We start from the raw sequence: 144179 nt of genomic DNA, 5'->3' as shown, positions 1-144179 counted from the left end.
CTGCTAGTGCCCCATGGCTGGTCCCCCAGGAAACCTCCCAGGCTGCCCTAGGCCCCACATGTCCTGTCCATAGGATTGTTAAGGTGGCCATTGCAAGGCCTCCAAAGTGCAGAGCCTGGGGCAGCCACCCCACACAATCCTATAGATGGGATGGCTCTGCCCCTACTGCAGACTAGCACTCCCAGCCCCAAAGTGCTAGGAGGATACCAGCTCCTGCCTCAGTCCCATTGAGCTGGGAAGTAGGGCTGCAAGCGTAACCCACACACCCTAGTGTGGTTACTGAGCAATGCAAGCTGTACCTAGACCACAGCAACAGTTAAGATCAAGAGACCTCTACAGCATGGGCTGGGAGTCAGCTGGCTTTTAGCTCTGAGGGTAGAGGTTCCTACACTCTGCTTCAGAGGGCCCCGGTTCAAATCCACCTGGTGGCGATTACACAAGGTCCAACCCTGGAGTACCAGGAAGGCAGGCAGCACAACCCCTGCCCGGACAGCCCTAGAGCACAGGGGAGAGATGAAGGGCAGCTGTAACCCCCTTCCCAAGCACCAGGAGAGCAGGTTGCCCTGCTCCAGCCTCTGGACTCCCAAAGTGCCAGAGAGCAGGCTATGTTGTCCCAGTTCCCTGCCCCAGAGTGCTGGGAGGACAGGCAGCCTGGCCCCAGTCAGGATCACTGCACAGGGTGGAACTACAGAGCGGTCTGAGGGTGGAGCGAGGACAAGGCTACCCATGGTTCTTTGAGGAGGTGCAAACTCCCCCAGTCTATGATACCTGGCCTTCACCCATGAAAATGGGCACATCTCGAAAGCCTTTTCACCTCTAAATCACTTGCTTGAACTCTGGAGTGTACAAAAATGGACAAACACCACTGCATCCTTTTTATCTGCAGATCTCAAAGTGCTTTGCAAAGGAAAGTAAATATCTTCAGCCCCAACTGGCTCTGCTGCTGCTTTGCAGCCTGAAGGATGTTCCCCTTAGGGAATATCTGGAGAAACGCCTGTTTTTACTCTAGCTTTGTGAGTTGTAGGGGAGAGAGACAGATGTGCAATTTTATAGAAATGTGGTTAATATACTGATCGCGCAGCTCCAGAAATCACATTAATGTTATTTAGAATTACACTAGTTCATCTGTACACTTACCCACCTTAAATCACATTCCCAATCATCTTCAGACACACTGAGGTGCTATTTTGTGTATTAAATATTTTAAATACAATTTATTCATTTTGGACAAAGTCAATTTTTGTTTATATTTTCCGTGGGGAAAAATGCATTATTTGACTAACTCTATTAAAAACACATCTAATAATATTTACATTTACATTTGACATCTACATTTTTGAGAACAAATATGATTTTTTTATTTTCTTAAACCAAGAAATAGAAGATGCTTCATTCTTCATTTGAGCCAGTATTGCTATTACAGGCAGCGGGATTACTCATGTGAACGGTTGCAGGATTGGGCCCATTGTTGACTATGGCTTAAAATAAATGGACTAGTGTTCAAACAGACACCAGTACTCAGAGTTGCTAATAAATATTCAGAATTGGAAAATGAATCTGTCTGAACTATGCATCTGAGCTAGCCAGATTAAAGGATTATGCTCTCCATTGCGGTTTATATTATGGGGATGCTGAAATGTCAAGGATAATAGAACTTGCTCTTAAAACTTAAATAAAAACATTGTTATTTTAAAATAAAAAAATGAAAATGAAAATTTACAAAATAAATTAACCAGAAAGTTGAAGAAAATGAGCCTGGAGAAGAAATGAATAATCTAAAAATGAATGTCATAAAAAGGTCACACATAATATTATTATTAATGAAATGATTTCCACCCAGATATGTGCGATAAGATTTTAAAATGGTGACTCTATTATGTAAGCAGCACAAAGTATGGTATTTACTCTAGATTTCACAGAATTTGCTCACTATCCCCTCACACACACTCTCTCTCTTAACATATACAATTAATATAGGTTTTTAAATGTTTCTTTGTCGGCCTACTAATTATTTTTCCCTCAAGCAAGAGTCCTGGTTCTGTTTGCTTGCCATTGAGAGTATCCTTCAGGGAAGCAAACTGCCTAAGCACAGAGACACAATCTGCTTGTTACGAATAGTCATTTCATATCCTGATTTCGCATTTTCTCTCCTTTTCCACTGACATCTTTTTTGTATGTGAATCCCTGTGAGAAAGAATTTATAAGTTAGATAACAGCAAAGGTAAGATGTATTCCAGTCAGTCTTTCACAGAGCTCACATTCTAATGCTTCCATCTCTGCCTCTATCTTCCTCTGCCACCCACAATTTTCTATGCTCATCCTGGGAATTGTAGTTCCTGGACTAAAAGTTACAAGAAGCACGTAGGAAAAAAAACTTGCAAATGCCAACCAGTATAGCTATCAGAGCCAGCCCAAGGTACGGGCCAACCGGGCTACCGCCCGGGGCACTCCATTGTACGTTATAACCATCTGAAAAGAGATGATGCATATATGTAGTTATAACCATCATATAATTTTAAAGAATAACTTTGAAACCACCATCTGAGGGTGGTAACAAAGTCCTCCAAATTCTTGGCAGTTTATTTTATCGCTTCTCCTTACATGCTGAGAGTCAGGAATGAGACAAGGCAGTGGAGAAAATTCCACCAGTAGGTTGTCCTTATCAGAGTCATCAATGTTCTCTGGTCCAAGGTGGAAATCCAACACTCTCTTCTTTAACTGCTGGTTGATGAGTGTGGATGAACTTGAAATGTTCCTTTTCTCCCCATCTATTAACACAGCAAAATCCCCTCATATTTCTGTGATTCATAAAGGACATGGATATTTTTAATTCTATATGGCAGTGTTAAGTTAATAGAATCTTCAGTTTGAAATGTGTGAGGGTTAGCACCTTTCTTATGATCTATCCCCGGTCTGAATTGTTCTTATGGATATTCTTAACATACTCACAAACTCATTTTAAGATCTGGTTATAAAAGGGAAATGTGTAAGTCTTTGATTGATAGTAAGTCATGTATTATCATTGGATGTGTCTAGACTACAGGGTTTTGTCGACAAAAGTGGATTTTTGTCGACAAAACTATACTTGTGTCTATACTACCGTCGAGGTCTGTCCACACAATGTCGACAGAACTTGACAGTTTTGTCGATAGCAGTAAACCACATTCTACGAAGAATAACTCCCTTTGTCGACAGAGTTCTGTCGACAGAAGGCATTATTGCATCTACACTGTCCTTTGCGTCTACTCTCATGTCGACAAAGCGGCTTGCTTTGTTGACAGAACTGGATGTAATCTAGACGCTCTTTGTTAACAGAAGCTTTGTCGACAAAAGCCTGTAGTCTAGACGTACCCATTGTGTCCTCTTAATAGTTCAAAGGGTGATACTTTGCTTTGAGCATGGGATGGTCCTGTAAGCAAACTATGCGTCACATAAAGCTTCTTTCCATAATCTCATTTGCAATCTGGAAAACTGCCAACTTTTTCCACCAGTCTATTTATTCATAGAATCATAGAATCATAGGACTGGAAGGGACCTCAAGAGGTCATCGAGTTCAGCCCACCGCCCTCAAGGCAGGACCAACCTCCGTTTACACCATCCCTGACAGATGTCTATCTAATCTGTTCTTAAATATCTCCAGAGAGGGAGATTCCACCACCTCCCTTGGCAATTTATTCCAATATTTGACCATCCTGACAGGAATTTTTTCCTAATGTCCAATCTAAACCTCCCTTGCTGCACTTTAAGCCCATTACTCCTTGTCCTGTCCTCAGAAACCAAGAGGAACAAATTTTCTCCTTCCTCCTTGTGACACCCTTTTAGATATTTGAAAACCGCTATCATGTCCCCCCTTAATCTTCTTTTTTCCAAACTAAACAAGCCCAGTTCATGAAGCCTGGCTTCATAGGTCATGTTCTCTAAACCTTTAATCATTCTTGTCGCTCTTCTCTGTACCCTTTCCAATTTCTCCACATCTTTCTTGAAATGTGGCGCCCAGAACTGGACACTATACTCCAGCTGAGGCCTAACTAGTGCAGAGTAGAGCGGCAGAATGACTTCACGAGTTTTGCTTACAACACACCTGTTGATACAACCTAGAATCATATTTACTTTTTTTGCAACAGCATCACACTGTTGACTCATATGCAACTTGTGGTCCACTATGACCCCTAGATCCCTTTCCGCCATGCTCCTTCCTAGACAGTCGCTTCCCATCTTGTATGTATGGAACTGATTGTTCCTTCCTAAGTGGAGCACTTTGCATTTCTCTTTATTAAACCTCATCCTGTTTACCTCTGACCATTTCTCTAACTTGCTAAGGTCATTTTGAATTATGTCCCTATCCTCCAAAGAAGTTGCAACCCCACCCAGTTTGGTATCATCTGCAAACTTAATAAGCGTACTCTCTATCCCAATATCTACATCATTGATGAAGATATTGAACAGTACATGTCCCAAAACAGACCCTTGAGGAACTCCACTTGTTATCCCTTTCCAGCAGGATTTAGAACCGTTAACAACAACTCTCTGACTACGGTTATCCAGCCAATTATACACCCACCTTATCGTGGCCCTATCTAAGTTATATTTGCCTAATTTATCAATAAGAATATCATGCGAGACCGTATCAAATGCCTTACTAAAGTCTAGGTATATGACATCCACCGCTTCTCCCTTATCCACAAGGCTCGTTATCCTATCAAAGAAAGCTAACAGATTAGTTTGGCATGACTTGTTCTTCACAAACCAATGCTGGCCATTCCCTATCACTTTATTACCTTCCAAGTGTTTGCATATGATTTCCTTAATTACCTGCTCCATTATCTTCCCTGGGACAGATGTTAAACTGACCGGTCTGTAGTTTCCTGGGTTGTTCTTATTCCCCTTTTTATAAATGGGCACAATATTTGCCCTTTTCCAGTCTTCTGGAATCTCCCCTGTCTGCCATGATTTTTCAAAAATCATAGCTAAAGGCTCAGATACCTCCTCTATCAGCTCCTTGAGTATCCTGGGATGCATTTCATCAGGACCTGGTGACTAGCTGACATCTAACTTTCCTAAGTGATTTTTAACTTGTTCTTTGTGTATCCTATCTTCTAAACTTACCCTCTCTCTGCTTGTATTCACTACGTTAGGCACAATTCCAGACTTCTCGGTGAAGATCGAAACAAAGAAGTCATTGAGCATCTCTGCCATTTCCAAGTTTCCTGTTACTGCCCAACTAGAACATTATCCTTCAGGCAGTATAAAGAAACAGTCTTGTCTTTGATATCATGGCTACTGAGGTACTGTGGTATTGCAGCAGAGGTCAATTGCATTCCATTGTCAATCATCAATTCCTTGGCAAATCCTTCTCAGGCAAAGACATAATTGCTGTTTCAGTGATAATCTTTCCGGCAAATGTAATATCTGGCCACTTTGAATAATAGTCTACCATTATTATGGCAAACTTCTGAGTAATATCTTCAAATTGCCCCCGTTATGTCAAGACTAATTTCTCCCATGGACAATTGGGATAATCAGTGGAGTGACACTATTTTCTGTGACTTATCAGAACTAGCACAAGTCAAGCAATTCTTCGTTACTTTCGCAACATGCTTGTTTCCCCTTGAGCACCAAATTTTTGTCACAATTGTCTTTTGATTAGACTCATCCCCAAATGTCCTTCATGTGTCAGGTGAATCAATCATCTTCTTAGGAGTATGGTCACAAGACAATCAAGTCTCAAAACCCATTCATTTACAAGGGATAATTCATGTGATACAGGCAAGTCTTCTGGTTTCATCATCTCTTTTCAGACCTGGTAGCAGGTATAGCAGCTTGTAGTGCTCCATGAGTAGATCAGGAACCAGAGTGGAGATTCTTCATCTTCTCTACAAATGTTTTTTTCAGAAGATGGTTAAACATGTGGACTCTACATGCTGGTCATTTCCCAAAGGAGCACCTATTGTCTCTTATTGTCTGGAGCTTAACCTTGCATCGATACAATCCATGGAGTTAAATCCATAGATCCATTTTAAAAGCTTGTGATGGGCCGACCCTGTCACCCGTGCCGGGTCCAGGCACGCCGGCAGCTCGCGCTGTGAGCAGGGAGCCGGGTGAGCGCCGGCTGTGCTGCTGCACATGCGTGGCAAGCCGGCAGCCGCTTTTAAGTGCAGCACCGGCACACCTGGGGGGGAGGCACATCCAAAGGGTGGGGAGCAAGGTGGAGGACGTGGAGGGGAGGCGAAGGAGGATGTCGCCAGACCAGGAAAAGGGGCTGATGGCAGGCGAGCCGAGGAGCATCTCCCTCTGTCCCCCAAAGAGTGGGGGAAAGGCAGGAAGCAGGGGCGGAGAACCCACGCCCGGACCGGCGGGGCGCCGGACCGCCAAGGACTGGCCAAGAGATTCCCTCCAGGAAGCCCACGGGAGCCACCCAGAGCTTGGAGGAAGCCCACAGATGGAAGAGGTACCCCGCCCCCTCCCTTCCCTAGTAGGGCACTGGGCTGTGACAGTGGCTAGCCTCGCGGAACCAAAGGGGACCCCACGACGCTGAAATAGTCTATAGGGGAGGGCCCAAACGGAGGGACCCCCTTGCCCTGGAGAAGGAAAGGCGCCCGGGAGAGTGGGAGGTCCCAGTCATCCCTCCAGAATACTTACGGGGCCGAAAGTGACCAGACTGCAGCCGAACGCTAAGACTTGTGGGAGCTAGACTTTGGGGGAGCAGGGACTGGGGAACTTGGTGGGCCCCAGAGCATAAGTAGGAGGGTTCAAGTCCTAACGGGGCCTCCCCGGTATAGAAGAACCCTACTACGCCCTATAGGCCAGAGCAAATGGACAGAGGGTAGGGGAGGGCCCCTCCGTGAGCTGAACGTGGGCTCACCCTACCCCACAATCCTGCGAGGTTAAGAGGGAGGGGAGTGGTTACCCCCTGACAAAGCTATATTCCCAGTACAGCTAGCAAATCTTGGCTCATTTGGGGACCCAAGAATCACTGATTTATGTATTTGTCAAGCCATAGGATAGACTATAATTTAATTTTCTTAAGTGAGTCACAAAAGTAAAACTGTTTTGCTCTTTTCCTGTGTTATATTATTTTTTTAATTGTGGCAAAAGATATAGTCTATAACAGGGACCTGTTTTGATGGGCATCCAAATACAATAAAATATTCATTTGTCTGTTATTTATTGCTCAGTTTTTCCCTAGATTATTTTTCATAGATGACCTTAATGGCTCTAACTGGATATTAAGAGAGATGTTCTAAGAAATTCTAGAAGTGATGGATAGCAAAACAAATGGATTGCTTTTGCAAATGCATACACGCCACAGAAAAGTCTGATAACTTTATATCAATATTTACTACCACAGTAAAGCAACGTGGATGCCATTTTCCTTTCCAAAATATGAGGAAATCAGTGACACCACCAAGTTAAAAAGACATGTTATAGCTGAGTAGGCTAAAAACTTTACTATGTCCAAAATGGTGGGATTTGGCTTTGCACTCAAAAGTAAGTTTTACCACCAAACTTAACTGTTAGTTATCCCTAAGAAAGCATTCTGCTGACATTCTAGTAATGACTATTTGAATATGATTGTTTTCATCAGAATTTATAGGGACAGACTCTTGTTTTGTTAGGGTTTATGTGGTTTTAAAACAAATGTGTATAATTATGACAACTCTGTTGGGGTATGTCTACACAGCAAAGTTATTTAGAAATAACAGCCGTTATTTAGAAATAACTGTACTAGCATCTACACAAGCCAACCGCTATTTCAAAATTAATTCAAAATAGCAGAGGGCTGATTTTGAAATTGGTAAACCTTATTCCACAAAGAATAGTGCCTATTTCGAAATTGCTATTTCAAAATAAGCACTGTATAGATGCTTATTTTGAAATAGGGGGCCTCTAGCCCTTCCCAGGGTGCCCTACTGGCCACTCTGGCTGCAACCAGGAAAACTCCTCTCCTCCCTGCCTCCCTGGAGCCCTTAAAGGGGTAGAGTCTGGCCACAGTGTCTGTGCCAGCTCCAGGCCTGCCAGCCTAGAGCCAGCAGTCGCTGCCCCTGACCCAGTGGCCCCAACATGAGCCAGAAAGCCACTGCCAGCCAGCCCTCCACCGGGACCAGTCTGCCAGCTTCCAGAAGCCTGCCTGGGGCTGGAAAAGGAGGGCACCTGCCTGGTCCAGTGCAGACATCAGGGGCCTCATTGAGGTTTGGAGAGAGGCCTTCAATGTCCATGATCTCCACACTAGATGGAGGAATGCGGCTGTCTACAGCTGCATGGCTGCCAGCCTGGCCATCAAAAGCCACATCCAAACCCAAGAGCTGGTTTGGATGAAAACCAAGGAGTTGTGGCAGGCGTATTCCAGGGCCAGAGGGGGCAGCTCCCAAACAGGGGCAGACCCAGACAACTGCCCCTATTTTGACGCCCTGGACTGCATCCTAGGAGGCAGTACAGTGTGAAAGCCACACAAGCCCTCTATTGATCATCCAAACCCACTTCCTCAGATCAAATAGTGGAAGAAAATTGTCATGACCATATATACCAAAGGGATACAATCAAAAAAAGTGAACATATATAAAACTGACAAATCAGATTTTAGATCAGAGGGGAGGTGTGGGGGGCGGGAGGTTAGTGTCTATGAGATAATGATATTAGGGATGATAATTGGGGAAACTATCTTTGTAATGGGTAAGATAGTTAGTATCTTTGTTAAGGCCCATTCGTAAAGTGTCATATTTAAGCATGAATGACAGTTCTGAGGTTTCTGTTTGTAGTCTGGTGAACAGGAATATGTGTTCTTGATCTTCGTGTATTTTTAATCATCATTTATTAAGTCCACATTAAAATTTATTTCATACATTCATGGGGTATGTCTACACTACCCCCTAGTTCGAACTGGGGGGGTAATGTAGTCATAGGGAGTTGCAAATTAAGCCTGGGATTTGAATTTCCCCGGCTTCATTTGCATAAAGCCGGCCGGCGCCATTTTTAAATGCCGGCTAGTTCGGACTGCGTGCTGCGCGGCTACACGCGGCACGAACTAGCTGTTCGGATTAGGCTTCCTATCCGAACTAGCTGTACACCTCGTACAGCCTAATCCGAACTAGCTAGTTCATGCCGCGTGTAGCCGCGCGGCACGCAGTCTGAACTAGCCGGCATTTAAAAATGGCGCCGGCCGGCTTCATGCAAATGAAGCCCGGGAAATTCAAATCCCGGGCTTCATTTGCAACTCTGTATGACTACATTACCCCCCCAGTTCGAACTAGGGGGGTAGTGTAGACATACCCATGGTGCCTGAACACTAGTGTAATAAAAAACCCCAAAGTAGTCTTTGTTCTATGTTTTTCCCTCCTAACATCTTTTTGTCATCTATCAGGTTTATAATGGCCTTGCTAACATCTCTTGCTGTTTTCCGATATTATTTACAATTCCTCCCACTGAATTACATTACCAGACTATTATCCATTTATGAGTGTTCTTCATTCCCTGAGCTGTCACAAAATACAGAGTTCTGTTTTACCAGGAACCTTCTTTTTATGTGTGGGCAATAGTTAACACTGCTCATCCATATCTAATGTTTCAAACAGCTTGTTCCCTTACTCCCCTATCTAATGATCCAGCCAGGGGCACTCAAATGTAACTGTTTACTCCTGATACTGCTTGGTGTCTCATTTTTCATTTTAGGAAAGGTTCTCATTTTTCTTCTGCTTAGACACACTCTAAAGAGGTGAAGTTCCCACCCTGTTTTCAATAGGATAGATATGTTATATGTAACTCAAACCTACTGTATTTTCCAGCGTATAAGACGACTGGGAGTATAAGACGACCCCCTACTTTTCCAGTTAAAACATAGGTTTTGGCCTATACTCGCCGTATAAGACTACCCCCCCTTCCGAGGCAACACCATTTAATAACATCAGATTTGATTTAAATAATTTTAATTAAAATGGTTTTGACTTACTGGTACTTAAAATCCTTCAAAATCCTCATCATGTTCATCCTCTGACATCATAAGTTCATCAATGACATCTTGTGGTACATTTGTAAGACAGTCATCATATGGATCTAATTCCGAATCAGATGGTGTGGCTTCAGCTTTGGCTTCCCCTTCATCTTGCCAAAAGAAGTCGTCCTCCATACCATCCAAAGAATTTGATATGCCACACTTCTTGAAAGACTTGATTACTGTTTCTGCATCAATATCATTCCAGGCATTTATGACAAAGTTACACAAAACATCCAATTGTGGCGCACACATGTTTCCTCCTTTTGTGAATGACTTTTCGCCGCTAACCATCCACTCATTCCACTGTTCTCGAATGCAATCTTTAAATGACTTGTTTAGGCACATATCCAGTGGCTGTACCAATGATGTCAATCCTGCAGGAATAACTGCCGCATCTGTGTTTATTCTTGCCAGCCTTTTGTTTGTGCTGGTAGTTAAATGAGCCCTGAACATATCCCACACCAGTAGGCTACGTTCTTGACGAAGTCCACCTGGTCGCCTACTCCATACATTATCAAGCCATAGCTTTACCCCTTCTTCATCCATCCAGCCTTTTTCATTCATATGTACAAAAACTCCAAGGGTATGTCTACACTACAAAGTTAGTTCGAACTAACGGACGTTAGTTCGAACTAACTTTCATAGGCTCTACACTAGCGCTCCGTTAGTTCAAACTTAATTCGAACTAACGGAGCGCTTAGTTCGAACTAGGTAAACCTCATTTTACGAGGATTAAGCCTAGTTCGAACTAGCTAGTTCGAATTAAGGGCTGTGTAGACCCTTAATTCCAACTAGTGGGAGGCTAGCCCTTCCCAGCTTGCCCTGGTGGCCACTCTGGCCAACACCAGGCAAACTTGTCTGCCCCCCTCCCGGCCCCGGAGCTCTTAAAGGGCCACAGGCTGGCTACACAGTTTCTGCCAGTTGCAAGGCTGCCAGCACCCAGCCAGCAGACCCTGCACCTGCAACAACATGAGCCAGCCACCCGAGGACACCCAGCCCTCCATTGCTCCCCAGGACCAACCTGGCGGCTCCCAGGAGCCTGCCCGGGGACGCAAGAGGCAGGCACCCGCTTGGTCAAGTGCGGAGATCGTGGACCTCATCCAGGTTTGGGGGGAAGCCTCCAATGTCCACGATCTCCGCACTAGCCACAGGAACGTGGCTGTCTACGGCCGCAGGGCTGCCAGCCTGGCCTCCAGGGGCCACCAGCGCAGCCGGGAGCAGGTGAGCTGCAAGGTCAAAGACCTGCGGCAGTCCTACTCCCAGGCCTGCCTGCCAGGGGCTGACCCGGAGGCCTGCCCCCACTTCCACGCCCTGGACCGCCTCCTGGGGGCTCATGCCATCCCTGCCCCCTGGGACGTGATAGACCCCGGGGCAGAGGGACCGCTCCAGGAGACGGAGGAGGAGGAGGAGGGCTCCGAGAGCCAGGAGCCTGCCGGCAGCCTGCCCAAGACCTGGGACCCCCGAGGCACCCCACAGAGCCACTCGCCTGTGTCGTCCGAGGCCGGGGAGGCGTCCACCTGTGAGTACCATCGTGCTCCCCTTATGTGTACGGGGGGCTGGGGCGAGAGGGAGCCCCAGGACCGTGCACCTGGGCCTTGACCACCACGGAGCAGCAGCTGGGGATCCTGCAGGGGCCCTGGCCTTGCAGAGGGGAGCTGGGTTTCACACACCTGGGCCCCTGGGGTAATTGACCGCTGGTCTTGTTGCACCACAGCCGCAGCACCTGGGTCTGCAGGGGGCACCACACCACCTGCAGCAGCTGCCCGTGCCCGGGCAAGCAGGAGAGCCAGGAATGAGGAGGACTACCAGAGGCGGCACCTCCGGTTCCTGGATCACCAGCTCCGCACCCAGGACCACTGGGTCCAGGAGGACCTGAGGCTGCGCCGGAGGAGTTTGGAGGCCCTGGAGGAGCAGGGCTGTGCCCTGCGAGGCCACATCCAGAGCCTGCTCGACCGCTTCCCAATTCCTCCTGGTCCTGCTCCTGCTCCCCCTGCTGCTCCCCCTGCTCCTCCTGCTCCCCCTGCTACTCCCCCTGCTCCCCCTGCTCCCCCTCCTGCTCCCGCTCCTGCTTCCTCCACACCTCCCGTCCCTCCTGCCCCTCCCCTCCACAACCATTCCCCACCGAAGCTCCCGGACCCGCAGTGTGGTGAGACGGGAGAGGCAGCCAGACTCCCTCCCCTGAGCTTTCCTTTCCCTTTCTCCCTTCCCTCCCCTTCCAGCTCCCTCGTCCCAGGTTTCCCCCTCCCCTCTCCCACTGTCATTCCTCCCTTCCCCCACCCCAGTTATGTGAAATAAACAGACGTTTTTCTTTGAAAAACAGGTGTCTTTATTTTACAGTAGGTAGGGAGGGGAAAGGGGAAGGGGGTAGGGTGGAAGAAGGCCCCAGTGGGGCATGCAATGGAGAGGTCAGTCCTCCTCCTCCACCTGGAAGCTCTCCCACAGGGCTTCCCGGATCCGGACGGCCCCCCGCTGGGCTTCCCGGATGGCGGCGGTGCGGGGCTGACCATAGTGGCCAGCCATGCGGTCAGCCTCAGCCATCCAGGCTGGCAGGAAAGCCTCCCCCTTTCGCTCACACAAATTGTGGAGCACACAACATGCTGCCACCACGGGAGGGATGTTGTGCTCGGCCAGGTCCAGACGGGTGAGGAGGCATCAAAAGCGGGCTTTCAGTCGCCCGAAGGCCCCCTCCACCACGATGCGGGCCCTGGTCAGCCTGGTATTGAAGGCCTGGCGGGAGGGATTGAGGTGCCCCGTGTAGGGTTTCATCAGCCACGGCTGCAGTGGGTAGGCGGCATCCCCCACCAGGCAGACGGGCATGTCCACATCCCCGACCCTGATGTGGCGGTCGGGGAAAAAGGTCCCATCCTGCAGCCACTGGCACACGGAGGAGTTGCGGTAAACCCGGGCGTCGTGCGCTTTGCCGGACCAGCCCACATTAATGTCCGTGAACTGTCCCCGGTGGTCACACACGGCCTGCAGGAGGATGGAGAAGTATCCCTTGCGGTTGACGTACCAGGAGGCCTGGTGTTCCGGGGCACGGATGGGGATGTGCGTCCCGTCGATGGCCTCCCCGCAGTTGGGGAAGCCGAGAGCGCCAAATCCCCGGATGACGGCGTCCGGGTTGGCGAGGCGGACCACCCTTCGGAGCAGCACCCGGTTGATGGCCTTGACCACCTGTGGAGAGACACAGCAAAGCGCAAATCAGTGAGGCGCCCAGGTGGCTGGGAACATTCGTGCCCTGGCAGTGCCCCGCGCCCCACTCTCAGAAGCAACCCCCCTGGCGGCGTGTAGTACGGCCTGGACAGCCCGACCCCTCCGGTGCGGGGCGCTTTCACCTCCTCCCACCCCCCTTTGTCCCTGGGGCGGCCCATCCCCTCCTCGCAACCCCCTCCCCCCCAGCTCGGTGGCCGACGAGTGCCATACCTGTATGAGCACCGCTCCGACGGTGGATCTCCCCACGCCGAACTGGTTCCTGACGGATCGTTAGCTGTCCGGCGTGGAGAGCTTCCAGAGGGCGATGGCCACCTGCTTCTGGAGGGGGATGGCGGGCCTCATGCGAGTGTCCCTTCTGCGCAGGGCAGGGGCGAGCCACTCGCAGAGCTCCAGGAAGGTGTCCCTCCTCATCCTGAAGTTCTGGGTCCACTGTCTGTCCTCCCAGTGCTCCAGGACGATGCGGTCCCACCAGTCCGTGCTGGTGTCCAGACGCCAGATGCGGCGGGGCACGCCGGTGCCGGGGCGCCACCGCGGCTCCTCCACGGCCCCCAGGGCGGCCAGGCGGAGAGGCAGGGGGCTGACGTGCACCATTGGTGGCAGGCTTGCAGCAGCAAGTCCAGAAAGTGCACCAGAAGGTGCAGAGCGAGCTGTGGCTCCATGTTGCCACCTGCGGCGGCGTCCCCGAAGGGACGCACTGACACAGACGGGCACAGAGACCAACGCTTTGCTGTCCCTCGGCGAGGTTGGCAAGGAAGCAGGAAAAGCTGAGAACCGGCTGTCCGGGGGGGTCCCTTTAAGCACGAGCCTCAGACAGCAGCCACACAAAGCAACTACTGACCTGATGCCCTGCCAGGACCGGTTTCAGCTGCCCTTAAATGCCCCCCTGCGTCCAATGAGTGTGGATGCGCTAGTTCGAATTAGCAAAACGCTAATTCGAACTAGTTTTTAGTTCTAGATGCATTAGTTCGAATTAGCTTAGTTCGAATTAACTAATTCGAACTAAGTTAGTTTGAATTAGCGCTGTAGTGTAGACGTACCCCAACAGGGAACTTAATTTTCGGCTTTGTTTTTCTTTTAAAACTAATCATTGGTCTTAGTTTGGCGCCATCAGCTGTACATGCTAGTACCACTTTAACACTGGACTTCTCATGTCCTGTTGTTTTAATTAACACTGTTTTTGCACCTTTTGGATTAACAGTTTTATTTCCAACCATATCAAAATTCATAGGAGTTTCATCCATATTTCCGATCTGACTTAATGCATAGCCATGTTTCTTGCGCTGTTGTATTACATATCGATGGAAAAGACTTACTTTTCCGTTGAGATCTGCAGGTAATTTTTGTGCAATTTTGGTCTTTTGCCTCAGTACCAGATTATGCCTTTCCAAGAACCTAGTACACCAGGATACAGTGGCCTTAAATCCTTTGCTGTGATCTGGGTTAGATTTGGCCCACTGAAGTGCAAACATACGTATTTTGTTTCGTGTCACTACATAACCATTTTGACGATGCTCATGCACCATGTCTGCTATGTGCTTTTCAAGTTCTGACCAATGTGGGGTGCCTCTTCTTAATGCACACTTACTACTTGGCATGCTCTTTAATGCATCTTCATTTGCTTTCCAGTCTTGGACCATCTTTTCTGTTACTCCATATTGACTTGCAGCAGCACAGTTATTATGTTCCTTGGCAAAGTTTACAACTTTCAGCTTGAAACTGGCTTCAGATTTCTTTCTTCTTGTTGGAGCCATGATGGGGTCTTTTCTACCACCCACTTACAGAACATGGCCGTCCCCCCGCCGGACGCCAGGGGGCGTGGACGTTTGGCCGCCGGGCACCAAGGGGTGGGGACACTTGCACGCCCGGGGGCGGCCCTCCCCATAGCCACACACCTGGGGCCAGCGCTCCCCCCGCCAAGCGCCGCGCGCCCTGGGCCGGCGCTCCCTCCGCCAAGCGCCGTGCACCCGGGGCCGGCACTCTCCCCACCAAGTGCCGCACGCCCGGGGCCGGCGCTCCCCCCGCCAAGCGCCGCGCGCCCGGGGACGGCGCTCCCCCCGCCAAGCGCCGCGCACCCGGGGCCGGCGCTCTCCCCGCCAAGCACCGCACGCCCGGGGCCGGCGCTCCCCCACCAAGCGCCGCGCGCCCGGGGCCGGCGCTCCCCCCGCCAAGCGCCGCGTGCCCGGGGCCGGCGCTCCCCCCGCCAGCACTCACCGTGCGTCATGTGCCCGGGGCCAGCCCCGAGCACCATGTTGGGGACCAGTATCAGCACAGGTTCGTTCTATACCCGGCGTATAAGACGACCCCCGATTTTTGGGGGATGTTTTTTAGTGTAAAAAGTCATCTTATACGCCGGAAAATACGGTATCTCCTTTTCTGGTAACTTAAATTATAAAAATCAAACATAAAACTAATTGTATTCTTCACCAAACTTGCTTTCTCCTAGACTTTCTCCTAAGTATTTCCTCTATCCAAAGCTCTATCCCTCATTTAAGAAAGAGTCACTCTTAATATCTTGGTTGAAATGAACAAAATTCACCTCAGGAATAATTATGCTGCAGCCATATATAGGATTTAAGCACCAAATATCAGGATGACTCATTCTCTAGGGCTGCCTCTATGCAAGATCCTAGAATCTACTATTCTAGTTACACATATTTCATATTTATCTTGAAATGCAATTTATTCATACACAGCTCTCTTTGAGATCTGGGACTCAAATCTAATCGTTAGCAAACTTTTAGGCCTGAGGGCCATATCTGAGTAGGCAAATATATGGCAGGCCGTAAGTGCTGTTCGCCCAACCTCCTCCCAGTGGTATATTGGCCACTGAGCCAAAGGGGCAAATGCACAGAAATCTTGTCATTAGCACTTAGTCAATATTTCTCTCTTCTTCACATCATGTGGCTCTCTTTTCCTTTTTGTTCTCAAATCTTTGACGTCATCAGAAATCTAACAACCCTGCACATAGACTGGAAGCAGGGGGATCCAGCAAAGCATTACATCAAAAATTACCATATTCTTATCTTACATCAGGATAATTCCACTGACTTCAGTAAAGTTACTCCTTACTAACAGTGAGGGATAGCAGAACCAGACCTATCATAACTTTACTGAAGTCAATGGAATTATACAGTGTCACCTACCCAGCAAACCTCCCCATGGTTGTGTGGGACGGGGACACCCTCTTACACGATAGCAAGGCCCCGTCCTGGGTTTTCTCTGGGATCCCATACCTCAGGGTGCGGGTGAGCCTGCCCCCTCAGGCAGAGCCCGTATGTCAGCAGCCTGCCACTCTGGGAACCATTAGGCCTAATGGGAGTTGGCCTGGAAAAGTCCTGACCTAACGCTCCCCCCTCATTGGCCAATTCCTCCTTGTCTGTAGCCCGACTTGGGGCTGTTCGGGCCATATCCCTAGTACTCTTTGTCTCTGGGTGGGCCTAAGCCTGACCCAGCCTGCAGTCCTGTCACTAGTGAGGTAGAGGAACTCGGTCCCTCCCTCTCAGCTGAGTTCCAGCCCAGGACCCTAAAGGGTAGGACCCCGCAGTCTTACCCAAATGGTGAGCGTCCAATACGTACTCACCACCCTCTCAGTGATGCCTTCACAGTAATTCCCCATCCTGGGCTATTTCCTACACCCCTTAAATGCTTTGGCAGTGCCGGTCTCCCACCAGCCCCATCACGATGCTGGTCCAGCAAGACTAGCATAGTTTTCTCTGGGGCAATGGCTGTCATGTCGACGACTCCAGGGGTTCCTTGGGCCGCCGCGGAGTCCTCCTGCCAGCTTGTGACTCCCCTCCCCAGGGGTCGCCTTTCTGGGCCTCCCAGGTCTGTTCCTCCGGGCCCCCATGGTTGGAGCTGCTCCCCTGGCTCCCTGCCCAGGGTACTTCTCCCCCAGTGTTGTGGGCTGTCTCCTCCCAGAACTGCCGGCGTTTGGCCCTCGATTCTTCCCGCACAGCCCCCTCTCCAGTTCCTCCCCACCCTTGGCATCCTTCCCCCTTCCAAGCATCTCCAGTGCCACTTTTGAAGTGCCGTGGGGCTGCTAGAGCATGTGTAACAGCGTCGGGGAGCGCCGGGCGGCAAACCTTCGGATATCAGGGTCATCAGCGTCTTCCTGCTGCCCAGTGGGGACAGGCTCGCCTTGTCACACACAGGTATAAAAGAAGACTCAACCCATGAACAATAAAACTACCTGTAAAAATCCTGAAAGGTGTACAAGGACAAGTAATAGGATTTAAATTACGTCTATATCATTCAAATTAGTACAGTCTGGTTAATGCTTAGTAACATTTTTCATCTTTAAATATGGTGAACGTACAAAATACAGATGGAAACTAAATAAAAAATAAACTCGGGAGAGAATACCAAGGCTATCTATTCATGCAGTTAATCAATCTGTAGAACCTCTTCCCAGACAAGGCTGTTAGAGCAAAACCAATTAGTTGACACTATGAGGAATGATACACCACAAAAGTAGTGAGTCAGATAAAAGAAACATTTAGAAAACTAAGAACTGTTTTCATATAAAGCCTTTTTGGGAATGGAGGATCCAGCGAGCACACAGAAATTTACATCTTGTTCTACAGACAGCTACCTGGCACCTTATACCAAACCAAAGGCCTCTGTTCAAGAATGATCTCCGCCATTCAGCTCCATTGACTTCAATGAGACTTAAGTACATGCTTAAGACTGAGCACACACTTAGGTGCTTTCCTGAGTTGGAACAACAATGATAGGCATGCTAGAAAAGCTTGAAATACTTAAAAATATATTGTTACTGAGTTATTGGACAGCCAAGAATTCAAAGAGGATTTGAATGTTTATATAAATAGCAAGAATATTCAGTTATAAGGTTAGACCTCCCTGGTCCAGCACCCTCAAGACATGACTGGTCCCGGATGTGGGATTTTGCTGGACCAGAGGAAGTCATTTCTGGTCCCACTGCTGCTGGCACCAGGCTTCCAGCCCTCCCTCGCCTTCCCCCACATCCCAGCTAGGCTTTGTGCCGGCTCCCGGCCCCATAGCCTACCTGAGCTACACCCCAAGTTTACTGGCTTCCCTCCCCCCTCCTCCTGCCCCTGGCAGCAGCACAGCAGCTTCCGAGCTCCTGGGGAGGTAGCCCAGCTGTGCTGTGCCCGGAGGCACCCCCCCCCACACACACACACATCACGCTGGGCTCCCACCCCTTCTTCATCGGGCTGGCCTCCTGCTCCCCCACCCCTCCTCCTCATCGTGTCAGCCTCCAAGCCCCCCAGCAGTACGCCATGACTCTCTGATCCTGAAACATGAATGATCTGCTAATGTTGCAAGACCAGAGAGTGCCAGCTGATAGAGGTGCAACCTGCATATATTTGAAAGAGTTTCTGTCTGTCTATCTGTGAGTCTGTTCAAGATCTCCTCCTAAGAGGTAAGAACTCGGATAGCCAATTTTGGTAGGCAGATTCCTCTTGTCATAACTTAATGCAAGGTAAAAGTTTGGTTGTGCAAGGGCAATGGGATGTGCCTGGAATGTGAATGTTTCTCATGAAATGGAAAGGGAGGAGTCCACTAGCAGGAACAGTTATACTGCATAATATCCATGGGGAGGGAGGGAGGCAGCAAGGGGCCAGAGGTGGAGACCAGGACAGCTACAATCCTATTGGGGCAGCAGGGTGGAGAAAGGGACAGTTATCTACTATATATTTGAGAGAGTTAGTCTGTTTATGTGTCTATCTGTCCCCCAGCCAGAGGACATGAACCTCTTCCCAGCTGTGCCTGCTGCAGATCCTGTGGCCATGGACAGACACTTCTCATCGGGCTCCAAGATGCTACAGTGAGAGAGGACTGGGGTAGTCCCTGAATACTGAACCCCTCCTCCCCAGCCCCACTGCTGAGCAAATATTACAATGACGAAAATAAATTATTTCAGTTAAGCAACAAGCACTGTCGGGTAAATCCTCTATTATAATAATATATTGATATAATGCTTAAATAAACGGAAGGCATCTAAAACTCCACATTATAGGGCTTCAACCAATTTCTAATTATTAGGATTTATGAGTCTTTTCCAGGTGCACATTATCCACTATAGTGGTTTCCTGCCAGGCTGCTTATCATTTATGGTTATAATGGGCTGATGTGCTTGGGTAGGGAGTTTGTGCTGTGTGCCAAAGTTCTACAATATAAAGTTAGAGTGGGTGCGAAGCCAGCACCGTTTCAAACCAGGTGAAAATGACAAGTAGCCATGAAGCACCCAGTCCTCCAAACACTTTTGCACACATGCAGTTTTGCCCACTTGAGTTCCCAGTGAATTTTATGAGACTTCTCATGTGCATAAAATTGTGTACATGCAGAAGTGTTTGAAGGATTGGAGCCTGGCTCTGTAGCTCTGTATTGGATCCATATGATTTTTCTTTATAGGTGAGAATACTTCGCATTTTCTCTTATCTTTACTGACTGGAGGATAGTTTAAGAAAATGCAAAGCAAGAACTATTTTTGAAAAGCATAACACCAATTTTAGGAGACAACATAGGTGATAGAACTGGGGTGCAGGAGGTGCTACAGCACTGCCTGGCTTGATGTGGTTTCCAATATATCTAGGATTTACAGTTTGGATCAATGGCTCTCAGCGCCCCCGCGCCTCCGCCCGTACAAATTGTTCCACCACCCCTGGGACAGAATGAAATTTAATCCAACCAGTTAAAAATGTCTTTTGATGCTGATTCAGGAAAAACAAAACCACAAATGCAGTCCCACTGATTTCAGCTTTATGCAGCTATACAGACAGATAGTCGTAGTGTTTTCAGGATCAAGGCCTAAAATTGTTTGTTTTAATGCAAAATAGATCATTTTCTGTGAGACAAATTGACTTGAAAGTGCATGGAAGGGACCTAGCTCAATAAAGCTCTGAAATAGATTTGTTCATTATTCAGATGTGGCTTTAAAAGCATTTCTATTGTTTATGGTACATGATTAGCCATTTAAAAAAGCAGAACCCACTCACATAACAAGTAATTTTATACAGTGTTTTGTAAATCTTTGGTAGACTAGCGACTGCCTAAAGACATTAAATGTTGAAATAAGCAGCCAACCATTATAAACCAACAGGGAGCCAAGACTCCCATTTAAATTTCTTATCAATGTAATGGGGGAACAAACCAGTTTCTTTGTAGAAAGTTGTGGCAGTCTCCTGATTCCCACACATTGGCTCAAGCAACCATTTCCTCTGCCCTGCCAAAAGTGTGTTTGAAATGGCATAAAAGAATGGATGTACAAGTAAAAGCTTGATTGTTCGAAATGCATTATCTGTATCTCTGACTGATGGCAACCACATAAAGGTGCAAAGCAGCATGACTTCCAGATTGTCTCAATGATTTTCTTGGCAGGAATGCCTCTCTTTAGGGAGTCCACTAAGAAAATATATCTTGGTATCATTTTTGATAACAGAAATTGGCAACCCCTGAATAAATTCTATAAGTGAACATGAAACGCTATTGGAAAAAAGTGTACTCAATAGCAAAGAAACACATACAAATAAACTCAACTCAACTTCTGTGATGCAGGGACACAATGATTTTTAGAGCAGTTTGAGAATGCTATCCAAAGCTGCTTGTAACAAGCTAATGTAGCACTGGTAAAAGTTTTGCAAATGAAAAGTTGTTTTTAAACAGGATATGAAAATGAAAACTGTTACTGAAAATATTTCTGGAAATACTTCTTCTAATGCCCACCAGATGCCAGAAAACTCCATTTTTAATCACCTTTTCAATAAAGATTTTGATAATGGTTGTGATAAAGAATATACCAAAGAAATATGTCATGGAAAAAATGTGAATAAAACCACAGAAGGACTGAGCCCTGTAAATTAGAAAGAACTGCGACATTTTTAATTGTCATTTATGTTTTAATTTTTCAACTAACTCTAAGCTACAAATGTTAGCAATTGTTCTAGCTAGCTTGAAATGTCTAAACAGGAACAGAAAGTAGCTAAGGTTGGTTAGGTTGTGCCTGTTCCTGCTCCTTTATGATGTGCAAAGATCACCTACTAAAAAGATTCCCAAACATTGCTATTTTTTCTGCATATTTTTGCACATAAGATGTGAGGTCTTTGGCTACGTCTATACTGCATCCCTCTGTCAACAGAGGGATGCAAATCAAGCACGTCGAAATTGCTAATGAAGCCGGGATTTAAATATCCCATGCCTCATTAGCATAAACATGGCCGCGGCTTTTTTCGAAACTGAGTTTTTTCGAAAAAAACGGCAGTCTAGGCACAGACCTGTCAAATATAAAGCCTTTTTTGACAGATCCTGTATTTCTCAAAAAATGAGGTTTACAGGATCTGTCAAAAAAGGCTTTATTTTCAACAGATCTGCATCTAGACTGCTGGTTTTTTTTGAAAAAGCTCAATTTTAAAAAAAAGTGGCGGCCATGTTTATGCTAATGAGGCATGGGATATTTAAATCCCAACTTCATTAGCAATTTCAACATGCCTAATCTACATGTCTCTGTCAACAGAGAGGTATAGTCTAGACACACCCTTTATGTCCAAGTTTTGCAGGAAGACCTTCAGGGGAAGCACCTGCTGTGTCTCTCAAGTCAATAGTTTTTCTCCCAACTATTCCTTGTCCAGAAGGATTTTCAGAGAGACTAAGAACCTAGTGCTGATCTCATTTTCCCAGGTTTTACACACTAGTATAATTCCACTGACGTCAGTTGACTTATTCCTGATTTTAACCATTATAAGGAAAACAAGCTTCCTTTTCTCAGAGGACCAGGAAAGCTGCAGCTCAAGTTTCAGCTAATTGTACAGTCACACTCACATTCAATTTCTCACAGCAGGGTAGAGTGAATAGGAGAGTCTAGATTCTATTCCCGGCTCTGCCGTTTAACAACCGTGTGAGCTTAGCAAATCAGTTCAGCTCTGCTCCACTTCCACTCTTTGCCTTGGCTCCTTAGATTGTCAACTCTTTGAGGCATGACTGTCCATTAGGGTGCGTCTACACAGCACCCTAAACTTGAAATAAGATACGCAATTTACGCTATGCGAATTGCATATCTAATTTCAATTGTATTTCGAAATAGCTTATTTCAAAAATTGGGACATCTACACAGAGCCAAATTTCAAAATAACACACTATTTTGACACATCCCTTAATCCTCATGGAACGAGGGTTACAGCGATGCCAGAATAATGCACTCATTATTTTAAAAATATTTCACAATAATGGGTGCATTTCAAAGACACAGGGTAGATATTTTGGGATACCGGCAATATCCCAAAATAGCCCCACTGTCTAGACATACCCTCACACTGTGGTTGTATACTATATAGCATAAGGAGGATAGTTAGGGGTCTCTGGGCCCTACTGTAACACAAATGAGTATTAATTACTAATAAACCATTAATAGTTAGTGATTGTAGAATTTACTATGCTCTCCATCCAACTAAATGTAAGGTACAAAAAGGAATTATGTAAATTTGTTCTTGCAGGGTTAAAAAAGTCTAAAATCATCAGAATTCTGCTTTTACTCTACGTTATGCCAATGGACAGAACACCTGCTGAATTCACTAGTAAATTATTTTAATTAGCAATGAACACAGTTTTTATCAAGTTAGCCCTAAAATTATTATTATTGTCCTTGTCAGTTACTTGTAAAACAATGTGATGACAGCATTCTGTGAAATCAAAGAAGCAGACTTTGATATAATGAAAACTGGCCTCAATTAACTAGACTCCTGTTGGTTTTTATGGTGTTGTCTGGGACTCTTCATGTGTGTATAAAATTTTGCATCTCAACTGACAGTAAAAATTGGGCAGCATAAGGAGATACAATGATGCTTCAGGGCAACTAAGTTTAGAAATTAATTCCTAGCCCAGTCTAACTGCAAGGGGATAAAAACAATACCTGAGAATTGTTTTACCTTGTGGAAGCCATGAAATTCTAATAAACTGACTCTGTGCCTTATTGAGTTCTACATACATTGATCATGATATGTATGTGAAGAAGGAGAGATACAGGGATGGATTTAAGTGACAGCAGGTAAATTTAACATCGGAGAGGGGCACTATCTACCCATTTCTGCACACTAGACATCTAGGTGGCTTCAGAGTCAGGTTTAAAGGATGCCTATTATGAATACTGCCTATCCCCAGAATTCAGCTTGCTCTACTGAATCCTCTTGCCTTCCCCCTGCACAAGGGATGGATGGTTCCAAAGAAAGACCCAGACTGCTAGAACTTCAGGTCTCCCAGAATTTCAAATCTCCTGTTTACACTACACCTAGGGTCCACCAGCAAAATCCCAGGTCGTTATTTTCATGTCACTGGCCCTTTAACCACACTGGACACCAGCCACAAGTTGTGATCAACCCTCATGCAATTCTTATATTAAATTCCTAAATCCTATAGTTATTCAGGCTGACTCCATGATGCTATGAGGAAGGCAAAAAGCTGACTAAGACACAGTCAATTTGCTCCCAGTAAAAAAAAAATGGCTTCCTGCCCCATGCACAGGTGGTGTGACCCAAAACAACCTGAAAACACAATTCCTATACTGTGTAACTGTGAGGAGTGAAGGTGGGGCAAAAGGCCTGAGAAACCCTGGGCCAGGTTTTCAATAAATGACTGCAGGAAACAATCACCTCACATTTCTCTGGCCAGTCTATGGGCAGTATGGCACTCAAGTGGAAGGAGGAGCCAACTTCCAGTTGGTGGTTCATTAGGAAATATATTCAACTGACCAAATCAATAGTCAGTCAGATTTATTGCTCTAAGCCAATAATAACTGAATACAGGAAGAAGATTCAATACAATACCAGTCTCCAGGAAGCCATCTCAGCTCTAAAAGTTAACTGCCTAACACCATCTTTTTATATGCTTCCTTCTGACAAATAAAAAGGTAGTACGTATATCATCTGAAACTGGATTTAATCTGTCAGCTTTCTACCTTATTTTTCTAGCACCAGGATGTACCCGTTACCTCTTTGTTCATAGCACATGCATTCACAATGCCAAGGACATGAAGGCACATTCTACATTCTAGGGTAAAACAACCATGTACCTAATCCTGACATTTTCCCTATCTATTGAAGACAGACCTTGTTTCAGCAAATGCAGGGTAGTGTGGGGTGATTAGCATAAGTGAACAGGATTATAGTAAAAGTACAGCCAATTTGGGCTACATAATTGCCACTGATGCTATTTTGGGGGCATGCAACTGGCTCTGGGAAGGAGAGGGACAAGCCAGGGCACATTTTGGGGAAGTGGGTGAAAAGAAGCAGGGAAGAGATGGAGTGAGGGCAGGGCACGGCAGGAAGATGCAGGGTGGTGACATGAGAGACACTGTGAAGTGGAGCGGGGGCAGAGGAAGGGCAGGATGGATTGATGCAGTGGCAGCAGGTTTGGTGGAAGGGATGGAATGGGGATGGGGCCTGGCATAGGGGAGGGGGCAGAGAAAAAGGAGAGTATGTAGATAAATCATTGCAGCAAACTCTGATCTCAGTTATGCTGATGTAAATTCAGACATCCAGATTCTAATCTTCATCACACTCGCACAAGTGTGGACTTCGCTGGAGTAACTCACGATTTGGTAACCTAGGTCATCAACTAACCAAGAAAGAATGATTTACTCTGGAATTTCACTGGTTTGCTGGAGAGTAAAATCTGACCCATAGCAGCCAATAATACAAAAAGAAAGATTCATATACAGTATCATGGGAACTTCAAATATGAACTTGACAGTTACAATTATCACACTCCTTTATTATATATTTCAAGGGCATCATATTTTGGTCATCCCCATCTTTACAATTTAGACAATATGTAACTCTGTAAGTGAGCCAGTTCACCCAGAGCAAGGTACTACTCTGCCTCATTTAAGTTTCCTGGCTGTTACCCAGTACTTACCACTTAGCCCTTTGGCAAGTGTGTTGAGTTCTAATTTAAATTGCTCATGCAGTTGACTACTGCAGGAAAGATTTCCCATTCATTTGCAATGAAACCCCCATGGGATCTGCAGGTGAGAAGTCTACATTAAAAATTATGAAGCATTGCTACAGTGGAAGCCTCCCAGCAGCATGCTGCCATGCATGGTAAGCAGTGAGGAGGTTACTGTACATCAGGTTTGGAAATCTTCACTAGGCAGCATTATATAAAGCATAATTATAATTAAGAATAATGCAAACTATCAGTAAAAACACTTCCTCCCCTCTCCTCCTACAGCCAATAACTTTTATTTCCCCCACCCCCAAGGAAATAATATCTGTGCTTTCATGACCAGCCTGAACCTCAATCCTGCCACACAGCATGTTCCGTTTTTCCGGGGCTGGGTGTCTCAATTTAAATGCAGCTAAGATTTGGGCTGTACTCCAAGGATTAAAAAAGAAATCCTGACACACATTTGGCACCGCTTAATTTCCCATCATTTTAATCAGAGCCATTTAAGACAAAGATTTACTCTGAAGTTGGTGGCTTTGTTCTAATCTGTCAGCCTCTAAACAGCTACCCACTCCAACTAGTTTATTCTTTGTATGTATTTATTTTTAAATTTGTACAAAATTATTTAGTAATGATTACAATTCAGAATAGAAACATGCTTATGCTAGAGATTGATGAAGGGAGTTGCTCTATTAGGCTACGTCTACACTGCAGGCTTCTTGCGCAAGAAGCTTTTTGGGAAGAGATCTTGGAAAAGTGATGTGCTTTTGCGCAAAAGAGCATCCAGACTACATGGACACTTTCTCTCAAGAAACTCGGATTGCCATTAACAGAATGGCCACCAGGGCACCTTTGCTTCTTTCGATAGGCTGTTTTTGCACAAAAAAACCCTGTTTCCCATCCACACACACCTTTTTGTGCAATAACTCTTGCACAAAAAGGAGTTATCCCTCATAGAAAGAGGAATACTTATATCGCAAAAACCCTCTCTTCTGTCAATTCACTGTACATTTTCTTACACAAAAACGCACTTCAGGTGTGGATGCTCCGCGAGTTTTTGCACAAAAATTTTGCAGTGTAGACATAGCTTCAGGATACAGCTACACTTTGGGAGGGGGCGGTTTGGAAGAGGTATGCAAATAGCTCTCGCATTTCCATACCTTCTTCCATTTTTTTTCCCAGAAGAGGCTTTTCCCCCATTTGGCCCCGTCTACACAGGGCCAAATGTCAGAAAAACACCCTCTTTCAAAAGCTCCCTTCTTCCTTGTAAAAACCTCTTCTGGGGAAAAAAATGGAAGAAGGTATCAAATGCAAGCGCTATTTGCGTACCTCTTCTAAAAAAACTCCCACAGTGTAGACATACCCTGAGATATTATAGAGTCTTTCTCCAGGAATCTACTGAATTCTTTCCCTATCAATTTCTGTCTCGGTGATGGATGCTAAATATAATTTCCTTGAAATGCTACTGTCTTCTAAAAGCTTGGCATTCGGAGCTAGTATGCTGCAGTCCATTGTCAGTGGTCTTTCTTCCAGAGTACCAAAGGAGAGAAGGTACCTTATCTTTCTTTGACCTCTGGACTTGTGAATCCCATAAGAAACTTTCAATGAAAGTATAAAAGTAGGCCAAGTCAGTTAGTCAATGGCTACTTTTCTTAACACTGACCCGTTCTATTTTTTCCAAAGCCAAATGGGTGACAATGTAAGTAGGAGAGGTAATTTCAATTGTTTCTCTCTAATCGTTTAGAAAACTTGCATGATTCCAAACTGCTTTTTATGAGGCCCATCTCAGCACTCAAGGGTTCTCTCCAGGAGGTTATTTGCATTGGTCACATAATATCAAGGTAGTCAGATATGCTCCTGGCCACTGTAGCTAGTACATGCTTTGAACAGACTCAATGTCACCACAGGTTATTTTATTTCTTCATTTTAGACATAGGAGTCAGTTCCTTAAAATCACTTTGTCACGTTTGACTTGAGTCCCTGATTTTAAATTTGGCCACAGAGTGAAAAGCTGGGGACTACAGACCAGACTCTTATTTAGGTCCAAGTTCTGCCCAGTAGCAGTGAGAGATCAACCTCACTAAAGAAAAGCTCTAACCTACTTCCCACAGCTGACCCTTGGGATGAGGTAATGGCTGGCATAGCAGGTATCTACCTTGTCTCTGACAGTTTTTTCTGAGATATTATTGGTTCTTGGGAATTCTCTTTTGGTTATTATGGCAATTTGCCATCTACTGCACAAAGAGGAGATAGCAGGCTGCAGAATCCAGCCCTACCAGTGTATGCTGGTTCATTAACTGCATCTTGAAAACAGATTTCAGAAAACAGATGCCACTCGCTTTAAGAGCTTCTCTACATGGTGACTTAAGAGTGTGGCAAGCCAGGGTATGAATCTACAGCATAGTAGCCTGACATGCATTAAGTCACCATGTGGACTCACTTGTGCTATCTCCCTGCTTCTTTTTCCTTCAACAACCATGGCTCCCAATCTCCTGTATGCCCAGCATGTCCTCTCATTGGCTGTGCAGACTCCCTCTTTCCTGTTTTCTCCCTTGCCATGACTATCACATTGCTGTCCTGAAAACCCAAAGAAAAAGCTCCCATGGGGGGGAAAGAAGCACCATTGCAAATGCCTCTGGGTTCCCACTCGGCTTTTGCAGGATGACTTGCCATTTCATAGCTCAGACATGGCATGTCTACACTAAGGAAATTATTTCAAACTTTTGAATAATAAATAATTAATAAATAATAAATAATGTTGAATAATAAATCATAAATAAATAATAAATCAATTGAAATTTATTTTGAAATAATAACTCCCTAAATAATAATTTTAAAATAGCATGTCCCCTCTATAGGGAAGCCTCAAAATTAGTCCAAGGCAGGCTCCATTAATGTGGACATGCTACCTTGACTTACAGCCCCAAGAAGTACTGGGGAGTAATTACTTTGAATGACTCTGGGGAGTACTTATTTCCAGGGCTTGACAAACCCATAGCGAGTAGATTGCAACCCGGAAGAGCCAGGTTCAGGTGATCTGTGCATGTGCAGAACGATCTGCGCAAGCGCAGATCACCGGACAGTGAGGCTGGAAAGCGGGGCTCGCTGCAGTTCGGCGAGCCCTGGTTATTTCAAAACAGCAGGACCGGAGCATCCACACTAATGCTATGTATAAATAACTATTTCAGAATTAGCGTTATTCCTCATGGAAAGCAGGAGTTATTATTTCAAAATAAACAGCTCCCTATTTCAAAATAACAGGCTTCGTAGAGTGGATGCTCCGCTTGTTATTTCGCAATAAGGGGAGTTATTGCGAAATAACTCCCTAGTGTAGACCAGGACTCGGTGTTTTCTGAAAGTTCCGCAGTTCAAAGATGGTCTCTCATGTGTCCTTCCTTAATGTCACTAAAGACCTAGTGCCTGTTCATTAAGGGCCCTTTTAATGGTTTCCCCACTTTCTCTTGGCTGCTGCACTGCCATTGACAGATTACATTCCCTGTTGGAATGAACACATCCTTGTAAAAAAATATTGCATAGATTATAGAGCAGACTTGGCCTTCACTGGTTACTCAGTTAAGGTCTCCAGCTTTATTCAACTGCAGAGATGTGAACTTTGACCTTTCCTTTCTCCCCCCAAAATGAGTCAGTTTTTGACAGCTATAAAGAATCAGAGAAAGTGTCACTTTTTTCTAACACTGAACAAAGTTTACTAGGATAAGAAAAACAGCCTTAACCCTAGATTCTGCTTAATTCCTTCTTCAGTCCCTCCTGCCTGACTGGTGAGGAGGAGGGAAAGAGAGATCCATCCTCACATAAGAAAAAGGGGAAATTAACCAAATTTGTTACCTTTCCCCCAAAACATTTTGGCTAAGAAAAAAAATCTCATAAAGCATTTACATGTGCAGGAATTTCTCAACTTCGTAGTGAACTTAATTAAACCCTGCCCCCATCTTGCAAACTCTATACACAAAGACCCTCCCTAAATATCCCAGTGGATGGGGTGAAATCAAGAATCTGCTCTCCATCTCCCCAAACAGCTAAAAAGCAGCTATAGGAACTCTTATTTAAATTTTAATTTCATGAAGGTCTGTGACAAACAAACAAAATCATTATTTGGTACAATATATGCAAACATGCTGTCAAATGCTGCTGCATTTCAGATTTCAAAGCACGTAGGTTCTTGTGCTGCTTGTCACATAATCTAGTCTCAAATAAAGGCATCAGTAATTTTGACTTGATTACACTATAATTATTCAAATATATTTAATTTTATGCTCTGGACTAATTTCCATATCCGTTGTTATCATTAAAAGAGATTGTTATAGATAATGTATCTAAAGTAGTTTTCCTAATTGAAAAATGCAATTCTTGAACAATAGCTGTTGTAACAACAGCAATCCAGTTTAAAGGCTACTTTGGTAATGTAACTGTAATTATTACAAACAAACTGTGGAAAGCCACAATAATAGGAGAACAGAAAGACAAGCTGTAGACAGCTAACATTGTCCTCCCCAGCCCCCTTGCTATTTTCTCACTATGAGCCAATAGGCAGTGCTGGAACGTTGCCAGGGTGGCTCATGAAGTAGACTTGGTGTTTTATATAAACTATGTCTCCAGGGCTATAGCACAAGAGGCCTTGGTCTAATTGTCTATTGTGCGGCTGCACTTCATTGAAGATGGACTCCCAGCTGGCCCTCCCATCAATCAGTGACAGGGAGCACTGCCCTGCATCCTGATGCAACATTTCCTCCTCTCTCTAAAGTGCTGTGTGTGCAGCTAAGCTATTTCAAGTGCGCACTGCAGCAGGACAGACAGATGGACAATAGAGAGCTAAGCGGAACAACTCACAAGAGAAAGGGCAAATAGGTTAAGGAGGAAAAAGATAGGGGGAGGAACCACAATGGGGATTTAAAAGAAGACAGACAACCTTGAGACAACAGAGAATGGGAGGGGGCAAAGGTAATTTAGTAGAGGAGGGCAGAAGCAATGGCAGAGAATGGGCAAAAAGAGGAGAAAAGGAGACAGAAGAAGGGGGAAAATAAACATGGGAAAGGGAAGCAAATTGGAAAGGAAAAAAATCAAAAAGAGGCAGAACTACAAGAAAAGAGCAGACCCATCCCAGCCAAAACAGCACATCATCAGCATCACTGTGTCTAGGAAAAAGATTCAGGCACCTGAAGTACAAGAGATGATGGACACACCTGGATCTGCTGACAAAAGCAAGAGAATCATAGAAGATTATCACAGGTGTGGGAAATACGGGTGCAGGGGGTGCTGCACCCCGAGGTTTTGCACCCAGTTTCTCCACACCCAGGGGCCAGTCTCACTACAGGATCTGCCAACCCATGGGATCCTGCTGCCAGCTATTCCCAGAGGCTCTGAAGCCTGACATTCCCAGGATCCAGGTCGCTGGCCCTGGGGGTCCCATTGCCACATAGGGTCCTTCTGCTGGGCCAGGCTCCACTGTTGCCTCCAGCCATGGCTAGGTTGCCAGCTCTCCCAAACTGGATGCCATTTGTGCCAAGCTTAGGTGTGACCCCAGCCTGGGGAGGTGAGGAGCATGAACAGGTGGGGGAGTGCAACGCAGCTCCTCACCCTACAGTAGTTCCAGCACCACTGAAGATTAGGGTTGGCAGAGACCTCAGGAAATCAACTAGTCCAATCCCCTCCTCCAACCCCAACTAAATCTAACTAAATAAAACAAATTGAATAAAATATGATGAAAATGAATGAGGGCAGGTAATTGGTCTGCCTTGATATTTAGACTGTAAGGTTTTTATGGGAAGGGCTGTCTTTTTATCGTATTCATATACGTGGTTCAGCACGCAAGGACAGAAACCTGACTGCAGTCTGAGCACTACTGAAAACAAATACAGTAATACAAGTAAAGGATTTCATATTACATCTGAACAACTCATTTGGGGAACTAATTCCTGTATTTCCTCAACTTGCTACATAAGACCGCCAGCAAATCTAATTGCTTCCCATAACAGTTTTTTTCCTATCATCTCACTTTTCCCCTTCCATGTTCCTGTCTGAATTATGGACCAATTAGTACACTTCCCCACTTCGGCTGCAGAAACCCTCTTTGTTTATCTCAGTGCTGGAACTGGATGTGTGTTGTGCTGAATTTGTAATGATCACCCTTCCACTGGCACTCAGCATTACCTTTTCAATAGCAAATATTCTGAATAGGGAACGGTTTTGACTCATCATCAGGCCAAAGGACTATTGGCAAGAACCATCATCTGCCATGGATTCTGGAGCTTCTGGTGACTGTGCTACAATGGAAAGATCTCTGTTTTATATCTGACTTCTAGGTTCCCTCAGAAAAAAAGTGAACACTCCCTCCAGTCATTTTTACCCCTAACTTATACTTTAGAAGAAACATGGATCAAGTCCAGAAGGGCCTGCTCAGTCCTCCTTCATTTATTTGACAAAGCACAGTAGCAGTAGCCAAGGTTTGGCCCCAACTATGGACTTCAAGACAAGTGGACATTGACCCAATATGGCTTAAAGTTCACCTTTGCACTTCACTGAGAGGGGTTTCTCTCTGAGGAGCCCAGCTCTCCAGCATTATGTTGTGCCTCTTCTAACGTATGTGGTCCTGCAATGGCTTTGGGGACAAACATGGAGCCAAGGTCAGCACAGTGCAGGACATGTTGGCCACTTCTCTTTTCCTCTGGCCACATGTTATTTCCCTGCTATGCCAGGAACAGGGAGTGTATGTTTTAAGAGCCTGGATGTTTAGGGTTGCCAGGTGTCTGGTTTTCACCCGGATTGTCGGTTATTTGGGTATCCTTCCGGTAAAAAAAACAGAAAATACCAGGCATGTGAAATGTCAGTATTTCCTATCTCTTCTTGAATGGAAGTCTTGCGGGACAATTTTCCCCTGCCGCGTCTGGCGGGGACAGGGGAGTGAGGAGTGCGGGGCCATTTAAAGGCGCAGCACTTTTTTTTTCTCTCAATAACTTTGGTCTCCCTCCCCCCCCCCCCCCCCGCCCCCTTTTTTTTTTCTTTTTTGCTCAACAGAATTTCTCCTGGTGGTTTTTTTTTTTTTTTGGAGGGGCGGGTGTTTGGTATTTTTTTGTTAAACCATCTGGCAATCCTATGGATGCTGGTGCTTCATGCCTGGACGATCCCTTCTACTAGAGTTATACTTAATTTAGATGGGATTATGCAGATGATGTGGCACAAAGCAGCCATCCTGCACAACAGAATCTGGCCAACTGGCCATTCTTCTCTATTCAATTAGTTTGTTTAAGAAAGGAGTAAATAGGGACTGCAGGCTTTGGTCCTTTATATTTAAACTCTAAGAATTCAGGCACCTCACACTAAGAATGGTAATTTAGAGGCTTTCTGTTCAAAAGCTACAGACAAGACTAGTCAAATTGACTTGTCCTTGTTTTCCCCTGAAATAAAATCAATTCCTAAGTCTCTCATTCTTAATTATTTTCGCCACTTTTTGGCTGGGCCAAACCTGAGTGATGCTGCAATCCCCTAGCCCAGGTTGCAAAGCCACTCACTCTAATTTAGCTTGACCACCTCTTGTCTGGACAGAGGATGCACACAGGGTCACAGCACCACTCAAATCTGGAGCAGGGGCATGAATAGAGGGGCTTTTTGGCACATGTGCCCCCACACACACTTTAAACAGCACCAGAGATCCTATACACTGAACATACACTCTGGCTGTGTCTACACTGGCATCCCTTCTGGAAAAGGGATGCTAATGTAGACTTTGCAATAGGCAAATCTGCGGGGGATATTTAAATCCCCCGCGGATTTGCCTATTCCAAAGTCTACATTAGCATCCCTTTTCCAGAAAGGGGTGCCAATGTAGACACAGCCTCCTTGTCCTCAGAGACCCCTTTTTGTTTCTGGAGGGCTAAAGTATTTTCAATTAACTGTATTTCAGATTCTTGCTTTCAAGCAACTTCCTTTGCATATAATAATAAGTTTGCTGCTGCTTTTTGTAGTTTTGCTCCCAAAAATCACTAGCACCCTTTTTGTTTCCCAGAAGTATTTTATTTAGAACTGTTACATTGCTGGGAAAATTCCTAATGGTGAATAAAGTAACGTGCTTTGCTGCAACACATTATTTGGCTATGAGAAATACCTAACACAGGATTACCAGAATATCTTTTCAGACCTAAACACTTGTCCATTTATCTTCCTATAGCACCTTGCACAGTGGGTATGTCTACACATCAATTAAACACCCACAGCTGTTCCATGTAAGCTGGCTCAGGCTATGGGGCTGTTTAATTGTGATGCAGATCTTTCAGCTATCTCCAAAAGCAAATACACAGAAGAAAACTAACTGAGATTGATCCCTCCAGCCTCCTAACGATTTGTGTTGTTCTTCTCTGACCTCCCTCTATGGTCATGAGATGAAGTGCCCAGAAATGAACACAACATTTCAGGTACAACTTCATAAAAAAATATAGGGAGAGTATCCTCTTTATCTTTTACATAAGGGACCTATTCTAAAGGGAATGGAAAGATTCCCATTGGCTACAGTGGGTTTTGGATCAGACCAACTGCATACTGCAAAGACATCTATTTTCATGGGCTCTACAAGAAGGAGAAAGCATCCAAGGTTTGTATTTAGAGGAGGATGAGTTGTTTTCTTTGCTTAACTAAAGGGATGAGATGAGACTGCTGGTTTATGTCCAGCTTCTGCAAGAAATGTCTGTTTAATAGATATATATGGCACAAGGCATGGATTTATTATAAATCCAAACAAATAAATAGGCAGCATGAAATTGCATTGGCCTTTTATGTTATCTTATCGCATTGCAAACTCATATGGAATGGTTCACACATTCTCAAACCACAGGCCTTTTGCACCAAACTGCTTTCCCAGTTTAATTACTAGACTGATTACTAATCTCTAATTTCATGTCTATACTTTAACTTACCAAGGTCCCGTTACATTATTCCGTCCTCTCCCCTGTTTATCACAGATTTTAAGGTAGCATCTTTTGGAAATGAACTGTGCTGCTTATTCCCTTTCTAGCCCATTAACATTAATTCCAGACACACTCTCCTTGATACATCTCAACTCCACCCATTGTCATTACCTCTGTTGTGTGGTTAGCCAGTTATCAAACCATATAATAATATCTGGAAGCAGAATGTATAAGAAATGAGGGAGGGAAAGCCAGCGAGGAGTTCTACTCCCCTAAGCAAAGGGCTACATTTGGTTTCCTATTTCTATTCTTGTAGTTGTCAGTGGCTCAGAGTGTTGCTTTGGGTGAACCATCAACTTCTCCAACTACACGTAACTCATGACAATACTTGGGAGTGCACCACCACCACCCTGTGCCCCTGTCAAAATTTTAAGTGCTAACTGGGGTGCCCCCACATGCCGCTCCCTGTCACTCTGGGTGACCCTCTCTACACCCTCTCCCTGCAAGCACCATTTGCCTATGTCTCCATCCCTGTACTAGGAGAATGGGGGGCGTGGATCCATGTGCATGTTGCACTCCATCACTACCCGACCTGGGCCAGGTAAGCTAACAATGCGACAGCAGGTAAAATTTTGTGATGAGGCACACTAAGAAGAAGAATATGGGAATTAGGGATGTAAAATCCTGGTTAATTGGTTCAACAGATAAATGTAGAACTGCCACTATGTTTAACCAATTAAAGGAGCGATAAGAAGGGGAAACACTCCAGCAGGGATGAAGTGCCCCCCAACCGCTCACGGGGATCAGGGTAATGTGGCCTCCACCGCATGCAGGGGCTGCTCCCAGACCTATGCAGGGGCTGCTGCCATGGCTCTTTGCCCCACCCCCATGGGGGCTTCCACAGCCACCCCTGATGGTCTCCAAGAAGGGGCTGCAGGCTGCCAGAAGGCTTGGTGGGGCTGGAGCAGCCCTCCACCCATTGCTGGGCCATGGGCAGAGGGCTGCTCCTGGGTACCGGTTAACAGTTAACTGGTAAGCATCACCCATTAAGGTGGTGCTTACTGGGTAACCATTTAACCAGTTACCCTTTAACATACCTAATGGAAATAATCATTCTTAATCAATATGGGTATGTCTACACTACAAAGTTAGTTCAAACTAACGGACGTTAGTTCGAACTAACTTTCATAGGCGCTACACTAGCGCTCTGTTAGTTCGAATTTAAATCGAACTAGCGGAGCGCTTAGTTCGAACTAGGTAATCCTCATTCCACGAGGATTAAGCCTAGTTCGAACTAGCTAGTTCGAATTAAGGGCTGTGTAGACCCTTAATTCGAACTAGTGGGAGGCTAGCCCTCCCCAGCTTTCCCTGGTGGCCACTCTGGCCAACACCAGGTAAACTCATCTGCCCCCCTCCCGGCCCCGGATCCCTTAAAGGAGCACGGGCTGGCTACGGTGCCCGTGCCAGGTGCAAGCCTGCCAGCACCCAGCCAGCAGACCCTGCACCTGGCACGGATCGAGCCACCCACCCGATGCCCCCCAGCCCTCCCCCTCTTCCCGGGACCAGGCTGGCAGCTCCCGGGAGCTTGCCCAGGACCACAAGAGGCGGGCACCTGCCTGGGCTAGTGCGGACATCGTGGACCTCGTCCACGACCTCCGCACTAGGCACAGGAAAGTGGCCGGCTAGGGCAGGAGAGCTGCCAGCCTGGCCACCCTGGAGCAGGTGTGCATGAAAATCAAGGGGGTCCACTGAGACCCCCGACCCTGAGCCCTGAGCTTACAATGGCCGTACTGGGTCAGACCAAAGGTCCATCTAGCCCAGTAGCCTGTCTGCTGACAGCGGCCAACCCTAGGGACCCTGGAGGGGATGGACCGAAGACAGTGACCAAGCCATTTGTCTCGTGCCATCCCTCTCCAGTCTTCCACAAACCTTGGGCAGAGACACCACTCCTACCTCCTGGCTAATAGCACTCCATGGACCCAACCTCCATGACTTGATCTCACGTCCCTTTAAACTCTGTTCCTGTTCTAGCTTTCACAGCCTCCTGCAGCAAGGAGTTCCACAGGTTGACTCTTTGCTTTGTGAAGAACAACTTTCTGTTACTAGTTTGAAGCCTGCTACCCATTCCTTTCCTTTGGTGTCCTCTAGTCCTTCTTTATGGGAACTAATGAAGAACTTTTCTGTATGCACCCTCTTCACCCAACTCCTGCTTTTAGAGACCTCTATCCTGTCCCCCCTCCGTCTCCTCTTTTCTAAGCTGAAAAGTCCCAGTCTCTTTAGCCTCTCTTCATATGGGACCTGTTCCCAACCCCTCATCATTGTAGTTGCCCTCCCCTGTCCCACCCTCTCTCTTCCCCTCTCCCACCTCCTTTTCCCAGTCTCCCCCAGTTTTGTTCAATAAAGACAGATTCCATTTTTGAACACAATTGTCCTTTATTTTGTACATCAAGAAAAGGGGCTAGGGAAGGGTAAGTGGAAGGAGGTGAGGGAGGAATGGGGCACGAGCCCCCGATGGGGAGGACTGGGCTGGCTCTGTGGGCTTCTGGGGGTGGATGCTCTCCTGCAGCCCCCCAATTGCCCCCTCTCCCCAGATGGCAGCCTGCGGCAAGTGCAGCTGGGCTGATGGCCGAGTCGTGTGATGTGCCCAGTGTGGGTACTCCGGGCACTCCAAGCCAGGACTGCTTTGCAAGCAGGGCACCCCTGAGAACTGTCTGTCCGGGGTGGGGGTCGGGACCCTTTAAGCGCAGCCCTCGGCTAGCCTGAGAGAACATCTCCACGCTCTAAGTCCTCCTCTGATGCCCTGCCAGCACTGCTTCCGGCCATCCTTAAGCCCGGTTCAGGGTCCACTTAATGTGGACATGCTAGTTCGAATTAGCAAAATGCTAATTCGAACTAGTTTTTAGTTCTAGACGCGTTAGTTCGAATTAGCTTAGTTCGAATTAACTAATTCGAACTAAGTTAGTTCGAATTAGCGCTGTAGTGTAGACGTACCCTATGAGACTTAACTTGCTAATGTTTGAAAAGTACATTGAGATCCTTGGATAGAAAGTGCTACAACACTAACACTAATAATAAATCTTGTTTCCTTTTTATCTGGATCTCTCCTTGCTCAAGTTTATGTTATGCCTTTATCTTTAGCCTGAAAAGAATTATTCCAAGCTCACTATATGCTTTGTTTAGTTTTCTGGGTACTATGATCTGGTCTCTATAGTAGTCTCTGGTTTTCTGGAGTAAAATTATTCCTCTCAATGACTATTGCTTCTGGACTCTTTCCAACACTACAATGCCCTTTCTTCAACCTGGTAACCAAAACTGTACACGTTAGTAAAAAAAAAAAAGAGAGCGAGACCTCTAACAAGAGCCTTATGTGATGGGATCAGTAATCAATAGTTTCTTTCCTTCTGACTGATTCCTGTGCTTATGTAGCTTGACAAGTTTGCTCTCCCTAGGAGAAATAGCTGCATAGTTCTTATTGGGCCAGATACTGAGCTGGCATAAATAAGCCTACAATTCCTCTGAAAGCAATAGAGAGGATTTGTATATTCACAGAGGCTAGGTCTACACTCATAGGTAATGTCAAATGAAGATACACAACTCCAGCTGCATTAATTACTTTGCATTTCCCAATGGTCTCCATAGTGGGAAGCCGAGGGGAGCAAATGCTCCTGTCAGCTTCCCTTAGTGCTAACACAAGCAGGAGTACTGGCAGATGGCAGGGGCATCCTCTAAGTTCAATTTAGCAAGTCTTAACTAGACTCACTAAATCAAACTCCGGAAGGTCAATCACAGCAGCAGCGATCTTCCATTTAGGGTATGTCTAGACTACAGGGTTTTGTCGACAGAAGTTTTGTCAACAGATACTGTCGACAAAGCTTCTGTCGACAAAGAGCATCTAGACTACATTCAGTTCTGTCGACAAAGCAAGCTGCTTTGTCACAAAACCCTGTAGTCTAGATATAACCCTACATGCAATAACACCTTCTGTTGACAGAACTCTGTCGACAGAAGGCGTTATGCCTTGTAGAATGAGGTTTACCAGCGTCGACAAAACTGCTGAGTTCTGTCGACGTTATGTCGACAGAACTCAGCGGTAGTGTAGACGCAGGTATAGTTTTGTCGACAAAAGTCCACTTTTGTCGACAAAACTCTGTAGTCTAGACACACCCTAAGTGTCAGGCCAGAAGGGACCAATAAATCATCTAGTCTGACCTCCTGTGTATCGCAGGCCACCAACACCACCCAAATGCTAAACCCAACAATCAAAAGTACACCAAAGTGTTGTAATTTTCAGGGGACTTTTTCTTCAGAAGAAAGAGTTCTATGTGAAATTGATTGATCTGGTCTATTAGTCTGAGACTGTGCACAGAACTCTCCCTGAAATCAACTGGGGATGCAAGCCCTACAAAAGCATAATGCCACAAATACAACATGAAGCAAATTAAGAAATTAACTTGTAAATCTAGTCAACACAAACAAAATCAACTCTCAGAAACAAAGATCCTATTTCAAAGCAAATACAGTAAAACTACATTGGTCCGGTATCCAATGCTCCGGCACTCCTGATGGTCCGGCACCATAGGGAACCCGGAAGTGCTCTGGGCAGCCAGACAATTGGAACTGCTCTGAGCCCAGCTTCTCCGATTCAGCCACTGCTGAAACTACCAGCAGCTGAATTGGGGAAGCCAGGGGCAGAGCAGCTGGGGTGCTGCTGGGTTGGTCCTGCAGTGCTGAGGGTCGGCACTACGGGACCAACCCGGCAGCACCCCAGCTGCTCTGCCCCAGGCGTCCCCGATTCAGCCGCTGCTGAAACTGACCAGCAGCAGCTGAATCGGGGATGCCTGGGGCAGGGCTGGACTATTGGAAAGGGGGCTATGAGGGGTCTGGGGTGGCATCCCCCCACCCCACTCCAGACCCCTCATAGCCCCCCCTTCCGATAGTCTGTCATTTCTGATTATCCAGCACCCCCTGGGTCCTAAAGATGCCAGATTATTGGAAGTTTACTGTATCACCTTTTTTTATTGGAAAGTAAAAACACTGACATTTAGCATCCCCCCTTCAGAGTAAAATATTACACGAGTGAAGAGAGAAGGAAATTTTGAAGGACAAGAAAATGTTCCTCTCTGAAAAACCTGAAACCCCTATTTAAAAAAGAAAAAAAAAACATTACTCAGATTACCAACAGCCCTAGTGGCTTTTCAATTCAAGAGCATTGGTGTACAGTTCTTCCTGAAACAAGCCACAAGCTAGAAGAATATTTTAAAATAGCTGACCAGGGAGTCAGATGTACCAAAGCAACAAATAAAGACTTGGCACAAGATCCCCTTTTCTTTAGAGAGCTTGATCTCATTTGGTGTCATGCTCAGCGATGCTTACTCATGTTCAATAGTCCTGCTGCAGATGAACAGCCCACTAGCATCACTGTTCATCCTGGGCTTCCATTAATCTACTCATGTGAGTAAAGATGACAATAACTTTAATTTTCTGCAGAGTACAAGAATACGGGAGTACTGTACTCATAGATAATACTGTCCCGAGTTTTGCTTGGAATGTAGACACGGGTGCCTACATCAAAAGACACTTTTTTCCTGTGAAAAACTGCTTATTACCCTAGGAATAAAACAAACTTATACAGACACAAAATATGAGTAGGGACAGTAAATTAGTATAACCCCTTCCCTAAACTGCAATAGCCACACAGTGGTCAGCAGCATTGATCCCAGGAAAAACAATGCCTTATTGAAGCAAGCAGAATGCAAGTGAGAGAAATGCAGAGCAGAATCCTTTATAAAACCATCATGCCCGTGCTAAATTCCTTCACAGGAGCCTACAATGATAAGCAAAATGCAGGACAATGTAGCACTTTAAAGACTAACAAGATGGTTTATTAGATGATGAGTTTATTAGAATCATCTTGAGGTTAGGTGGTTGTCTATAGGAGATTATGGGTCTGTCTCCCAAAGCATCTTTGAGTATGGTATCCTGTTCCAATATAGGCTGTAGTTTATTGATAATGTGTTGGACAGGTTTAAGTTGGGGGTTGTAGGTGATGACAAGTGGTGTTCTATTGTTGGTTTTCTTGGGTCTGTCTTGAAGTAGATGGTTTCTAGGTATTCATCTGGCTCTTTCAATTTGCTTTTTTATTTCTCTGGGTGGGTAGTTGAGATTTATAAATGCTTGGTAGAGATCCTGAAGCTTCTGGTCTCTGTCAGTGGGATTAGAGCAGATGCGGTTGTATCGAAGGGCTTGGCTATAGACGATGATTCTTACCAACCACCACAGGACATACCACACTAATACCAACCCTGGTACCTTCCCTTGCAACAAACCCCGTTGCCAGCTTTGTCCACATATTCATTCTGCTGATACCATTATTGGACCTAACCAAGTGAGTTATAAGATCAAGAACACATATTCCTGCGCATCCAGAAATATAATCTACGCTATCATGTGCCGAAAGTGTCCGTCTGCTATGTACATTGGACAAACATCTCAGACACTTCGCCAAAGGATTAATGCCCACAAAACAGATATCAGACAAGATCACAAAGAGAAAACAGTTTCTTGCCATTTTAACCAGAAAGGACACTCTCTCAATGACTTAACCACCTGCATTCTGCTACAAAGACCTTTTACATCTGCACTTGAAAGGGAATCCTCTGAACTGTCATTCATGTTAAAATTCGACACTTTCCAACAAGGACTTAACAAACATTTGAACTATCTCACCCATTACCAAGATAGTTTCCCCAATTATCACCTCTAATACCATTAACTCACAAACATCCCACTCTCCCTACCTCTAATATCATCAATTCACAGACACTTACCTTCCTTCCTCCCCCCCCACCCCCCCCCCGCATCCCCCTCCTGTTCTGCAATGTGATTTGTCCTTTTCATATTTGTTCATTTTTTTTAATTGTATCCTTTGGTATATATGGTTGTGACTACTTTTTTCCACTATTTGATCTGAGGAAGTGGGTCTGGCCCACGAAAGCTCATCATCTAATAAACCGTCTTGTTAGTCTTTAAAGTGCTACATTGTCCTGCATTTTGCTTCAACTACCCCAGACTAACACGGCTACATTTCTATCACTACAATGATAAGCACGTTCAAAAATTCTTCAGACAGAAATAAGTTTCCTATTCTTCCTAAATTGACGGGAAACCATGATTTGTGGCTGCTTTTTATTAAAAAAATGTGTAAACATGGACTAATACAGCTTTATTCAGCTAAGAATTTAGCTAAACTGGAACAACTGTTTAGAAAGCACTTTTCAACGACAAGAAAGAATTCGTCAGTTTGAGGAATGTTCTTGGAAGTAGGCTCACTCCCTCACTTCATTGTTTTAAAGCCAACTTCTGAGGTAAAATTCACATCTACGATACGGTGAAGACCAAAGAAGCAAGATCACGAGTCCCTCCCAGCTGGCCCAAGAGTATTCCACATTGACCAAGTTGTTGTCAGTTCTCCAGAGGCATAGCAATTAACAATAATTTTTACTATGAAATATTTACAACTGTAATAATAAGAGCCAACAAAAAGAACAATAATAATATGAAACACTTTGATGAAACAAAGGAACAAATTGTTTCTGAAATGGAACATAAAGGAAGCTAATATGTGAAGAGTGTAATACACTAGAGTATACTTCTATAAGAAAAGGCTGGAGGAGATTGGAAGGAAAACAGCTTCAAATGCCTGCGCATCATCAGAAATTAAGGGCTGGATTAAGTAGGTTCCTATGCAACTTTGAAACCAAACAAAGGAATTACTGACTTTATTAGACAAAACTACACGATCCAACACACTCCAAATCCATTGGAACATCAGAAGCCCCCTCCTTACTCCTGAAATGTTATCACACTTGACATATACACAATATCCTACCACAGGACTGAGTGGCAATAGACTTTATTGGGCCCTGGGCAAGGTGCAGGTGGACAGGGATTGGCTTCGTGCCCTCCCAAATGAAGGGGCAGGGCTAGGGGCTATCCTTTCCAGGACCTGGTGCTCCGACTGCTGCCACAGTAGCAATAGTGGTATCCCAGAGCCCAGGGCTCTTTTAAGTCAGCAGACCCCGGAGCAGTTGCTTTCTTAGGTCACACACACACACACCCATCTCCCCTTCAACAGCCCTGTCCCACCACCATGCATCTGTAAAGGCCAACATGTCAGTGTTACCTAGACCTCATAGAGGCCTTCTGTATCATCACACATGCATTAAACAGGAAAGTATGGGAGGACTCCAGCAGATACTTGGCCTCAGAATGCCACTTTGACACTAGCTGGGCCCACAGTTGAGCCTCTAGCCCCAAAGAAAAGCACAAGAGGGAAAGAGAAAGAACCACCAACTAGGCCACAAAGCACAATCTGTTCATTTTTTTAATTGCCATTTGTATTAACATTTTCATTTCTCTGCACTTGTTAAATGAAGTGAGATGGAACAGAGAGCAGCCCAGTGTTTATGGCTAGTGGTTGTGCTGAGGAATGGCAGAAGGTGTGGGGGAGAGGGGGCATGAGGATGATGTTACTTCTGTTGTCACTTAAGGCCTGATCATGTCCAGGTTAGGAGCACTCCTCCATGGGAGCTGAGGGCATTCAAGCAGGAACTGTCCTTTCCAAGGACACTAGCTGCATACACAGACCGTGGCCTCCAATCACACACCTGCTGATGCAAACTGGTGCTTTTGAAAATGTAGCCTGATGTATCACTTCACATCATGACAGAACTCTGCTGAATATTCTGTGTTTGTTTCACACGCAAAATTGCCACCGGGAATTACTCAAATAGCACAAATGCAGAGTAGAATGCAGCAGAGATCTGCACGATAAAGACAGGGAGTTGGCATGCTATTGGAAAGGAGAAACTTACCTGCTTGCTTCCTTGATGTTAGCTGAGTATGTTTCTAAGGATGCTGTTTCTTAATTATATCAGCACTCCAGCCACAGAGAATGAGTTACACATGCATTTTAAAAATCAAGCAGGTGATTCCTACCGTCACTTCAAGATCCAACCTTATTTTGATTAAAAATTTGTTCTTTTCTCTAAATATCATACTGCACCAATTTCATAGCAGTTATTTCTCTGTAATAATGGGAACAGCATGATTTATCTACCAATGTGTTCTGCTGTTATTTTATTCAATTTCTCATAACATGCTCATCAGCCTGGGATCTAACCACCTAGGAGAAGACAGAGTCTTAAGTCTGAACCCCTCTGACCAGTTAACCATGCTAACTGTGGAAAAGTGCAATGTTGTGGGTCAGATAAAGGAAAGGCCTCTATCTCAAAGGGATTACAGACATCTCTGAAACCCACACAAAGTGAATTAATGGCTTCATAACTAGGGACCTTCCAAAATCACGGTCCAGTCTGATCAGTCATGATCATAGGATTTTTAAAATAGTAAATTTCAAGATTCCAGCTATTTAAATCTGAAATGGCATGGTATTCTAAAGGTAGGGGTTCTGAGTCAAAGAGAAGTTGTGGGGGAGTCACAAGTTTATTGTAGGGGGGTGCAATACTGCTAACCTTTACTTCTGCACTGCTGCTGCCTATGGCACTGCCTTTGGAGCTGGGCAGCTGGAGAGCAGTGGGTGGGAGCCAGGAGCCCAGCTCTGAAGGCAGAGCTTCTGCCAGAACCACTGCAGAAGGATGGCATGGTATGGTATTGCCTCCCTTACCTCTAAATGCTGCTGGCAGAGTGCTGCCTTCAGAGCTGGGCTCCTGTCCAACAGCTGTCCCTCTCTGGCTGCCCAGATCTAAAGACAGTGCAGAAGTAAGGGCGACAATACCATGACCCCCTTTAAATAACTTTGTGACCCTCCTGAAGCCTCCTTTTGGGTCAGGACCCCCAATTTGAGAAACACTGATCTCCCCCATAAAATCTGTATAGTACAGGCTAAGTAAAAGCACACAAATGATCAGATTTCATGGGGGAGACCAGATTTCACAGACTGTGGCATGTTTTTCCATGGCCATTAATTTGTTTTGGCCCTATTCATAATATACTTGAACTTCATACTCTGGGTGTTCCTAATTCAGGAATACCTGTGTAAGGAGGAGGAAGTGGCTCTGCATGCTGCCACTCCCCAAACCCAGCTGGGGGAATGGCAACGCAGTGACACACTTCCCTAGAGACTTTTTCCTGTCCTGGGCCACATGTGTCCCCCGGGAGCAGGGTACCTACTAAGCACCCCACCCCCATCCCTCTCACACCCAGATCCCGCAGCACCCTCCCTGGCCTAGAAAACTCTTTAATCGGGCATATCCTGTTCCCCTGGGTCACCAAATTGAAGAGGTTCAAGTGAATCAGGAAAATGCTAGTTTCCCCTCCTCTTGCTTTCTCAGTATATCTTGTCTACTTTCTCTCTTCTTCTATTGTGAACTATTCATGACAAATCATGTTTTACAGGGGGTGAGTACACTGTCAGGACTTTAAAAAAATGCATTATTAAGAATTATTACTCATTAATGTAATAGATAACTCATTTGCAAGCAATGCGGAGAAGGTTTCTTTGTTACATCCTATGATGAGAGTGTTGAAATTTGGCATGCATCTTGTTAGTCGCCCAATTTGTATTGGGAGATTTTAGTAAAATATTAATTACTACTTCATTATTCAGATTTGTTACCTTGTATTATGCTCAGATTGTGCTGGAGAGAGAAAAGGATTTATAGGCCTTTCTAATTAAGTTTTAAGGTGGGATTCAAAGGAGAAGAGGGTGGAGGACTGGCATTCTCTCTTGGGGCATAAATGAGTGGAAGATGACAGTGACACGTAGGTAAGAATGAAAGGACATAGAGGGAGGAGGGAATGATGCTAGTCATTAAAATTGGGCAGAGAGAAAGGGACAAAGGGAAAAAGATGAGAGCAGAAGAATACCCAGGAACTAAGTTTTGCAGGGCTTTGGAGGCAAAGACAAAAGACCATTTCTCACCTGGTACAAATCCACTGAATGGAGCTACATCTATGTACATCAGCTCAGAATCTGGCCAAAAGTACCTACATTTTATATGGTCTCTGATGCCTCAGTAGTGAAGGAATTTGAGGAATTTGTCCCTAGCCCTCTCTTCGAAATGTTTGACACATGAACCGTGTAAAATCTGTTATGAGATTTTTAAGGCCTGGGGAAGGATGAAGAGATAGCTCAGACCTTTACTGTTGCTATTGTTTAGCTGGGGACAGTTTTCTGCATGACTGGGTTTAACGTGTAGCAGTGTATTAATATAAAGACACAAAGGTTACCTTTGCAGCAGTGACGTGTTACAGTTTTCTTTGAAACAAAAAGCATGAGAAGCCTCTTGTTTGTTGGGAGCTTTTCAAGAAAGTTTTGATGTGTGTGACGGGGCAGAGGCGCCCTGCACTGAGAGCCCCTGGCGGACCGCTTGTCTGGCGGCACTCGGGGGAAAGCCAGAGAGCCCCGAACGGGGCAAGCCACGGCTTCCGCTCAAGCCACAAACCGCTGCGCCAGCTGTTCGGCGGCGGCAGCAGCGGCACGCTGGCCGGACGCACCAGTGAAGACCGGTGACGTCACCGGGCTGGTGACATCACCCGGCAGGCATAACGCCAGGCTGGAAGTCCACCTGCAGCGCACCGGGCGGGGCCCCGCCGGCGAGCCACGGCACAGGGATTTAACGCCCGCTGGGAGCGGGTGAAGGGAGGAGTGCCGAGAGTGCTCACCCCCAGGACCGGACAACGGATGGGCCCCAAGTCGCGGAGGTAGGCTCAGACTCGGTGGGCCAAGTCCGGGTGGGGAGAGGAAGTAGCCCAGGGCGGGCAAAGGGAGCCTGCGGACTGGCGCGTTGTGGCTACGGCCCCGTCAGTCAGACCGGACAAGTAACACGTCCAAGTCCTTAGGGCCCTGGGCTGGGGTCCGTAAGAGAGGGCAGGCCCGGACCCCCCTCTCCCCATCAGCGAGAGTAACGTGCCTGACAGTGCTCGGGCAAAGTGACAATACGGTTGACTGGGATGCTGAGAGGCGATCTTAAGGGTGACGGGACCACGGGACTGGTGGGTGAAGGGGGGCATGTTTACAACATGACAGAAAAACAACCCACAAAATCTATTGAAAGATCCTAAAAACTACAACTAATATGGGTTTCAACTGCTGGGACTTGGACTCCAATCATCTTTACTGAAATGTATTCTTCTGTTTGGATGATCAATAGAGGGCTTGTGTGGTTTTCACACATTCCCCTCCTGAGGCACGTTTGGCAGCAAGTCTCCCCTTGTTACGGTGGGAGGGGTTAGATAGGGGAAACTTACAGCTGAAGGACTCTCAGGAAGAGTTGCCAGCTCCATCCTAAAACAGCCTCTCCCTCCTTTTTCCCTAGAGGGTAGGTCTGGCCTAGCAGGTCTGTCACATTGGAACTACAGCTGTGAAGGGTAAAAGCCTCCCTGGGGGTTGTGGGAACGTAGAAGATGCACAATACAGCACTATTGTGGAGAGCCCAGGTTGTAGGTGATGAGGCAGCAGTGTTTACAGACTAGGCTCCTCCCTTGATCTGCTGGTCCCCATTACTCCAGTCTCCCCTTCCAGACCCCTTATTCCTCAGTGTTCTCACAGCTCCTCTCAAGGCCCTCATTTTCCCCAAAGAGTCCCTTTTCTCCTTCATGCCTCTCGAGGCTCCCCACTTCCTAACTCCTACTGGCCAGCCCGTATCTTTGGCTCACCAGAGTCTCTGAGGTGAGCTGATCCAGTGAGACCAGAAGGAAGGTTGAAGCAAAAGTAGCTGCAGAAGCCTAGCAGCTCATCTTGGTGACTCTCACTCCAGTTTTGGCTAGTAAGGGGAATAACGCTTTAAGGGCACGGTGGCTGCTTTGAGCCCTGCCAGTGATGCAAGAGAGCTATAAACTCAGTTAACGTGGCCAGTACAGCCACACTGATAGCTGCTTTGTATTTCCAGAATGTCCCAAGGCAGTGGAAAGGAGGCGTTTGTGAGGCTGGTGGATACTAGCAGAGCTGAAAGAAATATTAGGAAACATCAAAATTTCACAACAAACATTTTAAAACCTTTCCTCTATAAAAAGTTAGCTAATATTTGCTTTAAAAATTATAATGCCAATTCAATTGTTCTCTGAAGAGTTATTATGGAAAAACTGAAGATAAAGTCCAATCATTAAAGTATGAAACAAAGTTGATTTTATTACTGCTTGAGAAGTACATTTCAATGCACCCCAACTTGGGTGTCGTTGCTGATGCCTCCATAATTAACACTAAATCATTAAACTCAAAAGGGAAAATATATAACATAGGTTGAACCTCTCTAGTCTGGCACTCTCTGGTCTGGCAACATCTGTGGTCCAGCATAATTTTACTTAGCCGAATGTCCACTTATCATGGCTGTGGCCAAGTTTCCTGTCATCCCATAAAGTTTATTTACAGCCACCAGTCCTGGCTCTCAGTGTTCTATGCTGTTAATTAGCTCTAAAGGAATCCCTTAAGTGTCTTTTCAGAGCCCAGTAAGCTTTGAAAGTGTTGGTAATGATGCTAGACAATATTGACCTCCCATGGTTTGGCAAATTCTCTGGTTCAGCATCAGTCAGATCACAAGGGTGCCGGACTAGAGAAGTTCAACCTGTAATGCTAATTTTTCAGATAGTAAGTTAATTCTTTCAGGCTCATAACTTTAACCAAATGGGACAATTTTAAATAAATTCTCTCTCATCTAAAAAAGACTTCAGTCATGTCTGAGCTGATGGTCTCTTACCTATTATAGTGTGAGTTGGCAGCAGGGAGCAGGAGTGTGCGTGATGTCCCAGGTTTGGCAGGGTAAACTTAAAATGTTCCATACACATGCAGCATATTAAAAAATAATGAACTTTGTGCACATACTTCCCACGCACTCAACATTTCCTCAACCTTTAAATCAAACAGGCAAATAATCTGATTATATTTATGAAAATACCAGTAGCATTAATGTGAAAGATTGAAAGATACTGATGATTAGTTTAAGATTATTAGATTGCCATCTAAAGCAATGGGTAAATAGCTCAGCTCACTATGGCCTTTCACTTGTTTCAGTCTCCTTGACCATCACTAACCAATTGTTGTTGTGCCTGATTGGGGTTCTTCACACCGGTTGTAAAATGGCAAGTTTCTTTTATGTCCATGCAATGAGTAGGAAGAGGAAAAGAGTCTGCACAATCAAGATGTCCATAAACTTCCATTTGGCTTAAGCAGCAGTTATATAATGAGTAACTGTGTTCTGTGAGCTGGAAAAAGAGGAACCTCATAACTGATTGTTTAGCTCCTTTACAAGGGAAGGTTCCATGCCCAAATTTCAGCATTGGAGTACTGAAAACTGAGGACTTGTTACTAACCGCAGTGGCCTGAGGACCACAATGTTGCAAGCATGACATTTGTTCAGAAGAGAAACATGGGAACTGCTAATGTAGGGGCAAGAGACACAAGGATATATCTCCAAACCCATAACTGAAATGAAGGAGGGAGTGAAGAATTGTGCACATTATATGGCCCATTATTGCACTGTATCACTGCTTTTATTTACTTGTTTAAATATATCTAGAGCTGTGGCTACAATACATACTTGCATGCTGAGGCAGTCAGGGAACAAGAGACCATGTCTGTAAAAAAATATTCCCAGCTTTTCAAGAGCATTGCATTGATCAGCCATATGCCATGGAGTTTGAATTGGGTTATGACTTGCTTCTAGTGTAAGCAGATAAAGAATAGAAGGAAATCATGACTTGACTGTTTATTGTAGACTAAATTCTGAAGGACCTACTCAGCTTTCACTCAGAGAAGTCAGTGGGAGTTTCTGCTGAGTAAAGATTGAGTAAACACAGCCTAAGGGTTTAGGATGTGGCCCAATTATAGTAATTTTACAAAGGAAAAAATGTATCCTTTTTTTATAGAAGAAATTTTAATTGGTTCCAGAAGATTTCCATCTCTATTGACAATCAAAGATGCTTTATATGTAAAAATCATACATGGAGACAGATAATATCTAGGAAATGCATGATTTTTCTTCTCTTTTTCATGCATTTTACTTAGAAGGAGCAGGAACCACTAGAATCTTTCTGAAAAAATATCACCTCCCAAGCCTCAATACTAGAAACTTCAGTCACCCTCTAAAAGATTCCTCCTAGATTTTCCACCTAGATATGGAAATTCTTGGACTCACCCCGTAATCTTCACTGGTTAGCTCACATTTAGGTCCCAGTTCTTAGGCCTTGCAAGAGGATCCCATCCTTTGAGGGCCTTCTTATGTCTCTTCTGATGGAGGATCAAAAGGAAGATAAATGTTCCAAAACTCCCCAAAATAACTAACTTTTTCCCAGCGCCAACTAAAAGGCAACAAGGCCAGCAGTACCTTCTTACTTTGGGACTGTCTGCATGGTGGTTTTCTAGGAATCCTTCTGGCTAAGTAATTGAACTGGGCTCAGTCTGGCACTTCACTGAGGTTAAAGTTGAGATTTTTCTGGACGGGCATTCCTTTTGCACAGCGGGGCCAACAGCCATTGCAGGCTCTGGGGCAAGGTGGGGGGGGGGGCTGGCTGCATACCCCCAAAGGGGTGGGCCGAGGGCAGTCAGCCCTCAGCACCATCCAGACCACAGCATTGGCCCTCCCCACCCAGTCCTCAAAGACACACAGAGCCAAAGGTCTGGCAGTCCTGCATCAGTCCTGTAACAGTATCATCAATGGTGGCCTGCAGCTCTAGGCCCTTTTGAATAGATTGGCCCTGAGGCAATTGCTCCCTTCACCTCCCCCCCAGTGGGCCTGCTAGTCATTTCGTCCTCAGAACAATCTCTTCCACACCTGCCAAGTGACTGCAGTTCCTTCCTTTTATAAAAGCCTCCACCCTATCACACACGATTGACAGGACTGGAGAGGTGCTGGGCATTTCCACCCAAAACAAACATGAGGATGATATAAGAAATACAAATTTTTGCTGCATAACTCACAAACCTGTCAGGAATGACACAATCAAGTACTGCTGACTAGTGCAGTGGGGTTTATGAACGCCATACTCATGCTGAGACAGGGGACAGGTTGAAGTGGTATTGGGTTAAGTAAGCTCTGTCTGCCAGATACTGCTGAGCGTGCTCCTGGTGAAGAAGTAGTATAAAGAGGGTCTCACCACCCCAGGCAAGGGGAGGAGAGAAGTTATTTCCAGAAGGAGCACTGAGATAGAGGAAGAAGCATTGCAGTAACACAGCCACACTAGTGCAGCTGTAGTGCTTAGTGAAGATACTTCCTATGCCAATGGGAGAGCTTTTCCAGTCAGTAGACATACTCCACCTCCTGAGAGGCAAAAGCTCTATCGACAGGCTATGCATCTTTACATCCCTCCTTTGAGACATCAGCTGAAGGCTAGGGGGAGACCATGTGCAGGGGCACCACACAGCTACCTGTGTCAGCCCTGAAACTCTGGTGTTTGGAGCAAAGGACTCTCATTAAACTGCAGCCAGGCCCCAGACAAAGTCGTTGGATGGGCTAGGAAGAGGCCCAGGGGAAGGAGAGCAAAGAGTTGGACTGACCATAGGCCATCCCATGCTGTCATGCTTTCAGAGTCCCTGGTGACTCAGGAGAGTGGGAAGGCCAGGTCTACCAGCCTACCCCAAGTTCCTCTATGGCTAGCCCTAGGATGGGTAGGACTAGGGCGCTAGTGACAAAGAAGCCAAACCAACTGAATCTCATTTAGGAAGCTCTGGACACAGAGATCTAAAAGAAAGGCATCCCCATAGGACTCCTGCTGAACAGGTAACCTGAATAGACACAGTTGCTAAAAATAAAACACGAGAACATATTCCAGGAAGGGGATTACCACAAGAAAATGACAGGTCTATGGGCATCCCCCATCCCTACCCACTTGTAAGGCCCATGGCATGGTGAGAATGCTTACAGTGAGAATACCTCTTTCTGAGTAGCTTATCTGGACTGGGCCCCTAAATCAGCCACAAAAGTTTTCTGGAAAACAACAACAAGAACTACCTTTGGGTATGTCTACACTACCACCCTAGTTCGAACTAGGGTGGTAATGTAGGCAACCGGAGTTGCAAATGAAGCCCGGGATTTGAATTTCCCGGGCTTCATTTGCATCTCGCCGGGCGCCGCCATTTTTAAATGTCCGCTAGTGCGGACTCCGTGCTGCGCGGCTACACGTGGCATGGACTAGGTAGTTCGGACTAGGCTTCCTCGTGAAATGAGGAGTAACGGTAGTTCTGAATAAGAAGCCTAGTCCGAACTACCTAGTCCGTGCCACGTGTAGCCGGGCGGCACGGAGTCCGCACTAGCGGACATTTAAAAATGGCGGCGCCCAGCGAGATGCAAATGAAGCCCGGGAAATTCAAATCCCGGGCTTCATTTGCAACTCCAGTTGCCTACATTACCACCCTAGTTCGAACTAGGGTGGTAGTGTAGACATACCCTTTCCTTCTAGATGCACAGAGCACTCTGCAGTGCTTCCCATGGGAAAGTTAGTGTTTGATCTCAGGACTTGGTTTTGGAGCTTCACATTCATATTTTACCACTAAGAAGCCAAGTGGAGATGCATGGCTGAAAACCAGAAGACAAAGGCAAGCAGTGCTGGTGTTAAATTGAATCTGATTGCATTTCCCTGGGTTTCCCAGAAGCACTTCACCCCCATTAGTGCTCTGTTCAGGAGTTCACAACAGGGAGTTAGAAAGTACAATGTTTTAAAAGGTTTTAATAAAATATTTATAGAGTGGTTCCAGGATTACAATAAAATGTATTGCCCTTTAGATTGCACCATTGATCTTCATTGTTCTTTGGTTCTATCAGGAATTTTTTATAGTATCAAGGGATGGGCAGAATGATCAAATAGATCTTTTAAATGAAATGGGCAGAATTTAGAGGCGAGTCTAAATGTAGCAAGGAGTATTTGTTGCATTTAGACTCACACCCACCAACTGGTACATAATCGATATTCCCATCTCTTTATAGATCACCTCAGATTTGCCCCGTTGAATTCAAGGAATTTGAATGGCTACTCTACAGTTGCAGTGGCTCAGCTGCACCAGTGTAGCTGTAGCACTTAGAAAACATTCTTCCAATGCCAATGGGAGAGATTTTCCAATCAGTGGAGATACTCCTCTTTCAAAAGGCAATAGCTCTGTCAAGGGGAGAAGCTATATACCATCAGTATAGTGCTGTCTACACTGTGGGTTAGGGCAGCATAACTAAGTCACTCAGGGTATGTCTACACTACCACTCTAGTTTGAACTAGGGTGGTAATGTAGGCAACCGGAGTTGCAAATGAAGCCCGGGATTTGAATTTCCCGGGCTTCATTTGCATAAAGCCGGGCGCCGCCATTTTTAAAGTCCGCTAGTGCGGACTCCGTGCCGCGTGGTATGGACTAGGTAGTGAAATGAGGAGTAACGGTAGTTCGGAATAGGAAGCCTAGTCCGAACTACCTTGTCTGTGCCGAGTGTAGCCGCGTGGCACGGAGTCTGCACTAGCGGACATTTAAAAATGGCGGCGCCCAGCGAGATGCAAATGAAGCCCGGGAAATTCAAATCCCGGGCTTCATTTGCAACTCCGGTTGCCTACATTACCACCCTAGTTCGAACTAGGGTGGTAGTGTAGACATACCCTTAGGGTATGGATTTGATGTATGTAGACTTAATGGAATCTGAAAATAAGGGAGTCGAAGATACCACCTCATGTATCTGTTCTGTCCCTAATTTCCATGCTTCTGCGGTAAAATTTAGCTGTGATATATGCATGAGTGTACAGGGTAGGATAGAAAGAATAGACCACCAAGAAGGCACTTACATTTTTGTATAACTAATCCTTTTTTCCCAGCTCAGAATACTCTTGGTGAGAACTGATGTTGATAATAGGACACTACTGCTCCGTGGGTTGAAAGAGGGGCCAGTACTAAACTCCCATTACTGTATTCCATTAGGAACCAATTCATTCCATGCACCCCTGGATAGTCAGTTCAGATCGGTGCCCACCCAGATCAAAAAGCAACCTTTCCCAGCATTGTCCTAAAGGACAGCAGGTTCCCTGGAGGGAATGCACTTCTGTGGGTGCAGCCCAGAGTACAGAGGGTTAATCATTGCACTCCTTGCTCCCACATTGGTGAATCAAAACCCATCGTCTTTCCAGGCCTTCCAGTGCCATGATTTCACAAGTATTTATAATACTAAGGTGTTTTTAAAACATCCAAATTGAACTGCATTTGCTTCCAAAAAAAGCAAAGATTGTATACATTCATAGTCACTAACATGATTACAGAAAAATCTAATGAAGTCTTCAGAATGATACTCTGATAGCTGAACATGTACAATAATAACTGCACTGCATTGCAACCCAAAGGAAATCTTCTCAAGGCCTCTGTGGATGGGGATGGCCAGGGAGGTTGAAGAGAATGATAAAGTAAATTGCACCATCTGCTGGACATTTCTTCAGATGATCTGTAAAAACCAACTCATCTTACCCACAAATATAATCATGCCTCTTCTCTGTACCCAGAAGCCAAACACCAGCATGGTGCCAAAATAAAGCATATGTGATCTGTTTGAACAATCTAAGAGGAAAACTGTCCCTTTTGCTTTGGGGTTCAGATAGTTAGCACTACCAAACTTAATTTAAAGCTAGAGTTCACCTAAGCAGTTATGCACAGGTGTTATTCAAGGCTTAGTCTGGTGTAGTCCTGTATAGGAAATGATAGGCAAATGGTACACAGCATGGTACAGCAGGAGCCTATATGAGGACCATTAGCAGCTGACCTGTTAATCTTTTTGTTCATAAGTTGTATTTTATAGATACACCCTCCCTCACCCTCTAAATCCCCTAAAAGTGTTTCTTTAATTCCTCTTTTAACATGTTCATGGCTGCTACTCTTAGGCTGCTTCTAGACTGGCATGATTTCGCGCAAATACTTTTAACGGAAAAGTTTTTCCATTAAAATTATTTGCGCAAGAGAGCGTCTACACTGGCATGGATGCTTTTGCACAAAAGACATCTTTTGCGCAAAAGCATCCGTGCCAATGTAGACACTCTCTTGCGCAAGAAATTAACTTGCCTGTCTATGCTGGCCCTCTTGCGCAAGAATACTTGCACAAGAGGGCTTATCCCTGAGCGAGAGCGTCAAAGTATTTGTGCAAGAACTACTGATTTTGTACAGTACAAAGTCAGTGTTCTTGCGCAAATACTCGTGGCCAGTGTAGGCAGGCGGCAAGATTTTGCCAGTATAGACGCAGCTTTAGTGCTGCTTTTGGGTGTCCTTTTGACAGCAGTTATAAGCAAAACTTTGGTTACAAAATATGAAACCCCTCAAACTCTTCATCTAGTTTTATAAATAGACACAAAACATTGCTCAAATGTACCCAAAGTTTTGCTAGAGTTTGCAGGCACCACGTAGAGATGGGCTCCAAGCACAGACCTGATAAACCTTTGAATTGCTTGGCTCTCAGCAGCTCAAACAATTCTTTTCAAGTACAGCCATCAAGTTCATCTAAGTGTTTAGTCATCCAGTTTTAAATAAGGCAGAATGGAAACAGACTGTTGTTTTCAACTTGCTTGGCTCTTACATCATCAGCTCAATACACAAACTCTTAACAGAAATGTAAGTTGCCGTAGCTCCTCTGACTCTGAAAAATGAATCAATAGGCACCTGTGCATTTTGTCACCTCTTCATTGCCACAGCTTACATACTTTCTATTGAGGTGGAAAAGAACTTGCCACCAAAAGACATAACCCTGTAATTTTAGTTTACCTGGAAGTGTTTCAAGTGCTATAAAAAACAGAGGCAGATAAGAGATTGTTGAGAAGGTTTTCTGTAAATTTTTTCTCCCATTTATTTGTTTTCTACCAAACCAGAATCATTTTTCTTGTTCTATTACAGAATATTACAGCAGTTTGTATCTTGTTAAGGGAAAATAAACTCATCTTTGAAAAAAATTCCAAATGTAATGCTGGCTGTGGGTGGTGACTTAACTGTGAGTGAGAATCCTGGACAAATGTATTTGTCAAGGAATGTTCACAAACCTGTTTAATCGCTAGGGAACCAAAGCTACTTTAAGTCTACACTGGCCCTGTTCAGTGCTGTAACTTTCTGGCTCAGGGGTGTGAAAACACACTCACACTCCCAAGCCCAGCAAGTTGCAGAGCTGTAAAGTGCTGGGACCCACGTCCCAGCACTCGTGCTGTGGCCACACTTTCCGTTTAAAGTGCTACCGCAGCTGTACTTTAAACTTTTAAGTGTAGTCAAAGCCTAAAATGCCTGACTTATCTTCAGAGTGAAATTTTTATCCCCGTTTTCTTATTCCTTTTACCTGAGAATGTCTTCTATCCTTTATTTTCCCCGTCCCAATCTCTCTACTTGTGATTATTCACTAATGTCTCTGACTAAAATGCCAAATTATCAAATGAACATACAGATTGCAGCAGGAGAGTCAGAGTCAGCCCATGGCCAAAATAAAATATTCACCCAGCTCCTGCACAATGTAAGCTTTCAGTTTAGAGACCTTTCCGGTCCTTACAGTTCCAAAGAATACTGTAGTGGGGTGACTGCACCTCTGTGAAAAGGGCAGGGTTAAAACCAGGCAGGAGGGAGCCTGCACAAACCCCTCCAATCAGGAAGAGGCTTGTAGGGAGCCAATCAGAAGGCAGTTTGCTGAGGCAGCCATGCTATAAGGAGCTGCTCAGTAAAGCAGTGGGCAGTTGGGTCCTGACTGGTGAAGGTGAGGGACGGCTTCCCTGGGAGAAGCACCTTTGGTGGATTGGTGCTGGAGAGTTGCACCAGCCTGATACCTGTCAGGCTGTGGGCCTTGACACAAGGGCAAAGAAGGTGCATGGGTCACAGGGAAGTAGCCCAAGGAACGGGAGCAGACAAGGCGAGTGAAGGAGGGCAGGATGAGGCTGCTGCCAGAGAGTCCCTGAGCCAGGATCCAGAGTAGTGGGCAGACCTGTCATCCTCCCCCATCCTTGTACTGGACCCAGCCGCCAAGGAGCTGTACTGGACCCAGCCACCAAGGCCTTTACAGTCTGCAGCTTGCCCCTGAGGCAAGGGGCTAGATTTTGGGGCTGCAGTTGGTTATGGTGGCAGGGGTAAGGATTGAGGACTGCTGATACTTCCCATAGGAGGCAGAATGGAGTGGTGGGCAGTACTGAAGGACAGTGTCCTGAAGAATTCACTGCAGTCCAGGGAACAACATGTGTCCAGTGCAGGTGGAGCCAGCGGAGCTGAGAGTGATGATGGGCTAGACACCAGAAGAGGGCACCCTGCTGAAACACTAATTCCCAGAGTAACCATCAGGAGATGCTGCAGTGGTGAGTTTACCCCAGTTATACAATTCTTCCAAATATACAGGCAGTCCCCGGGTTACGTACAAGATAGGGACTGTAGGTTTGTTCTTAAGTTGAATTTGTATGTAAGTCAGAACTGGTACATATTGTAGGGGAAACTCTAGCCCAACTCCTGTCTCAGCTAGTTGATAATGTCAGCCAGCCATGTTAATCAAGTCTAAACCTACACACCCATTCTGCAGGGTCTGTAGCAGGAGCTAGGGGGCTTGTTCAGGTCTTTTCCATTTCGTCTCCCGGAAGATGGTCCTATTGATCAGTCCCTCCTTCCCTTGGAGTCCCTGGTGGCTATTAGCCTGAAACTTCTTGGACTTTGAGTCCCACCACTGTTCTAGTCAGACTACCCTTCTTCTCAAAGTGGGGTGGAGAAATCTTTACTTGGGGGAGCCAACAGACTTATAGGGCCCCTGTGCAAGCGGTGGGAGAGTCCAGCTCTGCACTCCCAGAGAGGGCAGGGCCTTAGATGGAAGGGACAAGACAGCGACAGCCAGCACTCAGCACTTACTGGACTGCACTAGACTGGTCCCTTCTGCCTCCACCTCCCTACGCCCACACACACACACTCCAGCAAGCCCTGAAAGTTGCATGGAGCAGACTGTGTGGCACTCCAGCAGTGATTTAAAGGACCCAGGGCTCTGGCTGCTGTGCTCTTGCAGTAGCAGTGGCAGCATCTGGGGGCAGCACCTTTTAAACTGCTGGGCCCCAGCACAACTGCCCCCATCCCTCATCAGCAGGCCTGTATATACTCAACACCATACTAGCTCTCTCAAGTCTATGTAAGCAGGGGCTGAACTGCTGCTTGCTATCAGCCAGCTAAAAGGAGAGAGCTGTCCTGGGGTGGGTGTGCCCACTACAATTGTTTAGCTGTGCAAGATAATTAACTGTTAACTGTTGATATGTAAATACAGCTCATGCCAAAATGGGGAGGGAATCCGAGGTGTGGCTATGTAAATCCAATTCAGCCAGGACTGATGGAGTATCAGTGTTGGAATGGAATGTGGTATATTGTAAATAATTTGGGGCTGTTGTGGGAGTCACAAATCATGCCACCCCTAAATGTGGGAACTGTACAACATGCCACCAGTGCTTGCAGGAGAGACACCACCATCACTGTAAGAAGTCTCTGAGGAACAAGCCTCCCCCCTTCCAGAGTTGAGTGAACTGAGCTGGGGGGAAGGGATAAAGGGCTTGAGTCAGCCTGCTTCACACCTGCCAGGTGTGAGCTGTAAGACTGGCCCAACCTACCCCTTTCCCCCTGGCTATATCTACATGGGCAAGATTTTGTGCAAATACTTTTAATGCAAGAGTTTTTGCGTGAAAGTATTGGTGCAAGACAGTGTCTACACTGGCATGTGCTTTTGCGCAAGAGATGTGCTTTTGTGCAAAAGCATCTGTACCAGTGTAGATGCTCTCTTGCGCAAGAAAGCTCTGATGGCCATTTTAGCCATTGGGTTTTCTTGCGCAAGAAATTCATGTTGCCTGTCTACACGGGCCTCTTGTGCAAGAACAGTTGTGCAAGAGGGCTTTTTCCAGAGCGGGAGCATCGTAGTTCTTGTGCAAGAAGCACTGATTTCACACATTAGAACGTCAGTGTTCTTGCGCGAGTACTCCTCGCCAATGTAGACAGGCAGCATGTTTTAGTGCAAAATCATGCCAATGTAGACACAGCCCCTTTGTTTTAAGGACAGACCTAAAGTAGACTCCATGGCTATGTCTACACTGGCGGCTTCTTGCGCAAGAACATTTTGCACAAGGGTTCTTGTGCAAGAAGTCTTTCGCAAGAAAACGTCCACACTGCCATGTGCGAGCTGTGCTTTTGCGCAAGAGCATCCATGGCAGCGTGGACGCTCTCTTGCACAAGAAAGCTCTGATGGCCATTTTAGCCATAGGGCTTTCTTGCACAAGAAATCCCTGCCGAGTGTCCACACCGCCCTCTTGTACAAGTGCTCCTGCGCAAGAGGGCTTACACCTGTTAAAAAAGATCGTAACTCTTGCGCAAGAAGCCCTCTCTTACCACGCTGTACTGTAAATTTCCTTGCGCAAGAGCAGGTGGGCAGTGTGGATGCTCTGCGGATTCTTGCGCAACAATGGCCATACTTGCGGATGAAGCCGCGAGTGTAGACATAGCCCATGAGGAGTCTTTTTGCTAGTCCAGTGGAAGCTGGAATCCTTTGCCAGTCCAGGTGGTTGCTAAAGAGTTGAAATCACTAAGAGCTGAAATCACTGGTTTGGCTGGGAGCCAGACTCATTGCAGCCAGAGAGGAGCGGCGACCAGCGGCACGGCGTGGAGCGGCAGCGTCATGGCGCGGAGCAGCAGCAGGCAACTAGCAGAGCGTCCGGTGGCATGGAATGAGACAGCTGGTGGAGCATGGCGGAGTGACTCATAAGGTGCCCGCTATCTATCCCCCCACCCTCATTTCTACCCAGGTTGGGAAGTGAAACCCTGCGGGTGAACTTTTGGACTCTGGGTGGCACTGACCAGGGACAGAGACCTTTGGGGTGTCGGACTTTAGGACTTTGGGTGATTCTTGGCCGGGGGCAGGGGGCTTAGCTTATGTTTGGATTATGAACTCTGTTTGTGGTATTTTCCCAAGTTAATGCTGTATGACTTCTCTCTCTGTTTCATTAAATGTTTCTTTCCTACACTCAGACTCTGTGCTTGTGAATGGGGAAGCATTGCCTCTCAGAGGCACCCAGGGGTGTGTGAATTTCCCAGGTTACTGGGTGGGAGCTCTTGCCGGTTCTGTGTGACATGGACCCCAAGATATTGAACCCAGCCCTGGTTGCTCCCAGGCCTAGCCAGAAAAAGGGTTACATCTATATTTCCTTTCCTAAACCAGTCCTCATTCATTCCCAGTCATGCTAGGACTATGTTTCTACTAAATTTGACTATCCAGGTCTGAGTCCTGCTTCCCTTCTGAAGCTGGGATTACCTGACCTTGTACCAGGGCCACTACCATGACTAATTGCTCTCAGTCAAGCAATATCTGGCCTTCGACCCTTTTTCAGATGTACACTCCTCTGGCATGGGGAGTACTTTAGACATCAGTCTCTGACTCCACGCCCTCAAATACTGGGCTTAGAACTCTGCTTTCTCAACTTTGACACCCCTGTAGTGCCGTCTGTTTGCTGCTCTGAAATATGGCTGGGAAAAGTCTCTTTACAGGCTCCTGACCCTTGAAACACATTATCCCTGGGGCTTTGTTCTTCTCAGCACCTTTGGTGGGACCTTCTGACTTATTTCCCTCTAGTGTTTGCGTGACCAGACATATTTGAATAGTGTGGTGGCTGCCAAGCTCTCTGCCAGGCCTACGACGGGTGTTCCTGGAATTGCTACAGCTCCATCTACAAATCCGGGGGTATGGCTAAATTTGCACCCTCTTTCGAGAGAGGGATGCAAATGAAGACATTCAAAATTGCAAATGAAGCCGGGATTTAAATATCCCACGCTTCATTTGCATATTCATGTTATGGCACTATTTCGAAATAGCACTATTTCGAAATAACAGATGCTGTTGAGATGCAGTTATTTTGAGAGAAAACCCTTCTCTCGAAATAACCCTTATTCCTCATACAATGAGGTTTACCAGTTATTTCGAGAGAAGGGTTTTCTCTCAAAATAACCGCATCTTAACAGCGTCTGTTATTTCAAAATAACACTATTTTGAAATAGTGCCATAACACAAATATGCAAATGAAGCACGGGATATTTAAATCCTGGCTACATTTGCAATTTCAAATGTCTTCATTTGCATCCTTCTCTCAAAAGAGGATGCATGTGTAGACATACTGAGATACTGGATTTCACGCTCCAAATGGGTGTCAGCATCTCCACGTCCTCTTCCCTCCTTGGCATGACAGAGTACTTCCACCTACTTCAACTATCATGTGTAAGGTGGCTGAGAAAACAATGGGACCATTACTGGGAGATGGTACTTCCAAGCACCAGCAAAGCTAACAGGTTTTGGTTTGTACAGGCTGGCACCCTAAAAAAAATCCAGAGACCCTGATGAGTTTAAAAAGTGCCTCTTGCAAAAAGGGGGTGGAGGAATGGTCATGTCAGTTGGAAGTTGACAGTTGGACACTGGCTGCATAAAGCAAGGCTGACACAGACAGAATGAGAGACTGGTTCTGCACTAAGAAAGCTGTACCTACCTGCCCAGGAAGAACAGGGGATGCCATTGGACTGCCTACTCTCATGGGTGGTCCACGTCAGCTGACATGTGCTCATGGCACTCATGCTAAGGGGCTGCTTAATTGTGATCCAATGTGCTCCAGAGCTCTCAGACCACATGAGGCAGGAATATCCCAGAGCTCAAGCTCCAGCCCAGCTTTGAACATCTATAATCCAAGACTAAGTCATGTCTGCCTAGGGGGCTGAGGGGAATGTGCAGTATAAGGTAGACAATATGCATATTGGTCTGTTATTTTTAAATCTACTTCTCAGTTTTATTTGGGCAAAATAAATCACACTTGGGTTTGAAGAAACTGCTTCTGTATCATTGCACACAATTCCTACCCACAGGTTCCTAAAGGAGCACTCCCGCAAGTTCCAGTCAAGCCTGCTAGGTAACAAAACGAGCAATCAGGGAGATGTGACCCATTCGGAGAACGGTTGAACTGGGGGCCCCACCCAAAGAGACAGGGAGGCAAAGGCTTGCCACTTGAAAAAGGTTCACTCTAGGGATGAGGAAAGGGTCTCCAAATGGTCAGCTTGCCCACAAACTGATACCAAGCAAAACCTGGTAACTTAGATTGGCACTGATCTTTCCATAATTTAAAAATAAAAAGCTCTGAAAAATATTGTGATAGCGTACAAGCAATGGCTTTGTCTGAGTTCTCCTTCAAAAGAAAAAAAACAACTGTTTTCCAAGGACCCAACACTCTCAGAAATCAAAGAAAACCTCAAAGTGGCTTACCTGATGTTGGACCAGGCCTTAAAGTGCTGCAGGAAATAACAAACATCGACCATATTCTGTTACTATCTACCCTCCTTGGAACATACCTCTATTTCTGAGTTATGGATAAATAGTTTATCACAAAAGGACATAGTTACGACCCTTTCAGTCACTCTTTATTTGTCCCTAGAATAGGACAATAAATTAACTTATTGTAATAAATCTGCCATTCCCACAAGAGAAAACTCTATAGTAATATGCTAATGAAAAAGACGTGGACTCAGATTCTGCTCTAAATTACATCAGTATAATTTCAGCTCATCAAATTGTAGCTAATTCTTGAAAATCAGAATAAAAATTGTCATCTCTGTCAGATATCATAGCACCTCTAACCATTTACCTATAAAAATGTGCTTAAACAGTTGAGGTGACAAATCATTATCTTATCATCATGCAAAAATAATGAATATTGTACAATTTTCTTTATCTTAAGAGCACTGAAAAGAGATAATGGAGAATCATGTCTGGATGGTGAAGACATGTTTCTAGTCCAGGGCCTGGTACAGGGAGGAAAAGGTAATAAACCAACTGACTTTTTAAAAAAATGTATTCCCAAATGTCTATTTAATATTCAACATGACCTAGTTTTGGCTCAGAGTGCCTACAGATTACCAGGAGGTAAGAATAAAAATAGCTTGGATAAGGGGACATACTGTTATCGTGAGACTCATGGACATTAAGGACAAGAACAGGCTCTTGCTGGCAGATCAAGCAAAAGGAAAGAAAGCAAAAAGGAATCCAGCCTCTATGCCTGTCCCCCAAAATCCCACCTGTTACCCCCTGAAGTTTGCTTTGCACAGAGTAATTTTCCTCTCTTCCCTTAGTTACTAAGGCTTAGTAGGAAGAGTTTCTTGCTGTATTAGAAACATCATATTGTTTCCAGCTAAATGACAGATTAAAGATTACGATAATATCTGTGACTTTTGTGGAAAGTGGGCTCAGGTTGATAAATCAGTTGAAAACTTCCTGGGAAAGATTAATTAGCCAACGTGTCTAAATATTTCATAATCAGAAGTAGATCAAGGTAACAAAGGAAACCCCTCATCCTCTCATTTGCTGAGGTTATTTTTAAAATGTTCTCCTTATATTTTTAGAAGCAGAAACATAATCTCTGTGCAATGTACTGTACAGTTGTATTCTCCAGTTCCCTTCTTCAGTATTTTAAATGACTCAGTGAAAACTAACCCAGCTGCTGGATATTTCTGATGCAGTATGAGCTGATTCAGGCTCATTTGTACCAGCCAGTGTTTAAAATGCTCAGATTTCAGATGGCGTTGTTGATGCAATGGACAGGCAATGATTTTGGTAACTGTACTATGTTCACGGGAGGAATTCCGAGTCCGCCCCGATCTACTTCGTCGGGTGTCGAGTCCCGCTGGTTCTTTTCCCGAAAAATATCGTCCCTATGAATCCACCCTCCGGACACCCACCCTAGTGAGCCTCCATAGGCCTATTAGGTGCCTTTACCACCCTCTCAGTCCTCCCCTGGCACGGGGTTCGTGAATCGCTCCCTGGGGGTGGGGAAAGGGGGCTCGGGCCCAGCCTCACGCCGAGCCCCAACCCAGGACCCTAAGGCAGGGAGATTTGTCCCTGCTCAGCGGATGGGGCTGTAGCCCCTAAACCCATCCACTCTTGGGTTCCACAGCCCAGCCCTGGGCCATTTCTTCCACCACTCCCAAAACTAGTCCCTGTTCGACAGGGGGCCGGGCTCACCTTCGTCCGTAGTTCTCTCTGGGTCTCCTGTCCCCGTTCTTCCTTCCATCCTCTTCGATACTCCTCCTCCCTCCTGCTTCGTACAGCCTTTTAAACCTCCCGCCGCGTCCCCCGCTGATGTCACTCCCCCTTCGTCCCCGGGCACTCCCTGCCACGTCATCCCTGAGGCACGCCTGGTGACGTCATTCTCCTGCGCCCCGGCCGCTCCTCTCCCCTACCCCTTGCATCGCTTTCCTTCTCCCCCCCACTCAGGCACCAATCTGCCACCCGCGTTACTGCAGTGACATGTTCTGGCTCCGCCGCTTGTTCCCTGCGGCGCGTTTTGGGGGCTTCCCAAGTGCAAGGTGCTTTCTCCCCAACACAGTAACTATAGTTAACATTTGGAAGACAGCCCTTCCTGTGGAACCACAAAGGGGAAAGGGAAGTTGTGCAGACCACAACTGGAAGTGCTATGTTTCTGTTCCTTATACAGAGTCATACAGTTTAAGGCCAGAAAGGACCATTAAATCATCTGGTCTGATCTCTTGAATTTCTTTGGTCACCAACATCTGCACACTAAACCCAACAATCAAAATGAGCCTGCAGTATTACAGCCCACAAGAGACTAGAGCAATGGTTCTCAAACTTTTTGGCCTGTGGCCCACTAGGCTCAATGCAAATCTTTCTGTGGACCACCTGTTCCTAATGGAAACCCGCCATTAATTACATAGTTACACCTGAGGCATTTTGCTAGTGCTGCAGCTAGGGAGAATGGTTTAATTCAACCAGTAAAAAATTATTAAACAGACTAAGCGCTTTAACTTTCTCACGTTAGTTTATCAAACTTCTTTTTAAGTAAAATATTAATTTATGCCCAATACAAAAGGTTTCAATGTTTTCTTTATTTATGGCAGGAGTGTGGAACCTTTTTTGGATCGGGGCCACTGACTCACAGAAAAGTCGGTTGAGCACCACACACGTGAGAAGCAAAAAGCTCCTCCAAAAACCCCCAACTCTCACTGATGTGGCCCCCAACTGAGACACCTCACCCCTCTGGTGCTCCAGCCACATGGGGCGAGGGAGAGGGAGAGGGGAAGGAGGAGTGAAGGGGAGGGAATGAGTTTCAGGGCTTCCCATGGGCCAGATTTACTCTTCTGGGGTATTGGGGTTAGTTGATTTTGTGGAACATGCCCCTCCAGGCTCTGGGATGCGGACAAAAATGAGGGGTTCAGCGTGTGGGACAGGGCTGCCAGTGAGTGGGATGGGGTGAGAGTACAGGATCTGGAGCTACGTCTAGACTGCATCCCTCTATTGAGGGATTATTTAAATGATTAAATGAGCTATACCCAGATAATCCTGGATAGTGACTCACATCTGTATGAGCATGAGTAAGCCTAGAGAATGTTGCTAAGATTCAGCCTTCTACTCCCTCATCCTTGCACCCATGGCCAGTGGGTAAAGGTAGACATGGGGAAGGCAAGCTCCCAGCCTTGCCCCTTCTGTACAGCCTCCCCTCCCCACAGGAGCCAAGCTGACCTCCCCACCATAGCACCATGGGGAGGGTGGGCAGTGAGCATCCCTGGCCTCAGAGAGAGCATGTGGTCCTAGCCTCCCGGGCTCTGGAACTCAGGGAGGGAGGAGGGTGATCCAGGACAGCAACACTCTGACCCCAGTGGGCCTACAGCAGGCATTCTGGGGGCGGAGTGTGGGCAGGGCCAGGCTGGCAATTTGGGAAAGCAGTGCCTTCCCCTGCCTAGCATACCTGCCACACATACTTGTACCCCCTAAGGTCAACAGCCGGAGTTGCATTGGGTTCTTCATCTTTAAACAGCATGATAGGCTTTCACATATAGAAGGAACTCTGGAAACTGGCTTCCCTCCAGGACACTTCCTTGTTGATCACACCTCACACACCATTCTGGGTGAGCACAAACAGAGATTCAATATTGTCTTACAACGGAGGGTTTGTTTGATTGGTGGTGACAATAGTTTCACTATAAAGAAGAAATTGACAGATGGGAGCTTGTTGTGCATATACATTGCTCTGCCTACTGCTTGAACTTGATTACAGCATTCCTCAGTGAGAAAGATCAAAGAATATACACAGCAAAGAATATTGCAGCAAAGTACAGCAGACTCATATAAAATGTATAAGGAATATCTTTCTATACAGATCCACACAGATATCCGGAAATGAAACTAGCCTTTTCATAAAGATTATTAGCCTTTTATATTATAAGCAGCACTTTCTAGCTGTTCTATGATGGGAATGTCTCCCTTTTGGCTTTATTTTTACACAAATACATCATATAGTTTATAGTGGGGGCAGATGATAGCCTCATGAGCAAGGCAAGGGTTAAGGAATTCCTGTGATGGCAATCAGGACCAACATGCCACACCTGGGAAGCTTGTGAGCCATGGAGGCAGGCCCTTAAAAGGGAGGAACTACCTCTCGCCCCAGCCCCCCGTACACATAAGGGGAGCATGATGGTACTCACATGTGGACGCCTCCCCGGCCTCAGACGACACAGGCGAGCGGCTCTGTGGGGTGCCTCGGGTGTCCTGGGTCCTGGGCAGGCTGCCGGCAGGCTCCTGGCTCTCGGAGCCCTCCTCCTCCTCCTCCTCCTCTGTGTCTGGGAGCGGTCCCTCTGCCCCGGGGTCTATCACCTCCCGGGGGGCAGGGACGGTATGAGCCCCCAGGATGCAGTCCAGAGCCTGGAAGTGGGTGCACGCCTCCGGGTCAGCCCCTGTCAGGCAGGCCCGGGAGTAGGACTGCCGCAAGTCCTTAATTTTCCAGCGCACCTGCTCCCGGCTGCGCTGGTGGCCCCTGGCAGCCAGGCTGGCAGCCATGCGGCCGTACACTGCTGCGTTCCTGTGGCTAGTGTGGAGATTGTGGACATTGGAGGCTTCCCCCCAAACCTCGATGAGGTCCACGATCTCCGCAATAGACCACGCGGGTGCCCGCCTCTTGTGGCCCCGGGCAGGCTCCTGGGAGCCGCCAGGCTGGTCCCGGGAAGAGGGGGAGGGCTGGGTGGCATAAGGTGGCTGGCTCATGGGGTGTCAGCTCCTGGGTGTGCTGGTATGGGTGCTGGCAGCCTTGCAACTGGCACAAACCCCGTAGCCAGCCCTTTTAGGGCTCCAGGGCCAGGAGGGGGGCAGTAGAGTTTCCCTGGTGTTGGCCAGAGTGGCCACCAGGGAAAGCTGTGAAGGGCTAGCCTCCCACTAGTTCGAATTAAGGGGCTACACACCCCTTAATTCGAACTAGTAAGTTCAAACTAGGCTTAATCCTCGTGAAATGAGGTTTACCTAGTTCGAACTAAGCGCTCCGTTAGTTCGAATTAAATTCGAACTAACGGAGCGCTAGTGTAACGCCTATGAAAGTTAGTTCGAACTAACGTCCATTAGTTTGAACTAACTTTGTAGTGTAGACATACCCAGGGTGGGTAGAAAGCACCTTCATCAGATTTGCAGCAGCCTCCATTTGGAGGCCCTTAAAAGGGAAATTTGGTCTAATGAACAAGGCTGGCTTGGTAATTAGAAGACATGGGTACTATTCCTGGCTCTGCCCCTCATCGAGGCTGTGTCTAGACTGGCCAGTTTTTCCGGAAAATCAGCCGCTTTTGTGGAAAAATTTGCCAGCTGTCTACGCTGGCTGCTTGAATTTCCACAAAAGCACTGACTTCCTACTGTAAGAAATCAGTGCTTCTTGCAGAAATACTATTCTGCTCCCATTCAGGCAAAAGTCCTTTTTGTGCAAAGCTTTTGTGCAAAAGGGCCAGTTTAGACAGCTCAGATTTGTTTTCCGCAAAAAAGCCCCGATCGCAAAAATGGCGAACGGCGCTTTTTTGCGGAAAAGCGTGTTTAGATTAGCACAGACTCTTTTCCGCAAAAAGTGCTTTTGCGGAAAAGCGTCCGTGCCAATCTAGACGCTCTGTTCCGAAAATGCTTTTAACGGAAACCTTTTCTGTCAGTCTAGGCACAGCCCTATTGTATAACCTTGGACAAGTAACTTCATCTTAGGTCTTTGTTTCCTGTTCCTATCCTGTCACTGTCATTCCATTTGACTCTTAAGTTCATTGAGCAGAGCTCATCGCTCATTATTTGTTTGTTCAGAGCTTAACACAATGGGCACTTGGTCCCAGTTGGAGCCATTAGGCACTGTTGTAATGTATAAACTAACAACTGTGCAAACACCAAAATTAATTACTAAGCCAGGAAGGAAAGGGAATATCTGAATATAAAAGAGTTACTTCAAAACCCATATCCTCTTAAATCATATTGTTTGTATCAAACTGCCAGCTGGATTAGGATTTCAACATGTGGTTTGAGGAACAAAATAATCCACTTCTGAGAAAGTAGGTATCACTACTGACTTCAGTGAGGAGAGCCCACTGCTACAAACTCTCTGCATGGACTTTCTATTGAAAATTCAGCTGCTGAAGCTTGTTGGCTTGGATCACAAACAAAGATTCTCAGTCAGATTTTCATGAGCATCATTTGAAAGTTTTGGATGTGGATAACTTTCAGGGATGCTGAAGTGTTCATTAGTTCACATTTCTATTAGTCAAAGACACTGGTAATTGTTTCATTTACTTTCTCAGAGTTTTATAACCCTTTAGTTTCTTGTATGAGCTTCTGTCCTCGGATGAGTAACCACAATGGCCATTGAGTATTATCATAGAGCTAGAAGAGACCTGAGGAGGTCATCAAGTCCAGCCCCCTGCCCAAGGCAGGACCAATCCCAACTAATTGGGATACATATCTAAGAGCAGAATTTCCCCACTGTGTTTCTCCTAGTATCAAATACTTTATTTTAAGGACTCTAGTTCTGTGTCCTCAGTAGTGACAAAGTTTTTTGTTTTTAACTGGGAGGACTTCCCTTCAATAAACAGTATTAATTTCGTAACACAACACTTAGAGGGTATGTCTACACTACCACCCTAGTTCGAACTAGGGTGGTTAATGTAGGCAACCGAAGTTGCAAATGAAGCCCGGGATTTAAATATCCTGGACTTCATTTGCATCTTGCCGGGTGCCGCCATTTTTAAAGCCCCGGTAGTTCGGACTCTGTGCACGCGGCTACACGTGGCACAGAGTAGGTAGTTCGGATTAGGCTCTCTACGAGGAGTAACGGTAGTTCGGATTAGAGAGCCTAATCCGAACTACCTACTCCGTGCCGCGTGTAGCCGCGGGCACGGAGTCCGAACTACCGGGGCTTTAAAAATGGCGGCGCCCAGCAAGATGCAAATAAAGCCCAGGATATTTAAATCCCGGGCTTCATTTGCAACTTCGGTTGCCTACATTAACCACCCTAGTTCGAACTAGGGTGGTAGTGTAGACATACCCAGAGTGATTTTTTGGGAGAGGATTCTGCTAAGTGTTCCTGATTTCAGAATTGGGCGGATCCCTCTTTCTGACGCAGACAATAGCTATCATGTCTTTCCTTGCATATATAGAGAGAGAGAGAAACAAAAATAAATAGGTTACTGGCTGGTAATTGTCTTCCTCTAGAACTCGCAGCTACTAATATATCACTTTCAAAAGAAAAAGACTGAAGCTTCAGGCTCTTTAAACACACAGCAAAATCCCAGAAGAAACTGGGTCATTTACTAAGAGGCCAATAGGAATATTTCTCTTTTCTAACATTATAAATAATTATTCAGCGGGCCACTGATGCCCCTTCATGACAGGATGGGTTAAGAGTCTTAATATAAACCATCCTAAGATCTCCTTTAAACACAAAATGGGGGGAAATATTCCAGTGTGCCAATGATTGCCCCCTCCTGCCATCTCTCAGCAGCCAATGCCTCTTTTTCCCTTAAATGGTCTGTACCCGTTGGCAACTAAGTGTCTCTTCCTCTCACAAGTATGCATGCATCTCTATATGTAATGAAACCAAACAGCAGAGTACCTTCTGTCGCTCCTGCACCAAGCTCCTCCCTTGCAGTATTTTTGTGCTAATTTTAAGTGCTTGGAATAGATATTTTCAGACTTTATTTGTAATAAAGACACCAGCACAGTGGGTTGGGAAAATTCCTTTCACCACGCCACTGTACTGCTCCAGGGCACTCTTTCCTTCAGTTTGACAGAGGCCATAGGCTGCATACGGACTGCTGCCACAGGGCTCTTGGGTGTGTGCATGACAAGTGCAGGCAGTCCCAGGGTTAACTGGCCTTCCAGGGACTGGTTGGGAAACAAAAATCTTAATAAGGAGATTTTAGACAGGGTCTTCAAGCCATGGGATCGCAAAGTGCTATAGCAACAGTGGCATCATGCAGCTCCACTGAAAAGGTGCCTTAACTCCAGACTTCAGCGAGAAGTTTCTGAATTGTCATTCATGCTTAAATTTGACACTTTATTTATGGGTCTAAACAAAGCCTCTAATTATCTCACCCATTACAAAGATAGCTTCCCCAATTATCACCCCTAATGTCATTACTTCACAAACTTCCCCTATTATCACCCCTACGTCATTACCTCACAGACACTAACCTTCCCTCACCCCCAGTCTGTTCTAAAATTTGATTTGTCAATTTCACATGCATTCATTTTTTTATTGTATCACTTTAGTATATATGGCTGTGCCAATTTTCTTCCACATATTGATCTGAGGAAGTGGGTCTGGCCCACGGAAGGTCATCACCTAATAAACCATCTTGTTAGTCTTCAGAGTGCTACATATTTCGGTCTTTTGTTTCTCCTGAGATGGAGAACAGCATCTAAGCAGGGCACAGAACATTGCACAGCCGCGTGGAATGGGATAATCCATCTCCAAGACACTGGGATAGACCGCTTCACATTTGAACACATCATATGAGATGTTCAGTCTCTACAAAGACCAGGCAGAATCCAGGTTCTTTTAGCTGTGTTTAACTCTTCCTCCACGCAGTCAACACTGATAGGATTTCAACATGTCGTTTGAAGAGCAAAATAATCCACCCTTAAGGAAGTTCTTCACCCGCTAGGGTTGCCAGATGGTTTCAACAAAAATACTGGACACACTTGACATTACATCACAATCTACATTACATCTTATTTAGAAAATACCGGGCACTTATATTTTCTCATTTATATTTTCTCAATTTGTTTCCTGAACAGGAAGCTCAAATACTGAACTGTCCAGTTCAAAACCAGACACCTGGCAACCCTACCTACTCCAGGGGGTTAATGTATCCCTAGATATTTCTCATGACCATCCTCAGAGAAATATTGTAATCAGAGTCCCAGTTGTTTTGTGAAGTTCACTCTGTGAAATTCACTTTATTATTTAAAATAAAAAGAGGGTTTTACACCAAGCACCCCTCATTTGCAATAGGAATCTTTAGGCTAGTGTTAATAGGAATAAATCCACTCAATTCAGTGAGGCTACCCTGATTTCCTTAATTTCAAATATCTAAAAACATAACTGATTCCTTTAGTTTACTTTCTCTTTATTTTGCCAAGAGTATACATACCACTAGGTTGTACGTGGGCAGGGGGAAGTCTATTACATGGCTATAAGGAGGAAAGTGGCCTTAACTCTTGTAAGTTTGACAATACACATTCAACTTTCTTTTTCTTTCTTTCACAGCCCAAAGGAAAAAAACAATGATGTTCCTAGACTTTGTGTTGCCAATTCAGCCTAATGTTGAATCCATTCAAAATATCATCACGGCCTCCACTTTGATAATGGTATTTCCATTTATTTTGAGTTAGTCCATAAAGTAAGCACTGCCAAGTATAATTCAAAAGCAGACAAAGACCACTTAAACATAGAGAAAATCTTTTGATTCCATTGGCTTGAAAGAGACACCATTTCTAAATCAAAGTGCATTCAATTTCAGGACAGAAATGGTTATGAAATTATTTAATAGTGAAATGTTGGAGATTTATAGTAATTCAGTCATGAATATTTTTCTCTGTTGATATAATCTGCATGTGCTTTAGAGGCATACTTTGTAAGAGGTCTTATTCCTTCACCCTCCCACTTTCCCTGCATGAACAGAGAACAGCAGTACCTGAAATCCAGAGATGCAAACAAATTGATGTTTGTGGGGGTTAGCATCCAGCAAACATGAATCCAATTTCCTTTTTTCCCCACTTTACTTCCTCTTTGTTCCCCAGTTTACAGGCAGTCCCCAACTTACGCAGATCCGACTTATGTCGGATCCGCACTTACGAACGGGGCTTTCTCGCCCCGGAGGTCGAGGTGGCGGATTGCTACCTGCGAGCTCCGGGGCGAGAAAGCCCCGTTCGTAAGCTGCTCCAGTGCCCCTGGACTGCTGGAGACAGCCGCTGATCAGTTTCAGCAGCAGCTGACTTGGGGAAGCTTAGGGTTCTTAAGTTGAATCTGTATGTAAGTCAGAACTGGTGGTCAGTTTCAGCAGCGGCTGAATCTGGACGCCAGTTCCAACTTACATAGAGATTCAACTTAAGAACAAACCTACAGTCCCTATCTTGTACGTAACCCGGGGACTGCCTGTATATAGCAATATTCTCAGCTATACCTTAATGAGTCATTTTACTGAAATTTAACTAACCAATCCTAACATAAAATTGGTTAGATAGTCACATGGCAATATCCTACAGTCTTAAGTGATTACACCCAGAAAAATTAATTGTTTATATCTGTTGTATAATCAAAGAATCAGACAGAGCTCATTCAGATAAACAATAGACAAATGGGAAGCAGAATGACACAACCAAGAAATGAGGATTTCACAATTCCAGCTACTGATAAGTGAGTCTTCTGTCTGTCAAGGACCATCAACCTAAGTTTTCTTTAAAATTTCCAGTCTCATCCCTTTATCTGTAGGTTAAGAATAAGGCTTCATACCATCAGTAAGAGAAGACCCTACACAGGCAGACTGGGATTTTGATTCTTTGTTTTCATATCCCTGTAACAAGCTAAATGGTAAGATATACGTAAATCATTAAAGTACAGGCCTGAATATCTATATCCTAATATATGGGGGGAAATTCTGTCAATCTATTTGATTTCAAATATATAAAAAGATTATTTTTAGTCAACTGGCAACAGAAATTTTAAATGTGGTGTTGTCATAGTAACTTTTTGAGTTTGGAGTTGCCAGGTGTCTAGGTTTGAACCGGACAGTCCAGTATTTGAGCTTTCTGTTTGGGGAAACAAATTGAGAAAATATAAATGTCTGGTTACACAGACACTTACCTTCCTTCCTCCCCCTCCCCCCCCCCCCCCCCCCCCCGCATCCCCTTTCTGTTCTGCAATGTGATTTGTCCTTTTCATATTTGTTCATTTTTTTAATTGTATCCTTTGGTATATATGGTTGTGACTACTTTCTTCCACTATTTGATCTGAGGAAGTGGGTCTGGCCCACGAAAGCTCATCATCTAATAAACCATCTTGTTAGTCTTTAAAGTGCTACATTGTCCTGCATTTTGGTATTTTCTAAGATGTAATGTAGCTTGTGATGTACTGTCAAGTGTGTCCGGTATCTTTGTTGAAACCATCTGGCAACCTTATTTGAGTTCCTGTGAGGTGATCCTTAGTTGACAGATAGCAGAGTGAGCTCTTAAATTATGCATAAGCACAAAGAAGGAAAGAAGCAAAACAGAACCATATGGTCTTCTGCTTCATCAGAAATGAAGGACAATGATGATTGTTAATCAACTGTACTCAGTGTTTTGGCTAACTTTTTATGATCTTCAAAAATTCCAGTGACATCAAGTGTTCAGTTTTTAAAATGTAGATACTATGCCATACTCACAGGTTTCTTTATTAATTGTTGCAGAGGATCTGGGATTGCAGGAACTTGTGCACTGTTTTCTTGAACTGTGTTTTGATTATAACTAAACTAGCAACTTTTCATTTTTAGAAACAAATCAAACAGGAACACTCCATGCTCCTGAGTGTGACATTTTAAATCAAACCTGCTTGCACCATTTTACTCTCAATGAAACACTCAGCATTTAGAAGATATTTATCATCATTTAGGCCCTAATGAAAAGGTATCTACGCATGTGAATAATTCAAGGACTTAAAGATCCACGTTTTGCTGGATCCGGGTATTGATTGTGAAGAGTGCCTCTCACTGCTTGTTTTCATTAATGACTATTTTGGAATGCTTGAAAGATCATGAAAGTTGTAATGAAATTGTATTTGTTAAAAAGCCACAACACGAAAAAGGTGCTTTCGTGCTAAACTTGCTTGATAACCTGGTAGTAAGAGACAAAGGACCAGCCTTGCCTCTGACATGATGGATTTCTTCACTTTTGAGTAGGAGATGCACAGCTTAGGAGAAACTAAAAGTACAAAATGAGACAGCAATAATGACACCTCACACATAAGAACATAAGAACATAAGAATGGCCGTACTGGGTCAGATCTAAGGTCCAGCTAGCCCAGTATCCTGTCTACCGACAGTAGCCAACTCCAGGTGCCCCAGAGGGGGTGGACCGAAGACAATGATCAAGCAATTTGTCTCGTGTCATCCATCTCCAGCCTCTGACAACAGAGGCCAGGGACACCATTCCTACACCCTGGCCTTTTATGGACCCAACCTCCATGAATTTATCTAGCTTCTCTTTAAACTCTTATAGTTCTAACCTTCACAGCCTCCTCGGGCAACGAGTTCCACAGGTTGACTATGCGCTGTGTGAAGAAGAACTTTCACTTATTAGTTTTAAGCCTGCTATGCACACCAGGCCTTGGGTACTAATACAGCCTCAAGCAGCAATAGAAGGCATCACTGATACAATTTTTAAAAACCATATTGACAGTTCATCTCCAATTTTGTTTTCAGGTTGTTCAATGTAGTCCATTTGTTATTCATGAAGTGGGGCACAGATTTTTTCAGTGTAATAGAGCTTAGTAGATAATTTATGGCTGCCATAAAGACTTATTTATCAGTAATATGTCAGGTTATGAAGGTCACAGGACAGAAATATTCTTGCAGAAGGTGTAAGAAAGTTAATTAATTTCATGAATGTCTTTTTTTTTTACACTGTTGTTATTTGATTTGTGATAGAGGTCAGGCCCCAATGTGTTAAGACAACATGGTTAATGATTTTTCTTTGTAATATAGCATTTAAATATCAAGTACAACATGGTACACAAATGCGCTCTGTAATGCTCTTCCTTAACATAGTCTATCATGCTTTCATTTTCTCCTTCTAGGTCCTCCTCAAAATGCAGTTCTTCCCATAAAAAATAGTCCACAATTAGTAACAATTAAAATAGTAACAAAATGTGAAATTCACAAAAGGTGACAAATTTTGTAGCTAGTTTTCTTGGTTTTTAGTTCATTCCACCCTTCTCTTTTTATATATGTGATCTGTTTAAATAACTAGATTTTCAAAGTAGAGGTTTCTTCTTTTATTTGTTTTTATTTCTTTATCTGTAAAACACCTAGAATCCTTTGACACTACATAAATAATAATACAAGTTGATGGAAATGCTAAACTTGAATCCAAAGGATGAAGATACCATTAAGTATGAGAAGTATCGCTCTACGCGCTTATTAGGCAAGTATATTACCAGACTCAAAAAATTAGTTTCAGAAAGCTTTGAGTTAGGTCACTTGTAACAGAGAGGGGAAAGAAAGAAGTCCAGTAGGCTTGATTCTGATTTCATCTACCCCAGAATCACTCCAGATTTATAGTGGTGTGAGTGAGCGCAAAATTTGGCCTAATACCGTTAATATTCTGCATTTAAAAATATGGAGCAAATTCTGTATCTTCATTTCATTTCCACCTTTGCAAGTGAGTTCATTATACAGTTGTAATTGAGAGAAAACGTCTTGTGAGAGTTCACTATGGCTACTATTGCCGAGTGAGAGACATACTGTGCTCTCAAAGACTGTTCTTTGGTGGCATCTTTAATCAATAGGTCATCCAGGCTGACATTAAATATTTGGTATTTGTATGTGAAAATGCAAAATAATCACAGTTCATGGAGCGTTTCAGACTCAGTTTAGATATCCCTACTCAGACAGTCAGTGGAAGACTTTCCTGTGGAAAGCCCTGCAGGATCATGTAATAGCACATGAGTAATTGACTTCATGCTCTGTTGCCATGTTTCCAGCAAGAGTGATCTGTCTTCTGTGCTTACATATATCAGAATGTGAACTTTGAAAACATTATTTTTTATTTATTTCTCAAGTTATAACTTCTTCTAGTTCCTATATCCATTAAACATTTTGTAATTATATAATTTTATTTGGGTGTGTCTGTTTTACTGAATAGATTGTGATCTTGAGTCCATTCTATATTTAAGGGGTTCCATGGGCTTTTAGGGAGATTGAAGATGAAACTCTGCATCTAATAAACACCACATCAGTGCAGCTGCTTAAATAAGGATGTTCCTAAGTTGACAGGAAAACCTTCTTTCTTGGACATAGTTAATCCATCCCTGCAACAGGCAGCAGCTGTGTTGATGGAAGAAAGTTTCCTTCCGACATAGCACTGTTACCAGAGTTTATCTGCACCACAAGGGGGTAGATTTTTGGCACTCCTGAGTAACATAGTTGTGACATTGTAAGTCTGTAGTGTAGACCTGGCCTCAGTCTCCACTCTAACGCTAATGTGTACAAGCAGCATAGCAGAGTAGAGTAGAGGCTCAGACCAAAGGGACTGAATCCTGGCCCATTAATGCCATCCTTCCCTCTAATTTCAGGGGGACCAGGAAGGCTGAGAAGTGGTTTGTAAACCACTGTATTCAGAGATAAATATGTTGGCACCTTTTGTATAGGTTCAGAAGTCCCTCCCTCTTTTACTCCCTCTAGCATCCATGGATAATATCTGCAGCCCGTATCATCAGTACGCTTGTGAGGAAACCATCGCTAAAACTAGTCAAATTTCTTAGAGGCCACATTATATATAACTTAGGTGGTGAACACAGAAAAACAGTCTTCAGAGGTACGTTGAGAAAAATCTTAAAATTGTATTCCATATTGACCTGTTACACAGCACAAATTATTCTTTGAATGATTGTCAGCTTCCTACATGATGCACAGTAGACATTGCTTTGTATTTTGAAAAACACAAGAGACTTTTCTTTGGAGATCAGTTTTCATTTTAGCATCATAAATGAAGCCTGCCACTTTTCTAAATGGGTAATTGTTGACAAGAGCCATTTAAGCTGTCACACATTCTAATAAATAGCCATGCACTCTGCGGGCTCTTGGAAAAAAGAAGAAAACCTAATAACAAAGACAAGAAAGCTTTTAAGCAGTGGAGGAAGCTGAGCTATCTAACCAGAAATAGCTTGTTTCAAGGAACAGGGCAGCACTCTAAATAAGATAATGCCAGCCCACAAACAGTGGGACAATTACACGCTGCAGCGAAAAAGAGATAAGTTCAAAGTGTGTCTCAAGCTCACCAAGACAACTGGAACTCTGCTGATACAACTTTCTTAGCTCTAAAGCACATGCTACAAAACTGACCTACAAGTACAGCTACTAGGACAGAAACTTTTCTATCCCCCTTCGTCGGCTGCTGCCAACGAGTGCATCAACTCAAAATAAAAATGTCACACAATACGTCCTTCTACATCAGATCACTAAACTGTTTGATGATATTAGCAACACGCACCCTTATTATTCATAGAGATCTTTGTTTCAGTGTTTTCAGACTGAAGAGAGTTGACTCACTAGAGTGGCCTTCACTTATTGTTTAACTTTAAAGCTCAGGACATTTCCAAGTGAAGAATACAATAATAGCTTTCCTTTTCAGAACCAACATTCATTTGCTACACCACTGGATGAGTTCCAAGCATTTAGTCAGGTTTGTTTCCCTTGCTGCCTGGCTTAGCACATGTAATGAGAATTATGTCTTTCACATCCATGCCAACTTGAATACATTAGATGCAAGAATAACAGAGTCAGCACTATATCAAATGAGACAGTGCTGCAGAAAATAATCTAATGCATTCCTCTCCAGGTTGCATTCAACTTCCAAATGTTAGGACTAACGAACCATGAAGAGCTAATGATAGACTAAATTTTTACAGTCACAAAGCTTGTTTGGTTTCAACTGTCATCCAACACATTTTAAATTTTTTCCTTAAGAATGCACCCTATTCTGTATACACTGGGTCTTGTCATCACATCACTTTGATAACACAATTATATCATAGCTTCCCTCTGTTACAGTATGTTGCTTGCAAAAGGAGACAGGTAAAGTGCTATATGAAATAAATGTATGTTCAGACTGATTTTCAGTGAGCTTTCAACTTGGCCTCCATCTCTGCATATGTAATTTTATACACACATATCATCCCAGACATGGGGCTGTAGAACAGAGAGTTTGAGAGGGAGTCCTAATATAGTTAGAAAGACCCACAACACCTGTGCCAGCACTGCTTCTGTTGCCTCCACCTGCTTCTGTAGCCAGACAGATCTCCTGACCATGGATGCCTCTACCCAGATCCTGGTGTGGTTTTGCAGGGACTGTAGCTCACAATTCCTACTTACTGAAATCTAGGCTGGGGAAACCATCCAATGTGAAACATGCCTGCTGGTGGATCTCTCAGGAAGCAGGTGGGAGAGTTACAGGAGGAGGTGGCTAGGCCGAGGAGCATCTGAGTTCATGAGGAATTCCTTGCAAGTATTCATGTAGTGACAGCTGAGGTTGAAGAAGCTATCCCATGACAAAAACTGTGGATACACCACTGGTGCAGGAGGAGATGGCTGTCTCAGGGGAGACACTGGCAGCTAGTCACTTCTGGTACTTCTCCACCCCGCTCCCAACCCTCCCACCCTGGTTCTGGATAACACTTATGCTGTTCTGGGTATGGGAGATAAGGAATCATCTGAAGTAGAAGAGGAGAAACCTTCTACCCCCAAGGCTGGGAGGTCTGCACTGTGAGGAGGAAATGTAATGGTGGTTGGAGACTCCCTTCTGAGGGGGACAGAGGCCCTGTCTGTTGCCCCGACACGTCATCTTGGGAGGTATGCTGCCTGACAGGGGCCCATATCTGAGAGATTACAGAGGAATTGTCAAGGACTATCCAGCCCTCTGACTACTACCCTATGCTACTCATCCATGTGGGCACTAATGATACTGCAAGATGTGACTTTGAGCACATCAAGTGTGACTACAGGGCTCTGGGAGTACAGGTGAAGGAGTATAGAGTGCAGGTGGTTTTCTCTTCACTCCTTTCTGTCAAAGGTAGGGGCCTACACAGTCAAAGGTAGTGGCCCACGCAGTGACAAGTACATCCTGGAGGTGAATGCCTGGCTGTGAAGATGGTGTCACCAGGAGGGCTTTGGCTTCCTTGACCACGGGGATGCTGTTTCAAGAAGATTTATATTTAGACTCCAAGCAAAGACCTGGCATCATGCCCAAAGACAGGGGCTGAGGGGAAGGAGGGAGAAGGGAACACTTGCCTTGGGGCCCAGAGATTCAAAGGGTCCTGGAACTCTGGCTGCTGCTGCAATGGCAGTGGTGGTGCCAGAGTTCTGGGCCACTTTGAATTGAAAAAGCCAGAGCATTGCTGTGCCATTCTGCATGGCTCTAAGAGCTCTGGGGGGAGGACTGTGCCACAGCCCGAGGGTACTGAGGGCTGGCTACCCCTAACCCAGCCCTTTTACCTGAGATTGCATCCCTTCCCTGGGGCCTGCAGTGGCTGTTGGCCCCGCTGCCTGGCATAGGAAGCAAACTTTTTTTTAAATTGCCATACAATTTAAAAAGTGTGAACAACTGGAACAGCCATATGAATAAGACAAACAATGGGACAGATTCTGACCTTCAGCGGAAATCCAAAGAAATTTTCTACTTTGGTAAAACTGAGAACTGAAGAACTGAAGCTGAGAACTGAAGCTGTCCCATTGTGTCTATAGTTATGAACATTTTGCTACTTCCAGATCTGGGACTCAGCACAGAGGAAAACAAAATGACTGTTCAATATATTGCACAACTCAATGGCTACGTCTACACTGGCCCCTTTTCCGGAAGGGGCATGTAAATTTCACCAGTCGTCGTAGGGAAATCCGCGGGGGATTTCAATATCCCCCGCGGCATTTAAATAAAAATGTCCGCCGCTTTTTTCCGGCTTTTAAAAAAGCCGGAAAAGAGCGTCTACACTGGCCCCGATCCTCTGGAAAAAGTGCCCTTTTCCGGAGGGTCTTATTCCTACTTCAAAAATGTCCGCCGCTTTTTTCCGGCTTTTAAAAAAGTAGGAATAAGACCCTCCGGAAAAGGGCACTTTTTCCGGAGGATCGGGGCCAGTGTAGACGCTCTTTTCCGGCTTTTTTAAAAGCCGGAAAAAAGCGGCGGACATTTTTATTTAAATGCCGCGGGGGATATTTAAATCCCCCGCGGATTTCCCTACGACGACTGGTGAAATTTACATGCCCCTTCCGGAAAAGGGGCCAGTGTAGACGTAGCCAATGAGTTCTAGGGACAGACCTTGCAAAGAATGATGCACAGTTTTATTAAAATCAGTGGGATTATACACTTTGAGAAAGCACGTGCATAGGAGTAAATGTTTGCAGGCTCTGGCTCGTAATAGTGAAGGATATGTATCCAGGAACCATAATCAGCACAACTGATAATAAATTCACTGTGGATGGCTAGACTCTAATTTGGATGAATATACTTTATAAACAATAGTGGATTATCTGTTTTTGAAGAGATGCTGTCTATTTGTACTTCAGTTTCCAATACTGTAACTATTTCATTAAAACAATATGCCTGGACTTTACTAAGAATGCAGCACAATTAGTAATTGTGAGTTGCTTAAGCAAATTGAATATTGGTTTTGTTACTAGCATCTAATGTTAGACTTCACTGAAAACAGTTCTGTGATTTGATTTCTTAGATATTTGTTTCCTATGAGTTTCTGACTGGGAAATTTATATTTACTGTAGCATCCATAGGGAGGGCCTAATGCTGTGCAATCTCAGTCTTCAAAAAAATTAAGTCCTGAGTCCCCTTCCTGGCCCTGGATAGGCAAAGGAAGAATACATGCTGCTCAGATCAGATTGAAAGAAATACAAAATTGAGTTTCATCTTCATACTGATTACATTATAGAGTTATATGTGTATACATAGTATATGATTAATGCATTATGTGAGTAAACAGGAACAATTATAGACTATTGGAACAATACCAAGTATACTAATTATGTTCTCCTTAAAAACAGCCATTCTTCTACAAAGGAATTTCACTAACCAATTACAGAGTCTGTAAAATTGGAATTAATCTGCAGATTTAATACCGTTACCCAGGACTTGAACAAAGACATTAACTGGTTGGTGCACTACAAAGCCCATTTCTCCCACCTTTATCATCTGCATTTCCACATCAAAAGCTCTATATGAAACACATCCAGCCCACTTAATTAGCCTCATTAACATGGCCCCAATAATTGGCAGGCACTTTTTCTGCAGTTATATATCTTATATATTTTCACTCCAATTCATCTGAAGTTGGTTTTGTCCACGAAAGTTCATGATTCTATATATTTTGATTAGTCTCCAAGGTCATAGCTAGCCAACAGCATTATTTTGGAATAACTAATGTTATTTCAAAATAACAAAATGTGTGTCTACATGGCATGCTGTTATTTCGAAATAATGTCGGAGGACTTCTTACTCCAACTCCTGTAACCCGCATTTCATGAGGATTAAGGGAAGTCAAAGAAAGAGAGTCCGTCCAATTTCCTGAGTGTCCATCCAACAGTGCCAAAAGCCAAATTAAGCTATTTTAACTTCAGCTACGCAATTGACATTGCTGAAGTTGTGTAGCTTAATTCGACTTTTGCCCTGCTGTGTTGTTGTGCCCCAAGATGCCACAGGACTTCTCGTTATGTTTGCCTATATTCTTCCTACACTACTCAAAATTTTACCATAAAATCCAGACCTGGGCAGTTTATTTCAATCTTTTTACTCCTATTTAAACAATGGCTGATCAGAAAATTGCATTTCAATATAATATCGTTGTTGTAAATAAGGAAATTGGTGGAGGAAGCCTAGTGTTAGTGAGAACAGAAAGTGACTGGTCTTCCACATTCTTAACAGAGAGAGGTTAAATGGAGTCATGGAGTTGCGGAAAAGGCCTACAGCAAAGGCCCACATTCAAAAGTTCCATGCTTTCACCTTTCCTTTACCTTTGACAATGCCCAATTTTCCCCTAAGAATCTCATTTTCGTTGTCTTAGGCCTGAGATCAAAATCAAATTGCCACTAAGCTTAATTCCAAGCCTGGCAAATTTCTCATCTGCAGCAGACACTTGAGATATAAAATGCTACAGATTTTTGATCAATATCCAAGACAGTCTTGCAAAGCATCAGAACCTTGGGTCATGAGCTCATTACTCTTTGCAATCCTTTCTCCCACCTTTTAAAAATGCACGTTCCCTCCAGCGATCAATCTTGCAAAGTCTCTGACTTTCCTCAGGTACAGAAGGTACAAAAGAGATTTGCTCTTGTCAGCGACTGCTGATTTACTTTAAGCATCATCCCAGTGGTAGGGATGGTAAACATATAAAATGATCCCTACGGGCTGTTGAGAAAGGATGAGAGAAATGCAAAGAATGCTCATAGAATTTCATTTCTGCTTTTCATCAAAATTCCATTTTATCAAAATATTCTGACCATGTTAATAATCCCCAATGTCCAGCTAGTTTACAAGTACAAATATGGAGGGAGATTTAAGTCTCTGATTGGGATTGCAAGGATTCTCTTGAACATTTTTTGATAAACTGTAGATAATTGAGCATCATGCAGTTTGCTGGCGGTTGGGTAAGATTTTCTCTCTATTTTTAGAATCTGAATAGCCCTATGGTACTTTTCATAAAAGTGGGTGTTCGCCCATGTGTCCTGGATCAATAATGTCATTATTGTGCAGCATGCTGAGCACCACCTGGCTACTACTCACCTGCATTAGAGTGGTGCTGTACAGGTAGCTCATGATTTCTCCAAGCTAAAAGATGCTATATTAATGTAAGACAATTGAACTTGATCTGTGTACAGAAGCCTCCACCCCACACCAAAGGGACTTGAGTCCCACGCCCCACACATGATGGGAGGGCACCCTATGACTCCTATTGGCTGCAAACATGGAGTCAGTAGAAGTGCGACACATCCCACCTCCCTCCCTACATGCAGCAGCTGATGGATAAGTCAGAGTGTCCATACAGTTTCATGCCACATTATCTTTCCAGAAGAGGCTTGTCTGCATTGAAGAATTCTCTAAGGGTACATCTACACTGCATGCTTATTTCGAAATAAGCTATTCTGGAATAGTTATTCCAAAATAGCTTATTTCGAAATAGCATATCTACACTGTAGGGAAGCCTCAACATTAGTCCAAGGCAGGCTTCCCTAATGTAGATATGTTATCTCAATTTAGAACCCCACAAGGCACTCGGGAGGAATAACTTAATATGGCCTTGGTGAGGGGCTTTAAAATTAGCAGTAGTGGAGTGTCTATACATGGCTTATTTTGAAACGGAATCTATGAATTGCATGGATAGCTAAGACCAGATTGTGTTCACCTAGTATGAGCTGTATAAACACCAGTCATAGAACTTCCCCAGAATTCCTAGGACATGGCTTTTAGAAGAATTATCCAATCTTGATTTAAACATTGCCAGTAATGGAGACTCCACCATGGCCATTGGTAAATTATTCCAATGGCCAATCAACTATCTAGACTCTGTCAGTAGTTTGTCAGGGCAGGGTTGGAATGTGTGCAAAGTCATCAGTCTGTGTGTGGCTTAGTGCCACTGCAACTAGCAATCAGAGTATTTAAAATGGCTTCTGCTGGACTGTGCAGGAGAATCATTCAAAACATTCTAGTTGGAAAATGCCATGCTGATTCAACTGAAATCTTATCTGCTTTAATGGCATTTCATCTGGAAACAAAGTGGAGAAAAGTTTCAAAAATAAATGGACTGTCTTGACATTTTCAGAGTGGAAAGTTCCAATTTTTTTTCTGTGATGTACTGAGGACTGTTCTAGAGAGGTCTGCATCATCATAAGTTGTGGAATGCGTCACTGGTTTCTTCTGTTGGGAGGGAGAAACCCTCAAGAATCACAGGAAACTCCACAAAAAGCATTTTCTGGTCCCTACATAGATATTTCCATGTAGAGATAAGACTTGACCAATTATATAACAAACCCCACCAGAAATGTATTTGCATTTGTTATTGGCCAAACAGATTCCACAAACCATCATGTTTTTCTATATGCTATGCTGTTTATGCATCTTGATTTGCATCTGTTGTAAAGGTCATATAGCATCTTCTTACCTTTGCTGGCTCCTTATTGGCTTGATAATATATGTATCATAATTCAGTGATATAGGATGAAAATAGTCTGACATTCCATTTATAGGTACTTGCCCTTTTAAATAATGAGGTAGGCTTTGATTACTGTTGCAAGGTCAGCCTGAGATATAATGGAAGTGGATGTGATCAGTGAAGGGCTGTGAATGCTCTGATGGAACGCAAAGCGAAAATTTTTACATGCACATTGAAACAGCCTTGTGCAAGGCCATGAAAAGGAGAGGAGCAGTCAGGGCCTTAGTGGTCTGCTTCTTTTTTGGTGACTATAAACAAACATTTGTTCCAGTGAGTAAAACTGTTTCTCTCCAGCTTTAATCCACACCAAATTGTAAAAGAAATCACTAGGTACAGTGGAGAATTCATAAGGCACCCAAAGTTGCAGTCAGGGGTGACACTGGTGTTCATTAATCTTGATGGTATCCTGGTATGTCACAAAAGAATAAGCTAAATTAAAAGAAAGGCCTCTTCTGTCAACCGATGTACCACTGGTTTGAGTGTTTTGGGGGCTTTTGATTATGAATCCAAAACACATTCTCCACTACACCTAGTGAGACAAACCTCTTTGCCAGCCTCAGTTTAGAATGTGTTAACACCATACATTGGACTCTTACAACCTTGTATATGGTGTTGCCTCATATTTTATCAGAATGATACATTTTGCCACTCAGCAAATTATGAATTTTCAAATGATACATTAGAAGACATGCTTTGTACAAAGATTATCACAATAGTATGCAAGGTGTGAATACAGGGGTACATTCGGTCACACCTTTGCCTTAGTGCAACTATATTCAATTCTAAGATTTCATTGCTATGTATGTGTCAAAGACTCAGACTTAATGGGTTGAAGCAGATCCTTATCTGAGGTAATGTGCAAGAATGTGCTGCTGTTGCCGAATTTTCAACACATTAGCTGATTCACTTTTGTCAGGTTTTGCTTTCAGATTTGTTCTCTTCTTTCTTTCCAATAATATGAGGAAAGTTTGCTATATAAAAGTTTGATGGTACCAGACTCCTTTTATAGCTGATGAAATTATGTGTGTGAATTAAAGGTAAATTAAGTTCCTAAATTTACAACCAAAAATGTTATATCTTTTTCCTCCACTAGATTGTAAACTGTAATAAAAGCCTATGCTTTAAAATTCAATAAGTAACTGCTTATTAGTATTCTGGTTACTGAACTAACAGCATCCCCAATTCATTTTAAATGTCCTGCCAACTTCACAAGCACTAGCTATTTTGAGTCCTGAACCATTGAAATCAAAGAGAGTCTTTCCATTGATTTCCTCAATGAAATTTAGATTGCGCCTATGGTGAATGGACAACATCCATTTAGCCTTTCAAGGAAATCTGGTCTCCTATTTAAACGCATGTTGGCTGAGTAATCAATCCATAACAATATACATTATTAAATATCTGAAAGTTATTTCATTGCTTGAAAGCAGGAATTAACTTGGTTTCTATTTAAATCAATGCTTTTTTCATCCCCAAATAATGTTCTGGTTCTTATAAGCTTCAAAGCATAATCACAGATATTAGTAGTTAGATTCTATTGAAATTAAAATCACTCCAATCAAGGACCAATGGTCCCATATTTAGGCACTGCACAAATGATGCAGTGATGTGTACATTATATTGATAATCAAAATGGTCTGCATGCTCTGCATTTGCAAAAATTAAAGATGAGGCACAATGGTTGCCCTCCATCAGGCATGGAATAGAACATGTGGCAAGGAATTGAACATCCTATCTCTGTTCCTTCAAATCCTTCCTAAAGACTCTTATCTTCAAGAACACCTTCTTCTCATCAGCATTATAGCTGTGAGTCCTGATGTCTTGTCCTCTGTCTTGTCTATCTGAGGCTACGTTTACACTATGAGTTTTCTCGGCAAATATATGCTAATGAGGGACTCGTTTGCATAAATCACAATCTCATTTGCATATTTTCTGCTGATCTGTTTTTGTGCTAGGGGTTTTTGTGCAAAAACAAGCAGTGTAAATTCCTCAGGACAGAGAATCTCTCTTAATCCATGTCTTCAAATTGCTGTATGCACTTGTGGTACTAGGCAAGTGTTTCTTAATAGCAATATTTTATTCAAGAAAAAATTATGCTTCTTTACATGATTATTAGCTTCAAGGATCTGAACTTCACCCTTGGCATCTGAATACAAGACATAGCTAGCCACCAATATTAAGCAGGTATATATCCCAACCTTCTGCAGCTAAAATACTGCTCACAGGAAGCACTCCTACCAAGAAACTTAGTAAAGAAGTTCTCCTTAGGAAAATGTGGTGCTTCTTTACCTAAATGACTAAAAACCCAGCACTATTTTATTCTTTTCAAATCCTTTCTATCAAAACCCAGCGCTATTTTATTCTTTTCAAATTCTTTCCATCATTAGAAAGGGGATACTACAATGATGTGCCACTCATTGAAGCCAAGCCCTTGAGACTCATGGTGCTGAATTTTAGGGCATGAGATTGAAGAGCAGTTTAATGAAGCCTACTGTACAGAATATGAAGTCAAATCCCTGAGTATCAAAATTCTTCCAATCAAGAAAAATATCTAGCCACTTGCTCCCAACTCACCCACCTGAGACCTTGAGTCAGTTGCTCCAGATGGTCTAGCAATGACACCCTCAGGCCATTTCCAGTAGTTGAAGAAAACTCATCCAAAGTCTACATGTGCAGTTGGTAAAAACCTGACACACAGAGCAACAGTCAGAAATGTGTCTCATTGTGGTAAAGTCCTGAGTGTGCTCACCTGTTATGGACTTGGTGCCTTCATGAAAGGAGCATGGTACCTTTGCCAGTACATTTGGTCTCAGAGAAGGATCAAAAGACCTGTCATGGAACAGGGACAGCATAATGGAACCTTGAAAAAAAACAAAACCACCAATGGGGCCAACAGGCTGGCAAAGCCTAACTCTGACTAACACCAGCTCTCCTTGAGTGCTTTGCAAAACTTGAAAGAATAAATGCCAGTTTCTCCCACCATGGATAGATGCTGGCAGTGACAGACACTGCTGAATTCCTGCTTGCCACCAAGAGCAGTCAGCAGAAGCTGCCTAATGACTGGGACTGTGCTACTCCATACAAGTTCACAAGGGAAGCACAAGGAATTGGAAGGAAGTAGCAGGCAGGTCACCCTGCAGCCTCTGAAGTAGAACTCCCATGTGGTACATAAACTGCTTGGCCCTGCCTCCTTTCCTCAAGGATCCTTGGAGGGGAGAGGGGGGGAAGATGCCACTTGAGTGGAGCACACATCAAGGCATCCCATGCAGTAGTTGCTAGAAAGACAGCTGGCACCTCATACCATGGCAGCTGCTGGAATGAGCAGCATCTGGCTCACTTCCAGTTTCAGAATGATCTAAAACAGTGTTTCTCAACCAGTGGTACGTGCACCCTGAACTTGGAGAAAATGAACACAACTGAAACTTGGAGAAAAATGAATTTTTGTTTTAAATTGTACAGTGCTTTATTATTTTTGTACTTTTTACACCCAAAAATTTTATCACCCACCCAACAACAATTAAGTGGTTTAAACAAATGTGTTGCAATGGCAGAACACAATTTTTTTTAATCTGAAAACTGTAGGTACTAGGGGTACTTATACTTTTTTTTTTAAAGGGGTTTTTATTTTTAAAGGGGTACCTTATAAAAAAAAATGGTTGAGAAATACTGATCTAAAATGTGTAGCCAGCAGGACTGGCCTTAGCATTTTGTAGTGAGACTGGGAAAGCTAGGGGTAGAATCCAAATACCTGATCACTTAGGGTATGTCTACACTACAGCGTTATTTTGAAATATCTTATTTTGAAATAGTTAATTCGAAATAAGTTATTTCAAAATAACGCATCTACACACAAAATGCATTTCGAAATAGTGTTTTGCTATTTCGAAATAGCGCATCCACAGTGATGGATGCTGAATTGCAAATAAGGCCGGTCGTAACCAGGTCCGGCAGGGCATTAGCTCAGGAGTTACTATGTGTGGCTGCTGCCTGAGGCTATCTGAGGTCTGTGCTTAAAGGGACACCCCTCCACCCCGGACAGCCGGTTCTCAGGTTTCCCTGCTTGCTTGCCTACCTCGATGAGGGACAGCAAAGCATTTTGTGTCTGCGTGTTCTGGTTGCCCTCACTTGGGACACCACAGCACTCTGCAACATGGAGCCAGAGCTGCCCCTGGGCGCTCTGGTGCTTCTCTTCGATGTGTTGCTGCGAGCCTGGCTGCACTTTCTGGGAGGTCCATCAGGGGGCTGTCAGTATCCAGGAGGCCCTGCAGGAGAGCTTCCACCCTGAGGAGCACGAAGAGCCTCCCTGGTCTGCCCCACTGGGGGCTTGTGCCTCATTCCTCCCTCACATCCTTCCACTTACCCCTCCCTAACCTCCGTTCCTGATGTCAAATAAAATACATGTATTTTCATGAACACAAACTCTCTTTATTTAACAAAACTGTGGGGGGAGGGGAATGAAACTCTGGTGAGACTGGGGAAAGGAGGCGGGAGAGGGAAGAAGAGAAGTGGAAGAGGGGAGGGGAAAACCTGGGAGGAGGGAGCTGGAAGGGGGAAGCAAGGGGAAGAAGGGGGAGGGGAAGCTCAGGGCTGGGAGTCTCGCCGGACCAACTTGATTGTCATACAAACCTGCTCCTGGGTGCAGATGTGGCCTTTGGTGGCCAGGCTGGCAGCTATCCTGCCATAGACTGCCGCGTTCCTCTGTCTAGTGCAGAGATCATGGACGCTGGGGGCATTCCCCCCAAACCTGAATAAGGTCCATGATCTCCACTCTGGACCAGGAAGGCACCCACCTTCTCTGGGCCCTGGCAGGCTCCTGGGAACTGGCAGACTGCTCCTGGGGAGTGGTGGAGGGCTGGCTCATGTTTTGGGGCTACTGGGTCAGGGGCAGTAACCCTTTAAGGGCTCCGGGGATGGGGAGGGAGAGGAGTGTTCTTGGTTGGGGCTGGAGTGGCCACCAGGCACCCTGGGAAGGCTGGAGGCCCCCTATTTCGATATAAATGTCTACACAGCACTTATTTTGAAATAGCTATTTTGAATTTGGCATTATTCCTCATGGAATGAGGTTTACCAAATTTGAAATACGTGCTCCGCTATTTTGAATTAATTTCGAAATAGCGGTTTGGCTGTGTAGACGTCAGTAAAGTTATTTCGAAATAACTTTGCTGTGTAGACATACCCTAATAGTCTACTACTAACTAGCAAATAATTGTGTAATGCACAGGAAAAGCAACCATCAAGACTTCTTACAGCGGCTGGTGTACAACAGGGCTAGCTACTTTAGCAGCTCAACTAGTACATATCTGAGCTAAATCTTAAGAGGGTCAAACCCTGCTGATGATGTTTGTGCAGCGAGGTCTATGTGAGTTGCATAGTAAAACAACCTCTTCAGAAGAGGCCCTGTTACTGAAAAATAATTATAATCTGTAAATTCTGATATAAAAAAAATCACTGGAATGACAATTTGAAGGTAGAAAGGCATGCCTAAATCTTTCCCCTTGATTCTTATTTCATTTCTGGTAAGATTTAGGATGTATGGAGCATGTCTGCCGCTAGCTTTACTTTTGTTTAATTTTCCGTTTTGATGATCTTTGCACAGAGACTGTCTTCTTCTGTGGTTTAAAAGGGCACATTTTGGATTCATTGGCATATGATACACATTTTAGTACATCATTCTAAATAAATAGTACTATTAGTAATAATTATATATCTGTTAAGATAGATTAGTTGTTTTTCATAGTTAAATTTCCTGAATAATTCCACCTGTAAATTATCATGGACTTGACCAACATACAAAAATCTAGGTTTCTAGATTTGTGCATGCCTTTTCCTAGAGTCACCTTTAGAAAGATGCTGGAGGCCTAGATTTGTTGGGTTGTTTGGGGGCTTTCGGTGTTGTCATGTTCCCACCACCCCAAGTGCTCTTTTTCCCCCACACAACTCAGCTTGAGTGAGAAAATAACAATTTCAAACCTCAGGCTTTGCTATTTCTTCCAAGCCTAAATGAAAATTGCACTTGCTAGAAGAAGTCATAAGGCTTGACAAATGTGAATTTGCTCTATATGAATAACATAAAAAATGAATGTTTGGATTTGAATAACTGTAACAAGGTATCTAATTTGGCATTAGAAAGAGTAAAGTAATGTCCCTTTCAATATACATGCAAAATCCATTTTTAATAACGTAATCATTTGAAAACAATGGGGCAATTAATGTTTATTTGACTATTCTCTAACCTGTGCATATTGCAGCTGACCCTATGTGCAATTTTCACTTCACTATCTGCAACCTCCAAATGAATATGTTCTTACGTTCATGAGCACAATTCAATTACAGAGAAATAGAAAATAGTCCCTAAAATCAATAGCCTATTACAGCACCACTATGATAGGTAATTTCAGCTCCCTTTAATCTATTGAAATATGAGACTATGTGCTCTTATACTATGTGCTTGGAAATTCCTATGGGCTTCAACTGCTCCTACTGAAATCTATAATAAACTCTTATCCATCGCAAAAAGGAGCATGATAAAATCCCAGGTGACTGATCCAATGAGAAACTGATCACCATAAATTTAGTTTAGAATGTTTAATTTGAGTTTAGGATCCTAGGTATGGACAGAATGACCACAGGTCCCATTTTGACCAGGACAGAACCTTCTTTAAGCCCTATCCCAGGTGTCCCAATAAAAGGAGACATTTGTCCCATTTGCTCTTGCTGAGCTGATTAGTTAGCAACAGCAAACAGGACAAATGCCCAATGTTGTCAAAAAAGAGGGGTATGATGCAGAGGAACTTATGCAGTGGAGAAGAACTGAGATGCTAGCTTCTTGCAGGGGGAGGGGAGAAGGGAAGCATTCTAGCGTAGGAGGGAGGAGAAGCAGGGGTCCAGTGACTGGCAACAGCTTCCTAATGAAGCTTCCATAAGGTTCCAGGGATGGGCAACAGCTTCAACGTAGGAGGGTGGGGTCCCTCTGACAAGCAGTTGGGTGTGTCATCCTAAGTAAGGAGGACATGCATTTAACATACAGAGACTTAGATGGTTAGAAGTCAGAGAACATAGATAAAAATAATGTAAAACTCAAAAAAGGAGACAATATAAAATCCAGGCAGATAACATTTTAATAATTGTAGGATAGCTTAACTTATAATAATCATGTAAACACTATTGGAAGAAAGTGTCCAATTAAACTTCAAACATTATTTCTATTTTATCTTAGTGCACCAGATGACAAAGAGAGGATTATGCACATTCATGTAATCTCATAATTTAATCCAAATCAGATTTTTTTCATAACTTAATCTGTTGATCCATTTGAATGTTTTATATACCTACTTAGTAGATTCGGTGCCAACAAGATTCTTTGAATCTGGCTTTCTTGAAGACTTGTAGTGCTCCAGTGGAAAATAGTAGGATGATCTTATGAAAATCAAATTCAGTAGGTAATATTTAAGACATCTGGCAAAAAGATGCCTCATTCAATATGAACATTCTTTAAGTCAAGACTTGAGGCCATAAGGGAAATCTCTATGGTAAGAAATTCTTTATTTCAAAATAATTTCTAACTCCCAAAATAACTGTTTCAGACTAGTGTGTCCACACTAGAAGGCAGCATCAAAATAGCACAGAATTATTTCGAAATAATGTGTCCACACTGATCGGAGCCTGCATTGGATTTAAAGGCCCCAGAAGCACTGCAGGGAGGGCACCAGGATGGCGGACACTTCCTGTGGCTGCTTGCTGAGGCATGTGCTTACAGGGGCTCCTCTCTACAGCCATGTTTCACAGACCACTCCTCCACTGCCTACCCCCTTGCAGGACACCAAACTCATGCTGTGTGCTCTGGCTGTCCTTGTGGATGCCACAGCACTGACTACATAAGCTGGATCTGCTGCAAAGCAGGGCCAGGCACACAGGCCTTGTGCTGTGCCTCATGGTGTAGTTTATCCACAATGCCCACATGCTGCTTCAGGACAACAATGACCAGCCCGAATCAGGGGACCCCTTCACACAGGCCCTGGCACTCCTGCTGCAACAAATGATCTTCCATCCACTGCACTCCATCCACTGGTGGAAGGAGACCAGGTCTGACTGGTGGGACCACATCGTCCTGCAGTGATGGGATGACCAGCAGTGGCTCTAGAACTTCCACATGTGAAAGGCCACCTTCCTGGAGCTTTGCGAGTGTCCTACCCCTGCCCTCAGCTGAAAGGACACCTGGCTAAGACTCATCATCCCCCTACAGAAGCACATCACCATCACACTCTGGAAGCTTGCCATGCCAGATAGCTACTGCTTCATGGGGAACCAGTTTGGCAGGAGGAAATCCATGGTCAGGGCTGCACTCATGCAGGCAGACAAGGTCTTCAATACCATATTTCTGAGGAGGGAACGTTGACTTCCATCACTGGCTTTGCCACCATGTGCTTCCCTAACTGTGGCAGGGACAGACAGCACCCGCATCTCCATCCTGGCCTCCAACTATCGCGCCTTGGACTATATAAACAGGAAGGGGTACTTTTTGATGGTGCTGCAGGCCCTAGTGCACTACAAGGGCCCGTTCATGGACATTAACATAATCTGTTTGGGGAAGGCTCAGAACACCTGCATATTCCAGAACTCAAGCCTATTCCAGAGAATGCACACGAGAACTTTCCTCCCTCCCCTCCCCCGACTGCACTATCAGGGTCAGGGACATGGACATTCCCATGTGCAACGCAGACTACTCCTTGCTCTCCTGGCTAATGGAGCCCTACACAGGACACCTGGTCCCTACCAAAGGAACAGTTCACCACCAGGCTCAGGAGGGCCCGCACTGTGGTGACGGGCCCCTTCGGCCATTTGAAGGAGTGGTTCTGGTGTCTCCTCATCTGCCTGAACCTTGGTGACTGCAACATCACCCAGCTTGTGGCAGCCTGCTGTGTCCTGCACGTGTGTGAGGACGGAGGGGAGGGGGGGGGGAGGAGAGGCTGAGCAGCTCGCCATGACCTTTGAACACCACTTCCATCTGGCAAGCCCATCAGGGTGCTGTGTGAATCTGGGAGGCCCTGATAGAGAGTTTCAGACAAAGCCATCTGTGACACTCTTCCCTAGGCCCCCCCAACAAGGGGTTCTGCATTGTTCTTCTGTGCCTCTCCTCCCACAGCCCTTTCTTCCCCTGCCCTCTCTTCCCACCTTCCTCCCACTCCTATAGAGACCAAATAAACCAGACTTCTTTGTTTTGGAACAATCAACTGTCTTTTTTTAATTTGGGGTAAATATAACTGGGGAGGGACTGGGGAAAAGAACCTGGGGAAGGAGAAGAGGAAAGTGGAAGAGGGGGGAGGAAGTGCTCAGGGATGGGGCTGGGACTAGTGCCTACGTTGGGTGGCCCACCGCCTCACATGCGGGGCCCTTGGCAGCCATGGGGAGAGGTCTAGGGGGAGAATCAGGAGGGGCAAGGACATGGGCAGGAGTGGTGTATCCCATGCACATGCTGCAGTTCTGCTGGGACAGCTCTTGCCAGTTGGTGCAGCACAGCTCTAAGTCAGCATCCCTCCTCTACTTCTGCCACTGGAGACACTGCTGCAGGGCACATAGGCAATGTATTCCTGCTCCAGGTCCTTGTACGGTCATCTGCGGCGGTGGCTCTCGCAGGGGCGAGAGGATGACATGGGAGGTGCTGGACACCTCACTTGCAGCTGATCCAGCTGTGAAGAAAAGTGAGACAGGCAGTCATTCCAGGAGACACTGTGCATGAAGTCTAGCCCTCATCTCTGAGTCAACACCGAAAGGTTTCAGGGCAGACAATGGCAAAGTGCTTCGAGAAGGCAAACTGTGGCCTAGACAATGGATATGGTCCTGCAGGTGCACGGCTGTACCAGGGGAGCCTCGCTACCCCCACATCCCATGGGAAGGTGCCGGGCAGGCCAGGAGCCTGTGGGTGAGAGGTAGGTGATGGGGCAGCTCGGCTTCGCTCTGGGCCAGGCCCATGCTGAGTCTGTAAGTGGTGGCATCTGACAGGGAAAGGACTTCTATCCCTGCTCACTAGAGGAGGGGGAAGGGTGGAAGTGTGTGAGCGGCAGACGTCGTTTGCTGGGAAGGGTGGTGCTGGAGTTCCCACCTTTTCCTCCCAATGGCAGGCTCCCATGTAGAGACTCCGTGTCCTCTGCCTCACCATGCTTGACAAGGAGCAGATGCTGCCCTGAGAGTGTGGGCATGACCATGTGTGGTGCTGCTGTTTGGTCCATGACCCCATTCTCCTGAGTGGTAGCTTGTAGTGGGAAAGTGTTCCACCACAGAGTCAAGAGTAAGGCAGGCCTCTCCAGAAACCTTTGAGCAGGAGTGAAAGGTTCCTTTGTAGCAGCCTCATGTGGCTGTCTGCTCTGGACTGGCACTCCACGTGCACCCACATGCACAGGCTGCTGTGCGATCATGAGGAGCAAGCAGCTTCTCACCACTCACCCATGTGCATCTAGGGAAAGTAATGGAACTCACCTGATGGGCCTTCCCTGGCTTCATCTGAATCCTGGATAACATCATGGGAAGGGGGGTACTGGCTACAGGGCCAGAATGACCTCCTGGCAGGTGGGAATCGTGTTCTGGCTGGCCTCATCTTCCTCCTCCACTTCCTCCTCCTGCACAGCTGCCCTCTGGGGAAGCTCACACTGGGCGCCTCCAGGCCAGTGTCCACAATGGGGGGAGGGAGGAGAAGAGGAGGGAGAGAGAAGGGACAGACCTCCTTCCCAGGATGCAGTGCAGTTACTCATAAAAGCAGCAGGTCTGGGGTGCCATTCCTGAGAAGGAACTGCATTCCCTGGAATTGGTGTAGGCCTGACTAAGCTCTTTGATTTTCATGTGCACCTGCTCCTGAGTATTTATGTGGCCCTTCTGGCCTACGCTTGTGGCCATCCGGCCATACACATTGGCATTCCTGTGTTAGCCTCCTGGAAGTTAGCCTCCTCTCCCTAGACCTCAATGAGATCTATGATCTCCACATCAGACCAGGAAGGGGCCCTCCTCTTCTGCTGTTCCAAATTGGCATTATACCTCATGAAATGAGGGATTATTATTCTGGAATGAGAAGCCTGTTATTTCAAAATAATTTCAAAATAACGGGCTTGCTGTGTGGACACTCATCTTGTAATGTAGACGTGCTCTTAAATTCTTTGAAGCCAGGATTCTGAAGTCTACCAAGTTTAACTTGGCCCTTCATCTTTCTGTGGAAAATGCAGTTTGTTGTGTGGGGCTTTCAAAATGTAACTAAAATCAGAATTCCTTTCTTCCCTGCAATGACATTAAAGATCAGGTGACACTTTTCATAAAAAGAAGAAAGGAAGAAAACATTAGGTCAACATATTTCCTCTCCAAGTAGTGTGTTGTGCACCAACCTTCCCCTTCCCCCCCCCCCCCCCCCAATGCATTTTATTGCTTAGTCAAATGTTTTTCAACAATTAGAAAAAATACCTTATTGGTTTTGTGAAAGTGGCCATTTTGCAACCAAAATGTCAACCAGCACCACAGTGAGGTGCAATTCATTCCACAGTAAGCTATTCCTAAACTCTATAGCAGTCTTTGGATTGCATGGAACAGACTAGAAATTCTGAGGTACCTTTATTTTGTTTTTTAAATGCAGCTTGAAAGTACATTAAAAATGAAAATGAAGTAGAAATCAAAATACTAGCTTTACTGTTTGAATATTAACTTTGATTTATTTTACCTTGTCCAACATTATCAGCATTCAGTGTGTACAGATTTTGTAGGGACAGTGCATAGTTGCACTGTAGAAGTTCTAGGGAAGAAACTGATGGTATTGGTATTTGGGTAAGGTGCTGCTGGTGCACTAGCACCTAAAGAGGATATTTGCAATTATGAAAAGTGCAGTGTTTCTACTAAAATGATCAGCAGTGAAATAGTTAATATTGACCAATATTATGCTATTGTTAAGGTTCCGGATGAATAGCCTATTGAGATTAATAGGGTGGTTCATACATCTGTGCTATTGTTTTAGGCTTTCTACAGACTCTGACAAGCATCAGTTTATCCTTGGTTTATGTTTTCAAGGTTATCTTTGCAGAAGCCATATGGGCAGGAGAGATCTTCCTAAAAAAATGTCAAAAGGAAGCTGAGATTCTTGAACAATTCTGCAGCAAGACATGGATTTTGACAGAATACATGAGGCTGTGGTGGTTGCTAACAAGATGTTAATTAGGTGGTAGACACACTGGAAAAAAAAAAGACAACAAATGTCCTTGCAAAGGAGGATTTTTCCTCCTGAGTATAAAATTGACCCCTACTATGAACAAAGTCTGAGTAAATGGCTCTCTGTGGAGAACTACACTGGAATTGTTGGGAAGTGAAAACAACCCTAAGCCTGAATGTGAGAAAAAGACAGCAGGGTGAAACTAAAATCTGCTCAAAGTGGCAGTCTCCACTGAGTAGAGTCAGAACTATTCCTTGACTGCTGCGGAGACAGCATAATTGCAGTATGTTTTTACCACCCCTAAATAAAGATATTTGAAGAAAAAGGGCTATCCTTGCTATAAAAAGGTATTTCATCTACCAAAAGCCAAATTTGCAATTCCACTTACTTCAGTGTATTTGTATTATGATGCCAGGAGTGAATTTGACCTATTTAAAGCACAAGTCTATTTATGAAATCCTTCTTTGATGCCTCTCAAATAGTATCAGGGTAGAGTCTACTGAGAACATTCTCTAAGATCGGATTTCAATTTCCTCTCCCAAGCAAAACTACCACTGGCTTCAGGATGACTTTTGTCTCTAGCATGGTGGCAGATTTAGCTTTATCTAAGGAAGCACAGTCCATATGCGTCAGGCACTAATATATTTTAGTCGAGTTTAGCAGGAGACCGAAAATGTTTTACAAACTGATTATGGTGATATTATTTATGCATTCATTTTTAAAGGTCACTTCACTAAACTAATGCCTTTCTATCAAACTGCTGTTGCCAGTACTTGGCTCATCATTGTTTAAACTTGTTTTCCTCCTGGGAGGCAAAAACCTCATTCATAAACATTAATACATACAAGCCTGACAGCCAGTGCTGTTAGTACTTCAATGCTTATTAATAGTTATGTACTACAGTCGACAGCAAGCCTTTTTCCTCTTGTCCAATCATCTAAAAATACAGCTCCACCAAAGATGCACAAATTTGCCAGAGGGCTAAAATATCTACTTTATGGATGAAGAATGCTTATTCCATTGACTGTTCCTGTTCAGTTCAGTTCAAGGTTTATAACCTGGTTCATTAATCTTGTAGTAAAGTTTGCAAAGTAGTTCAGTTCATTTTACTTAAATATGAGCTGCAAGGTGAGGAATGTTGGGATTTTTTCCCTCTATTAACTGTAAATGTGTTTCGATGCTAAGTAACTCAGCATGCCTTGCAAACTTGCCTTTCTGCTGTGGACATCTGGTACAAAAAAATCAGACTTTGTTTACGATGCACTTCTTCCTCTAAAGACTAATCCCTTGTGGATCCTTTGCAAAAATAATTATGACTTACATTTTTAGAACATTATTCATCCAGAAGGTTCCCAGAGCATTTACAAAGCACTGCAGAAGTGAAAATCTAACCTTGGTATTTATGTATTTAAAAAACAACAACCCACAACACTTATACTGGTAGCAATGCAAATTCTGCATGAAAAACAGTGGAATAATACCGTTACCTGTGCATTACTTCATCTATTGCTGAAACACGCTTGTAGGAATGACTGCAAACTATGATCACATAAAAACACTTCATGATTATTGAGGAGAGGATATGAAGAATCTCTTATCTAGACAAACTACAAGGAGAACTTTTGGAAGATATGGACTAGCCACACTAAAATGGTCCAGGATACTGAGGTTACCATATCCCTAAAGCTTTAAAAACAAACCAATCTATGGGATCTTCAATTTGCAGGAGCTTGGTTTTAGGACTCATCCAAATAACAGCACCAACAGCTCAGTGCTCCCTAAGACATTAACTAGTTACTGTCTAGGGAAGAAAACTGCAGCCTGCTGAGTCCCCAACACTACTGCTTGCAGGAACTAGGTGATTTTTGCAGATCTCCTGTCCACATATTAACCAAGTTTGACCCTGCTTAACATTTCAACATAGAATAGCTGGCTGCCTAGTAAAAAAACAAATATAATAGTGAAATAGCAAGAGTGTTACAAGTCATGTCCAAGGTGCTTTCATAGAACTAAATGGAGAGGCCTGCCTTTCCCAGCTAGCATGTTTCACTTTATCTGGCCAGAGATATCAGCCCCCTGCATTATAACCATAGAAAATGAAAAGTTTTGAGCATATATTCTATGGCCTAGTGGTGGCCTGTATAGAAAAATGAACATATTGGTGGCATTTCCTGTTTCTTCATCCATTACTAATCTTGTAGCATAGCACTACAATAAAGACAGGTGCCATCTATGTTTTAATGTAGTTTTTAAGCTTCAACTGTTAAAAGGAGGTCCAACATGCCCCACACCAGCATGCATGCAATTATACTGGTATAAGTGTGCTTATATTGGTATAGCCATTCCTATACAGAAAGGGGAATAAACGATCCTGCTATAACAGCATCACTGTGTCCACATTAGGGGTTGTGCTGATATAACTATATCAGTAAAAATAGGAGTAATGCTCCTTACTGAAATAGGTACAGATTACAAAACTGTGTAGATCATACTTTCTTTTGAAATGTAGTGTATAAGTTCTCAGACTAAGAGTAGTAATTTTGTTTCTTCAAATAAGTTTGGCCTATTTTTACGGACTCCCAGATAAATACCACGTAAAATCCCTTCTAGTAAAAAGTTCTACTTCATTTTAATAGTGAACATTTGCATGCTACTGGTCAATAATATGTATACAAAGATGTACATTTTTAAGCACTTATCCACATTAGGGCAGCATTAACCGCTAATGCACCGCAATAATTTTCAATACATGCTATATTCTGAAGCAGTTGTAAAATTATAATGGATCCACAACTTTCATTGCAGGTTATTATGTACGTTGTCAATGCTTAACAGCTGTGTAAAACTCTGCAAAAGTGCTACACAATGAACCTCTCTAATCCAGGACTCTCTGGTCTGGCAACATCTATGGTCCAGCATGATTTCAGTTAGCTGGATGTCCACTTATCATAGGTCTGGCCAAGTTTCCTGTAGTACCATCAAATGTGTTTACAGCCACCAGTCCTAGTTCAGTGTTCTGTTCTGTTATTTAGCTCTAATTTACTCCAAATGTCTTCTAGCATCCCAGTAAGCAGTGGAAATATTTTTAATGCTGCTAGACAATATTGACCACCCATGGTCAAGAAAATTCTTTGGTTCAGCACTGGTCATGTCCTAAGGGTGCTGGACTAGAGAGGTTCAATGTATACATCAAATGGACAACAAAAGAATCACCAGAATGGTCCTCACTTACCAAGTCTAAGAATTCTGAAGGTATTTGTAAAGGTATTGGCAGAGGGGATTGGCGGTTGATACACTTTTTTTTAGTGCCATTAACATTTTTTAAATGGAATTAAATGCAAAAAACATACACTAAGATTTTATTTAAATTTACAAAATTCCAAACTTCAACCTTACTATGGAACTTCCTCATTGTCAGTTCTTTAACAGTAGTTTCTAAAATTGTATTTTAATACTTACATAGAAGGCTAAGCTATCCAAACCAATAGCCATATCATTGATTTTCCACAGCCTCCTGAATGACAGATTGGCAATTTCAGTGCCCTGTTTAGGCATGGCCTCTTCTCCCCACATATCTAGGCTCTTGCCTAATACTATCACTTCATCCTGAATGTCATCTCTACAATTTGTTCTTTACTTCCCAACTCTATCATTAAAATACACTCCATTGCCTTTGTGGCCTCTACTCTACTGAAACTCATGTGGATATGATCTAATCCACATTATACAAAATGCTACTGTTAAATTACCTGCTGTTCTGATTGTCACCGCCCCTCCTGATCTTTACCCTCTTGCTATGGGAGTTTACTTTTCCTATTCTCACCTTCACAGCTCTGCTAGGTCTTCCCTGCATGTATTTCTCTGCAGATAGAATTCTTCTTCCTCTGCCTATGTTTGTCTCATTTCCCCTTCTGAGTACCCTTTGGTATTTGTTCCCCCTTCATTTTCATGCCTTCTTCCATGCAGCTTCCTCCCTTGTGCATCAAACAGCTTCTCTCATCATTCAAATCACTGCACGTACACTTCTTGTGTGAGGCCATCAGTTCTAATTTGCAGGATACCATGAGTGTCTTTCTTACTTGGTTGCAGCTATTTGGGGACAGGTAAAAGCATTCATGGTGCATTTGTTCACCTGATGAATGTTATTTCTCTCTTGCTGCCTGCTGGCAAAATCTGTATTAATGACCTTTCTAGTATTTTAAACACAATTTCATAGCACAAAAAAAGCTTTTTAACCAAGAACTGTGCTTATACTACTTCACATTGATCTAAAAACTCTTCACTGAATGCACTTTACTAGCCACACATATACACCACCACCATGAATACAGTTTATTTTATTGAGAGAGAGAGAGAGAGAGAGAGAGAGAGAGAGAGACTGGAGGTGGGGAGGGAGAATGGGATAGAGGTGAACAAATCCCCTTTACAAAAGAGAGCCATGGGAATACTGATGTGTTTGAACAGTGCCCAGAACAATGGGACAGAGGTTGCTAGCTCTAGGCATTCCTGTAATAAAAACAATGTTCACACAAAAAATAGATAAAATAGCTTCTGAGCATGATAGTCTCTCAGGAAAATGAATGAATGAGTAAATACTAATGGAACTTAAGTGAGGTTCCAGACACAACGTAGTTCAAAGCTAATATCTGTACACAAACTGTCCCTTTTATAATTGGTTTGCTACACTAAGTAAAAACATTTGCTACACTAAGTAAAAACATTTCTGTTGTTATGGGCTCTGTACTTTCCCTCTCTTTTGCCCAGACCTCTGCTGGTCTGGAGGAAAGTGTATTACATTTTTTAAAGCGCACTTTTCCTCTCTTGGTATTGATTATGCACATAGGTTTACTAAAACATCTGAACTGGTACATCAAGATAAACATACAACAGCAGTTAAACTTCCAATTAAATTACAAAGCCAACACACCAAACAATTCTTAAAAGCTGCCACAAGATGGAGATAGCAGTCTACAACAAAAAATAGAAATTGCATTTTCAGCTATGTCTAGACTGCAGGCTTTTCTGGAAAAGCTTCTTCAGAGAGATCTTCCAAAAAAACTTCTTTTGAAAGAGTGTGTCCACATAGCAAAAGTGCATCGAAAAAGCAATCTGTTTTATTGAAAGATAGCGTCCAATAGATGTGGACGCTATCTTGCATTTAAGCCGTGATTACTATGGACAGAGAGGCCACCAGGGCACCTGTGCTTTTTCCCCCGGAGACCTCTTCTTTCTAAAGAACTCCCTCTTCCTCGTCCACACACGGCTTTTTCCGGAAGAGCTCTTTCAGAAAAAGGCTTCTTCCTTATAGAAAGAGGTATACCGCTGTTGGAAAAACCCCTGCGTTCTTTCGACAAAGTCAAAAGAATGCAATTGCAGTGTGAACGTAAGTGTAGTTTTTCCTGGAAAAAAAGGCTGTTTTTCCTGGAAAGAGTCCACAGTGAAGACATACCCTCAGAGACATAAACATATTACACTTGAAATAACTTTTGATCATTCATGCTTGTATTCTATAGTGTCCGTCAGGGAAAAAGTTACCACACTTAAAGTAACCTAACAACAAGCTGTAAATTTTGGGATGAGTGATGATTATGGTCTCATCTATTATCCAGAAACAAAAATCTTGCCTACAAAAAGGACTCTGCCAACTAAACTGTTCCTGAAATCGATAGGAAATAGAGGCTACAGGACCCTACTAATGAAGGGTTTAAAACTGAATAGAATTAGGATAAAGCAGATATGACATTCAAGCCTTTGATTAAACAGACCCAGTTGTAGCAGCAAGAAAATGTAAAGAAAACATTGAATATTTATGACAAAAATAGTTTAAAATTATGGCTTTGGTCCTATTCAGCACCAATCCCCTTTGAAATCAGTGGAGCCAAATACATTTGCAGGATGGGAAAGACTGACTATAGGTGAAAACAGATTTAGGGTTTTTTTTATTAAAGACTATATTAAAATTATAAAACACACAGATTAAGGAAAGAGTGTCCATGCATCTCACTATAATGCTTAAACTATTGAAAAGTACAAAGTCTGGTTCGAAAGTCATAAGATACAGATTGTACATAATCTGCAATGTCCCAGAGTAAAGTTAATAAATTCAGCAATTCCGTTAAAATATTTGCATCTAAATATTTGGGTACATCATTCATAAAAAGTTATACTAAGAGTAGCTTTTGGTAGCTTTACAAAATGCCCCCTTAATTCTGGGTGCAATGCAAATCAGCTATCATCTGTAACTATTCTTTTCCATTATAAAGCAGCAGTACTAAGAGTACAGGATAGGCACAAGTCTAGTGCCAGTTCTCTCTGTAACTCACTGCATGGCTTTCACAAAATAAGGTTACAGATTTTCCAAAGCACCTATAGGATTTAAGAGCACAAATCCCTGAACTTCTCTAGATACTGGAGAGAGACAAGGTAGGTGAGGTAATATCTTGTATTGAACCAAATTCTATTGGTGACAGACACATGCTTCTGACTCTGAGCTTACATAGATAGTGTCACTGCTAAATATGCTAAACATTTTGTTCCACCTTGTAAAGTAGTTAATGAAGATTGTAAAGGGACCATTCAAGGTAAAATGGCCAATAAACAATTCCTGCAAAATAGGGCTATTAGATTAAAGAGTCTCGTAACAAGCCATAAATCCAGTTTTTTGTATTAAGACCATGATTTTTAGAATCTAGCAAGCTTACTAATGTAAGCTCCCAGGCTCATCTTCTGAAGGTGGAGTTCAGGTTTCCTTTGAAGAGGACTGATCTGGTCAGATTGTGATTGTTTTGTGAAAAGTGTTCCATCTACAGGAAATATGGTATTTTTGTCTTTTGTCTGTGTGACATTCAAAAGGACCCCAATTGTCCGGTTTCACTCACATGGTTGTTGGGATACTTAGCACATTAGATAAGGTACACCACATATAATACCCATGGATTTCATCAATAGAAGCTGGTCCAGAGAAAGATTCTCTCACCCACCCTCTCACTACAACACTCTAATGCTTTAGGCATTTTGAAAATTCTCCCTTTCAAATTCAGTTTCTTCATTTGTAAAATAGAAATGCTGACTTTTGCCAGCAGTGTATTTTGAAAATGAGGAAATCATGCAATGTTTTAAGTATGTAAGGCACCAGATAATTCTTACTGTATCCCCAGTGATCCTTCTGTTTTAAGTGAGTCTACAAACAAAATGAATACAACTAATCAGCATACCATGACACACTATTTGGAAACACAGTGTAACAAGCATGTGATAGTGTTGCCAACTTTCCTGACCGGATGCCATTGCCATGAAGGGTGTCCAGTCCATCCAGGCTAGGAGAGTTGGCAACCACAGATACAAATCCAAGTCACTCCAGGAAAAACCTAGATCATCAACACAACAATGGAAGTTAATTGAAGCAAAGTGTGATTCTTTGATCCTAAGTATGTTTTCTCTCTTCCTACAGAGACGTGAACCGCTATCCAACACTAGTAGGCAATTTTAATGTACAGATAGCATCAACAAGTAAAAAGTATGTGAAGGTGCCAGACTGGGAAGAAAGTCATCCTAAATAACATGAGAAACAAAAGAGTAGCAGTAGTCAAGAAGCTAAAGTCCTACTTAGAATGATGCAAGTCATCAAATTGCTCAGCAATTTAACAAATTCACTTAAGCTCAAAGTTCAGCAAAGGGAAGAGAATGAGCAAGAAAGGAGTTGGATCTAAGTGGAACTTCGGAGATCAAAAGTGAGCAGCTAAATACAAGTGATGCATCAAGAATGCTGAGCAAGTCATGCCAGTTTATTGGAGGAAAGATTGTACATCACCACTTGTCAGGGGAAAACAAGTTTCATTACCTCTTCTGTAGGAGCTCTTCTGTTTCACAGGCAGCTTGGAAGCTGAGGAGAGGCTCTTTGGAAGAGAGAAGATATTGCCGTTTGGAGCAGGTCTATTGGGGACTGCAATTAAGGAGCAACTGAAACCCACCTGTTGTCTATACTGCTTAGACAACAGGTGGTAGCCTTTCCCTGTTTAGATTCCAACAAGAGGACAGCCCTTCATTAAGCATCAGCACAATTTAACAATCCTCAACAGAAGTACAGGGCTGGTTTAGTTAAGCAGATGAAACTGTTGTATATAAAGGTTACTTAAAGCAAATATAATTAAACCAGTGCACATGTGGGCACTTAAATCAATAACCCTTTCATATCAAATTAACTTGAGTCAATTAGGAAAAAGATTAAGCTAAACCACCATAAGCTATTTTTAAACCAATAGTGTCTGTGCTGGGTTTTGCACTGGTTTAAAATCAGTTTAAAAGCCAATTTATCTTAAATTGATGTAATGCTATTTACAGAGTGCTTAAGGCTGAACATATTCCACAAAGTTCTATGTTCACTTTGTGTTACCATCTAGGATGTACCTTGTATAGTTGGTTTCTATTTGTGATTAAAGACACTTGCTCCTTCTTTGAGGTACACTGGACCAAGTCAAACTGCTGAGTATGAGTGGCACACAGACACATGTTGCCCCAAATAGGGAAATGTCCCTCCTGAATCATCTGGAGGAAGGGATTGCATCAGCTATAGAACTGAATTCTGAGGAATCAAAATTGCTACTGTCAAACAGTTTGAGGAAGATACCAGAAAACAAGGTAGGGGTAGAAAACTTCAGTCCAGCCCTTGAGGCTCAGACCCCCTCTCTTCCTGCAGTGGGGGGAGGGAACGGGAAATCAGTAGGGAGCCTGCACTAAAGCCCCTGCGTGGCCAGCTCCGCTGGATGTGTGAGGGTAGGAAGAGGCCCCAGCCCACCCACTGCACTATTCCTGGCTAGGGGAAGAGCTGTCTAGTGAAGCATTCACCAGCAAACTCCACCCCCTCTCCCGCATTAGCTGGGAATTGTGGCGATTGGAAGTAGCAGGGGGCAATGCCTGGAAGTAAAAGGAAGCAGTCACCTGCCCCCACCCCCACCTCCCAGGAGCTGCACCCCCAAACTCCTGCCCACTCCCCAGACTCCTCAAACCTGCCTCTGCTTCTCAGTTGTGGGCAGTCAGTGTCTTCCCCCCCCCCCACACACTTGGGACCTAGTCAGTGAGGGTTTTAGAGGGAGGGTGTGGGTGCATGCACGCTTCTCACTTGTGGCCCCTAACTGATTTTTTTGGATGAGCAGGCATGATGCCAAAAAAGTTCCCCTGATTTAGTGGATCTCCTATAGTGGAAACAAGCCCTAAGTTGGTAATTTAAAAGACAGCACTCTACCCTTTGATTCACTATTCTATCACATACCCAGAAATAGCTTCTTCATTAGAAAGTCTTATGATGAAAAAGGCTCTTGCCCTGTTACAGATTAGGAATTTTTTCACTTGCAGTTGGATATTTTTAATTGCTCGTTTCAAACTGTAGTGTGCTGAACGTGGTTAGAAGCAGGCTTATCCTGTACATTAAAGTGGATGATGTATTTCAGTCCTCATGAAATTAAAAAACATACTACACACATTTTTGTATGTTTTCTAAAGAAAGCATAAGTAGCAGAGTGCACTACTACATTAGTGTATTATTAGGTCAAATTTGAAATCTTAATAGTGTTACCAATTCCAATCTATGCAAATTAAATCCACCCAATTGGTATGACTGGCTACCTCAACCCTGATAGTCCCATGTAAGTTCAGGTGATACATATAACATGCCTGACTGAAACCTGGAAGACAAGTGGGGTCACTCAAGCTTTTAAAAAGAACTGAACATTGCAAACTCTTAATTAAATTTTATTAGGAAAATCTAAGTTAAAAAGTTTAAAAGGCTGTTATGAACATTTAGAATGGGACTCAAAGATGAACTTTATATAAACAGAAGGATTAAACAGCATCCAAATTAAAATTTAACATTCATTTTAAAATTGGTAGCCCATGACAAAAATCTTGTTTTACTAGAATACATAGTGTTCATCTTGCAGAAAATTTATCTTTCCAGAAAATATGGAGAAACATTGTTACATTATTAGGGAACAATGAACTGAGTTATCACATTTATACATTCTCACTTTACTGGAAAGTAAAATGAACACAATTCCATAACTTATAGCAAATAAATACGGACTTTTTTGCTTAAGTCATGCAATCACTAGAGCACATGAACAGCAAGAGACCACTTTTATTTACACTGATTAGTTTTAACATCTTAAAATGCTGTATACATTGCCATTATTTAAAGTGCAAACAATGTATGCTGAATTCTCCTCTCAAAAGGCATAACAGGTATGAAGGGAAGTTGAAATACTGCCACGAGTGGTTATACAACTAACCCAGGGAGCTGGCAGTTTATCTGTAGCCCTTACGATGTTTTAGTGTAATATTCTCCATTGCTTACTACCAGCCAAACATGTATTCCATAGCTTTAGATACAATACTTTCATCTTTCCTTGGAGTTTGTCTGTCAGAAACCACCTAAAACAAATAAACACACCTGGTCAGCCAGTATGCTCTCATTCCATTTACACACCCCAGATTTTAGAATTACCATGACTATAAAAATAGCCATCTAGGGGTCTCAACACTAACATCTTCTTAGAATAGACAGAGGTTTTAAGAAGCTGGCTTTCAAAAAAAATTATTCTGAAAGCTATGTAGGTAAGTTTGAGTTAAAAAGGCAACAAGTGGGAAAGAAGCAAACTATACCCTGGTCTACACTACAGAGTTATTTCAAAATAATTCCCTTTATTTTGAAACAGCAAATAACGCGTCCACACTACCAACCCTGTTGTTTCAAATTAAAGGGACTGGTTATTTCAAAATAATAACTCCTGCTTTCCACAAGGAATAATGCTAATTTCAAAATAGTTATTTTGAAATAGCTATAGCGTGGACGGTCCACTGCTGCTATTTCAAAATAACTACTCCCCCAAGTCATTCAAAGTAATTACTCCTCAGTGCTTCCTGGGACTCTAAGTCCAGGTAGCACGTCCACGTTAAGCGACCCTGTGTTGAACTAATTTCGAGGCTTCACTGTAGTGTGGACACGCTATTTCAAAATAGTTATTTCAAGAGTTTTTTCAAAATAATTTCCTAGTGTAGACATGCTCTTAGGTATGGATGAAAAAGGAGTTACGGAGAACAATGATCTAACATCCCCACTATTCAGTATAGAAAGTATAAACATGCATTCAGCTTGTCTGTTTTGGATTCGTTTTTTGTTTTGAAGTTTACCTTGACAAAGTCAAGAGGAATACAAATTTCTTTTACAGAAATCTGCTAAAAGTATTTTATTGCCTAACATTCTCTACGGTATCAAAATACCTGATAGTCACTAGTGGATGCTTTATATGCTGTTGCAAGAGGTCTCATTGTAGAAATCCTTGGAGAACTTGCAGGCTGTATCAGTGTGCCTAAGGTTTTTGTCGGTGGTGTGAAGACTGAAGATGCAGATGATGCAGAGCCTCTATCAAAACTTTCCATCACATTCTTGAAAGAGAAAAAGAAACACTATTTCAATTTTAATAAATTGGAAGCAAATACCAGGTGCATATCAGTATAATTCCCAGTTACTGCAAAAAAGGAGTGTCCCAGTAGCTCAAGCTGGACCAGGACTCTAATAAAGTAGCCATTATGTATTCAGTGAAGAACATTACAGAGAGCATGCCAGACCTGTACATGTTCCATGATAAACATTAATCCACAGAGTAGCAGTAAGAAAAATGCTTATTTAAAAGAACGGTATGATGGTAGTACAAGCTTGCGATGGACTAATAATTTACTAGTCATCCGGACAATGACAAAACCAGTTTGAAAACAATATATAGACATGATTTTAGTGATTTATAAACTAAAAGCAAGTGTCAACAAGCTTGCAGTGGTTCAATCTTGGGTGCTTTATACTAAAGGCTATGGATTCAGTCAAACCTGGTTAGTGTCTAATCAGCCCTTCATCCTTCCATGAATCTATTGCCAAATAATCCTGGATTATCTGTAGAGTTAGTGATCTGATAGGTTTGTATTTTGTCTTTCCAAATATGTTTTTCCTCCTTTTATTTTTTTTGATTCTACAACACCAGACACGCTTCTTGACAGCCAGCCCATTAGAGCTGGGGCAAGTCTGTCCTGTTTAGATTTTCTGAGCAGAATCATTTGTTTGCCTACTCACTTTCAGTTGCATTTTCCCAGTTCTACGTTATTCCTGCTCACCCCTCACATCCTTTAATTGAATATGTAACTTAACCTCTTCCCTTTAGATGGTTTACAGTCACACTTGAATCCCATTATATCTGACAGTTTAGTCAGTTTGTGCAAGTAAATGGATGAAATTGTCAAGGTGATCAGATTGCTGCAGGAATCTGTGTTTTAAAAAAACAGGTAGGCATGTTGTCGTCTTAATGTGGAGGAGATGATTACCAATCATCATCTATGCACCAATTTGGATGAAGATCTCTATACAGGCAGTCCTCGGGTTACGTCAATCCGACTTAAGTCGGACCCCTAGTTACGAACGGAGGGAGGGGGGCACAGATAGTGCAGGGTGCCTCCCTACTGACCCCAGGCTCCATGTCCCCAGGCTTTGCAACACTATAGGGAGCCTGGGGACACCCCAGCAGTCTGGCCCCAGGCTCTACGTGGCACTGCCACTTTCAAGTACCCACCCCTCTTCCCCCGCCTTTGCTGCCTCTTTCTGAGGCAGCGGAGGGGGAGGGAGGGGAGCAGAGTAACTAGTCAATAGACTATCCAATAAGCAACTGCTTATGGGACAGTCAACTAGTCCTTCACATCCCTTTAAAAAGAAACAAAAAACAAATCAAAGATATCCTATAATTTAATTTGTTATTCCATACAGACTAGATGGTTAACTTACTTTATCTATACAAGGCTTGACTCCAATCATGATAGATTCACCAAAAATCCTTCCATCTTTGCTTAAGGCTTTTCGAGCTTGTAGTTTGGACTGGTATCGAATATGCATCCAGTTCCCTGTATTGGACATCTGTATGGGGTTAGGATGGAAGTAGTGAAATTTAGTATTTGAAGAATGAACAAATTTGCATGTGTTTTAAGAGAAGATCAACTTAAGACTTACAACATGCTTTAATATATTTCCATATTGTGCAAACTGTAGTAGAATATATGAAGCAGATGCTTGAGGAAACCTAAAGGCAAGAGACAAAACACTCAAAATCCTATTCAGTGACAGACTATTATAGAACACACTAGACATTCAATTTTTGTTGCTGAAATAAATATATTTGGCAGAGTTCCCAGAAGAATACAGATCAACTGAACCGTTCATTAAGCACTGATTCTGAAACAGTATTTCAGATAACAGTGCTTTAGGTCTTCTAATAGTACCTGACTCCTCTAGTAACAATTATCTACACTCTTGCGTAAAGAGTGAATGATGTGGAGATTCCCTAAGGACTCCACTTTACTAGTTAGTAGATGTATTTACTCGCTGTCTCCTGGCTTTAAGAATGAAGTCCTGTGATTGCTAACACCCTAGCAAAGTCCTAATGCTGCTTCTTTCTGACCTTCCACTCCCCACTCACATCTACTTCCTAAGCAGCAAGTTAAATTTCAGTGTACTGTAGTCTAGAAAATTGAAGTATTAGTCAGTGATGTACAAATTATACATCTGTATGTACTGGTATCAAACAAAGCAGCCAAGTATAAGGACACTGCAATTAGATTTCTTAGAGAAATGCTGCAGATCACTCACCCAAATATAGTAACCCATGTGTCATCAAGATGATCTTCTGAGGTTAAGGAATCTCCTTGAGTGTAGAAAGGATCCATCTGAGCTGGAGACAGTGTGGTCTTCCTGGGCTGTCCAATACTTGCAGGACTAAATACACCTGTGACTGTTAAATTGAAATAAGACTGGTTTCAAGGAATGTCACTGTAACTAAGCTCATCTGATGAAGTGGACTTTACTCACAAAAGCTAGTGATATTTGTTAGTGTCCAAGGTGCCACAGAACTACTCGTTTTTAAAGTTACAGATTAACATGACTACCCCTCTGAAGCTAGTCAAAGTAGTTTTAGAACAGTAGTTCCCAAGCAGTGGTCCAAAGCCAATGGGGGCACTGCAAGCAGGCTTCAGGGGGTCCACCAAGCAGGGTCAGTGTTAGTCTCGCTGAGGCCCAAGCAGAAAACCAAAGCACCTCTGTATGGGGCTTAAGCCCAGGGCCCTGAGGCCTGCCTCCTAGGGCTGAAGTCAAAGCCTGAGCTATTTAGCTTTGTAGGGACCTCTGTGCTGTGGGAGCTCTGACAACCGCCCTGCTTCCTACCCACTAACAGTGGCCCTGGTCTTTATATGCAGAAAAACAGTTGTGGCAAAAGTGGGCCATAGAGTTTTTAGAGCAACTGGGGGGGGGGGGAAGGGAAGAGGTGAGAAAGAGAGGCCCTTAAAAAGAAAGACTGAGAACCCTGATGTAGAAGCTCAGCACCCAAGCAAGAGTATAAATTTGAGTCAGACAATTTTTCCTGTGAAAATAACCTCTCTTTAGTTTAACACAGGAGAACCTCATGTTGCTAAGCTCTGTGACTCAGCAAGTTATCATACCTTCATCTGCTGATGCTAGAAATGGGACCAAATTCTGATCCTGCATCTGCTGAGCAGAGGCTACGGTAGGAACTTAGAACCCAGCAGAAAGCTTTACAAGAAGCCACAGGGTTCATAGAACAAATGGTGGCACCATCTGTCATCCTCCACAGTATTCCTTAAGCGCAGCTATCTCTGCTTCAGTGTTTAATATGGCATGAAGGAGTTCTGCTGCAAGGAGCAGATTAATAGCTGTAATTTCTAGTTCTTGCCCTGGCTGCAATACCCTAACAATAAACAAGGCAGTACTTTCCTGCTCATACTTATTACCTGCAAGTGGAAAGAGTGCTACTTACTTTCAAAGCAATCTACAAAGAGAAAGAATTCAGAGAAAGCAGGCTCTCTACCACAATAACAGTAGTACAGCAAGCAGTTTGACAAGATATTTACCTGTTCCAGGGGTTGCTGGCATAGCCCCAACCAATGGACTCTGAGTTACAGAAAAGCTGGGCTGCATTAAAATACAGAAAAATAAATCATAGTTGCAGGTATATTCTTTTCATACTCAGGAAAGACCAGTTTTCAGCTCACTCAAAAAAAAAAAAAAAAAAAAAAAAGTCAGGAGAAAGGGTAATTTTTGCCCCAATATCAATTTAAAGCAAACATCCTTCTGCTTACTGGATTTGCCCAATTGTTTCGCAAATTGCCAGTGGATCCTAACAAGCAATAAAGTTATTGAAAATTTTGATCTGAATTTATTTTGATTTATATAATCTGTTAAATTCCTTATGTACCCAAATAATCCTCAATTGTTAGGAAATGAAGAGCTTAATTTACTATTTGTTCTTGTGTAATGAAGTGCAATTAACTATGGGTCTTCTGATTAACAGTATCTGGCTTTTATTTTTACACAGAGAACTCCTCTAGTAACCATTTTACATTGCAGAAAGACTGTAATCAGCATTCTGCCTTGAAATTTGTTCACAAGGCTGTTGCTATCTAGACAGCAACTGACTACCACACTGTAAGGACATTTATTCACACCAGAGGAGGTAGGGGCTCTGAACTACTGAAATAAAAGTCTGTTTTCCTATAAGCAGCAATGCTTTGCCAAGAATTAATAAGTATTTTGCATCTATATCTAAACACCATTCTTTATTTTGAAGAGTTAAGTAAACATAATTCACCACAGCCTAATAAGTATTCACAAACATATTAAATGAGAAGCCTCACTTGTAATAACTTTTATAAAGAACTGATAGACATCTCCTTCCCTTCACTCAGTTTAAAGCTTCAGCAATATCTGATGAATGCCCAGAACACTCAGCTGGATAACCTATCTTTGAATGACTTGTACACTACCCTATCTATTCTCTTCTTTCCCCTCCCCAAACTGAAAATACTGTATTGAGAAGTTCAGGTTTCTCAAAAGGAAATATCAGTGTTTTAAGTCAGGGGATAGCTTTCAACATTAAAGGCAGCAAATATTTTCTTAAATACAAAATATTATTAAGAAAATATAAGTACTTTAAAGTTAACAGGAGCTATTAACTACAGTGACAGAACTGGTATGTATTTTGAAGTCTCCAGCCTACATTAGTGGTTTCTCCTCTTAATAAAACAACACATTTTCAATTTATATGATCTTTTTGCGAGGAAACATGTCTATGCTTTGTTCAGGACCCAGTACAACATCAACCGAGTAAGTCAGTTCTCTTTACCAATACAAGAATTTTCAAATGGACAGTATTTGCCTCCTGATCCATAATGAGAGCGCTAACTTCCAGGTTTCTGAATTGACCTTCCAGAAATCTTACTTTTGGCCTGTTCCCATCAGAAACTGAAAGTTTAAACAGGCATTTACTCAACTGAATTTAAATAAAAACCAGAAAGACAGCTTACTATTGCTGGCAGCACCCATTGTTTCAACAATATCTTCTCATGTATACTAAATTGTTGTTGCATCGTTGATACACCTCAAAAAACTTCTAAATACAGGAAGATTAAATATATGAAGTCTTAATTAAGCTGTGATAAATATGTAAAACTATGCAACTTCTGGTTTGATGCAAGAGACTTGTCTGTTTTGTTTCAAGAGAAGCTCCTTTTTTCATATGTCACCCTCCAAAGTCATATAGAAGAAAGAGGAGGAAGAAAATGAAAGGATGCTCATGCTGATATTACAGTACTTGTCAGACTAAGAAGCTGGTAACACAGACTAAAGTGAAAATTGAGTTAAGATTCTGGATCTGAAGCCTCTTACTAACCAGGTCACAAAAGGCATTCAATATTGAAATAAAAATTGTATGAACCCAATCTGGGAAGTGAAGGCATTCACTACCAAGGTTAACTCAAGTTTCAGTTTAGCTTTGCAACTAACCTTTAAGATTACCACTTACTGGTCTTCTTGAGGTTAGAGGTGTAGATCCAAGTCCTGGACTAGATAATTCATCATACATGCTTCTAACAGGTGGAGCACCACTTTTATCCTTATGTGTAGGAACTACTGGTTGTGGAGGAGATCCACCTGCAATGAAAAGGAGCAAGTAGAAAGCCTATCATTTTTTTTAACTCCACTTGATTAATTTCAAAACTAGCTTTTTGACATTCAGTCAGCAATCATCAGATTGTTTCTGAACCTCCATCCCGAACACCTACTTTCTATAGCTAAGGAGTGACTGCTCAACCACACTGTTGAACAGTTTTGAGTACACCTCAGTCAGATATATCAAAGGGCCAGATTTTCATATAATCAATTAACTCCAAGTAGAACTAGCTCCTTCAGTTGTCCCATTGAATTAAGTGTAACATTTTACTGAGAAAGGTTCTAAAAATGAGGAAGGGTATCAGAACCCAATGCCTAATAATTACCCAAGTGTGCACTGGTTTTCCAGTGAAGTGGATGGCAATGCTTTTGTTGCTTACAACACTTGAAATTATCTACAACACAGCATGAAAATATACTGCATGACACAATGTTGCAGAAAAAACGGAACAGATTTGGTAACCTCAAAGATTATACAAACACACACTCTGATTGCAGTCCACTTGCTGGAAGTGAAATTACCTGTACACTTCACATTTTGTGCTGAACTTTGAAATCTATATTCTTGAAAGTGTAGAAAACATCCCTAAATATTTAAATGGTATTCTATGGTAGTTTAATCAGGCAATTGATTTTTTTAAATTGCTGGGCAGCTCTAATATTTGTTTAACAACTGTTTTTCCAGTTCTCTTGATGTTTGATGGTACAGATAATACTATGTAATTACAGCAATAGTTTTGTGATAACCAGCTTTACTGTAGCTAACTGTAGCAGAAGATTTCATGAGAACCTAAACACGAATCATGAAGGACCACTGGATCTTACTCAGATATCTTTATCATCGAGGATTCTAACACATCAAGGTGTGAATGCAGTTAAACTATTTCATTATCATTCCTCAAGTTACTTCTTCCCTTCAATTTGTAATATTTGTGCTATGTCTGAAATTAAGTGTAAGCTTACAGGGCAAAGATTAACTGCCTATGAACTTATAAAGCATCAGCTTCAAAACAGGGCCACAAATCATAGAATCAGAGCTGGAAGAGACCTCAGGAAGTCATCAAGTCCAGCCCCATGCCCAAGGCAGGACCAATCCCAACTAAATCAACCCAGACAGGGCTTTGTCAAGCCGAGACTTAAAAACCTCTAGGGATGGAGATTCCACCACCTCCCTAAGTAACTCATTCCAGTACTTCACCACCCTCCTGGGGAAATAGCTTTTCCTAATATCCAACCTAGACCTCCCCCACTGTAACTTGAGACCCTTGCTCCTTGTTCTGCCATCCATCACTACTGAGAACAGCCTCTCTCTATCCTCTTTGGAACCTCCCTTCATGAAGTTGAAGGCTGCTATCAAATCACCCCTCACTCTTCTCCTCTGCAGACTAAACAAACTCAAATCCCTCAGTCTCTTCTCAGAGGTCATGTGTTCCAGCCCCCTAATCATTTTGGTTGCCCTCCACTGGACCCTCTCCAATGCGTCCACATCCTTTCTATAGTGGGGTGCCCAGAACTGGACACAATATTCTAGGCCTACATCTACATTGCAGACTTCTTGCACAAGAACTTTTTGTGCAAGAGCACTTGCGCAAAAGCTCTCGTGCAAGAGCACTTGCGCAAAAGCTCTCGTGCAAGAGCACATCCACACTGCCATATGTTTTTGCGCAAGAGCATCCATGGCAGTGTGGACGCTCTCTTGCGCAAGAAAGCCCTGTTGCTCTGATGGCCATTTTAGCCATAGGGATTTCTTGCCATAGGGATTTCACAAGAAACCCCTGTTCCCATCCACACTGCCTTCTTGCGCAAGAGGGATTATTCCTCGTTGGGAGAGGAAGCACTCTTGCGCAAGAAGCCCTCTCTTCTGAGGCTTCACTGTAAATTTACTTGTGCAAGAACACGCGTGCAGTGTAGATGCTCCGCAAGTTTTTGCGCAAGAAAGGCTATTGTTGCGCAAAAAGCCTGCAGTGTAGATGTAGCCCAGATGTGGCCCCTCCAGAGCCGAATAAAGGGGAATAATCACTTCTCTAGATTTGTTGGCAATGCTCCTCCTAACGCAACCTAATATGCCATTAACCTTTTTGGCTACAAGGGCACATTGTTGACTCATATTCAGCTTCTCATCCACTGTAATTCCCCAGGCAAAAGCCTTTGAGTGCCACCATAACACAAGGATATTTATTATGAGCTACTCAAGAAATTAAACTAATTTAAAGAACCTTGATATACCCAAAAGAACACTTACATGGGCATGCTTAAGAGAATAGTTGTACATGTGGAACTTGGTAAGTCAATGTCTAAATTAAACTTCTATTGCTATACAATTCAAATGCATTTCTCACTCCTCAATTCCCGACTTCAAGAGTCCCTATATACAAAAGAATTATTCGTAAGCAGGAGTATATATACATAGCAGATGAAAAGTTTGATGAGCATATGTTTGATTATTCTGCGATAGCTAGTGCCTTAACAATAGGTGCGTTCCTTCCTGCAATAGCAACATCTAATCAGCCACATACACGCCCAGCCAGTCAGGCAGGATTAACTTGGGCAGTTAGTAGGGTTGCCAACCCTCAAGGACTGGCCTGGAGTCTCCTGAAGTTAAAGATTGTGTCATGTGAAAAAACCTTGAGAAGTATGTTTAACAAAAACTGGTAACCTGTACTGGCTAAAAAGGGGTTAAACAGCCTTTGGGGAGGGCTGAGACTGGCTCCTCAGGAGATAGCTTAAGGCAGTCAATTGGGGCCCAGAGGAGCTATATAAAAAGTGCTGTAAGACAGAGGGACTCAGTCTCTCTCCAGCCCTGGAAGGAGAAAGACTGGCTGCCTATACCACAGTGGTCTTAGAGTGTGGTCCCTTGCATGTGGGCCTCAGGCTCAGCAGCCCTGTGGCCCCCTCCCTGTGAGGTTGGAGCACCAATGCCAGCGTTCCACTGTTGGGGAGGGAGGGGAAATGCGATGTGGGAGTGGAGTCTCCTGTGCCAGATTCAGTTCACAGGGTTAGGAAGTGGCTCCGCATGCTGCCAATCCTCCTTTCCCCCAGTTGGGGGAATGGCAATGCAGGAAACCACTCACCTGGAGGCTTTCCTGCTGCTCCCATGGTCAGAATCATGGTCAACGTGAGCAGCGAGAGACCGTGCCTAGAAGCAACAGGGGGGGATGGAGCCAGTAAACACCCCCACCTCCCCGGTACCCTCATGTCCAGATCTCACACACTACTCTGAAACCCCCCTTCCCACGCTCAGCCTGTTGTTGCACCCATTTTGTCATCATGGGTTGTTGGCTGGTGGTCTGCAGAAAGGTCTGTGTGAAGCAGGGAGGACCACCGGCCAAAAATCTGGAGAATCACTGCCATACAGCAAGGTTCCCCAGACCGAACAATACTGGGGAAAGAAGGAAGTGGTACCAGAGCAGCTCTGGTCTGACCAGCTCTCAGGCTGAGGACCTAATACAGAGCTGCAGCAGGCAGGCAGGCAAAACAGACAGACATCAGCACCACATACCCTTGGCAAAGGTTGATGGTGGCCAATTTAAACTGCAGTTTGTCCCTGATGAAAGATGTTAGACCAAAGACTGCAGAGCCTCACTAAGGAGAGTGTTGGGATGGGCATACCCAGGTCCCCTAAAGGGAGAAATGGAGGTGTGGGCACTGCCAGAGTGCAGTACCCAGGGGAGGGATGTGGCTACTGCCATGGTAGAATCCTGAAGATGACAAGTAACTACAGGCAAGACACCACCAGAGGAAGGCATTCCTGGATGGTAGAGCCAATTCCCATGATAGCCAGCAGGAGGTACAGCATCAGCGTCCCAACCCAGTTCAAGATTCTGCTGGTATTGTTGCCACCAGACACTACTATATTTAAGTGCTAATCTAACTGGAGCTAGTATATGTACATCTACCTGAGCTGACAATCGCACCTCCCAGCTTCTGATTAAATGCACTGTGAAAGATTCCAATCCTTTTACTGCTTTAAAAGCTCAAAATATCTAGAAATTGCCAGAAAGCACTAAATGAGACAGACACATATTAATAACTCTGGGATACTTATCTCTTAAAATAGTCCAAATTTAAGATGACATCTTCAATCTTGCTCCAATAAGAGTCTCATGGTAGGACTATCTGATGGCTTGCCTCCAATAACTCTTCAAGACTTGTGTCTTTTGGACTGTCCCATTTGTGGCAATTTATTCCTTAGTGCAGTACTGTAACTCCTAATTTTTTAGGACTAAAGTATTGCTATTCTAAATTTGTGTTGGTGATTTTTCTGAAGAGTTTGTATTTTAAGAAAATCAGGAACCCCAAGGCTTTAAGGACAATGCAATATAAATTGCTAACATTTCTATAGGTGTAATTTAAAAAAAAAAAAAAAAAAAAAAAAGCTAATGAATTAAACAGCTGAAAGTAACAGCACACTTGAGTTCAAAGTCACATTTAGGGAAGTTATACTGAACATTGGAAATAGTGAAAGACTGACACACTAGCTCAGAGAACAGGATATGTCAGTACTGCATTTTGGCACCTTAAACCACCCACAACCTTCCAGAATCTCTGTCCAGTGGCACTAGTCACACTGTGCCCACACAGCTGATATAGTGAAAAATATTTCTTTCTTCATCTGGGACTTTGAAGACACTGATTTAGAAACTCAGAAACTAGCAATAGAATAGAAAAAGGAATAGAAAAAAATATGACAATTCCATTCCTCTGGATAACAGCAGAGAAAAGGATAAAAAAGCTTTCGAGTCACCCAGTTGCCAGGATGGAGAATAGAGTCACACAATTTCCCCAAGAGTCAGGAGGGAAAAGAGTAGATATACAATACTCTCCAGGGACAGGGACTGCTGCTGCAGAGCAGCCTCTATCTGCAGCAAGCTCTGGCCCACTGCAGACAGAGGCTGCTCCATGGCAGCTTCCCCACACTACTGCCTCTGATAGTGGCAGCAGCACAGGGGGAGAAGGGAAGGTGTGCAGGCGGCTCTCTGGAGCTGGAGCTGGTGCTGGGGAGAGCCAGCTCCTGCCTGCCCACCCTCCCCACCTCTGTAGGAGGCAGCAAAGGGTTGCAGATGGGTCCATGGAGCCAGGAGAATCAGCTTAAAAGGTGGCTCCTCATGCATGTCAGCTCCCACCTGCCTCTTCACGCTCCGTGCTGCTACCTCTCTATCAGAAGCAGCAGCACTGGCGTGGGGGAGGGCAGACAGATTTGGTGCTCATGGGGAGCTGACTTAAAAGCCATCTACCCATGGATAGCAGATCCCACTTCCTCCTCTTGCTGTCTGATACATAGAAAGCAAGTGGGGGGAATGAACATAGTCCATCTACATGTTAAAATCCCTATTAGTGGCCCTCAACTGGAAAAAAAAGTTTGTTCCCTACCCCGGTCTACTATTAAAAATTAAGGTTAGCATAGCAAGAGTCCTTGTGAAAAACCCACCCTCAATGCTGAGCATCATAGTTATAAGAACCTAACATCTGGTGGAGATGCTTCTATTGACCTAACCACTGTCGCTTAGGCTACATCAGAAACTTTTTGTGGATGAGATCTTTCGCAAAAAGTTCTAGTGCAAGAGTAGGTCTACACTACAAAAAACACATCGCAAAAGCGATGCGCTTTTGTGCAAGAGAGCTTCCACACTGCATGGACATTCTTGCGCAACAAAGGCCACCCGGAACCACTTCAGACAGGGCTAAAGGTCACCAATTGCTTCTGGGAGCTGGTGCCAGAGCCCTGCAGAGACACGTGCTTAAAGGGACCTCCCTGGATAGCCGTTTCTCCGCTGCTGCGTGCTTGTGGACCTCTTTGAGGGACAGCAAATCTGTAGCAGTGCCTGCTGTGGTTTCCCTGTGCTTCTTTGGACACTACAACTTTTCCATTTTGTGCCACGGAGCCAGCGATGCCCCTGGGCATGCTCTGGCCCCACACAGCCATGGTGCAGTTTGTGCAGCAATTGCTGCACAGTGCCACACTGCTCCTGCAGGAGCTCGACTCCAAGCTCAATGTGGAGTCCCTCTCCCTGGATGCGGTGGCTACACTGTGGCATCTGCAGCCCACTGTGGAGAGGCAGTTCTGGAGGCTGTACACCAGTTCCTACTGGGGACGACCAGCAGTGGCTCCAGAACTTCTGAATGAGAAAGGAGACGTCCCTGGATCTGTGTGCCTGGCTCGCTCCTGTCCTCCGAAGACGCGACGCCCACCTGCAGCCCACAGCCCACCATCCCCGTCTGGAAGCTCGCCACCCCAGAGAGCTACCAGTCGGTGGGCAACCAATTCAGCATGGGCAAGTCCACCCTCAGGGCCCTCCTCATGCACGTAAGGCCCTCTGGGGAGGGGGAGAGTCCTAGACGGGAGAGGGGTGCAGTGGGGTGGGAGGAGGGAGAAACCCTATTCCCTGGGAAGGTTGTGCAGCTCTGCCCTCACGGCCCTGCTGCTGAGGAGGGCAGCCTCATGGGGGGGCTCCTGGGGTGTTTGGAGGGGGAGAGAGGGCATGGGGGGGGGGCACTGCCCAAGGGCTCACGTATCCCACCCCCTCATTCTCTTGCGTGTTTTCTGTGTTTTTCTGCGTCCTTCTGCAGGAAGTGAGGGCCATCAACTCCATCCTGCTGAAGAGGGTCATCCATCTGCGATGCAACCATAGCCGGATTCACTACCCTTGGGTTCCCCAACTGCGGGGGAGCCATCAATGGGACCCACATCTCCATCCAAGCACAGGACCATCGAGTGGCCTGCTTCATCAATCACAAGGGCTACTTTTCGATGGTGCTACAGGCCTTTGTCGACCACCATGGACACCTCACGGGCATTTTTATGGGCACATAATGCCCACATCCTTCAAAACTTCAGCCTGTTCCGCAGGCTGCAGGTGGACCCATTCTTCCCCCACCAGGAATTTGCAGTTGGAGATGTCCAGATGCCACGTGGCCTACCCCCTCATGCCGTGGCTCATGAAGCCCTAAACCCGACACCTGGACCCCAGCAGGGAACAATTTAATGCCCACCTGAACCAGACTAGGAATCAGGTGGGCCGTCTCAAGCCGCGCTTCCATTGCCTGCTCACCCATCTCGACATGGAGAGCACAACATCCCCGAGGCAGTCGCAATATGTTGTGTCCTCCACAACATTTTGGAGAGGAAGGGGGAGGCCTTCCTCATGGGGTGGGGGGCAGACACCGGCCACAAGAGCCATGCATTTGAGCAGCCCTGGACAGCTGCCATCCAGCAGGCCGGGGTACGCTTCCGGGAGGCCCTGAGGGAGAGGTTCTCACAAGTAACCCAGTAACTGTCTCCAGGGCCTCCTACCAAGGGGCCCCTGCCTTACAGTCACATCCCTTCCCCACCACAATCCCTCCCTTCTCCCATTCCCTGACTTCCCAATAAACAAACCTCTTTGTTTTGCAACCAAAAATGAACTGTATTTATTGACCATCAACAAAAGGTGGGCAGGAGGAGGGGGCTCTAAACTGCGAGGCAGACTCATGACTGTGAGGGCTGGCTGCCTGTGCCACCTTGGATGCAGGGGCTTTGTCGGGGTTGTCGATGGGTGGGTGCAGGGAGAACAGGGACGTGGCCAGGTACAGGATCAGGGTTGACGGGGGGGGGGGCCCGCAGGAGGAGGGGCATAGGCATGGCAGTGGGGGCAGGAGGATGGGAGCCAGGAGGAGCAGCATGGGCGATGTGTGCCACCATGCTGGCCATTATATTGCACGAGGTCACACCGCTCCAGGTATTGTTCCCAGGCACGTTGCCGCCACTTGAGGTTGGAGCAGACCTTGTGGGCCAGCATCTGCTCCATCCTCTCTATGGCTGAGGCATGCTGCCACATGAGCTGATCCCGGATGGCGCGCCTTCGTGGTCCTTGAGCTGTGGCAGTGGTGGACTGGCTGGCCCTTCACTCCTAGCTGGTCCATCTATGGAGAACACACAAGAGGGAGAGGTGGTCAGTCATCCCTGCAGATGCTGCCCCTGAGGCCGTGCCCTCCTTCGTGAGCAGTGACCAAAAGTCTGCGGCCCAGAGGACCAGGTTGCCTGCTTCTCTACCTCCCCACCCCCCGGCCCACAGACAAGCAGCCCAGGGAAGCATCTGGCCACAGTGTGTGATTCCCTCAGGGGTGGCAGAAGAGCTGGGAGCAGCCTGGGGCTCCCTGGGGACTGCACTCGCAGAGGTGGCTCACAGCGCTTTCTACGAGCACGGCTGCTGTCTCACATGGGCAGGCATGGCCACATACTGTGTGCGGCACTCCTCAGAGTGTGTGGGGTCAGGCCTGTGCCCTTGTGGCTAGCCAGCTTCCAGATGACAACCCCCCGCCCCGGTGGCAGGACGTGTGCGGCCAGCAGGATCCCAGGGGAATTCAGCGGCTGCCTGCCGTGTCCACGTGCCACAAAAAAATGCTGCACGAGGTTGCACATGCGCAGACTGCAGCACGATGTCTAGCCAAAGCAACACTCACCCCCCACCCTCTGAAGTGAGTGATGAAAAGACCACTCACCTGAAGATCCCTCCCAGGCGCCCGAGACCTGGGATTCATCCTCTGCATCCGCCAGGATGGTATGGACCTCCCTGAAGTAGGGGCAGGTATGGGGTCCTGCCCCCGAGTGCTCGCTGGCACGGACGTACACCAGTCGCAGTTCTTTAACCTTACTCCAGACCTGTTCAAAGGTCCGGAGTAGGTGTCCACGCTCAGCCGAGGCCTGTGCCAGCTGGCCAAAGATGTCTGCATTTCTCGTCCAGGCCCAGGGGTCCTGCAAGGCCTCCTCCTAGCCCCACAGCTCCAGGAGGGCCTCGACCGCTGGACCAGACCAGGAGGGTGCGCGCCTCTTGGTGACCCCTGGGGCTGGTCCTGATGAGGGCTAGAGCGGTTGCACGGGGCCTCAGGGGCACACATGCCTTGTCCTGGCTGTGGTAGAGAGAACCACGTGGTGAGATGCTGCTGTCTAGGGTCAGCTTCCTACTACGAGGCTCGTCCGGGGGCCTGCACTTTTAGGAGGAGCCAGCAGACAGTAACTATAGAGCTGTGATGAGTTGTATGGAGTGTCCACCAGAGTTCATGTGCTTTTTCCTGGAGGCCAATTCTTGCACAAAAAAACCCTCCTGTCCATTCACACACACCTTTTTGAGCAAGAGCTCTTGCACAAAAAGGCTTATTTCTCATAGAAAGAGAAATAACTCTTGTGCAAAAAACCCTGTGTTCTGATGATCTGCTGTACTTTTTCTTGCGCAAAAATGCGCTTGTACTATGGACACTCGAGTTTTTGTGCTAAAACAGCTGTTTTTGCACAAAATCTCTGCAGTGTACACATAGCCTTAGAGAGATTAAACAAATTTACAGAAATTAAGGGGGGAGGGGAAATTCAGTCAATCAGCCTCCTCCCTCAAAGGTGCTCAGCGTGTAAGCCTCTCGCTTAAACCGAAGTATCGTATCTAAAGGTTGCACGTCTCAAATCTGGAATTCTCTTGTCCAGCAACATCTGTGGTCCCGGATGTTCCTAGATGAGAGAGACCAGGAGGGCCAGCAAATGGGACCGCAGCCACCTGGGTGGAGTGAGATTAGGATTGTCTGCTGCCAATCAGCAGGGCTGGGACCACTGCAGCCCAAGAGGGGAAGCCTGCTCAGGACACATCAGCCTGAGTGGCAGTGGCAATGGCAATGGCAATGCGATTGGGGCTGCCTGCCGCCTGGCCATGGAACTGCAGCCGTAGCAGACCGGACAAAACCAGCTTCAGCAGCCCAGCAAAATCAACTCAGCAAGGGCCACATGACACCTGGCAACAGTGTTGGAGCTGCGGCAACCTGATTGGGTAACATGCTGTTCCAGTACTGGGGCTGGAGCTGCCTAGTCAGTCGGCAGCGGAGCCAGGGCTGGCCCACAGACAGTCCAGACAGGCTGAAGGATCCAGCAGTGGGGAGGGGCAGATATCAGGGGATCTCTCGCTGTCCATCAAATTCCCTCTTCCAGGACCCATCAGGTCCCAAGGGTGCCAGACAAGAGAGGTCCAACCTGTATTAACCCTCTCTACAAGACTTCCCCCATATTCAACTGAATACCCTGACTGAATACCTATGAAATAATCCTCTCCCCTTTCTGTAAGTCAAGATATTTCTTCATCCTCTAGAAAAAATTTTGCTACTCTAACTCCTACTCTCCCAACACTACATTGCTGAATATAAACAAAAATCTCTACATGCTAAATATATATTACTTCCAATTTACCAATTACTACATCAGTGCTTTAAAATATTTGACCATTTATGACCAGCCAACTGACCAGTTTTTTGTGACTAGTGAAATGCCCAACCCTAAACTGAACCTATGCCAACAGAAACACACATTCTAACCAAGTTTTATCAAGATGTTGAAACAGTCATATTAATCATCATGAAGCGTACTTAAGATTTATATGAAAAACCAGTTATTGTGAATAAATGTGAATGTTTGAAGCCACCTTTAGCAACTACAGTTTGGGAAATGGCATGTCAAATTTGCAACAAGGATCACTGGATTAGTAAATCAAATTAGCAGCTTAATAGTAAAATTTGTTCACCTGTAAGTAAAGGAGACCTCATTTCCATCACACCAACAGAAGGGCCACTTAAAGAGCGAGGTTGTGGAGTCATTGGAGCTGGTAAATCGCCCATTAAAAATCCAGGTAAGAACTGAGCACCAGCTCCTGGCTTTGGAGAAGTTGGGGAACCAAGAGTCATTGGTTCAGCTCCTGTATTAATAAAACAAATTTAAGAATTTAGAAATGTTAAAGTGATTCAGCACTAGGGATATGAAGGACTAGTCGACTATCTGATAAGCCAGTGTTTACCAATTTTATTTGGCCATGGAACCCTTTTCAGAATTTCAAGTCGCGCCTGACCAATCTGATTAGCTTCTATGATGAGGTAACTGGCTCTGTGGACGTGGAAAGTCAGTGATGTGATATACCTTGACTTTAGCAAGGCTTTTGATACGGTCAAAATTCTTGCCAGCAAGTTAAGGGAATGTGGATTGGATAAATGGATAGAAAGATGGATAGAAGGCCGAGCCCAGCGGGTAGTGATCAACAGCTCGATGTCAGGATGGTGGTCGGTTTCTAGCAGAGTGCCCCAAAGTTCAGTTCTAGGACCGGTTTTGTTCAATATCTTTATTAATGACCTGGATGAGGGGATGGATTGCACCTTCAGCAAGTTTGCGGATGACACTAAGCTAGGGGGAGAGGTAGATACGCTTAAGGGCAGAGATAGGGTCCAGAGTGACTTAGACAAATTGGAAGATTGGGCCACAAGAAATCTGATGAGGTTCAACAAGGACAAGTGCAGAGTCCTGCACTTGGGACAGAAGCATAGTTACAAGCTGGGGACCAACCAGTTAAGTAGTAGTACTGCAGAAAAGGACCTGGGGGTTACAGTGGATGAGAAGCTGGATATGAGTCAACAGTGTGACCTTGTAGCCAAGAAGGCTAATGGCATATTAGATTGCATTTAAGAGGAGCACTGCCAGCAGATCCAGAGATGTCATTATTCCCCTTTATTCGGCTTTGGTGAGGCCACATCTGGAGTATTGTGTCCAGTTCTGGGCCCCCCACTACAAAAAGGATGGGGACGCATTGGAGAGGGTCCAGCGGAGGGCAACCAAAATGATTAGGGAGCTGGAGCATATGACTTATGAGAAGAGGCTGAGGGAGTTGGGTCTGTTTAGTCTGCAGAAACGAAGAGTGAGAGGGGATTTGATAGCAGCCTTCAACTTCCTGAAGGGAGGTTCCGAAGAGGATGGAGAGAGGCTGTTCTCAGTAGTGACGGATGGCAGAACAAGGAGCAAAGATCTCAAGTTGTGGTGGGAGAGGTCCAGGTTGAATATTAGGAAAAACTATTTCACTAGGGTTGTGTCTACACTGGCATGAATTTCCGGAAATGCTTAAAACGGAATACTATTCCGTTTTCAGTTTTTCCGGAAAAGGAGCGTCTACATTGGCAGGCTGCTTTTCCGGAAAAGCCCTTTTTCCGGAAAAGCGTCTGTGGCCAATGTAGACGTGCTTTTCCAGAAAAAAGCCCCGATCGCCATTTTCGCGATCGGGGCTTTTTTCCGGAAAAGACTACTGGGCTGTCTACACTGGCCCTTTTCCGGAACAGTGTTCCGGAATAAAGACTTATGCCCGAGCGAAAGCAGAATAGTTTTTCCGGAATAGCGGCTGATTTTGTACAGTAGAGCATCGTTGCTTTTCTGGAAATTCAAGGGCCAGTGTAGACAGCTCGCAGCTTATTCCGGAAAAGCGGCTGATTTTCCGGAATAAGTGGCCCAGTGTAGACACAGCCTAGGAGGGTAGTGAAGCACTGGAATGGGTTACCTAGGGAAGTAATGGAGTCTCCATCCCTAGAGGTGTTTAAGTCTCAGCTTGACAAAGCCCTGGCCAGGTTGATTTAGTTGGGATTGGTCCTGCCTAGAGCAAGGGGCTGGACTCGATGACCTTCTAAGGTCTCTTCCAGCTCTATGGTTCTATGATAAGGAACCCCTAGGTTTGTCAAGGAAAAAAAAAAAAAAAAAAAAAAGATGGGAACCCACCAATGCATGAAAACCACATTCCTTCCCCACCCCTTTGAGGCTCCATCCTCTCTGTTCCCCTCCTCTCTATCACTTGCTATCCCCAGCCCTTATACACTCTCACTGAGTTGAGACAGGAGACCTGGGGCTCAGGGGTGGGAATGAGGGATTTGGGTATGGGCGGGGTGAGAACTGCAAGCTCTGGGAGGGAATTTGGATGCAGAAGGGCACGCTGGCTTGGGGAGGGGGCTCCAGGATGGGAAGTGTTGGACTCAGGTGAAGGGTTGGGGTGCCAAGCAAGTCACAGGCTTGTGGATGTGAGGGTACAGGAATTTGGGTTGGATATGTGAGGGGCTCAGAGTAAGGAGGCTGTGAGTATGATGGGCTCAGGACACGGATCTGCGATGTGTGGATGGTGCAGGAGTGTTGGGACAGAAGAGTGAGGATGTGGGGATGCAGGATTGTGGGGATGTAAGAGGCTCAGGACAGGGGGTTCCAGTGTATGATAGGCTCAGATTTGGGGTCAGGCGGTGCAGGAGTGTTATGATGCTGCAGTGAGATGGGGATTTGGCCCCAACTGGGGGCATGTTGGCCAGACTCCATTTTCAAATAAAATATTATGTCAAACACAAAAGGTTTTAGCATTGCCTTAATGAGAGGGGTGGGAAACCTGTTTTGAGTCAAAGGTCACTGTTCCACAGAAAAGTCAATTGGGGCCACACAAGTGAGATAAAAAAAACCCTCTACAAAACCCCCAAGCCTCACTAACATGGTCCCAACTGTGCTGGTGGAGGCAGAGTGCTAGTGGGTGCTGCGGCCAGGGAGAGTGTGCTGCTGAGTGGCAGGATGCTGGCACAGGTGACAGGGTGCTGGGGTCAGTGACATGGTCCTGCTGGGCACTGGGGTGGGTGGTAGGGTGCTGGACAAAGAACAGGGTGCTGCTGGGTGCTAGGATGGGTGGCAGAGTGCTGGGGCCAGGGACAGGGTGCTGCTGGGTGCTAGGGTGGATGGCAGCATACTGGGATTGGGGACAGGGTGCTGCTGGGTGCTAGGGTGGATGGCAGGGTGCTAGGGCCGGGGACTGCGGTGGATGGCAAGGTGCTGGGGCTAGGGACAGGGAGATGCAAGTGCTAGGGTGGATGACAGGGTCCTGGGATGGGTGGCAGTGCTGGGGCTGGGGACAAGGTGCTAGGCACAGTGTTGATGGGGGCAGGGGACAGGGTAATCGGGGGGGGGGGGTCTGGGCAGGGGACAGGGGCAGCTGGAACCAGTACCTGGCAATTCTGCAGCACCTCTGGGTTCCAGGAAGTGTGTGACTACATTTCCCCTCCCCAAACAGCTGGTGTGCACACTGCCTGAACAGCAGGGGCTGTTGCACTCCAGCAACTTACTTCCATGATGCCATCCTGCAGGTAGGTAGGAGGGGAGTCCCAGGGCAGAAAGCGCTGCCTGCACAGTTGGAACTGCACAGACCTGGGTCTCCTGATCCCCCTCCCGCACCCGCACAGAAAGGCCACGGAATTACGTTACCAGGTGCCACAGCCATTCAGGCAGTGCGTGCCGGTTCCTTTGGGGAGGGGAAGTGCTTCCCTCCCCGCTGTGGGTCATGTGGGGTCACCCCTTTTTGGCACCCCCCCCAGTGTGCCAGCTGGGAGCAACTGTTCCATTCTTCCCCTGCCTTGCTATGCCTCTGCATCACCAGGGAGGAAGGGGAAACAAGTGTGCTGCTTCTTTAAGAAAGCTGGTAGCTGGAGCTCTCTCTCTCTCTCTGTTAGAGGGGGTGGGGGAGTGCTGGCTCCTGGCAGAACCCCTACTTTCACTTTGCTGAACACCAATTGGGAAACACGATAAGCAAATGGTTAGCAGATAGTCAACAAGCTTGACAACTAGTCGCTCCCTGCCCCCTTTGCTGCCTCTATCAGAAAGAGGTAGGGGGGAGGGGTACTTCAAAGCAGCAGCACCCTGTGGAGCAGCTTTCAAATGCCACTGCAGGATCCCAGCATCAGGCTTCTCCCAGCTTTGAAATGCTGTGAGGAGCCTGACTCCAGGCTCCCACCACAATGTTTCAAAGTGGCAGCGCTGCTTGGAGCCTGGGCTCAGCTCAGTACTCCCCAGCTGACCCTGGGCTCCATGTGGAGCTTTCGCCTTTAAAGTGCAGCAAGGGCCCTACGGCTGTTTCTGCACTTCAAAGGCAGAGACACCTTATGGACAGTCAAATAGTTGATACTTTAACAAAACAATAAATCAACTTCACATCCGACTGTCCCTGCTCCTCGTGCCCTGCTGCAGCTCGGAGCCAGGAACTCCGACTCCATTACCCGGCTGAGCCACCCGGCAGCAGTGACAGTGGCTCAGGCCCGGGTGTGAACACCTGACTCCCGCGGAGTGTCAGCGGCCGGCCCAGGCGCCTCTAGCGTCTCGCGCGAGTGTCATGACGCGCAGCGCTGGGCGCGGTTACTGGTCCCGTCCCCGCCCCGGCAGGAGGGAGAGCTCGTCGGGCCCGGGACCGCGCAGCCATGATGGGACGGGTCCCGAGGCCGGCCAGGCAGCAGCTCCCGCCGGGAAGCCGCAGGCGCTGCCAGGCCTGTGGGCAGCTGCCCAGCTCGCAGCGCCCTCAGCCCCGGCAGCGCTACCACGTGGGGCACGGGGAGCCCGCAGCGACACACACGGGGAGCCAGGCCGCTGACACGGCGGCCCCGGGTCTGTCCCTCCTGCCCCGCGGCAACAACGGCCCCTGCTCACCAGCCGGCGGCAGCTCCATGGCGAAGGCCGCCATCGCGCGGAGACCCACAACCGCGGGAAGCAGCAGCCGCCGCGGCGAACACTTTCAAACAGAGCGGAAGCTCAGCCTGCCGCGAGGCGCGCTGGGGTTACGTCACTTCCCGCCTCGCCCGGCAGCCATCTTGCGGGAGAGCGGCTTCGGGACAGGAAGGGGCGCGGCCACGGCCACGGCAACGGCAACTGAGGCTGTTTGGCATTCGCATCTCTTAGCTACTGCTCTGCCCCTGCCAGGGAACCTCGGACGCGTGATGCCGCCGATAAAGAGCCCCCTCCGCTCCCCTCCCCTCCCCGTTGCCATGCCGGGCTCATCGCTATCGCTCTGTGAGGTTGTCACGTGCCCAGCACCACGTCTCGCGCCCCCTCCCGAATCCCAACCGCTGGCCGCAGTACAAGGGGGGGGGGGGGCTGGGCAGGGCTTTGGAGGAGGGACAGGCTCGCGGGTTAAGGGGCGGGGTAGAGCGTAGGTTGCCTTTCAGATCCCAGGGCGGGCTTCTTGGGGTTCACCTCCCTGAGGCCATTTCTTTTTTTATGGATTTGCTAGTTGCCTGGGAAGTAATTTAATTTGCCTGGTTTTATAAGGGTCTAAAGATTTGCATCATCATTACAAATAAAATACTAGGCGACCTCATGTTAAATGTTTGTGTCCAACTAAGGACGCTGCAGTGTTCCCCTTTCCCCCATTTAAATAACAAAATAGTTGAAAAAACAAGAGCTGTCTGCACACCACAGTCCAAGTGCATTGTGAGTGTGAGAGGGTTTGAGGTACACAAGAATAAGGGCGATGTAAGAGATTAGTCAATGAGTTGACTACTCGCATTCCCCTCCCCCCTTGCAGCCTCTATATCAGAGGCAGCAAAGGGGGGTGAGCAGGAGCTAGTGTGGGGGGAGCCAGCTTAAAAACCCATTTCCCCCCAGCACTGTCTCCCCCACAGGTCCCTGCTTCCTCTGAGGCAGGGAGGTGCGCCCCTGGTTGTGGGGGGTCCTAATGAGAAGTTGGGATGCCCCCCACCCCACAGATGGGCTGCTGCTGCTGCGAAGCAATCCCTGGTTGCATCCAGGCATCATGGCCAGGGGTTGCTTCAGGGATAGCAGCCCCAGTCCGTGGGGAGTGCCAGCTTCCCACTGGGACCTTCCATGGACAGGAGCTGCTACTGGCTGGGCAGGCAGCCCAGCTCAGTCCTGACATGTGCTGAGACCAAACTGCACTACAGCTTTGCAATTTAAAAAGGCAGTAGGATCCCCTACTGGCCCCAAGCTCCTGGCAGCACTTTGCTTTTGAAATGTGCAAGAGCCCCTGCAGATCACCCTGCTCTTGCTTCATTTCAAGGGCAGAAGCACTGCCAGTTCCCCACTGCACCCCTGTCCCTTCTCCACACAGTGACGGTGCTGGGGGAACTGGCTTTTAAGCCAGCTTCTCCCCAGCTCTGGGTCCTGCTCTCCCCTGCCCCCCCTTGCTGCCTCTCTCCACTCTTTCCAATAGAGGCGGGGGGGGGGGGGAGGGAAGAAGGGGGTGGAACAACTCATCAAGTCACTAGTCAACTACCCAACAATAAGCGTTTGCTTATTGCATAGTCAACTAGTCACTTACATCCCTATTGTTAACGTTCCTGATAATAGACTTGGGGTATACTTTCCAGTTTAGCTTATACGTGATTTGCCAATAATGATCAAATACAGTGGCCATAATTTATAAATATCAATATCTATCAAGTCATATTACCAATGCCCAAAGGCACTATATATTTATAGCCAAACTTCTCAGTTGTCCCTCATTTTACACACACATTTATACTCAACCCACCCAACCCCTGTATTGTTTCATTTCTACTGCAAATTGAAACATCAGAAATGTGGAATCGTGAAACCAAACATCTTGCCTGTAGTAAAGAAATTAAATCTAAACTTTTAAAGCTCACACCTATTTTTTTCTTGACTTTCTCACCTTGAGATATTTATCCCAATTATGAAGGCTGGACAATGAGGCAAATAACTTAAAGAAAAAAAACTAATTTTTCCACCATCATCTTACCTCTTTTAGGTAGCTCAGCTTCAAACTTCTGTTTTTGTCACTACTTCTTTATATCATCTCAAATTCAGTTTTAAACCAGTTAATATTACTGGTTTCAATGGGTGCAAATGAGGGCAGTATTTTCTCCTTGTTCTCGAAGAAAGTGTACACAACATTGTGGGTTGTAATATATTAACTATAACCTGGGACTTGCAGAGTGGACAGCTTCAGAGAGTGCAAACTGGAACTGTAGTTTTGTACTCTGAAAAAACAAAACTTTTTTTGAACAGGCCTAAGTACTGTGTGTTGCAGGGGATAAAAAGGAAAAGGTAAGTTTTCCCCTCCTGTTTTGGAGACTAAGGTCACTGAAAATTCCACTGGAAGCACTTCCTTTATTCTTACGGAGGTTTGTGGCCAGCCTCTGAACAGGATGCAAGAAGGGAAGGGAAGGCTCCTTACTGTCTGGCCAACCCACAGAATTCAATAAAAATCTGTCTTGCCTTGCAAGATCAACGTAAGAGAAAACACCAACACATTTTATAATAAGAACCATTTATTATCTAGATTTTAGGACAAGCTAGAATGGGTAAAGATTGGACTTGGTATTAAAGTAAATGGAGTAAGTTTATTATCTGAGCCTGTATTTTATTTTCTTTTTCTGTTGCTACTACCACAGACAGTTCAGTTAAAACTACCATTTCAAACAAAGCAGAACTTATTTGATTGTTCTCTCACCACCCTGGGAAAGACATACAGCTGCTCCCCGAGTTGCGAACGGTTGAGTTACGACTGTTCGCACTTACGACCAAAGCTCCCATGGAGCAGTCATAAAGGCGGTCCCCGAGGTATGAACGCGACCTGCGCTTACGAACAGCGCGGTCGCGTGTAACTAAATGGGGTCCAAGTTCATAACTCAGAGGCTGTATTCAATGGAAGAATGTCGGGAAAAAGCTGGTCTCTAAGTTAGTGGTTCCCAACCTTTTTCATACTGCTGACCGGCAAACCCTTTCACAAACTTTTGGCAGACCAGCCACATTTTATTTGCGTATTCTTTATGTAAATAATAAATATGTAAATAAAATGTTACCAGCCGAGCAGCCAGCAGTAGGCAGACCAGCAACAGTCTACAGACCAGCAGATGGGAACTGCTGCTCTAAGCTACACTAATTGATCCAGATATCAAATCACAAATAAAAAGCAGAAGTATTAATTGTGGGGAAAATGAATTTACCCTCCTCTCACTCGTAGATCTTTAAATTCAGAAATGACAGTTCAAGGCAGGGTTACTCAACCTTGGAAAGCCTGGGGGCCACAATGATACTCTCAGCATATGCCAAGAGCTGCAACTTAAGTGTGGTTGCATATACTTGCAAATATATATGCAAATAGCTTCTTTCACATTGATGGGCATGAATACAAAGATTAAGGCAAGAATACACCACACACACGCCCCATTTAAGTCAGTTCTGCTGATATTAATAAAATGCAGTATTTACCCAATTTCTACCCATGGAGAGCACTTCTAATGAGTAATGACAGTCCAGGAATTTAACTACTGAAACATATACAGGCAGTCCCCGACTTACGCAGATCCGACTTATGTCGGATCCGCACTTACGAACGGGGCTTTCTCGCCCCGGAGCGCACAGGCAGCAGTCAGCCACCTCGACCTCCGGGGCGAGAAAAGCTGCTCCCGGTGCCCCTGGTCTGCTGGGGACCGTCTCCAGCAGACCAGGGACACCGCGAGCAAACCCGCAACCGTGGCGGGGTCCTGCACTTCTGAGGCTTTGCTCTGGCAAAGCCTCAGAAGCGCGGGGACCCCGCCGCGGCTGCGGGTTTGCTCGCGGTGCCCCTGGTCTGCTGGGGACCGTCTCCAGCAAACCAGGGGCACCAGGAGCAAAGCGGTCCCGCGCCAGAGCAAAGCCTCAGAGGCGAGGCACCCCCCCCCCGCTGCCGCTTTGCTCCCTGTGTCCTGGTCTGCTGGGGGGGGGGGGGTGTGCAGCTAGTGTGCCCCCCTCCCCCAGCAGACCAGGCTTTTGTTGTGGACCCTGGGGCAGAGCAGCTGGGGCGCTGCCGGTTGGTCCCGCAGTGCCGCTCTGGGCACTACTGGACCAACCCGGCAGCACCCCAGCTGCTCTGCCCCAGGCGTCCCCAAGTCAGCCATTGCTGAAACTGACCAGCATTGACTACAGGAAGCCCGAGGCACAGTTGCTCTGCCCCGGGCTTCCTGGAATCAGCTGCTGATCAGTTTCAGCAGCAGCTGACTTGGGGTTCTTAAGTTGAATCTGTATGTAAGTCAGAACTGGCGGTCAGTTTCAGCAGCGGCTGAATCTGGATGCCAGTTCCGACTTACATACAGATTCAACTTAAGAACAAACCTACAGTCCCTATCTTGTACGTAACCCGGGGACTGCCTGTATCAGCAGAAGACCATTATATTGACTACTTTTTTGTTTTGGCTCCCACCTGCAGGGCTGCATGTTGAGCCCCACATAAATCCAAACCGCACTGTGGGCTGCAAACAAACGGGCCGCGGGCTGAGTAGCCCTGTTTTAAGGTATGATATGCCAACACGTCTGTTAAAATATAACCACAGGGATTGTTGCATTTCTCTCCTGTTATCATTTGAGATCATTTATGCTTCCGTTTGCCTTTTTACTATGCTGTTGATACTTGTGAAGCTGCTCCATGAAGCCAGGATTCGGACAGATAGCAGGTCTGGCATTTTTCACCCAAGAAAATGCTCGAGCAAAATTGAGTCCTTCTGAATTGATTAGAAAACCAATTACAATTGCGGCAGCACGAGAAACTCCTGCATTACAATGAACCAGCACCACTCCATCCTTCAAGAGAAAAAAAAAATGAAACCGTCATTTGAGATGCCCTGTTGCTGTCTATTCTATAGGTAATGGTAGATTTCTTATTATTTTCTACTGTTTATTTAGGTTTATGGAAAGCAACTTGTCCACCTGAGGGTACATCCAAGAGGCCGGGAGCCTAAAGCAGATGCCCTTTTTGGATTACAGAGGAGGAACACAAGTGCAGTTGCACTGAATTGTGATTCTCTACCTTTTTCTTGGAGAGAATCTACCTCCTTGATGCAACAATGTAAAGAGATGTTCACAAGGGAACCCTGTCTAAACTCTCCCCAAGGCTCCTGCAGGACAAAACTGATCTTGGCGAATAAACTTTTCCTCATTCTTCAAAGAGAAGTTTGCATAGTAGGCATATGAATAGTTAACCAGTAAGCATCACCTTTACTGGGTGATGCTTACTTGTTACCGGCATGGGGTGGAGCAGCCCCCGTCCATAGCAAGCCCTGCCCAAGCAGCACACTGTGGGCTAGTACACTCCATCCCGGCCAGACCAGCCCCCGCTTGCCCTGATTTAAGCAGTTAACCCAGGGGTGGGCAATAATTTTTGATGGGGGGAAGTCCAAGAATTTGGAAAGTGGTCGAGGGCAATACTTTTCCATGATATTAATGGAGGAGGTGCAGGTTCTGGGATGGAGGTTGGGTGCAGAAGGGAGCTTGGGGTAAAGGAGGGAGCATGGGTGAAGGAAGCTGTTGTGACCTGGGGCACTGGACTGAGGTGCAGGGGGTTGGATTGTGAGCTAGGGCAGGAAATTGGGGTACAGGAGGGGTGCAGGGATTTGGGTTGGGAGCTAGGGCAGGAGGGGACTGATCTGGGGCAGGGGATTCGGGTGCTGGATTTGGGAGGAGATATGGGTACAGGAGGGGAACAGAGGATTTGGTTATGTGGAGTAGGGGACAGGAATGGGGGCAAGGGAGGGACTGAGGTGCCAGAGGTAGGTTCCACCAGGAGACTTACCAGCCAGCAGCCTTTCTTGAATCAGCCTCCCTGCCTGCCTCACCCCAGCACAGGCTGCAGCCATGTGCTCTGGAGCCCCTTGTGCTTTGGCTTCCTGTTATTGAAACAGGCAGCTCCCATTGGCCAGTTTCTCGCTAGAAACCAACCAATAAGATTGTGCTGGGGGTGGGAGCAGCTCCTAAAGCTTCCCCCCTCCCTTCTGGACTCACAGTTTTTAAAGAAAAACCTCCCTGCAGCCGCATTTTTTAGCAGCATGCGGTGGGGCAAGGCAAGCAGGGAGCCTGCCTGGGGCTCCCCACAACATCTGCAGGCCGCATCCAGCCTGCAGGCCATATTTTGCCCAGGCCTGGGTTAACTCATTAAACATAATGTTTAACCGGTTAACTGATTAAATGGGATTTTACATCCCTAATACATACTAGTTATTAAATACAAATATCAACATTTAAATATAACTCCTACCACATTGTTAAACAAAGAATGGACATCACATGAGTTATCTAATGTGCTTTTTAAAAGTCTGCTCATTTCAAGAGTGCCTAGTTGAGAGATGAGCTCTTCAAAAAAATCTGCCCCAGCTATGGATGCTGTAGTCTCTTGATAATCTGATCCCTTTTTGCCCCTAAAAGACAACAGACTTCAGTGGTTATTAATTAGGGATTCTCAATCCTTTCCTACTAACTTCCAGTGAATTTGTGAACAATGTTATGTTTGTTTATATTCTTTAATCAATAAATTCTTAACTTTTTCAATGTCTGCTGACTTTTAATAGAGTTCCTCATGGTCCCTTTCATTAAAGCTAATAAACCATCTCCCCTCCCCAACGTGACTAAATATCTCCTTAGTGTTGCTGGCTGTAGAACAACTACCATGATACTTATGTAAAAAAGCAATGAGAGGAGACTTTCTAATATTTTTAGCTATCTCTTGGTGCTGATTTGTGGCTAAAAATAGGAGGATCCAGCACAGACTGTTAGCAAGGGCTGCAGTTTAAAAACCTCCATTCCAACCTAATCAAAATCTAATCTCTTTGCAGTCTAGCCTTGCTGTATAAAAATAGTAGTATTGCCATGCAAGGCTTTATAAGAACACCTCTAATTGTAGAGAAGTAACTGGAAAATTCAACTTCTGAAGTGGATCAGTGACATTAAGCTAGCAAGGCTCATTTAGGAATGAAGTGGAAATCGTAACTGGAAACCTGAAAGAGGTCATTAAGTGACATCCTGTTTCAGGTAACTTGTAAATGATATGTTAGAAGACGATAATACTCTGTGACACAAAAGTGGATGGGGCAATGTTACCTTCCTTTATCCTAAGATAAACTAGATCTGGTGGAATAATCCAGAACCAGGTTTGACTGACAAGGTACTTTCTTTTTTTGCTCTGTTAAAGTCAATGTCCTATACACAATATAGTAAATCACCAATAAACATCTAGAGATTAATTTGATTTACTATATTTGTTCTTTTACAGGAATGTTGACATGCAATTAGGTACAGATTCAGCAAAGCAGCTAAACACAAGCTTATGTCTATCCCGGTTCAGTAAATATTTGCTGAATAGGGATGGTTTGCTGAATCAGGCCCTTTGGATATAAGAAAAGTATCTAAAATTCCATGCTTGTATCTTAAAGATGGCTAGGTGACTCTACAATTACTAATCTCTGCACTTTTTATGTTGCATTCATAGTTTATTGTGTTCCACCTTTAAAGGATAGGAGCAGGCTGAGGTATCCCTGACAGCTGGAGGAAGCCAACAAAACCCCACTGATTTCCAGGGATGCTGCCAAACTCCCTGCTTCTTCTCTTGTATGTCAAAACATTGCTTCCCTAATGAATGAATTCTGGAAACTCTACAATGGGAAGTTTATAGATCTTTCCTTTTTCCCTGCAGGTTTTACTCCTAGAAGAGAGATCTGGACCTACGTTAAGACTTGCTGATCAAAAAGTCACCCATTGCTTTATATTGAATTAAGACTTATTGCACTAAAAATCTCATAAATAATAGTAAACAATATTTGGTCACTAAGAAAAGCTTAATTGATGGCTTATTGCTTTTTAACCAACGGGAATTATTTTAATTATTGCCACATACCTTAGATAACTAATATTATGGAATATTAATTTACCTGCATCTTGGCTTGCTCAATAAACTCAAAACATTCTGGGAAATACGATGTGATGTCAGTCTCTGGGAGATCCAGTATAGAAATGTTCTTGTATATAAAGTCATTGGGGAAGGCATTTTCAACTCTATATGCCACATTTAGGACATGAGTAACCTAAGCCAAAAAAAGATAATTTATGAAGACAACAAGCAAAATAGACAAGGATAAAAGAAAGCATTATCCATTCAGCAGATATATACTGGAACATCAAACAGTAGCATTCAATTGTATTCAGACAATGTGTTCTGACTTGACTATCTTTTGAAATGCACTTAAGATTTTATCAAATGTTAAGATGTATAAAGCGGCATTTCAGTTTTCGTCAGTCCATCTTAACAAAAGAAGGAGTAAGCATTAGGGCTGTGATAATGTTTCAAGCAAATAGCTTCTGAAAAATAATCTTTGAGCAGAAAAAGTATCCACCTTAGGCTACCTTAGGTCATTAAGGCACCAAAAATCCTTTGCTAACTGCTTATAGGAATCTCCTCCCCTAGCTTTGAAGTAAAGAAGTTAGCAAGCAAGTAATTAGCTAATCATGTGGTTGATAGAATTTCTGTCAACTACATGATTAGTCGATAAGGGAGAAAGCCTCAGTCGCGGCTCGCACTGGGTCCAGGAGCCACCCCCGCTGCGGCTCTGCAGTTTAAATGTAGAAGCCAGGCTTCCTACCTGAAGTAGCTCCCAGAACCAACGCAAGCCAGGACTGGGCTGGGATTGCTCAGTCCTGGCTCGCACTGGGGTCCAGTGGCCTCCGTTCATGGGGGAGGTCCCAGCTCCCTGCTGGGGAAACACACACACACTCCTGTGGTCAGGGCTGCTGCTGCAAAACAGCCCCAGTCTGCAGCAGCACCGGCTAGCCACAAAAACAGGCTCTCTGGCAGCAGTCCCTGTCTGCGGGGGATTCCAGCTCAGCAGAGGCAGCAGCAGCCTCCCCTTACCCCGCCCCCACACTGCTGCCTCTAATAGAGGCGGCAGCAGTGGAAGGGGCAGGCGGCACCACAGAGATGGTGTTGGGGGAAAACCAGCTTTTAAGCCAGCTCCCACCAGCCCTGGCTCCTCTTCCCTCCCCACTTGCTGACTCTGATACAGAGGCATCAAGGGAGGTGGAATGCAAGTAGTCGATTCAACTAACCGATAAGCCTATGCTTATCGCTAGTCAACTACTCCTTTACATCCCTACTCTGAAGCGTAGCCACTTCTAAACTATTTAAAAATGCATAGCCACACTGTAACAGATAATGAAAGATTATGAAGAATTCCATATCCAATAAATTACTAAGGTAAATTTTAGACTGATAAAATCTGATTAACCAAAATGATTTTGGCAAAACTGCCACCTTGTAGAAAGGAGCCATGGCATCTTACATGACTGTAAATAGGAGAAAACATCTCAGTTGAGGATAGGAATGTCAGCAAGTAGTTGACTAACCAATAAGCCTAAACTTAGTAGTTAGCTGACTCGACTTCTTGACTATTTGTATTTCCCCCCCTTCCTGTCTCTGTTACAGAGGCAGCAAGTAGGGGAGAGCAGGAGCTGATGCTGGGGGGAGCAGACTTATCGCCTTCATCTTAAAGCCTATCAGAGGCAGCAGCGAGGGGGGAGGGGCGCTGGCTGCGGCAAAGAGGCTGCAGGGGGTCCTGAGGTGCAATAAGAACACAATTTAATACGCATATTATCTGTCCTATAAGAAAGCAAGCTTTAAACTACAGCTGATCTTGAAATACAGATATTCCATGTTTCTTGTGAAACCTATGGACACCCTCATCACATCTTGTATATGTTCCACGCACACTTTCAAGAAGCAACCTTATTAAACTACAAATGAAACATAGCTCCTTTTTTAAAGGGAAAATCAGTAAAATAACATTATCTAGTGCAGTGCTTTTCTTGTGACAGTGAGCACCAGTACGGCGTACTGTCACCTTTTTTGGGGATCATTTGCCGCTTTCCTCAGGCACAGCCCCCAGCCGGCCCTGGGAGCACTCACACTGCGCTGGACAGAAGCCCACTCAGGTCACGTGACTGCATTTCGGCCCCAACCTCCAAGGCTTTTGAGGAAAAGGGGGGGACAAAACCATCTGGCAACCCTTGTATCAGCACTATTTTTTTTTTTTTTTTACAAAAAAAGCACTGATCTAGTGATTAAAAAACATTCAGTAGCAAATGCTAAATATGAGATAGTACATAGTCCTTGATCTGAGTTACCCCATATTTTTTCAGTGTCTCCCGATCCTGAGCAGCATCTTGTGATCCTGTAAAAAAGAAAGGACTCTATCACATTATTTGCCTAGAGCTTCCAAAATATGCACAAAGCAAAAACCCTTCTTAATTTTAAAAGAAGTTAGCTTTTGCCTTTCCCTGGGGACAACACATTGTTTTAATAATGCAATAAAAATATGTTGTATATTGTGAATGAAATTTTAAAAACGAATGGTCCTGCAGCACCTTAGGGACTAGATAGTGTCATGAGCTTACGTGAGAACCCACGACAGTTCAGAGCTCAGGGTGCCCGGTTAGATCTCAGGACCTTGCAGAAGCAGGCGTTAGGGATTCACATTGAAATTCACATGCACACTCACCTAGCAGCAACCAGGGCTTAATAACGCCAACTTGCAGATCCAAGCTAAGGTCCTGCACATAACCGCAACCGAACCCATCACTTGGATCTGCTTCTTCCACCACGTGCACTCGGGCATCTTGCCATGTCTCTATAAGTCTCTTCCCAGTTAAAGTTGTTACCCTTGTACATTGCTTCCTCAGATTATTCCTGGAAAAGCCTCTGATTTCCTGAGTGAGTGAATGCATTACATGAGCAGGGAACTTCCAGCGAGCAGCCACTAACGCGGGCAAACGCAGCAGCCTCTAATTCTTGCAGTGAAGCTAAACTCCTCTCCAGCCTATAGCAGAACCTGCTGCGGAGGATCGCGCAGGTAACAGGTAAAAGAGAAGGCTACCAAGCCTTGTGTTTCCATGACTGCAGTGCAAGACAGTTTTTGATTGGTCAAATAAAAGCGTTCTCCGATTGGTTTACAATCTCTTCCGGTTAGCTGCAGCACTCAAGGCACCCAATGAAAAATATCTCTGTGCAGTCACTATGTTTTGATCTGATCCGTCTTGTTGCTTGTCCACGTTCTAGTTTTGTCTATTTAGGTTCAGGATCCAGCTGTTGGACTGTGTCCCCAGCTACAGGAGAAGTGCTGTTTGTCAAAGAACCGGATAAGCTGTGAAACTGGATTGTGTTTTATAATAGTTGTTTAAAGTATTTGCAGGGGAAGTCAGGGCTTGTCAACATTCCAGGGCATGCCGCCTGGAGTTTGAACTCTGCTATGTACTTGTGTTAAAGAATTGTAGGCAACAGAGATGGCTGGGATGTAATTCCCTCCCCCCCTCCTCCCCCCGAAAAACGTTGACAAACGGGGAGGAAATCACTGTGGTGACCATTTTTTCTACAAAGTTATTCAGGTTTTTGCTGCAGAACTTTTTCTTCCAGGTTTTGGGAACAGAAACGTGTTTTTTAAAAAGGGTTCAGCAACCTAAAGCCAAAATCTTTTAGCCAGTTCGCAACATATTTGGTTTTACTGAAAACTTCAGTCTGACTAACTGAAACTTGTCAAGTTTGAGTAGCTGGATCTTGCAATTTTTTTGTTTTATAAATAAACCAGTTTCTTCAAAACTAGGCATTTCCTGTGGATATTTCCTTTTTGAGAAAAGTCTCTTTTTTCCAAATGAACATTTTTGACCAGATATGTGAACTTGCCCACCAGTGCGTGTTGCAATTGACTAGTAAGGACAGTACTGTCACTTAAATATGATTTATCTGCCTTTAGAATACCATTTTGTTTAATTTGTAGATGTAAATGGTTGTCTGGAGATACATTTTTGCTTTTATGCCTAATTTCCAGTTTGTATGCAATAAATTGACTAAGGTGTGTGTCCATTTAATTTGTATAATTTAGGGGGCGGGGAGTTCTTAAGGATATTTGTGGTCAAGGCTGGTGCGAAAGCACTAGTATAACCTAATGTCTGAACTTCAAATAGAGTCTGCACTTCAGCTCCAACTATAGTAATTGAAAAACCTTATGGCTGCAGGAAGGAACCCCTTAAGCACCTAAATGGAATAGTTTTTAAGATTATTTTATATCCCAGTATTTCCTTCTATAATCTTACGGACCCAGCACTAAAAACTTGAGTGGGGTCAGACTCTCACTTGCAACAGAAACATAATGTTAGGGTACGTCTAGACTACAGGGTTTTGTCGACAGAAGTTTTGTTGACAGATACTGTCGACAAAGCTTCTGTCACAAAGAGCGTCTAGACTACATTCAGTTCTGTCGACAAACCAAGCTGCTTTGTCGACAAAACCCTGTAGTCTAGACACACCCTTAGAGAAAGATAGAAACAGGAAGGATGAGGACATTTTTATCTCTAACCTTTCCTCACTTGTGCTCATACATGCACAATACATACACACTTTCAGGCATTCTGTGGGGAACATTTGTGGAGCTGTTCTCCCCTTGGACAAGATTGCACACCATTGTTTTAACACTGATTTTGGTTGGGCCAAGATGACATTTCAAATCCCAAACTGATTGAGGAAATAAGGCCCTTTGAAAGTAGTGGAAAGCCTTACAGGTAGAGCTGGGCATATTCCCGTTCTAAGTACCTCCATCCCCAAAAGCTGTTCTGAGGAAGTGGCTGGGCTGGAGTTGCATTGGTGTTTTGGCTCCTGGTCCCAGCTTCTGATGTGGGTACCTTTAAAGGGGAAGAGAAAACCTCTGGGTGGGTGTCTGGGCCAGAAGTGTCCCTAAGAAAAATCATTCTAGTTTTCCACCCATATGATCTATGACATCTGACCTGTATGAGTGTAAGGCTTACTTGAGTGAGTAAAAATGCAAAATTGGGCCCTAAATCTTTTAAGCCTCCATCATTCTGACAGATCTAACCAAAAACAAAACAAAAATCCTGCAAGTGTTTGATTCAGAATCTCCATTTGAAGTAAAAGTGTTTTGGGGTTTTCTAAATCAGATAATTCCTAGCTTACTAACTGAAGCCATATCTACTGTGAGAAATGTGTACAGTTGCTGTAGCTACGTTAGCCACCAGAGGTCATCATTATACATGAAAAGGGATGAATGTGCTGCAAATAGTGTGTATGTGAACAATATATTTGTCATGCTCTGGTATCTGCATCATGTGCACTGGAATCATACAAAATGTGGTGGTCCCTATGGTAACTATTTCTGCATTGCATGCATTTGAGAACAAAAGTCCATAAATAATCCAATAATCCATGCCCAGGTTTTGCAAACAGATGGCCTAATCCTTTGAGGTGCAGAGCAGTTTCGGCAAGCTGATAAATTCCGTCAGCTCCCACTGAAGTCAGTGGGTGTTGCAATCACCTTGCAAGATTAGTCTGCTGTTGTGGCAAGGAGAAAAATAGATTTAAAAACCTCCACAAAATCTTGAAACCTTGGCAGATCCACAAAATAGATAATGGACTTGTGTGAACCTGCAAAGAGAAATACATATCAACCATGACCATTGTTAGCAATTGTGTAATTCATATTTGTTTCATTGCCACATAGGTTACTCAGTTTCACTATTACATTTTCTACTGATGGATTTTTCTGTGTGTGTGTGTGCGTGTGCGTGTGCGTGTGTGTGTGTGTGTGTGTGTGTGTGTGTGTGTGTTTATAGTGACATTATCTTGATTCTATCTACCTGGATTAGTAGATCAGTGAAGCAGAAAGTGCAGTTTACAGAATAGTATAGAGAAATTGAACATTCTAATGCTAGGGTAAAATGCAGGGCAATTCAGAATATAAAAAATTAGGAGGCATTCATTCCTTTTTAATTTTTTTTGGATTGCTGAACTGTGGCTTGCCCAATGCACTGTTTGACCCAACACAAACAGTTAAGACTGTTTTAAAACATAAAAACAATCAAAATATATTAAAACATCTTAATTTACCTCAAACTCAATGTACATTTTTACAATATTAAATGATCTTGTAGTTTGTCTAAAACTAAACTAATTCCTTTCTGCAGAAATGCTATTTGATATTTTTAACCTCATGAATGTTTCTGACTCATGCAGTCTAAAGATTAATGTCTGTGTTTGAATATTTTTACATAATGGTAAGTTTTTATGTTCCTAGGTATATGCTATGCTTCCCTGTGCATGATGGCACATAGTATTTCAAAGAGCCATAGTATTTTAAAGAATGTGTAAGATTTTGTAGCAGCTGAAATTTCTGAGAAGTTTTATAAATTGTATTAAATTTATGTAATCCTTATCATAGTCATCATCTGCTATCCAAATGGCAATGTTTTTAGACCATCATTTACTGGCCAAAGCATGAAATATATGGGAGCAAGTTGTTTTTAAAGCCCATTGTGGTCCAAAACTTTCAAATAAAGTATTGTCCCTTCAAGCCATCTCTCTAGAAGGAAATCAGTCTACAATTTTTAAGGCCCTATAGCCAGCCTCTGCTCTTGGTGGCAGATTAAGATAGAAACTGTTAGGGAAAAAAAGTTTCAGAAATCAAATTTAGAAGGAATACTCAAATTTAGTAATATGGATTACACCTTTGGTGAGCAATCATGGGTCTGTCTGACTTAGTGCTGAAACACACTGGTTGGCCTTCAGCTTTCTTTTCCTGAGAGCAAAAACAGTTCATTGACATTAGTAATGTAGATTTTGGAATATTTGATCCTTGCTATCTAAGTGGAAAATCACAAGGAGGGAACAGTTTCCTTCCCTGTTAGTAAGTTCACAGAATGAAAAAGAACTGTACAAACAGAGGGGCATGTTAGATATTAGTCTCTATTAAAAAAAAGTTAAAAAACAAATAAAAACTTCTCTAAAGTACCATATGTTCTTATTGTTATCACATTGGTATTTTCCTTTTTCAGCTCTTTCCCTGTGATTTTTATCTCCTGCTGTGGTGCATGTCTTTATTTAAGACCAGATTGTACTGCCTGTATTCATTACGAATAGTATCCCATCAGTATGAGCAAAGGGGCAGAATCTGAATTCTTCTAGTCAGAGCCTCTACACATGATTCTTATTTATGCTGGTATAAATCAGAAGTAACTCCACTGAAGCTAATAGAGATATATTGATTTAAAACTACCATAAGAGAAATCATCAGCAGACCTTCCAAGTAGTTGACCTGTAGAAACCAGCTATGCAGTGTGAAGGATCAATATTTTGGATGACTAAAGTTTTCTGTTCATGTTCTATCAGAATTAAAGAGCTCATTCTCATCTCACTTATGACAGTGTAACTCCATTGAAGACATGAGGAGAATCAAACTACCTCCTAAATTAACCTAACTTATTGTTTATCTATTTGAAATCTTAAGTTTTTGTGATAGGATGATCCTCAGTGAAACTACATTCACTGAGGATGGCTCATTTCCCATAGAAAATCCTTGTATGCATTTTTAGAGAAATTGAAGGAGTCGATTAAGACTAAATAGGTCCTATCACTGGTATGGTATGGTATGGCATGCTTAACCTTGAGAAAAGAAGACTCTGACAGGGAACCAAATAACCATCTTCAATTATGTTAAGTGTTGTTATAAGGGATAGCAATGAGGTTCTTCATGTCCACAGAAGATAGGACAAGAAGTAATCTGCTTACTCTGCAGCAAAAGGAGATTTAGGTTAGATATTGGAAAGTTCTAACTGTAAGAATAGGCAGGCACTGGAATATGCTTTGAAGGGAGCTTGTGGAATCCCAGACATTGGAAGTTTTTGAGAACAGGTTATACTAACACCTGTCGGAGATCATCTGGGGATTTTTTTGGGGGGTTTTTTTTTGGTCCTGCCTCAGCATGAAGGGCTGGATTTGATGACTTCCTGAGGTCCCTTCCAATCCTACATTCTATGATTCAATGTGTTTATGTTTACATATATATGTACACACACACACACACACCACCCTCTCATTCCAACTTCCTCTCCAATTTTGATTATTAATTTAAAACCTGAGCCAAAGCCCATCAAAGTCAATGAAAAGCCTCCTATCAACTTCAATGTGCTTTAGATCAGGGCCCTTACTGAATGCCGACAAATTTGTCCAGTGCTGTACAATTCACCCATAAGACAGAGCCCTGCCCAGAAGAAATTATAATCTAATTCTTTTGGTCTTCTTTCTCCACTTCCCACAGTACACCAGTTTACTTCAAACACTCCAATGACATTGTCTCTGTGTTGTGCTAGACACATTTCACAGCAAGTAAATGGGCACCAGTACATCCTCTTGGAACTGGGGAGCAGTTCCTGTATCAGTATATCTCTGATTCAATTCCTGTTACAAAAGTTCAGAGGAAACCAGCTTCATGCCAACTTCAGCATAATTCTTTGGTTCATACATTTGGTTGTTATTGAAC

General features: G+C 44.6%; 2 protein-coding genes and 1 long non-coding RNA gene across 3 annotated transcripts; all 3 read right to left on the bottom strand.

Moving 5' to 3' along the window:
• Nucleotides 1-105162: 105162 nt before the first annotated feature.
• NUP35 (nucleoporin 35) lies at nt 105163-127942 on the bottom strand. The gene is made up of 9 exons (XM_075933761.2): nt 127735-127942; nt 123011-123181; nt 112333-112460; nt 110384-110444; nt 109110-109251; nt 108474-108543; nt 108252-108380; nt 106706-106870; nt 105163-105856 (listed from the first exon to the last, which is right to left on the bottom strand). The coding sequence occupies exons 1-9, from the start codon at nt 127766-127768 to the stop codon at nt 105779-105781; spliced, it is 978 nt and encodes a 325-aa protein (XP_075789876.1). The 5' UTR covers nt 127769-127942; the 3' UTR covers nt 105163-105778.
• LOC149524073 (uncharacterized) lies at nt 116849-121342 on the bottom strand. The gene is made up of 2 exons (XR_016350059.1): nt 120957-121342; nt 116849-120377 (listed from the first exon to the last, which is right to left on the bottom strand). It is a non-coding gene; the product is annotated as an uncharacterized LOC149524073 (long non-coding RNA).
• A 2374-nt stretch (nt 127943-130316) lies between the features above and the next one.
• DUSP19 (dual specificity phosphatase 19) lies at nt 130317-138862 on the bottom strand. The gene is made up of 4 exons (XM_006121704.4): nt 138360-138862; nt 137986-138032; nt 135741-135893; nt 130317-132624 (listed from the first exon to the last, which is right to left on the bottom strand). Exons 1-4 carry the CDS (start codon nt 138583-138585, stop codon nt 132403-132405), a joined length of 648 nt encoding a protein of 215 aa, XP_006121766.1. The 5' UTR covers nt 138586-138862; the 3' UTR covers nt 130317-132402.
• Nucleotides 138863-144179: the final 5317 nt, after the last annotated feature.

Source organism: Pelodiscus sinensis, chromosome 7 (genome assembly GCF_052426305.1).
Source record: "Pelodiscus sinensis isolate ZL-2025 chromosome 7, ASM5242630v1, whole genome shotgun sequence".
Lineage (NCBI taxonomy): Eukaryota > Metazoa > Chordata > Testudines > Trionychidae > Pelodiscus > Pelodiscus sinensis.
Note: the sequence above shows the minus strand (reverse complement) of the source record. Positions and strands in the feature narration are given on the sequence as shown.

Excerpts from the sequence above, each read along its gene's own strand:
- NUP35 (XM_075933761.2), bottom strand. The coding sequence starts at position 127,768 with ATGGCGGCCTTCGCCATGGAGCTGCCGCCGGCTG. Across the intron at positions 123,182-127,734 it reads CATGGAGCTGCCGCCGGCTG|GAGCTGAACCAATGACTCTT; the intron begins GTGAGCAGGGGC and ends TTATTAATACAG. Across the intron at positions 108,544-109,109 it reads ACATGGGTTACTATATTTGG|GTTTCCTCAAGCATCTGCTT; the intron begins GTGAGTGATCTG and ends TCTTGCCTTTAG.
- DUSP19 (XM_006121704.4), bottom strand. The coding sequence starts at position 138,585 with ATGCATTCACTCACTCAGGAAATCAGAGGCTTTTCCAGGAATAATCTG. Across the intron at positions 138,033-138,359 it reads TAAGCCCTGGTTGCTGCTAG|GATCACAAGATGCTGCTCAG; the intron begins GTGAGTGTGCAT and ends TCTTTTTTACAG. Across the intron at positions 132,625-135,740 it reads TTGAGCAAGCCAAGATGCAG|GATGGAGTGGTGCTGGTTCA; the intron begins GTAAATTAATAT and ends TTTCTCTTGAAG.